This window comes from Juglans regia, chromosome 13, assembly GCF_001411555.2.
Source record: "Juglans regia cultivar Chandler chromosome 13, Walnut 2.0, whole genome shotgun sequence".
Taxonomy (NCBI): Eukaryota; Viridiplantae; Streptophyta; class Magnoliopsida; order Fagales; family Juglandaceae; genus Juglans; species Juglans regia.
Window position 1 is genome coordinate 35,608,461 of NC_049913.1, and position 101,431 is coordinate 35,709,891.

Genomic DNA, 101,431 nt, shown 5'->3' on the forward strand with positions numbered 1-101,431 from the left:
TGGTGACGCTTGGGCCGAGCACAAGGCCTAGGCCCAATGGATGGACTTTGTGAGGTAGAGAAAATTCACTTACATGTGGTATAAAGATTTTTAAATAAAAATATTCATTTTCAACTTACTTTCTAACACACACTCGGCGCTATGCAAAATTCATTATAGGAAAAGGAAAACGTGCTGCTTTGTGTGTGGTGACTAGGATTGAAGTGGAATTTATATGTCTTTTGAGAAATAAAAATTGAAATATATTTAAGAATTGAAGATCATGTAATGCAACAAATGGTTACTTAAATAGTACTATAGAGTGTAAGGGATGGGGTAAGTGAACGATGGCAATTGGTAAAGTAGGAATGTTAGTGTTGTAATTAAGAGAATAATAAATTTAAGAAATCAATAAAATAACAAAGTATATGTGAACCATTCATGAAAACAAAATGTAGATCTTTTATAAAGTCAAGCTCGACTTATGTTCAATTTCAAAATAAACAAAAAAGATATGGAATAGGCTCGACTCCACTCTATTATAGTCCTAAAATGACCATATATTCTTTCCATGCTCATGATTACAAGTTCAATTTTGATGTTGATCTCAATCTAATTTACAAACCATACCAATAGTTTGCGGTAATTGTAAACAACAATAATCGCAGTATATTTTTTAATGGTGGGTTTCATTTTTTCAAAAAAGAGCATAAAATTTGTACAAATTATTTTTCTAAAAAAAAATACTAGTCAAATGGAAATGTAGATTTAGACTTCAAAAATATTAGAGTTTTGCTGCATATATGTCGGTGTTAATATACCACTTACAGCGAAACCCGTTTTAACTTAAAAATCTAAAACATCAATCATTTGTTAGCATAACTGATGTGGAAAGTGTGTTAAAAAAAATTTGTGTGTGAAATAGATTTTCTCAAAATATTAAAGCAAGATCTACATTTATATAATGTAGATGATAGATTTGTGCTACTCCTCAGTGCAATAGAAAATCAAAGAGAAATAAATTAGAAAATCTAAAAAGGTGAATTGGATCGACCTCCCAATGCGATGTTTTGAGGGATGAAAGGGAGAGATAGAGTTACTCACTTCAATTTCATGGGGAGGGTGATGGGATTAGCTGAGAGCAACAAAAGGAAGGAAAACAAAAAAAACTAAAGCCCATTCCTTTTCATTTTGTTTTTCATTTTGCAAGTTGAGATGGGGTATCCACTTGGCCTGAAAAACTTTTCATATAGACCATTTTAAGATATCATCTGAAGAAAGAGGCTAAGGACGGGACTTGGTGAGTTACCCATTTTTACACCATCCAATATTAGTCTTGACACATGTATTTTTTAGAAAGTTTACAATAGAATTGGATGTAGAAAAAATCCGTGTAAGTCTCACTTCACTCTCCCCCTACCTAGTCGATCTCTCTCTCCTTCCTCTCCCTCTCTCTCCATTGAACCATAAATTCTCTCTCTCTCTCTCTATATATATATTCCCAAATCGAAGGACACCATAGATCTCCCTCTCATGTACTAAGTGGGATCTTGCAATTAGGATTCTGTCGAATGCTCAATTAGGGATAAAGGGAGAGAGTTTTGTCGTGGGAGCTGGGGGAAGAGAAGGGAGAAGAGAGGAAGTAAAGAGGAGAAGGAACAAAGAGAATGATTATGTCATAGAGCTGAGAGGTTAGGTGAGACAATGGGAGAGAGATTCAATAAAATGCGCACGCAATTTCCTGTTGTAAATCACTTACGTGTCAAAAGATAATTCAAAGGCGTAAAACACTTAAGTTATGTTTAGATAGTGAGTTAAAATAAGATGAGTTGACATGAAAGTTAAATAAAATATTATTTATTATTATTATTGTTTTAAAATTTGAAAAAATTAAATTATTTATTAAATTTTATATAAAAATTATAATGATGAAACGATATGAAATGAGTTGAGAGTCAATGTTTCAAAAATTATTTTCTACCGGCCAGTATGATCCAAATTTACTATTTTGGAATAGTACCCGACATGATAGAAATAGATATTTTGTACCAGATCAAATATTGATCATTTCGGTCAATACCAAACAAAATCGGACGATTTTTGAATTTCGCCCAGTATAGAAAAAATGTCCGGAATGTTAATTGAAAGTGAATGGCAATTTTGTAATTAAGAGTGAACTCAAAAGGCTTTTCAAATATGCTTTTCGGAAACTCAAAGCCTAAGGGGCGTTTTCGAATTTTTCTTTTTAAATCATTTCCTTCACGCGTCATCTCTCTCTCATATCTCTTGTTTAGATCTTCCTCCGATCTTAATAAAAGTATACAAGCAACCTCGTACAATGGACAATCTGTCAGCTTTGGTTTAAATAGCTGATGTGATACTGTCATTACAGTGACATCACCGTGAGATAAATTTATCAATTATCATAATTAGAAGTATTATTAAGTTTTTCAGATGAAACATTTTATTTATCATCCTCACACCTATAGCTACATAGGAGTTGAGAAAATTGGCCGGCACCAACTCAGACCGGCCGAAACCAAAAGGGCATCGGTCAACCGTCGATAGATATTAGCTAAAACTGTGATTGATTGATTCAATTCCGATTTGTACCAAATTCAAACTGGCGAACTAGCTGATTATATATAATATATACTTTTTTATATTTATATGCATATAAAAGATGCCGTTTCACTTACTTAAGTGAAACAACTTCATTTTAAGTTCCCATTTTGCAAAAAAATAATATGAAAAAGACGTCGTTTGATTTTTTCTGTCGCAGCTCTTTGGTTCTCATCTCCCTCAGCTCGCTCTCTCTTTCTCTCATCCCCCTCTCATCGCCCTCTCAAGCTCTAAGATCTCTCATCTCCCTCTCAAATTTATCATCTCCCTCATAGATCGTGCATGTCCCTCTTAGTCGACTCTGGTATCAAATCTCTCAACTCCCTCTCAAGTCTCATCATCTCCCTCTCTCTCTCTCTCTCTCTCTCACTCTCTCTCTCATGGGATGACAATGTATTGTTTAATTTGTTTCTGGCGTTTCTGGTGTTGGAGATGTTTCGGTTGCCTGAAATTGTTTGAATCCGATTGTTGGTTACTTAGTTGAGAAATTTGTATGTGATAAGAACCGATGGGAACGCCGATGCACTGACGGCAATCAACCGAACTACACCACCCAGTTTTACCATCCTTCATTGACCGGTTTCTGTCGATATCGTCCCCTGAAAATGGACCGAAACTGAATCGATATGGTCGATTTTCACCCTTACTCACACCATACATCACACATAATTTTTTTAATTTTTTTAAATTTTTTTTTTATCAAATGTTTGATGTATGGATGATGAGGAGAAAAAATCAATTAGTTTATACATATATAAACTATTTTGAAATGGTACACCAAAACGATACCGATATTGAAATAATTGATTCCGGTGTCTCAACTGAAACGATCACTGCAACGGTATTCAAAACTTTGTTGAGAGCTCGTCTCAATCCAAAACCGAGCCTTAGGGCTTGTTTGGAAATAGATCTCGTCCAAAAAATCTCATCTCATCTAATCTCATCTTTTTTTCTAAATATAATTTAAATACAAAATTTTCAAACTAATCATTATAATATTTTCAAATTAATCATTATAACTTTCAAAAACTTAAAAAAAAAACAATTCAATTTTTTCAAATTCTAAAACAAAAATAATATTATAAAACTATATTTTAACAATATTTCAATTTTATAATATTTTGAATTCAACTTTATCCATTTCCTTTCCCAAAACTCAAAAAATACACAACTCAAACTATCTTAGTAAAATCCTGTTTGGATGTTGAGTTGAGTTTTTTTATGAATAGTAGTAAGTTGAGATGATGAAGTGCATTTTGTGGGGCTCACTTAAGATGAGTTTAGATGTGTTTGGATAATAATATGAGTTTAGATGTATTTATGAGAAGTTGAAAAATATTGAAGGTCCTGCGTGTAAATGTTGTTGAATTTAAAAATATTGCGAGTCTCACATGTAAAGAGGTTTTGAGTTGAAATGCGTTTAATGATTTGAGATTTGCTTGTTTGGATAATAGACTCAGCTTAAAATTAGATTGAACTAAATTGATCTAAGTTTAGTCCAAGTTTCAAAATGAGTCTTATTATTATTCACAAAATTATCATCTCATATCACTTCCCAAACAAGGCTCAGAAATGGAGGCCACGGTTTGAAGATAAATGCTTATCTGAATTTTAAAATCAAAAGTGACACGTTGATAGGGTGAATGAGTTCATTTGGTAATAGATTGCCTTCTTTCTAGAAATAGAAGCTCTTCATTTTCTCGAGAAAACTCAAATCTCTGGAAAGTGGGAGAGGAGGGTGAGAGTTGTGATATATTTTCCACCCTCTTTTTTATCTCAATTTCTTTTCCACTACCATTGTGTGAATATGCTTCTATGATAGTTTTTTTTTTCATCGGTTTGGTTTTCTTCAGATCTACTACACTCAGACCACCATTAGTCGACATGCACCCCACCACACAAATTGTTGCTGATCTATTGGGACAACGCGAAACTGTTATGAAAATCTTGGCGCGTGACCCTCACGCGTAGCTTGCTTCTGTGGTCCTCACGCACTGTCGCCTCCTGACGATTCCGTCTGCTACACACGCTGTACCAGTAGACTTCCTACCTCATAATCCTTCCGATCTGCCCCATCTCACCTCCCAATACCATGCGCCACCATAAAGGCGCGAAAGACATATGATTCACTGCATATCTGTCCATTTGATGCTGGTCTTTCTACTATATTTTTACTTTTTCTAATCGATGATTTTGAAAAAAGGACTACGAGCCTTTTAAAAAAATATCTAAAATTAATAAACTGCAGTGCACCCATAGCTTACATTGTCTCCAATAATGATGTACTTAAGAACTATCTTTTAAGATAACACCATCTTTATAAGGTATGAGTGATAATCAATAAATTGATCCTAAAATTCATTTTATTTTCTTTATTTTCGTCAATTTGTTATTATATTAGAATGTTTGTTGAATTTCACCCCCACTAATGTATCAGTTTTTTCATATACAATAAAATTTGATTGCTTAAAAAAAAATAAAAAAGTATGAGTTCATTTGGCCAATAGAATAACGACAGGTGTGTACTTTTAGCGATACGCGAAAGCCGATCTATGGACGTCAGAGCACGCTAGAAAATCCCAACCATAAAACATCTTCCAAAACGAACCTACCCCAATGCCTGCAAAAAACGCGAATCTCTCTCTCTCTCTCTCGGACCCTTGAAAGCGAAATCGAACTACGAAAAAAACAAATCAGTCTTAAAAAGTAACGGGATCCGAAGGAAAATACGAACCAGAATAGCTGCAAACCCTAACCCTAGCCGCGACTTACACCCCGTTCACTCCACTCCACCTCCCCCTTCTCGTTCTCCGTGCACGTGAAGACGTTAGTCAGAGATAAATTAGGGTTGGGGTTTTTTTTTTTCCTTTTGTGTAGATAAAGGTGCATGTGAGGTGCCGAAGCCGAGCTAGATTAGGATTAGGGTTAGGGTTAGGGATAGAGTTAGGGTTTCGGCGATGGAATGCGTAGGTGGTGGTTGTGGACGTTGTCGTTGTTGCTGATGACCGGATGCCAATGTCACAGGTGGAAGAAGATGATGGGTAGGGGTGCGGACGGAGGTTGCGGCACCGTGGAGAGGCCTTGCCCTGTTTATAGGGCTCCGCCCAAAATTCCGGCGATCCAATCTGAAATTCCAGACAAGCAGACTTCAGCAGACATTGATTTTTACTCGCAGGCTAGAAAAGCGCTCTGCGAGCGCTCGCCCTTCGACGTTTCCGAAGATAATTCGGCTATCAGTTCGCCCACCTTGCCCAGAGGGTTGGCGAGTTTCTTGTGGAGGAGCTCGGATAGTCGGAGGCGGCATAAGAAGTCCCATTCGGGCGCGGACAAGAAGTCTTCTCGGTCCACTCGGGGTTCCAACGTTTGGTTTGAGACGGAGGAATACTTTAGACACCTGACATTGCATGATATCGATTCATTGTTTGAGATATCTTCTCCTTTTAGTGCTTTAGCTACTAGGGAATGTATTCTGATTCCGTTTTCGGAAAATGCTCGGAGGACGAACGTTGGTAGTTGTGGAAATGAGAATGTGAATGCGCATGGTGAGAATGGGGACGAAAATTTGGTTGTTAAAGAGGAGTTGAAGAGTGAGGGTGGGCAGTCCATGGAAATTGATAGCGTTGGAGCTGACGCTTCGCCTCAGGATGGAAAAGGTAGTTCCGAGTCCCATATTTTTGTCGGTTTAGAGTGGCTTTTAGGAACTAAGGAGAAGGTTTCTTTAACTTCGGAGCGGCCATCAAAGAAGCGGAAGCTTCTCGGTGGTGATGCTGGGTTGGAAAAAGTTTTAATTGCACGTCCTTGTGAAGGGAATTCATCTTTGTGCCAGTTTTGTTGTATGGGTGACACGTGCAAGGAGTCCAACCGATTGGTCGTTTGCAGTTCGTGTGAGGTTGCAGTTCATCAGAAGTGTTATGGTGTGCAGGAGGATGTGGGTGCGACTTGGTCGTGTGCATGGTGCAAGAAGAAGAGTGATTGCAGTGGTATTGGTTCATCGAAAACTTGTGTTCTTTGCCCCAAGCAGGGTGGTGCTTTAAAACCTGTTCATAAGAGTGATGAAAGTGGTGAATCTATGGAGTTTGCTCACTTGTTCTGTTGCCATTGGATGCCCGAGGTCTATATAGAGGACTTGACGAAGATGGAGCCAATCATGAATGTGGGAGGAATAAAGGAAACTAGGAGAAAATTGGTGTGTAACATATGCAAGGTGAAGTGTGGCGCTTGTGTTCGGTGCAGTCATGGTATGTTCCGTTGCTTCCTTGCTTTATTCTTCATTTCTACGAGCAGAACATTCTAGTAATCGGAATATGTGGCCTGCTTGTGCATCTGTTAGACCTCTGTTTTTGGGTCATATTTGGGCTGATACAAGTACATAGTGTTGTAAGCTTATATCTGCGGATCTTTGAAATTTAGCATGTTTCTTGGGAAGCGGAAGAATGGTGGTTACCTGGTCTTTGTTCTAAATGAATTTTGTGACTTAAAGAATGAAATAAATGACCTTTTTCCTAAGTGTTTAAGGCCATATATTTCTGTGTGCATAGGTTTTTCTGGCTATTTGCTGTTGGAAAATGCAAAGGTTTTTGTGGCATTGGAAGATTGGAGTTGGTTGAACTTTTTTTGTTTACAGGCTGTATTCGCTTCCTCTCCTGCAGTCCCTGTAACACATGGAAATCTCTTTAGTGTCTAATGACTGATTCATATCAGCGTTGAAATTGAGTTAGTCAAATGATAGATAACAAAGTGGGGGGCAGGGACAGTCCTATGTTCCTTAGAGGGAAACAAAAGGGAAACTTCTCCTTGGGTGTGCTCAATTAAGATCGAAAACAAAGTAAATATGGAACTACCTATAGCTTCTTGCGTACAAGTAGAAGCCCTAAGGTGGTGTTTAAAACTGCTCTCAGGTTCTTTTTTACAGAAAATAGTCCAAAATGAACTGCTGAACATGTTCTAAAAAACTGTGAGAATGTAAAAAATAATGCCTTCTGAGTTTTGAAAAACAAAACCATTGAAAATATCATGTTTTTAAGTGTTTTAATTTTCTGCAATTTGCAAATTTTTTTGAAAAATTATTTTCAGAAATTACAGCCGAATAAAAATTAAAAAAGAATCTTATATCGATGAATTTTAAAGTGAACAGATGGTAGCTTCTTTTCAATATTTTGGTTGCTAGCCCAGCGTCAATAGCTCAATCTGTACTTGACATCTTTTCACTCTGCCTTACCCTTTCATATGCACCAGATTGCTGAACCTGAATATTGATTCAATAGTTCTATTGACAACTTTCTTCCTATTGAAGCACCCAATCTGTACTTATCATTTCTGAAGTTTAATTAGCCAGAAAACTTCATTTCGTTGTGGCTTTCTATGTCTATGCCTGTGTTGGCCTGAATGTTTGCTTGTTCACTGGCATTATAGGCTTTAGGTGCTGTGCCCCCCTTTCCCAGACTTCCAGTCGCAACTCCCCTCTCTTGTAGGAGGTTATAGGATTACATTGCATCAAGCTCGTCCCTTCCACTCTTTGGTATGATTTCTTCGTAACAGCTTGGATGACTGCTCATGAAAGCTCCCTATTCTCCAACCGATTAGAATTTTAGGAATTCTATTCTTCTTTTTCTACTTGCTTGCTAGGTGGGTTTATCATTTTGTATATTTTCCTTATACTTGGTTTGTGCCCTTCTGTGCTTTAATAAAAACTGCATCACTTTATAAAAAAAGTATGATTTCTTCCAGCTCTTCCCTTATTATCATCATAACTTAAATTATTTTCTACTGATAAAAAATAACTTAAATTATTTTTATGTCCAATTTGAAGAGGTTTATAGTTTTGTTGTTTGGACATCCTCTTTAGTTGGCTTATTGCACTAATTGGTCTTTTGTGGATTATTTGCTTTATTGACATGTTTTTTATGCCTTTTACTCTTTCCAAAATTTAATGAACTCCAAAAAAGAATGTACCTTTTTTTTTCCTCTAATTTTGGTATTTAATTGAGGAAAAAACTGCCTGCCAATTTGCACTTTTAGTCACGTTTTTTTTTGATAAATACTTTTAGTCACATGTAAAGTGTTGCTAAATGGGATCATATGCTTCAACATTTATCTTATTTTGAAAAATTGGCAAGTTAGCAGTTGGGGACATGATGCACGGTTCTGTTGACCATATGTTTCAAGATGTGCAATTGAATTCATCCTTGTTTTTCTTATGATTATAATATGTGCAACATAAATTGCAGTGTTTACGTTGTACTCATAAAATAAAGTGGGAAATAGGTTGTGCATTTTGATGAAAAACTCTTTTTTATCAGTAAGTTATTCACACACCCAGTTCTCCTGACCTCATACTTCACATTCCACCATATTCTTAGAGGGGAGGAGTTGTCTTTTAAGTTTGCTTTTGTGATGCCAAAACACCTGTTTTTTTTCCCCCCCGGTAAAGAAGAATTTTACCGATGAGAAAAGTAGGCATTCAAAACACTTGTATCTGTTCTGTAGTTACTGTTTCTTAGTGGGTGCCTATGGTTCTTTAGCGTGCAACCAAAATCAAGTAAACAAACTCTTAAACAAGGAGAAATTTAAATTCTTACTAAAACAGAGATAGATATGTATACTTAATAATACAAGTTTGTAATTATCAAAAAATAATACAAGTTTCTGAAGATAAATACAATATGCCTTGAGCCTGCACTGGTAATTAATGTTTGGGCTGAGTTGAGTCTCTTTCCTTAGCAGTTGTAGTCCTAGTGCCGCTTCTTGCTTTATCCAGATTTGAAGATAATTAAGGTTCAATTACAGTGATTCAATTAGAGCCCATCTTCTTTTTGATGAGTAATAAATCCGTTTAAAAATGGAAAGAAACTATGTATACAAAGAGATCTTCAAATGTTACTCTAAAATTTTTTTTGTTTGATCGGTAAACAAAATTTTATTGATCATAAGAATAGGCAAAAGCCCTGGTATATGAGACATATACAAGAGCATCGCCTTAGCGTGCTAGTTCAACAATACAAGAAATTCATGAAAACTCATTCTATTGAAATCAATTCCAACCTGCCAATTAAGTAAAGTATTGGAAAATAATTTCCTAAGCTCTTCCTTTAATCGCTCTCGATCTTCAAAGCTTATGTCATTCTTTTCCCTCTAAATGCACCACCATAAGCATATTGGGATTATCTTCCATATTGCGGCAATATGAGAGTTACCTTTTGAAGGCCTCTCCAAGAAGCTAAGAGATTGATCTGTGGAGGAGCTAAAATTGTTATTTTTTAAAACTCTTTGTACTTGGGCCATTGCTATAGACTTAAATGGCATGGACCTTCATGAATTCCTAGTTTCCAACATGTCTTCATAAACAGGGCATTTTCTTTGTATCATGTTACTTTGGTAATTCAATAAAGTCTTATTTTACTTATCAAAAAAAAAAAAAAAAGAAGCTAAGAGATTGATCACCCTTCTCGGCATCGCCCAAGTTACTCCCACCCAAGTGAAGAAGTCGTTCCATAATGTTGTGACAATTTCACAATGAAGTAATAAATGACCAACTGACTCCCCACTCTTTTTGCACATACAATGCTCCATGACAATGAATCTGACATTTCCTTAAGTTGTCGAGTGTTACATCTACAACTAACGAGATATAAAACAACAAACACCCTACTTTGCATGAAACAACTATTTGGTCATAGAAATATATTAGAAACACATTTTTTTGGATAGGTAAGCAAAAAATAAGTGACTATGAGTGAATTTAAGGTAGCTCCACTAAGGGCTCGTTTGTTTTCGCAGATGGGATGAGATGTGTTGAGATTAAAGTTAAAAAGTTGAATAAAGTATTGTTAGAATATATTTTTTAATATTATTTTTGTTTTGGGATTTGAAAAATTTGAATTGTTTATTTGATTTTGTATTGGAAGTTGGGAAAGTTGTAATGATTAGATGAGATGAGATAAGATGTTTTCTAAAAACAAACGAGGCCTAAATATACTGTTGTTCCATTCAATCAGAATGGAAACCAATGCACATGATTTTTTCTGCACTTTTAATTAGATTTCTCTCCGTACAATATTTTCTTCTCTTAGTTTTCTTGTGCATTGCTGCTGTGTTGGTACTTTCTTATGGTGATTATCATGTAGTCCAGTGGTGATTAGCATGTAGTCTAGTGTATTCCTCTGAATCATTAGGTTTGCATTGGCTGTGGGTTGGTTTTAGATGGGGTTGTGCAAGGAGGTATTCATTGATCAGAAATTGTTCGAGCTCAAAAAGGAGAATGCAAAGTGGTGGAGGATTATAGAAAGTAGTCATCGTGGGGTGAAGTACATTTCAGTGGACGGGGAAACTCTAGGCTGGCTGGGTTCTATGGTGAAGGATTGTACAGTAACAGTGGGTTCTCAGGAGTTTATGCAAACTCGTAGAAAAGGAGACACTGTGATAATAGTGAGGAAGGGACATAACTTTAATGGTAGTTTTATTTCCATTTCAGAATTTGGTCGTGATAAGAGAAGAGGTTTGCTAGTGATTCCGGAAGGAAGGAAGGGGGAGGGATGGAAAAAGCTGGCTGACATTTTAATGGAGATGGCTGATTTTCAGATAGTTGCTGCAAAGAAGAACAATGGTGAGGGAGGTGTTCCATCATCGTTGGCAGGTGGGGCAAGGACGTACAGTGAAGTGTTGAAGAAGTTACCGTATCAGGATGTGGTAGTGGTGTCAGGTGTAACCATACCTGAGGACGTGCAGCGGAATGGTGTGGCAGAAAGCAGTTTGGCGGGGCTAAATGAGGGAAGTATTTTGAAGATGTTAACGGGATTGGAGGAGAAGATCGGCATTGTGCTAGATGAAATAAATCATCTAAAACGCTGTGTTAAAGGCAAGGAGGTGATGGGCCGAATTGGTGGGCCTGGTATGGGGCTGGGCAGAACAATGGGCCTGGGCAAGGGTCAGACTTCAGGCCCTCTGAAGGTCTGGAGGGCAGTGGAGAAAGCCGGGTCGGGGAAGGGTCTCGGATCCGTGATATCGGACCAGGGAAAGAGAGTGCCGCCGATAACCTCATTACCGGCAACCATGCCGGCACAGAAGTGGCCGACAACCTCGGTCGACCCCTCTGGTGAGATGGGAAACGAGATCCGCCTCGGATCCGAGATTTCGGACCAGAGCCAGGATGCTTCTGTGGAGCCGATAAATGGATTATCGGCAACCCTGCCGGCACAGAAGCTGCCGACACACTCGGAAGACCATTCAGGTGAGGCGGCGAAGGAGGTCCGATGGGAAGAGACAGAGGAGGGGGAGTTTCTGGCGTTAGAGAGTGCGTCTGCGTCTTTGTCTTCAGAGCTATTGATGGGAAATGTATTCTCGGAATTTTGTGTGGTGGACGAAGCTCCAGAAGAAGGGCATGAGTAGTCTGGGTTGAGGGATAGAGAGCTGCATCGTTGTGGGGAGATGCTTTCGCGGGACAGCAACGTGATTCAGAGTGGTCTTCCACTTTTGGTGAGGAGCAGTTCTGATGAGTTAGTTGATGGGGTTGATTCTCTTATTAATAATATGGGTGTAAATGGTGAAACAAATAAACTGATGGTTTCGGTGATTCCCAAGAACAGTATTGGGGAAGAGGGGACTCTTACTCCTTTATGTACACTCCCTCCCAGTGATTATAGGAGTTATTCGACGCATTGGATTTTTAAAAAGGTAGAGGAGTTATAGAAAATATTCGGGGTTTCTTTTGGAGGTTATGAGGAACAATTTATGGCCCTTTTAGTGGCTATTGAAGCTAGCCGTTCAAAATCAGCCTCAATGCAAGATAGGGAACTTAAACGCCTAACATGCTCCATCAATTACGATGTCAAGGAGGGGAGTAGTGGAAGGGTTAGATCAAAAGGGAGGGGTAAGTTAAGTTTTAATGAAGCCTAAGCTCGTTTCTTGGAATGTAAGGGGTCTCAATAATAGGGAAAAACGCCTTCGGATCAAAGCTCTATTGAGACTATGGAAGGGAGATGTGATATGCTTGCAAGAAACAAAGTTGGGTCTTATTGATAGAAGTATTGTGCGTAGTATTTGGGGATGCCCTTATTTGGGTTGGTCTTATTTAGCCTCTCAGGGAGCATCAGGTGGAGTATTATTAATGTGGGATAAAAGAGTGATTGAGGAGATTGAGGAATGTGTTGGAGAGTTTTCAGTTTCGGTGTTGTTTAAAAATGTGAGTGATGGGTGGATTTGGGCTTTTGCAGGGTCTTATGGTCCTAACATAGATAGTGATAGACGACGGTTGTGGGAGGAGTTGGCGGGAATACACTCTTTATGGGATGTGCCGTGGTGTATGGGGGGTGATTTTAACATTATTCGCTTTCCTAGTGAACGATCGGGGCATCATCGACACACTTTGGCCATGGCGGAATTCTCTGAGTTCATCTTTGATATGGATCTTATGGACCTCCCCTTGGTGGGTGGTGAGTTTACTTGGTCTAATGGCCGTGTTTGGTCGAAATTGGATAGATTTCTTGTCTCGCCATTATGGGAAGCACACTACCCAGAAGTTAGCCAGAAAAGGTTAGCTAGAGTCAGTTCAGACCATTTTCCCATCCTTTTAGATTGTGGTGGTATTCAAGGGGGTCGCCGGTATTTCAAGTTTGAGAATATGTGGCTTAAGGTAAACGGGTTTGTAGAGATGGTGAGAAATTGGTGGACTTCATACCAGTTTAGCGGCACTCCGAGTTTTATTCTTGCAGGTAAGATGAAGGCTCTAAAGCAAGACCTGAAGAAATGAAACTTGGAAGTTTTTGGTCATATTGACAATCAGAAGTCTATTTTGTTGGAGGAGTTGCAGGAGTTGGAGGGTAAGGAATTTTTGGGAAGGGCCTCGGAGGAGGAGTTATTGAAAAAAGTGACGGTTGTGGTAGAATTGGAAAGGGTTTTGCTGTTAGAAGAGACTTCATGGCGTCAAAAATCCAGAGCCCTCTGGTTGAAAGAGGGTGATAGGTGTACGAAGTTTTTCCACAAAATGGCTAATTCTCATCGACGCAATAATGCGATTGAGTTGTTACATTCAGGTACACAGGTGCTATCTTCTTCGGCTGATCTAGAAAGTCACAATTGCACATTATTATGAGACTCTGCTTACCGAACCAGCAACTTGGAGGCCGAAGCTTGATGACTTACCGTTTGAGACAATTGATTCACAGCTGGTGAATGTATTGGAGAGACCTTTTGTGGAAGATGAGATCTTCAAGGTCATATATGGTATGGTTAAGGACAAAGCGCCGGGCCCGGATGGTTTTTCAATGGGTTTCTTTCAAACTTGTTGGGATGTGGTGAAAGGTGATGTCTTGCGGGTGTTCAGTGAATTTCATGCTTATCAAAAGCTTGAAAAATCACTTAATGCGACTTTTATCGCACTCATTCCAAAGAAAAGTGGGGCGTCGAATATTGAGGATTTTCGTCCAATAAGTTTGATTAGCAGTGTCTATAAGATTATTTCAAAGGTCCTTGCTAACCGGCTTAGTCTAGTGCTGGAAAATATTATCTCCAAGCCCCATAATGCTTTTATTCATGGGAGATATATACTTGATTCGGTGCTCATTGCAAATGAGTGTTTGGATGCTAGGTTGAGGGAGGGAAGTCCAGGTATTCTTTGCAAGCTAGACATGGAGAAGGCTTATGACCATGTGAACTGGGATTTCCTTTTGTATTTATTGAAGAGGTGTGGCTTTGGAGATAGGTGGATTTCCTGGATGCGTTTTTGCATTTCAACGGCCCGGTTTTCAGTGTTAGTTAATGGCACTCCTGCAGGTTTTTTTTATAGTTCGAGGGGTTTGCGACAGGGTGATCCTTTATCTCTCTTTCTTTTTGTCATAGTTATGGAGGCGCTGAGCAAGATGTTGCAGGCTACTGTTAGTGGGGGTTTCTTATCTGGTTTTCAGGTGGGAAATGGCTTTGGTAGCTCTTGTATCATTTCACATCTTCTTTTCGCAGACGACACTCTGTTGTTTTGTGAAGCGGATAGGAGTCAGGTCCAAACTTTGCGTGCATTATTACTTTGTTTTGAAGCAGTATCAGGACTCAAGGTGAATCTTGACATGTCTGAGATGGTACCGGTGGGGGTGGTCCCTAATATACGCAATCTAGCTAGTCTTTTGGGTTGCAGGGTGTCCTCGTTCCCAATGAAATACCTGAGCCTTCCGCTAGGTGCTACTTTCAAGAGTAGAGCTATGTGGGATGGGGTGGTCGAAAAGATAGAAAAAAGGTTGGCTGGATGGAAAAGGGTGTATCTTTCGAAAGGGGGTCGTCTCACTCTTATCAAGAGTACCCTTACAAATCTTCCCACTTATTTTTTATCCCTTTTTCCTATGCCTGTAGGGGTGGTGAATAGAATCGAGAAACTCTTCAAGGCATTTTTATGGGGAGGCTTAGGGGAGGAGAAGAAAGTTCATTTGGTTAATTGGAAGTCAGTATGTTCTCCAGTTGAGTATGGGGGGTTGGGTGTGTGTAATTTGAGAACTTTTAATAAAGTGTTGTTGGGGAAATGGCTTTGGAGATATCATATGGAAGAGGGTTCTTTGTGGAGGGAAATAATAGATGCTAAACATGGAGTTGATTGGGGTGGTTGGTGTTCTAAAGAAGTGAGAGGGGGGCATGGAGTGGGGCTATGGAAGTTTATAAGAAAGGGGTGGATTATTTTCGTAAATCATATCCGTTTTGTCGCAGGCGAGGGTAACCGAATCAGTTTTTGGCGAGATGTGTGGTGTGGAGAGCACGCATTGGAAAGGGTGTTTCCAGCTTTATATCGTATTGCAGTTAACAAGGACGTGTCTGTGGCGGAAGTGCGATTATTTGCACATGGCTCGCATCAGTGGAATATTCTGTTTAATAGAGATATTCATGATTGGGAATTATCTATGGTTTCAGATTTTTTCAGCTTGTTACATTCTTTTGGGTCTACTATGGCACAACAAGACAGCTTGAAATGGAGGCTCCAGGATCATAAGAAATTCTCAGTAAAAGCGTATTATAAAATTCTGATTTCTCAGGATCACACCTCATTCCCATGGAGGAACATTTGGAGGTCTCGAGTGCCTTCTAGAGTTGCTTTTTTTGTTTGGAATGCTGCCCTTGGGAAGATCTTAACCACGGATAACTTGAGGAAAAGAGGATGTGTTGTATTGGATTGGTGCTACATGTGTAGGAAGAATGGAGAATCGGTAGATCATCTTTTACTACATTGTGATGTAGCAAGAGGGCTATGGGATGAGATTTTTCGACGGGTCGGGGTGGCTTGGGTAATGCCTAGGAGAGTGGTGGAGCTCATGGGTTGTTGGAGAAAATTGCAGGGCAGTCATCAAGTGGCAGCAGTTTGGAGAATGATTCCGTTGTGTATCATGTGGTGTATTTGGACGGAACGGAATATGCGCTGCTTCGAAGACAAGGAACGAACAATGTTGGAGCTGAAGAATTATTTTATGCACACTTTATTGCTTTGGTTTTCAGCTATTGTATTAAATGGGGATGATATACATGAATTCCTATCTTTAGTTTAACACTCGTAGAATGTATCTAGGTGTTCAAATGTATACTTCCGGTGTACTAGGTATATGCCTATTTCATTCACATCAATAAAGTTTATATCTTACTTATCAAAAAAAAAAAAAAAATCAGAATGGAAACCAACTAAAAATTGTCTTTACAGGATTCCTGCATGAAACCGTAAGTTTTTTACCCTAATGAACACCCGATGCTTGGTCCTTGTATAAAACAACTCTCTCACTTGCGTTGTATAGAAAAATGCCATTTTTTGTGAATGTTCAGTATACTCTAACTGGTTCTTGTGTTTGTACCCTAGGCTATTGGGTATTCACAATGATGATATATGTGTGTGTCCTCCCAAAAAAGAAGTGCAAACTAAGCATTGTTCAATGTTGTATAGGCCAGAACTCTCAGGGGATGCATGTTGAAGCCTTGATGATGCATGCCTTGTTACTAATTGTAATGCCTTTAAGGTGTCCTTTAATTTTGTTATATGAGACTATCTAATGGGATTTAGCGTTTGTTTTCACAACACTTCTCAACTCATCTCATCTAATCATTACAATTTTTTCAAATTCCCACACAGTAAAATGCATAATTCAACTTTTTCAAGTCTTAAAACAAAAATAATATTAAAAAAATATATTCTGACAATATTTTATTCAATTTTCAACTTTTATCTTAACTCATCTTATCTCATCTGCAAAAACAAACTAGGGTTGTCTAAGCTTCTCTCAATTGAACTATATAGGTTGTGGAGGGCATACTTTTGCAGGTCTTTGGTTTTCAACTTCTTAAATGCTTATTGTTATTCTTTTAGTGGTTTCTTGAATGATTCTCTTATCTACCTTAAAATTCATGTTTGCTTCACTGAGCTCTTTTCATTGATTGCGTGGTCCTCTTGGTGTTGGGTAAAATTGGCTTGAAGTGTTGGTTCGTTTCAGACCTGTTTACACCTTCTGTTGCTATCCTTCCTCTAGTAATGGTTTGTGTGTATTTTTGTTTGGTTTTTTTGGTGATAGGAACTTGCAGAACTTCCTTCCATCCTTTATGCGCGAGGGAGGCAGGATTCAGAATGGAGGTCTGGGGAAAATATGGATGTGATAATGTAAGCCATCTCTATTTGCATCCTATATTCAAAAATTTTTCTTACAGTTGTCAATACTACTTTTGATGCGCTATAGCTGTTACTACATCATTCTCCTCTCTCTCTTCAATTTTATTGAACCCTTTTTTTTAAGAGCTGGCTATATGGTAGGATGAGGCTTTCTGATTATGGAGACCTATCTATTGTGGATATTTCTACAGGTTGAATTAAGGGCTTTTTGCTCAAAGCACTCTGATGTGCTGGAGAGTAGCAGCAGTTCACATGCAGGTGATCCCTCTTTGGCTGTTGGTGGTGACTCCAATGTTGCTAACCATCTTTCTGTGGCAGTCTCTATGAACAAGTCACCCAAGTTGAAGATCGATGGCCGAAATGGGGATAACAATGCAGCCCATATGGGAACACCTGATACTATCTCTGATAAGTCAGGTGATAGTGAAGTACAACAGATAGAGTGTTCCAATTTTGGAGTAAATGCCAAGATTATGTTGGAATGTGGCGACGCACAGCAACTCATTAATGTGGGAGAACTTGAGAGGAGCAATGAGGATGTTAACCTATATGCATCCCTTGATGTTGCACTGATTTTGAAGAAGGTACTTGTGTTCGCACGCTTTGGGGTGGTCAATTATATAATCTGTATTCAATTTAGGTTGGAATTGTAAATGGTAATGGCTTTTTAATTTTGCAGTTGATTGATCAAGGAAAAATCAATGTGCAAGATGTAGCATTGGAGATTGGCATTTCACCTGATTCATTAACAGCAACACTCTCTGTAATACGCTAACGAGTTATTTTTTTTAATTTAATTTAATTTTTTACCTTGGTGACTAGTTTCTGACCGCACTTTTTAGCATTTAATTATTTTGCTCTTTCTTTTATGTATTGTCTTCACTTTCTCTGCAGGATGCTGGCATGGTCCCTGACTTACAAAGCAAAATATTCAAATGGCTTAGAAATCACACTCATATGAGTACCTTACAGAAGAATTTGGAAGCTAAAGCAAATTCAGCAAGTTCATGTGAGGATGAAGTTGGGACAGCTGTTGAATCTGATGCGTTAACAGTATTGAAGTCTCATATTCCAGACCCTGTTACTGTTAAGTCAGTACCCCCGCGGAGAAGAACCAAAAGCAACATTAGGATTTCGAAGGATAACAAATTAATATGTTCGTCAGATGATATTTTGAGTGACAATGGAATGGTGATGGATAGGATTAAAGTAGATCCAATCTGCAGCAGAGATCCATATAGTTCAAGTAAATCATCAATCTCCAATGCTGCTGAAAAGGTAAGTCATTTTATAATCTGTTTTTTTTTTTTGCAATCTTATACTTATTTGCTTGGAGCTTTTAGTAAGTTTGGTTTTTTTCAGAGATTATGTTTTGTTTGTTGGAAAGAAAGAAATTTAATCGGTGCTTTTGGATTGGGGATCATGCACGTTGGTTTTATCCCCTAGTAGAAGTTGGACATGGGTTCGTGCTGAGAATGGCAAGCTTGTTAATACCTTTTACATAAAATCCCATACTTTGTTCTACCAGTTCTTGGTAACTGTGTCAATACTGCTTGAACTTTCCTTCATGTAGTTATTACCTTGAAGTCATTTCATGGGCGTATTAATTTTTCCTTTCTTCATTTGTAAGGTTCTTTTATTTTGTCATTCTCAAGTCATCCTTCTGTTGGAGTCGCACTTGGAAGTTGTAGCTGTGGATCATTTGAGAAAACAAGGAGAAAACATTAGCAGTAGTTTTATATTTTATTTTGATCCTCCCTTCAGTTTCTTGCTTTATGTTCCTCTATTGTTTGAGGCTCTGCCACACTATTTTGTTTATTTCAACTGAAAATTTCCACTTAAGCTTTTATTGAAAATTTCTACTATTATTTTTATCCTGGTGAAATTCTATGCAACAACACATTTTTAGTTTTGATGTCATTTTGTCATGGATATTATAGGTATATAATCTGTTTTTCCCCTGGAAAGTTGGTTTTGTTCAGGCTCTTTATAGTCAGGTACCTTACAATGACATCTTCCGTGTTCTCTAGATTCTTCCACCCTAACTAGTTCGAGTGGAATCGTGAACCCTTTTATCTCTTGCCCACTTTTGAGTTCTGAAAGTGGTGCTATTGTTTGGAGATTGGATCCTTTCATCTGATTGTGTGACTTAACTGGTCACGGTGTGTATGATTCAATGTATGGTCTGATGTTGCAGCACCATAGTGGGATCTGTTCGTATGCCTAAGGTCACTTGATGCAAGCCAAACAAACTCTGATACCAAATTCGATGTAGTACAGGAATAAGAAAGGAGCTCTAGGTTGCTGTCTTGATAGAGTTCGGGTTTTTTTTTTTTTTTATCTAAAGGCTTGAAATATTGATTTGGTTTAAAAAAATATGGAATCTTGATGGATATTGTTCTCGGAAAAAAGAGTTAATAGTTGCTGGATTTTTGTGGGAGCAGCTTATTCTAGGGTGTAGTGGAAGCTGGGGTTAAGGTTTTGCGGTGGGTACATGCTCGGGAGTTTGGGATTTTTAAATGTTTGAGGGAAAGGGTGGGGTTTGGAGGGGAAACAAAGGGGAGAAAACTCAAGTTTGGGGCTGCTGAAGAGATGATGATCTACAGAATGATTTGTGGTTTTAAGCATAGGGGGTTTTTAAAGTTGTGGACTTGGGAAGTTGTTAGAAACTAAAAAAAAGAAGAATAATATAATTTGCTAACATCCACATCTAGGTGACCTAAACATCACACCTAGGTTATCCTTGGCATCACACCTTGGATTGGGGTTATATCACAATCCTCTAAGAAAGCAAAATTCTCCTTTGTCTGAATTACATTGATATATGTATAGCCAACTAAAATCTAACCCTAATGAGATTTGGAATCTTGGGGCCTTGACTTCTTAGCTTGAGCTGAATAACTATTGATACCCACAAATAAAACCCAATAATATACGAGGCCAATAATATAAAATATAATCCATTGGATTTGGATTATATTTATTATATTCACTCCCTTCAAGGTCTTGGGGTATTACTCCCTTCAAGGTCCAAGGTTCAACACCTCATGGGTGCAAACAATCATTTGGGATCACATCCCCTGGTGAAAAGCTAGTGTTTTAACCAGTTCCGTGTTGGGAAACTTCCGAGAGTGCGGTGCACGGGATCGGGGTTTATTCTGTAGGGGTGGGTCCAAAGGGCCTTGCCTTGGAGAGGTTCCCCGACATAAAAAAAAAAAATATAATCCATTGGACTTGATACTGTTTTTTTTTTTGAAAACTAAGCAAGGGTTTTATTAAACAAGTCAAAAGGCATAGTCTGAGTACCCAAGAAATATATAATAGGAATATATATATTTTTTTTGAAATTATATTAAACTAGGAATAGAAAAGAGATGATAATCCTAATGGACCCAATACGGTTCATTCCCAGATTTCCGACAATTATTTGAATGCCCGTGATTCTGACAATAAAACCAGTTTCTTGCTACTTGTGTCACTCATATAAAGTTGTGGCAACATGGCCATTTATATAATTGTGAATCCACATAAAATTCGACAATATGTTTTTATTTTAAACAAAAACTTTTAAACAAAAATAAGTTTCTTGCTGCCTGCATTACCCATATAAAGTATGTGGCAAATCTTTTATCAGAGGGACCATCTATTGAGTTGATGGCATTTCAGAAGAAGTGAAGTTTATGTAGTCATTAAAACAGAAACTATTGGAGAACTTAACTAAAAAAAAAAAAAAAAAAAAAACTATTGGAGAACTTTACAAGCGATAGAACCTAATGCAAGTGATGTTTTTATTGTACATGGAGCTACAATAAAAGGTATAACATCGACAATTACCCAACGTTATTTGTTTCTTGAGTCCTTTCAGTTCTTTGATTTTCCAGACAGGATTTCCATTTTGCTTTACTAACATTGAGGTCAAGATCTCTTGTTTTTGCTTGAATTGTGTGTTTAGCTATCCCTCTCCCTAAAAAGAACATTGAATTTAGCATATAGTTTTTTTCGTATATTGGTATTGAATTTAGGGTTAGATATATATGTTTTTTTGATAAGTAAGACGAATTTATTAATCTACGTAATTAGGCAAGGCCCAAGTACACAATAAGTATATAGGAGATGAACCTAATTACAAGATAAGCGCTGTGAAAAACAGTCTAAAAGTCATTAAAACTAGTCCCTAAGTTTTGAAGGGAGAAAAAGTGTTACTGCCATATGGAAGATGATTCCTTTGTGCTTGATGTGGTGTCTTTGGTTGGAAAGGAATGGGAGATGCTTTGAAGACAAAGAATACTCAATGGGAGAACTTTGGGATTTCTTCTTTAGCATGTTGTGTTTGTGGGCTAAGGCTCTTGTATTGAATGATGATAATTTTCAGGATTTGCTTTAGTCTCTTTTCGTTTATAGTGTGAAGTAGGTATTTCCTTTGTATATGTCCTGTGTACTTAGGCTTTGCCTATTCTTGGTAATAAAATTTTCTTATTAACCTGTTAAAAAAAAGTTTTTCTTACTAACTGTAAAAAAAAAAAAAAAGAATAAAAAAGCAATTTTCTTATTCTCGATGAGTGTTCCCTATTATCAAAACAACGACCATTCCTCTCGTTCCAAGTACACCACATTAAATATAGAGGGAGGTTGAGATATTTCATGGGTAAGGAAGATACCTTATACCTAGAATGCTAGCCAAGTTCTCCGCATCAGGAATAATTCCTAACAGAACCAATTCTGACTTTGCTAGATTTATTTTCAAACCAGAAACAGCTTCAAAGCACTATAAAAGTTCTCGCAAAGAACTAATCTGGCCTTGGTCGACACTACAAAGAATAAGGGTATCATATGCAAATAAGAGATGAGCAATATTGGTGTGCCAATGTTTGTATCCTCCACAGAAAACCCATGGAGAAATGACCATATGCAATACCAATAATCATTTTGTTGAGAGCTTTCATGGCAATAACAAGAAGTTGGGGAGATAGTGGATCTTTGTCTCTTCGGGAGCTATTGAAAAAAGCTTCTTGTTGTGCCGTTCATCAATATAGTGAAGTGAACTTTCAAAATACAATGCGCTATCCAAAAACATTTCTCCCCAAAGCCGGCTATATGAAAAACGTAGACTAGAGCGGAGGATCACAAAATGCAACACAACAAGGGGCGGACCATCATAAGCAGATAGAAGCAAGAAATTCCAGTTCACTAAATCATAGGCCTTCTCCATATCCAACTTGCAAGGTATCCTCATTTCTTCTGACTTTTGCCTGCCATCCAAGCATTCATGAGCAATAAGCACCAAATCAAGGATGTCATCTTCTTACAAAGTGGTTTTGGGGCTTCAGTACAATCTTCTCCATTAGTGGTTTTCTACTATTGTATTAGATGGGGATAATATTCAGGAATTCTTGTCTTTATTTTATCGTCTTTAGAATGTAGTTAGGAGTACTTATGTATACTTCCTGTGTACAAGGACTATGCCTATTTCATTCATATATATAATATTTTTCTTTTATTGATAAAAAAAAGAGAGTACAATCTTCTCCATTAGTGGGCTCAATCTATTTGCCAAGCCTTTTGATAGAATTTTATGCACCCCATCCACAAGGCTAATGGGACAGTTATCTCTGACCTTTACTGTACTAGGTTTTTTTTATAGGTAAAATAAGAATTTATTGAATAAAATAAATAGGCAAAGCCCGAGTAGACATGAAGTATACAAAGAGAATACCCAGTTACAAGTTAGGGGCTAGATTGGGGATACCAGAAAATCATAAAAGCTAGCTCCATTAAGAACAATAACAAAAGCCCACAAGGATAAAGTGTGGAAAACTCTTCTTGTACCAGGTTGTTTAGGAAGGAATGATTGCTACGAAGGTTGCTTTGAGGCTTTTTTCAACCCTTTCATTAGCACAGAATTCTTGAAAAGGACCCTTGTGATGTCATCTTTAACCACTTCCCTTCCGGTTTGGAAGAATTCAATAAAAAAATCCATTGAGACTTGGAGCTTTGTCACTAGCCATGCTTTTTACCACTTAATCTCCATCTCTTCAAAAGGCTTCTCAAGCCTCCCTACTCCTTGTTGGTCTATGGTTTCAAATAGTAAGCCATCAAGCTTTAGTCTCCACACGAAGTGTTCAAAAAGTAGGTGCTGATGATAATGTACAATATGATCCTTGATTTCCGGTTGATTTGAAGGGACTGACGTTTCTCAAAGCCTGTTGTGTGGTGAAGATAACTAGTAGGTGCACACAGTTTGGAGCCGTGAGGTACCATAAGCTAGACTAAAAGATGATGCATGATGTTTTTAAGAAAGAAAGTATGCTTTTTTGTTCTATGAAAGATAATGAGGAATCTAGACGGGAGAAAAAAAATACAGTTTTATGAAAGCAAGCTGAAGTTCATGCATATATACTCATGTTTATTATTTAGTCATGTTTATATTATCTGTGTATGTTTGTGGCATAACTTATTCATATTTCTAGAAATCTCACCGTGGTAGTCCCACTACCATTCCTACCCTGGAATGGTAGAACTATCCATCATCATCATCTCAATAGCATTGTACCTCTTGTGTGGGCTAGCCACTCGATGAAAGAATTTAGTGCACTTATCCCCTTGCCTAACTCATAACGCCCTTGAATTTTGCCACCAAGTAGGTAACCCTTCAAGGTCTAGAATCACCTGAGTTTTGCATGATTTCCCATCTTTAGACAGAGCTTTTGCCTCCTCCAAGAGAGTTCTTTTGACATTTCACATTGCCAAATATTTGTTCATTCCATTCGTTATATCTTTTTTCAATGCCTTAAGTTGCAAGCCTTGATGTAACTTGGGGATCCTTGGAAGAGGTAAGAAGACCTCCGTTGCATGATTTTATCAATGAAGCTTTCAAATTTCAACCACATGTTCTCAAACTTAAAATATCTACAACCCCCTTGAATGCCCCTGCAATTTAGGGTGATAGATAAATGGTCTGAACATAACTTAGGAAGCCGTTTTTCAATTAGATCCGAGAAATGTGCCTACAAATAAGTAGATACCAGGAATCTATGAGTTCTTGATTATGATGGGTTATCTTGATTGCTGGACACGTGAAAGAGCCACCTACTTGAGAGATATTCGAAAGGTAAGTTAACCATAGATGAGTTGATGCTGGATTCACCTTTCACTTGTGAACCAAGTGACATTGTAATCAGTAACGTCCCAATAGAAGACCAAAACCACATGTCCTATACTCCAAAAAGACTAGTCAATGATATAATTGGAGTCCCATTGGAATCTTATAAAGAGTAAGAACTTCTTATTCCCAAGCAATGTGGGATTCCATACACCACCTACCCTTATCCTTATCATATGAGGTATCACAATCTCTCCCTCTTAGATTTTTGATGTCCTCGTCGGGCTAGGCCATTGTTGGTGGCACGGCTCAAGTCCCACATTTTTGGTTGGGATAAACTCTGATACCATTTGTAACGCCCCAATGGAAGGCCCAAACTACATGACCTATACTCCAAAATGACTAGTCACTAATATAATTGGAGCCCCATTGAAACTTTATAATTGGAGTCCCACATTTTTGGTTGGGATAGACTCTGATACCATTTGTAATGTCCCAATGGAAGGCCCAAATCACATGACCTATACTCTAAAAGGACTAGTCACTGATATAATTGGAGTCCCATTGAAACTTTATAAAGAGCAAAAACTTCTCATTCTCAAGTAATGTGGGATCCCATACACCACCTACTCTTATATTTATCATATGGGGTATCACAATTGGTTGGAGTCTTCTATTGGAGCGTTACATAATCACCTCCTATGTGCCCTAGAAACTACAAAGACTTGACAACTCATCTCACAATAATCTTATTGTGTTATCAAGGTTTAGGCCATATACACCCACCATCTTTTAAATTTTTAAAGGAATAGGGCCCCATCTCCTTTGTTTGTTGTCGGAGATGGTTATACTTCTCGGTTTTGCATCTTAAAAAGCATGCTCAGTTGAAATTAGGAATGTGAGGAGGAGCAATAAGAGGCATGCATTTGCCCTTCTGAGAGTGTCATAAATAGGTGGTTTATTGTTAGAAATGCACTTGTTCTCCATATATGTTTTTCAAAGAGTAATGATATACACACAACACATTGTACAATACATTGCACAACAATGTTATATAATCAAGGTATTTTTGTAGAATAATGTTACTTTTATAAGATGTTTTACAAAAATACCTCTCATTTAAAACATAGTTGTATAAAGTGTTGTAAAAAATGTTGTGTGTAAATCATTTTCCTTTTGCAAATGTTAAACTATTTGCCGAAGTTTTCTGGAGTTCCTTTTTTTCATTTTTTATTTTTATAAATTTCTGGAGTTCTATTTACACATTTCAGTAACCTAGATCTTATATGTTTAGTTTTATAAAACATATGTTTTACAATTCTTTTTCATTTTTGTTTGCAGTACTCCAATGAGGCTGATGAGACTGAAGATTCTTTGCCGAAGCGTTCACCTAAATGTGAAGGTTTACCTCTTTGACTCCTTATTTTGGTTTACTTATAATAAAAAAAAATCTTCTTTGTTGGTCTAGAAGTTGTTCTAATTTCTTTTGCCATGGTTTTAAAAATTGTTCATGTTCTTGGTGACCTGTGCAGTGTCGGGTTTTAAATTTTCGTATTGATGTGTTTGAATATAGCAGTTGTCTCCATGCTTGTTGATTATGTCTAATCTGATATTTTGAATCCTATTAAATTCTGTTCTCTATTCTTTTTATCTTTCTCAACTTTAGAAATTGGAGGAGTTATATTAACAGTAAGATACGATTCTGGTTCACTCATGAAAAAGATGTGGTTGAGGTTTTTATTTCCTATAAAAAAAGGGAAGATATGATTCAGGTTTTTGGTATTTCCTTTTAGCATTAGAAGTTAAATAATTTTGGCTCTATTTGTTTTGGTCAAAAGTATTTCCGGGAAAGTGTTCAATACTACCAATCAAGAAAAGGGAAGGTGTTCAATGGTAAGAAATAATTTTCAGCTGTGGAGCAGACCTCTTCCGTGGGGGAAGCTAAGTGGAGATTGAGATCAGAAAATAATTTAAAAATATTCATATTGGGCTTTTCTGTGGGCAGTCCTTCGTATGGCAGCGTTAATGTTTCTCATCTACTCTTTGCGGATGACACTTTAATCCTTTGTGAGCCAAATTCTGATCAGATTCGTTCTCTACGGGCTCTCCTGCTATGTTTTGAAGCTGTATCAGGCTTTAAGGTGAACTTATCAATGTCTGAAATGATTCCTGTTGGTATGGTCAATAATATAAGGGATTTGGCTGATATTTTGGGCTGCAAAGTCTCTAGCTTGCCTTTGAAGTATCTTGGTCTCCCTTTGGGCACCTCACAAATCCAAGGCTATTTGGGATGGGATTATAGAGAAGATTGAATGTCAATTGGCTTGTTGGAAAATGGTTTATCTGTCCAAAGGTGGTAGGATCACTTTAATCAAGAGCACCTTATCTAATATCCCAACCTATTATCTATCTCTTTTTCCTAATAGAATGGAAAGGATATTTCGTGCTTTCTTGTGGGGCGGTATGGAGAATGAGTAGAAATTCCATTTGCTTAAGTGGGATAAGATTTGCACTCCTCTTTCATTGGGAGGTTTGGGGATTAGAAAGCTGAAAACTTTCAATAAGGCTCTTTTAGGGAAATGGCTGTGGAGTTATCATCAAGAAGGGGATGCTCTTTGGAGAATTGTTATTGATGCAAAGTATGGGAGTTCTTGGGGTGGTTTGTGCTCTAACGAAGTAAGAGGGGCATATGGTGTGGGAGTGGGGAAATTCATCCCTAATGGATGGGGGGAGTTCAGAAATTTCAGATTTGAGGTGGGTAGGGGAAATCAAATCAGTTTTTGGCATGACTTGTGGTGTGAAGATGAGGCCTTGAAGTATGTTTTCCCCTCTCTTTAGAATTGCTTTGAATAAAGGTGCTTCCGTGGCTGATTACTTGGATAATACTGCTGGCTTTATTCAGTGGTCAGCATGTTTTATTAGAGATGTCCAAGATTGAGAAGTGGGGACATTTCTGATTTTTACAGCTTGCTTTATGCTTTAAACATAAACTCTGGAGGGGAGGATATATATTTTTTTATAAATAAAAATATTATATATGTTAATAACAATTGGAGTAACCAAGTATTTTGGGTAGGTTTCATGGAATTTTTGGGTCATTAGGGGCTCTCTTGTATGGGCTAGGTGTTTTCTTGTATACGTTCAGTGTACTTGGTTACTCCTATTGATTTATATATATAATATTTTTACTTATAAAAAAAAATAATAGGAGTAACTAAGTACACTGGGCGTATACAAGAAAACACCTAGCCCATACTAGAGAGCCCCTAATGGCCAATAAGCCTGTGAAAATAGAAATTTATCCAAAATACACCAAGCCCGAATGGGAATAGAACACACCTCCCCAACCCCAACCGCAACCCTGTGTTTCCCGTAAGACTAAGGAGACGTTTGGATTCGCAGGACATTTCAACTCATCTCACTACTATTCATTACTATTCAGCAATTTTAACTCACAAATCTTACTACTATTTACAACTTATCTCATTACTATTCACAATCCATCTCAAGTCATCTCAAGTCATCTTCGAATCCAAACGTCTCTTAATACTCTACCGGAAACTACGAGGACAGCTTCATAATGCCCTCCCTTTAGGTGAGGTTTTGAGATTTGAAAAAGTTAAATTGTTTATTATATTTTGTATGAGAATTTGGAAAAGTTGTAATGATTAGATGAGATGAGTTCAAATCAACTATAAATCCAAATGGGCCTTAGTCTTCACTCGACTTGAACTACCTCCCTTAGCATCTTAGTTGATTGCCCAATAAAGATGCTTTAACTCCCTGCTTTTCTTAAATCTTGATTTGGTTTCAAGCGAGCGACCCATCTCAATCACAGTGAGTAGTGCTTTAAATTGGTCTTCACATCCTTCATATGAAATCCCCACACAATGTTGAATCTCGTTAACCTTATGCAGAACCCAATCCAATGGTGAACTGCTATATTGCTTATCGAAGGAAGAGAAATCAGGGGAACAACATTATCCCAGACACAATTCCCAAATGCACTCCTGACCCTAAATATTCCTTCTCACAAGGCACCAACGACAAACCCATAATTTCCTCTCCACCATATCTTGCATTCAAATCCCGAACCTTCTCAACAGCTATATTGTTGCTGTCACCATTGAAGGTTCCTTCACCTCCGGCATAGGTGTCGTCATCCATCGACGAGAATATTGCTTGTAGGTGCTCCCCCCCCGGATAACCCAGACCCTGCTGCTCCCTTAGGAGGCATAGAACAGGGGGGAAGCACTACCTTTTGTTACCCCATTTTCATCTTCTGAAAGAGGCTCGTCTGCTTCATCCAAAGTGCTCAAAACCCTGGAAGGACCCCATCTTCAACTGAAAGTGAACCCTGGAAAAAGGTACCGACCCCATTTACTTTTGAATCAGTTTGGTAATAAGAAATTCTCTGTTAGATCTTTATACAAGGTCTTGGCGTCATATTCTTCTACTGACTTTTTACCTTGGAAAAATATTTGGAGATGCAAGGTGCCTCTTAAGGTGGCTTTCTTCGGGTGGTTGGCTTCTCATGGGAAAATTCTTACCATTGACAAGTTAAGAAAGCGTGGTATCGATGCAATGGCTTGATGCTTTATGTGCAAAAGATCTGGTGAATCGGTGGATCATCTTCTTCTTCATTGTGATGCGTCCAAGGCTTTGTGGGACGAGGTCTTTGCTAAGGTGGGAATTGCTTGGGTGATGCCTAAGTGGGTGGTGAACCTCTTGGCATGTTGGAGAGGGATTCTAGGAAATTGTCAAATAGCAACTGTTTGGAAGATGGTACCTCTGTCTTATGTGGTGGATTTGGAATGAGAGAAATGGGTGCTGTTTTGAGAATAGAGAACGATCGGTGGAAGGGATTAGAACTTTCTTTTTTCATACTTTGTTGCTTTGGGCTTCAGTTATTGTATTGGATGGGAATAGTCTTCTTGACTTTTGTACTGTTTTTCAGGGTTAGCTTGTAATTAGGTTTTTCTCTCTTGTACACTTCTTGTGTCTTTGGGCTATGCCTAATTACGTTTTTAAATAAATTTCTTACTTATCAAAAAGAAAAAAAAACAAGTATTTTGTAAGTTAAGATACCTTAACAACCAATTTTTTCAAAAGGGTGCAAACAATCGGTGTCATTAGAAGTATGCCTAGGTCCTCTTAAAGTGCAAAGTGTCTAGAGATAAAGAATGTAATGCTATTGTCAACATCAGTGTCAGTTTGCACCCTGGGTATGTTGACCTGAGCTAGTTATGTTATGATGGTGTATGAGGGTGCTGGAGAGGAAGATAGAGATGATTGTTTGTTTCTATGTTGATTGAAAATGACATTTATAAGATAATTCTTTTGAAGAGCAAAGAGGCCATGGAGTTGTGAAAGATCCTGATGCTGGAAAATCTCAGAAGGTCAGTACTGACTGGCGCTGCATGTTAGTCGAGCAGTTTGGTGGAGATGCCAGTGTGCTGCAAAGAGTGATTTTTTGGGCACTTGTAAGGTGTGAATTACAGCACTGTTCCACTGTCCTGCATGGAGTGTTTGGTTAGAAAAAAATAGATGGATAGTCTGGGGCTTTGAGTTTCCCGCGACTTTGTTGAGTTTTGCTTTTGAGTTCACACGCATTGGCTGCTTTCATTACAAGATTCTTCTTTTTCCTCTATTCAAATTTTGAGCACCCATTTTTTTTCTTCTTTTGTATCCCTTGTATTTCTTGCTGTTACCTTGGGTGCTTCTGATTTTTACAGTGTATTTTCGCGGGGTCTCCTTTGATACAAATAGCATTTTTTGGACAGGCAATGCAGCTAGAACCTCAAATTGCAACCTTCCCGAGAGGGTTCATTTGGAGGAGGTTGTCAGTCCTGGGCAGAATGCTCCAGTGAATGGAGAGCATGTAAATTCAGTAGTCTCTGATATCATGTAAGATTTGCAAAGAACCTCTTTTCATCTGTTGAATGTAAATGTTTTTATTTTATTTTATTTTTTATTTTTATATTGTCATTGTTTGAGCCCTGGCAGGTTACATTTTGTTATTCTAAATGATCTTCTGTGATTTTTTTTTCGTTATTTAATGTAGGAAAACCAAAGCAGTTTCTAGTTTTTACATCCACCCATATATTAGCAAGAAATTATTGCAGATGGAATTGGGGATGCTTTTAAAGAATCCAAGAAACAATTTTGATGGTAATGTTTCTTCTGTTCTCTTCATGTTTGTTGGATAATTCTAACTGGTGCTTCCCTTGGCAGCTTCAAGGGAGAGTGAACTCTCTCGGTTGGAGGCTTCTTCCAATGCCAGTGTTTGCTGTAATCACCTAAATCAAGATTCAAAGTGCAATAACATGATTTGCAAATCTGATGGATTGCATTTAGACCAGTCGATTACGGCTATGAAAATGGGAGTTTTAGACTCATCTCCAGAAGATGAAGTGGAAGGAGAAATTATTTATTTTCAGCATAGGTTACTAGGCAATGCGGTTGCAAGAAAGCAGTTTACAGGTCTCTTCCTTGTCCTGTTTATCATTTAGAATATTTCGGGATTTTAATTTACTCATTTATTCTTCTACTCTTTTTGGTTCCTTGCTACAAGGAGTTTTGGGAAGTAATGTTATTTTTTTTTCCTGTTTGGCAACTGTGACATGTAACCTTAACTATTGCATTGGGTATGAATTTTTTTTGCAGATAACTTAATTTGTAACATTGCTAAGAGTTTACCACAGGAGATTGACATGGCACGGTGGCAAAGATGGGACTCTGTGCTTGTTAATCAGTATCTTGGTGACCTTAGAGAGGCCAAAAAACAGGGTAGGAAAGAGAGAAAGCATAAGGAAGCACAAGCCGTGCTGGCTGCTGCAACTGCTGCTGCTGCAGCATCCTCTAGGATTTCTTCATTTAGGAAAGATGCGAATGATGACCCAGCTCAACAGGAGGTTATTAATTTATATCTCTAAAATTTTTACCCTTTGCGTGGGAAGCAAATAACTTTTAGTGTTGTGATCTCTTTGATAATTTACATCTCTTTTTCTCCTTTTCAGAGTTCAATGAGTTTGAATACCTCTAATAGTGGGAGGTCTGGCATCAGCATGCAGTTGATGCCTCGGAAAGAGACGCTTTCAAGGCTTGCTGCCCCAAGGATTTCATTAGAAAAACAAACTGATTTTGTTAATTCAACATCTGATCTTTCTAAGGAACATCCTAGATCGTGTGATGTCTGCCGTCGGTCTGAGACATTATTAAATCCGATATTAGTTTGTTCGAGTTGCAAGGTTTTCTAGCCTTAGCCACAAATTGCTCCTTGAAAAACTTGATGTTCTCTCTGCTCGAGTTTTAATGATATCTTATTTTACAGGTTGCTGTTCACTTGAGTTGCTATCGTAGTGTTAAAGAATCTACTGGGCCATGGTACTGTGAATTATGTGAAGAGTTATTATCATCTAGAAACTATGGAGCTCCAACTGTCAATGTTTGGGAGAAGCACTTTTTTGTTGTGGAATGTGGTTTATGTCGTGGCACAACTGGTGCTTTTAGGAAGTCTTCAAATGGTGAATGGGTCCATGCCTTTTGTGCCGAGGTGAAGTTTTTTCTCCTCGTCTATTTGATTCATTATTATTTTTCTTCTCTTATACTTAATTTTATATTCTTCCTCATATTTTAGTGGGTCTTTGAATCAACATTCAGAAGGGGACAAGTGAATCAAGTTGAAGGAATGGTATGTGTATGTTATGTTGTGAAAGAATCACATTATATATCAATTAGATTAGTAGTGTGAATGTGTGCTTCTGATTATGTTTCTAGTGTTTGAATCTGGATGAGGCTTGGTACTTGTGCTTTGTCCTTAACATTTGTGCAAGTTTTAGGTTTAAGTCTGCAATATCTTTTTTTCTGACACCTTACTTTTTTGGTGATTAAATGAAGGGGACAATTTTGAAGGAGGCTGATGTTTGCTATATCTGCCGTCGCAAACTTGGTGTCTGCATAAGGGTTAGCATCATCAGAAAGTTTTTTGCTTTCATCTTCTGTATTGGACTTCATGGACTGATAAAAAACAAATCTTCTATATTGGACTGCATGGGGCTCTTTCCAAGTGAGATCATTGATAGTTAACCAATCATGATTTCTTTTTCTGCAGTGTAACTATGGTAACTGCCAGGCCACATTTCATCCAACATGTGCCAGGAGCACTGGCCTCTACATGAATATAAAGAATTTGGGTGGAAAGTTTCAGCACAAGGCTTACTGCGAAAAGCATAGCTTGGAGCAGAGGGCAAAGGTCTAATATTTTGTGTGTAATTTAGGTGCATGTTTTTGGTCCTCAATAAATATTCATGTCCTGAACAATCTATCTGTGCAGGCTGAGACCCAAGAACATGGGATTGAGGAGTTTAAGAGAATCAAGAAAATTAGGGTAAGGGTTTTCTCTAGTAAATAGTTTATTTTGCTTTAGCTTGTTGTGTTGTTATCTGGTTGTACACATATCTGTATTTTGTATTTATACTTAAAGATTCATCCAGGCAGGTGTTGTTCATGTTGCTATCTTTGCTTAAGGGGCTGAAATGTTGGGAGTTTTGTAATTACTGTCTTGAAGTTATTTCTTTGTTGACAAGATAATTTTATCATTGAGCAATAAGGTACTATCTAAGTGCACGGGGTGTATACAACAGTTAGGTGTATCTATGATAAAGCGTTCTAAGTAGAAATTCTTTAGCTCCTCCACTGCCTTCTTACAATCCTTGAAATTTCGGTCATTTCTCTTCTTCCATATGCACCACTTTTAGACAATCAGGATCATCTTCCACTAGGCTTCACTTTGTTGACTGTCAAACCAGCCTTCCTAGCATTTTTTTATAGGTAATCAAGAAATTTTATTCATAGGAAAATGAGGCATAGCCTAAGTACACATGATGTATACACAAGAAGTACCTAACTAGGGGTTTACAGCTGAAAGTAGAAAATCATGGATATTAAGTCCATTGAAATAAATGACCCCGCCCATAAGAATAGGGTTTTAAAGAAGAAAACTTTTAAGCTCATCCATTGTCCTCTCAAGATGCTCAAAGCTCTTATCATTTCTCGCCCGCCAAATGTATCAACACATACATATAAGGGCCATCTTCCATATTGCTGCCACTTATGGATTACCTTGGAGTCCTCTCCAGCTTGCTAGAAAATCCACCAGCCTGCGAGGCATGACCAATGGTAATCCTATTCCCATAAAAAATCATCCCACAAGGTTGTGGTCACCTCACAATGTAGAAGCAGGTGATCTACAGATTCCCCATCCTTCTTTCACATGCAATACCAGTCCACCACCATTACATGACGTTTCCTAAGATTGTCTGTAGTAAGAATCTTGTCTAAGGAAGTAGTCTAAACAAAGAAAGCTGCTTTTAGAGGAGCTTTCGTCTTCCATATATTCCTCCATGGAAAAGTAGTCATGCCCTGGCTAGTTAGAACTTGGTAAAACGATCTCTGTGAATCTACCATGAATCTACCTTTCTTGGAAGGGCTCCAACTGATCTTATCTATGTTGCCCTCATTCACCCTGATGGAATATAGTAAGGCAAAAAATTCGGAAATAACCTCTAACTCCCAATCTTGTGCTACCCTAATGTAGCATACCTAATTTAATCTAAGGAGGCTAAAGAGATCTTGTCTCGAAGCACTAATGTCACAATGGAGTGATTGATGATACATTGTTTCTCCATTCCTTCTATATATACAGCACTAGTTTATCACCATAACCTGTTGCCTCCTTGTTATCCAATATAAGGATTTCCATAATGCTGCCACCCAAATGAAGAATGTGCCCATGGGAGCTGTATTCCAAATATTCTTCTGTTGGGACTCGGAACTGAGAACTTACATATATTTCAAATATTTAATCTCTATTAGCATCTTCCAAAGGCTCTCTCTCTCTCATTAGCATGGAATCATAACAACTTCTCCAGGAAAGCCCTGTTGAAAGGGATCATTGTTTGCATCTCCACGCATCCACCTGTTACTAAGAAGCAGACTTTGGTCCAACTTACCAAGTGAAATTTCTGCACCTCCCCCCCATTAAATTCCCTTTTCTAAACTTTCAATGCAGTTGGCTATACCTGCTGGAAGGTGAAATATAGACAAAGTAAGTGGCGGTCCGATTTGATGTACTCTCAATCGGCGTGATTCTGCAATGGTTTCCACCCTATCTTCATTCTGTCTTCTCAAGAATACCTTTCCAAAGCTATTTCTGTCAAGTGAGAGGAATATGATTTGTTTTGATAAATTGGTAAAGCCTTTGCATTTTCTCTCCGTACACTGTTATTTTGCAATGGTGATTGTGGGTGTTTGATTTTGTTTTCTCTTGGTCATACGGGAAAGAAGATGGGTCCTTCCAAACTGGTTGTCATTGAGTTGAAATCATTTGAGGTGTCGAGGGAGGGCCATGGGGTGCTCATTACGGAAAGAGGATGGAAGTTTGTAAAACACATGCGATTGGGGTTGGCTACAACATGCTGGTTCATCAAAGCCTTAGAGGACTGCCTGAAGATGGAAAGAAAGAAATTTTATACAGGCTATCGGGAAGGGGATAATTGTTTCATAGCACAGAGGTGCTCAAACTCCCAAGGTGTATTCATGGCTCTGGTGGAGTACAGAGGGGGTGGGCGGCGAAAATGTATCTTTATACCAGAAGATAGAGATGGAAAGGGCTGGAGGAAGCTGACAGAGATTTTGAGGGAGGCTGGAAATGACGGTGGCGCTTGGAGGTTCGGATTGCCAGAGACAATGGCTGTGCCTTCTACACAATCGTACATGGAGGCCCTCCAGCAACCAAGGGCAATGGGCTAATCTTGAACAGGCCAGGCTGGGTGTCGTCTCTGACATTTCGACGCGATGGAGAGGAGAGGCAGCACTGCAGAGGTCAGGAAATGGAGTTGTGTCTGTAGGGGCTCTGAGTATTGAGGGTGGTGGCAGAGCTGTTGTTGGGCCAAATAAGGAGAAGATGATTCGAGTTCTGGCTGAAATGCAAAAGCAAATGAATGAGCTGTAGATTAATATGAATTGGGTGAAACGGTGCGTTGAGGACGATAGTGTGATGGGGGTGGGCTTGGTTTTGGGTGATGGGCCAAGTGAAGATGAGGTTGGGCTGTACATAGACGGGGGTGAGGGGCAAAGCCCATGAGCCAGCTTGTATGCGTCGGGGGGGGGGGGGGGGCGAAGCCCGTGTGGAAGCCAGTGTCGAAGGAAGGCCTTGGGCCTTCGACCGGCGGGAGTTTGATACCCTCGTCGGAGTTGCAGATGGCGCAAACGACGGCGGGAGGGGTGACAGAGACCCCTCTCGATTGCCCTTGTGAGCCAGAGGACGCCGATGAGTGCATTGGTGCTGTTTCTCTAGCTCATCTGAACCAGATAACGCCGGCGAGCGAGGAGAAGGAGGACGCAACCCTTCTGTCGACAGCAGCAGCTCCGACGAAGGCTCTGATGCAAGTGGAAGACACGGTTGTTCCCAAAGACACTGTTTCAGAAGAAAAAAGGGACGTGGGGGCAGATGAGGGGTCGAATATGAGCATTATTCCGATACAAGGACCTCCAGATTGGGAGTATGAGCCGACAGTCTCGCAATGGACTAATAGGGAGGGGGAACGTTGTCCTTTAAACTGTTTACTTCCGGAACAGTTCAATGCTTCGAATTGGGTCTTACAAATGGTAAAAGAAATTCAACATATTGTAGGGATGGAGTGTGAAGGTTATGAGGAGTAGTTCATGGCACTGCTCACAGTCATTGAAGCTGGTCATCCAAAAAAATCAATTTCAAAAAAGCAGAGGGAGCTAAACAGGCTTATGTGGTCTCTTAACTATGAGGGTAGTGCAAGCCGGGAGAGATCCAAAGGGAAGGGAAGAGCACTTATTTTATGAAACCGAAAATTGTTTCTTGGAATGTGTGAGGGCTCAATGAGGCAAATAAACGTTTTTGAATAAAAAATTTACTTCGTGAATGGAGGGCGGATATTGTATGTTTACAAGAGACCAAACTGAAATTTGTTACAAGAAGGATTGTTAGAAGTATTTGGGGTTGCACATATGTGGATTGGGCTTATCTTGCAGCTGATGGGGCATCGGGGGGTGTGTTAGTGATGTGGGATAGAAGAGTGGTGGAGAGAATGGAAGACTTTATAGGGGAGCACACAGTGGCAGTGTCTTTTAGAGATGTGGAAGATAACTTTATGTGGGCCCTTGCTGGTATTTACGGGCCAAATTTGGATAGTAATAGAAGTATGTTATGGGAAGAATTAGCTGGAGTAATCAGTTGGTGGGAATTACCATGGTGTATAGGAGGTGATTTCAATATTGCAAGATTTCCAAGCGAACGCTCAGGTGATAGTAGAATGAGACCAGCAATGCGAGAATTTTCAGATTTTATTTTTGAATTGAATTTGGTGGATATCCCTCTCACAGGAGGGGCATTCACGTGGTCTAATAATCATACGTGGTCGAGATTGGATACATTTTTAGTATCTTCGGAGTGGGAAGCTCATTATCTGGAGGTAGGTCAAAGGAGGCTGTCTCGTTTGGGTTCGGATCATTTTCCAATCTTGCTTGGTTGTGGAGGTATCCAAGGTGGGTAGTGGTACTTTAAATTCGAAAATATGTGGCTGAAGACGGAAGGTTTTGTGGATAGGGTTTGGCAATGGTGGTCCTCTTATCATTTTGAAGGAACTCCTAGTTTCATTCTTGCAGGTAAATTGAAAGTTTTAAAAAATGACCTGAAGCTTTGGAACACACACTCTTTTGGCAATATAGGGGAACGAAAGAAGTCTATTTTGGTAGAGCTTCAAGAGCTAGAGAGGACACAGGAGGGGCGGGCTCTTTCCTTGGAATTAGTTTCCCGAAAGTTAGAGGTGGCTACTGAATTAGAGAGGGTCATCTTGTTGGAAGAGATTTCGTGGCGGCAAAAATCTAGAGCTTTGTGGTTGAAAGATGGGGATCACAAAATTTTTTCACAAGATGGCAAATTCCCACAGGAGAAACAATACTATAGAGATGTTGAACATAGAGGGTGTAGCATGTACCGAGGCTCCTGTAATCAGAGATCTTGTTGTTGGTTTTTTTGAACACTTGCTTACAGAACAAAGGGGGTGGCGTCCTAAGATCGATGGGCTGGCTTTTGACTCTATTGAACCACAAGATGTCTTGAGATTGGAGAGGCCTTTTGGGGAGGTGGAGGTCCTTGATGTGGTGAGGAAGATGGCCAAAGATAAAGCTCCTGGGCCGGATGGGTTTTCTATGGGATGTTTCCAAACCTGTTGGGAAGTGGTGAAAGAGGACTTGATGAAGGTGTTTCAGGAATTGTTCATAGCTGGAAAATTTGAAAAAAGCCTTAATGCTACATTCATAGCTTTAATTCCTAAGAAGATAGGTGCATCGGATGTCAAAGATTTTCGGCCTATTAGTCTTGTGAGTGGGATGTATAAGATTATTTCTAAGGTGCTTGCAAATCGACTAGGGAGGTGTTGGGGAAGATCATCACAAAACCCCAAAATGCATTTGTACAAGGAAGGCAGATCCTAGATTCAGTCCTTATTGCTAATGAGTGCATAGATAGCAAACAAAAATCTGGTAATCCTAGAATCTTGTGTAAGTTAGATATGGAGAAGGCTTATGATCATGTTAATTGGGATTTCTTAATCTACTTGCTTGGGAGATGTGGGTTTGGGGAGAAATGGTGCTCGTGGATTAGATGGTGCATATTGACAGCAAAATTCTCGGTGTTAGTTAATGGTAACCCAAATGGTTTCTTCCACAGTTCTCGAGGTCTGAGACAAGGAGATCCTCTGTCCCCGCTCCTCTTTGTCATCGTTATGGAGGCCTTGAGCAGAATGATTTCAGCGTTGGTTAGCAATGGCTTCATGACTGGTTTCTCGGTGGGGGTCCCCTCTAGGGGTATTATTAACATCTCTCACTTGTTAGTTGCAGATGATACACTTATATTTTGTGAGGCAGAACAAAACAACTGCGGACACTGAGGGCACTCTTACTTTGCTTTGAAGCGGCATCAGGGCTGAAAGTAAACCTTGAAAAATCAGAATTGGTACTAGTTGGTAATGTCCGTAATATCAAACAACTGGCTAACACTCTAGGATGCAAGGTGGCTGCCCTACCTTTGAAATACCTAGTGGGGGCTGCCCCAAGGACTGCAACAATATGGGATACGATGATCGAGAGGATTGAACGTAGATTCGCTGGGTGGAAGAGACTGTATTTGTCAAAAGGGGTTAGGATCACTTTAATAAAAAATACTCTCTCTAATCTACCAACTTATTTTCTATCTCTTTTCCCAATTCCATCAAGCGTGGCGACCCGAATTGAGAAACTGTATAGGGAATTCCTTTGGAGTGGCATGGGGACCGAATTTAAATTCCACATTGTCAATTGGAGTAAGGTATGTTCCCCGCTTCCCATGGGAGGGCTGGGTGTTAGAAACTTAAAGATTTTCAATAGGGCATTGCTTGGAAAATGGTTCTGGCGCTATAACACGGAACCGAAAGCCCTATGGAAATCAATAATTGACCACAAATATGGAAGCATGTGTGGGGGTTGGTGTAGTGGAGAGGTAAATGGGCCCCACGGATTGGGGACTTGGAAGTACATCAGTAGGGGATGGGAGGTGTTTGTTCGTCACACTAGAGTAGTGCTAGGAGATGGTTCTAGAATAAAATTCTGGAGTGATGTATGGTGTGGAAACAATAGATTAAAAGATTTATTCCTCTCAGTTTTCAGGATTGCATGTCAGTAAGAAGCTTCATTGGTGGACTTTATGGTGTTAACTGGAGATATAGTACAGTGGAACATTGTTTTTAGTAGGGCGGTTCAAGATTGGGAAGTTGGTAGCATTGAAGAGTTCTTTCAATTGTTGTATTCCGTGAAACCGAGCATCCAAGGAAATGACAAGTTGTGGTGGGTACCGGCTGGTAAAGGCATATTTTCAGTTCGCTCATTCTATAAGTCTCTCACACAGGCCCAGAACATTCAGTTTCCATGGACAAGGATATGGCGAAATAAGGCGCTTCCCAAAGCAACATTTTTTGCATGGACAGCTTCATTGGGAAAGATCTTTTCAACGGATAATCTGCGAAGACGTGGGGTGATCATGTTAGATTGGTTCTGCATGTGTAAGATGAGTGGTGAAATGGTGGATCATCTTCTATTGCATTGTGATGTTGCTAGAGCGTTATGGGTTGAGGTGTTCAAAAGGATAGAGATAGCTTGGGTTATGCCCGCCACAGTGGAGGCACTCCTGGCTTGCTGGACCACTATAGGAGGTTTACCACAAATTAAAGCGGTGTGGAAAATGGTCCCTATTTGTATTCTATGGTGCTTATGGCAAGAACGAAATAACAGAACGTTCGAAGATATGGAGAGATCTTTTGAGGATCTTCGATCTTTTTTTGTTAGGATGTTATTTGTATGGTCCATAGCTATAGACTTTAATGGCTTAAACTTGGCTGAATTTCTTGTTTCCTCTTCTTCTTCCTAGATAGGTGTTTTCTCTTTGTATATCATCTTGTGTACTTTGGGCTATGCCTATTCTTTAATACAATCATTTACTTATCAAAAAAATGATTTGTTTTGATATACTTCTGTTAACACTCATTTGTTATCCCTTTCATTAGGTGCTTATTTGGGTTCTCCCATTCTTGGGTTAATGCGACTTAACTCCAATTCCTCAACACTTTTTTTTTTGGGGTAAATTGGTAACTACAATTTTTGCCTTAAGGTCTAAGAGATTGCTAAGGAAAAATTCACGCCGTTCAATTTGAAAACAATGGCTGGGATTTAATGAAATCCACCCCATGGAGTACCCTAGGAGTTCTAGAGGATCTTGCTCTCCATGTATAATGCTTGTATGCTTTAGCTGCACCCCTTTTAGTCATCTTTTCTAAAGGAATCTTGTCTTAGCTAATATTTGTTTTCAAGTTTTCCATGCCTGTTGATATGGCAAATTGGTTAAACAAATCGCAATTAAATTTTTTGTGGGGCGTGGTAGGCGATGTATATAAGTACCCATTTGGGAAACGGTTGAGTTCCCCGGTTAGGGACATGGGTAGTAGGAATCTGTTTTTATTTTCCTGAATCTAGCTTTAGTGTGAAAATGAGTTTGGAGATTTGCGATAGACTTGATTTTCTTTCGAGGACTGGGGTGAAGAACGGGGAAGGGTTGGGGTCAATGGGGTTTTTGCTGAAGTTAGGGGAGTGAAAGGGTAAAGCTTGTGAAGAAGTATTAGAAGTGACTGGGATGCTTTTTATTGGTTGCTAGCAGATATAAATCTGGAAAAAATCATCTTTGAAGCCAAATCCACATGCAATGCTTCATTTCATTTAATGAACCCTGCTTCCATTGCCATCAACACAGTTGACACACCTAATAAAATCTGCCAGCAACTCGGAATAACTTTTCCACAAACCTCTCCCCAAAAACCACCAAACGAGTCTCCTATCTCCTCAGTAAGCCATGGCCCTGACTATCCAGAATTTTTGCACCAATAGCCGAGCTCTGTAATTGATCCTGCTCCACACCTGTTTTGCATGATCCTTCTCCAAGGGATATCGGTTATGGCATTTTTATCTTGTGATTTAGGTCTTTTCATATATATACTTTGTAGCTACAAGTTGAAAGGTCAAGAGTGTACTTTGTTCCTAGGTCCCATTTGTCTTCTATCTGTTGACTCACACGGGTTTGGCTGTGTAATTGTTTGGTGAAACTTGAAGGATTACTTATTTTATGTTGAATTTATTTCACTGTTTGCAACATCTCTATATTTATGAGGTTCTATGTTTCCATTGAAACCCACCTTTTTATAGGTTCCCCCCCATCATGAATCAGCTTCCTTTTGGGTGTAGTCTGTAAGCTGTCAAGTTATTGATCTAGATCTACCTACAAATAGAAGCATAGTTTACTACTTTGGCAAATTATTGTGCATAGGGGTGTGAATTTTTTCGGTCTGGATCGGTAAAACTGACCGGACCAGACCGAATTCACCCCTACTTGGTCTCAGTCCATGGTATCTCCAAAACTCGATTTCCGGTCCAGTCCCGGGGTGTATTTTTGGACCGGACCGAAACCGACCGAATCACTTGCATATAAATTATATATATAATATTATTTATATAATAGTTGTATAAGTTAATTATGTACTTTTTTCTAATCTATCACCATTGACCATAGAAAATGTAAAATAATATATGCTATCAATTAACTAATATATCATACAATAAATCATATGATGATATATGTTATTATATGTAGATACATACTCTACTAAAGTACTAAGTTAGTAACTATTAATATCATAAATATAATTATAATTAATTATTTTTTAATGAGTTAGTTACATAACATTAAAGAGCTCATTTAATTTTGATTTTACTAATTTAATTAATTTTTGTATTAATTTGTCTACCAAAAAAAGAAAAGAGGAAAAAAAATGTTCCTAGCTCATATGGACCGATAGCTAACAGTCCGATCCTTGGGGGTAATCGGTCCGGTCTGGTCTGGAAAAAAGGTGGACCAAAATTTTCTGTCCATGACTCCGAATTGGACCGAACTGATTACACCTCTAATTGTGCATTAGTTATGGTTACCATCAAGTGTTTCATGCGATTCATACTTTTATCCTCTTTCACTGATTTTTCATGAAACTACAGTTTATATTTCTTTATGTTTGTTTGTGCAATTCAAATCCCATGATTGAATCCTTTTATAAATACCTTTGTACAGGTTGAATTAGAGAGGTTACGCCTTATCTGTGAGAGAATAATCAGACGTGAAAAAAAGAAGGTAAGTGATTGTAGATTAACAGTATATTTCTGAGTAACAGTACGTACATAACATGTATATGTGATTATGATCAGAAGTGCTCTATAAGATCCCTACTCTCTTTGTACCATTGAGCCACTGGATCCTTACAACTGTTTTGTCTCAATCCTTTGAAGTTGATTTTATTCCTAGAATGTTTATAGGGAATGAGTACAAACAAAGGTATCTTTATCTACTACTTGAGTGATACTTCAATGGCATTACTGGAATGATAAAAGAAGTCAATTATCATTTGTAAAATATTTTGTTTGTAATGCGGAATTGTGATTTCAATTTCTCAAAAACGTCATTTTCTGCTGCACCATGTCTCCCACAGGGGACTTATAGTTAGATCCTGGTACAGTCAAAATTCTTGATTTCTATGCCTGTAGCATAAAAGCAAAAGCACTTCAGGAGTTGTTGGTGCTGGCCAATGCTAGTAGAAATGGCAGTGAGATATTTTGCAACCTCATCTTCAAGCTTAGCGGATGCAGCAATTGCTGTTAAAATACTTAGAGAAACTAGACAGGAAGAAGAAAGTGAGAGGTAGCAATTGCTGTTAAAATACTTGGAGAAACTAAACAGGAAGAAGAAAGTGAGAGGTAATTACAACAATCTATGGGGTTTAAATTGCTTAGGGTTTTAGCATATGATTTTAGTAAAAAGATAGAGGGAGATAGAGCTTGAGACATCCAGTAAGAGAACGCTCATGACTTTTTTGTTTTTTTATATGTGGGCATATTTGGGTCTTTTCTCTTTGGAATCACAGTTGCTGTTACATCCTTGCATCTGACAACGTTTTTTTTTTTTTTTTAATAATATAAGTAAATCAAGGATATTATTAAAAAAAACTCAAAAAGCATAGTTCGAGTACACAAAGTATACAAGAGGAACACCTAACTAGGAATAGGAAAAGAAACAAGGAAATTATGAACACTCTGTCCAGTTAAATTTCCAAAGGCTCTCCAAAGGATCAGTTTTTGGTATGATAAATGGTGTGGTGACCATAGTCTTCAAGTCACATTCCCTGTTATTTCTGAACTCGCAAGAGAAAAGGATGCAACGATTGCTGATCTTTTGGTCCTTTCAAGTGGCCCCCCTCAATGGAATATTGATTTCATTAGGGCAGCCCAAGATTAGGAGGTCGAAATTATTTTAGAGTTCTTTGCAACATTGTATTTAGTAAGTATACCAGGGGATATTGGAGACAAGATGCATTGGAGTCATTCTAAGACAAGCAACTTCACTGTTAAGATCATTTTACCAAGCTCTAACGAGTCCTGGCCTGACCATGGGAAGAGTATATGGCAGACAAAAGCTCCTGCAAAAGCGGCTTTTTTTGTTTCGACAGCAACACTGGACAAGATCCTAACTACAGATAACCTGAGGAAGCGCCGGGTAATTGTGACTGATTGGTGTTGTATGTGTAAGAAGCAGAATTTGCTTCTACATTGCGAGGTAGCTAGGGTCATGTGGGATGATTTCTTCATGAGAGTCGGTTTGTATTGGGTCATGCCTCTTAGATTGGTGGATTTCCTTGCAAGTTGGAGAGGCATTCAGGGTAACTCACAGGTGGCGGTCATTTGGCGTATGGTTCCTGTTTGTATGTGTTGGTGTATCTGGCGGGAAAGAAATGCAAGAAGCTTTGAAGACTGTGAGAGAACAACGGAGGAACTTAAACTTTTCTTCTTTAAGTCATTGCTTTTATGGGCAGGAGCCATTGTTTATAATGGACTAAATATTCATGACTTGCTTCTTTCGATCATAAACTTTAACTAGGTGTTTCTCATGTATACTATCTGTGTACCTGGACTTTGCCTTTTTCTATTAATAAAATTTCTATTATTACCTATCAAAAAAAAAAAAAATCATGCACTCATGATCGTCATAGTTTCTTGCATTCCTGTCACTCCAAAGTCCAAATACACAACACTAGACATAAAGGGACCATTTTTCATATAGCTACAATTTATGGGTTGCCACAAAGCTTCTGCAATTGGCCAAGGGGTCTAGCATTCTTCTAGGCATAACCCAAGTTAACCTAACATGATCAAGGAAATTATTCTGTAAGGAACTGACAATATTTCAATGGATTAAGTGATGGTCTACTGATTCCTCACTCTTCTTGCATATACAACACTAATCTTATCACAAAGCTGCCCTGGAGGGTGCCTTAGTACACCAAATACTTCTCCAAGGGAAGGAATTACTTTCTTGAGATATCAAAACCTTCTAGAACAATTGAACAATGATCTTCCCTTTCTTGGTAGGGGCCCAAAGAATCTATTCTACATCTACTAGGCATAATCTAGTAGAATACAAGAGGTTTAAGAACTCTGTGAAGGTGTTAATCACCTAGTCATGAAGCTCTAATAAAGCTAATTCTCCACTAGGGAGATCCATAGGAGAACCCCCCTGAGGGCTTCTGCAGATGCGCAATACTATACATCTCTATGAAAGCTTCCTTGAGGGCCTTGTTCCCACGCCAAAAGTCATGCCATAAATTATAATTGAATCCTTGAGCCTTCTCCCACTTAAAGCCTAGTATGACTAGAAAAAAACCTTCAGTCCTTTCATGCTATTTATCCATAACATTATCTTACCTCCCAACCCAACCACAGCCGAATCTCGAACCCACTACAACTTTGCATGAGGCCTCCCCCTCATGTTGGTAACAACAAAGCGATTTCCTTCGGAGGGCATGTTAAACAAAAGCCATCTCCATAAAAAGTTTCATCGCTTCACTATGTGATTGGCCACACTTGTGGAAAGGAGAAACAAGGATAGGATGTATGTAGGTAAGGTAGAGAGGGTGCTCTTGATCATGGTGATCCCATCACCTTTCAACAAATACATCCTCTTCCAACCACCAAATGATGCTCAATTTTCTCAGTACTCCATCCCAAATAGACAGCTGTAAAAGAGGCTTCCAAAGGTTGGCCTAGATATTTCATAGGCAAATAGGATATCTTGCATCCCAATATGTTTGCCAAACTATCTAAATTAGAAACATTCCCCACACAATCTTTGACTTAGCCAAATTTACTTTTGACTCAGAAACAGGTTCATAGCATAGAAAAAACTTCCTCAAAATGGGCATGTAGTCTAGGTTTGCCTCACAAAATATCAAGGCATTGTCTGCAAAGAAGAGGTGAGATATGTTAAGCACCTTGAAAACCCGAGAGAAGGGCTACATCAGCAATTGCTAATAACATTTTGCTAAGGGGTCACATCGTGTGGGGCTTTGTAAGCATATAAGAAGAGGATGGGATCATAGTTTTGAATTCCGTTCCAGTTTAGTATTTGGTACACTATACATCCTCATTCCGTTTCGTTCCAAATCCCGGCCCATTTAGTTCCATTCCGACCCGTTTCGGCCAATTCTGGCCTGTCCTAGACTAAATTTCGTTTCAAACTATTTTAATGGCAACTTTGTAATTTTCTTGAGTTTTGGATGACATTTTTGTTAATTTTAAATCCTAGATGGCATTCATGTAATTTTAAAATCTAAAAGGGATTTATATAATTTAATTATTTTTGTAACTTTAAATATGTCCCCGCATTCTCCCTTTTTATTTTTTTATTTGTTTATTTTAAATCTCATTATTTTTAATAATTTCTCGACTCTTTATTTTATTTTATTTTGTGTCTCAACTCAAGCTTTGGATTTTTTTAATATTATCTTTTGACACCAATATCTCTTCCTTTTTTTTTAATGTTTTTAACGTATATTCATTTTAGAAATATTCAATCCTTCCATATATACATATATAGACACACACAAAAATACATATATGATACATACTCCCAAAATGGTACGCTAGAACTCACAGGTACCGAAATATTCCATTCCAATACTTAAAGCAGAATGATCACTGAAACGGAATTTAAAACATTGGATGAGATGCATTCTTTAGATACACCCACTTTGAAGTGGTAATAGGGCCCGCATGGAAGTTTATCCAAAAATTCTTATCTATAAAATAAAATAGAGAAGGAAATTTATCCAGAAATCTTTGGTAGAGAGAATGCAGGAAGCCTCGATTGAGGATCTTTTAGACTTATCCAATGGTGTTTCCCCATGGAATGTCACTTTCTTTGGATATGCTCAAGATTGGGAAGTTGATGCCTCTTCTGGAGTTCTTCAATCTTGTGTACTCTACTCTTTTTTTTTTTTTGGGGGGGGGGGGATAAGATTTCTTGGCGCCCTACTAAAAAAGAGAAGCTCACTATCAGCTCATTTACAAGTCCCCTAGTATGCATACCACAAGTCCATTACCGTGGAAGAGCATTTGGAAGACAAAGGCTCCCTTAAAGGCAATCTTCTTTGTATGGAACACTTCCTTGGCAAAGATTATCACATTAGACAACCTAAGGAAACACTGAATCATTGTCATGGATTGGTGCTGCATGTGCAAAAAGAGTGGGGAGTCCATTGACCATCTACTACTTCATTATGAGATTGCTATGATCCTATGGGATGAATTCTTTGCTAGGGTGGGACTAGCTTGGGTGATGCCGAGAAGGGTGATCGATCTCCTAGCATCATGGAGAGCTCTTCAGGTTAACTTCCACATTGCAGCAATCTGGAAGATGGTTCCATAATGCCTATGGTGGTGTCTTTGGAGGGAGAGAAACAAAAGAAGCTTTGAGGATCGTGACCGGTCAATGGATGAGCTTAGAACTTTTTTTTTAATGTTTTGCTCCATTGGTCGATTGTAATTGATTTTAATGGCGTGAACTTTCATAAAATTCTTCTATCACTAGATTATCATGCACAGGTGACGTTCTTGTATATATCTCATGTACTTGGGCTCTTGCCTATTCTAATTATCAATAAAATTGTGTTTGCCGATAAAAAAAATTGCTAAAGACCTGTATGACAATAACAAAGAGTAGCGAATACGGTGGGCACCTCTATCTCGAGACTCGAGAGCTAGTGAAGAAGCCAATTGGATTACCATTCATCAATACAGAACATCATGTGGTAGAGAAACATGCTCTATCCAAGTTCACCATTTTTTCCTAAATCAGCATCTTCTGAGAAAATAATACAAGAATTCCTTGTTGACATGATTGCTTGTAAGGGAGGCCTTTTTTGGAAAGCAGTTATGGATTTGAAATTTGGTTGTGCTTGGGGCGAGTGGTGTTCTAATGGAGAGCTCATGGGCCCTATGGGGTGGGGTTGTGGAAATACATAAAAAAAAGTTTGGGGGCTTCTCTACTCATACTAGACTTGTGGGTGAGATGCCTATAGGATAAAATTCTTGTATAGCTTATGGTGTGGAGACGGTGGCATCAAGTAAGCTTCAGAGATTTTTTTATTTTATGGGTTTCAAAACTACGAGGATTAGAGTGCAAGTTTCTATACTTAAGGGTTCTTTTTATGATTTTCCCTTTCATAATTAGGCAGTCTGTTTCCAATTTCATGCTTTTTTCGTTCTAGGATGCTGTATTATTTCGCTGAAAGAGGGTTAGATTTTTTTTTTTCAGAACTTACCCCCACCGGGGGCGGATTTTTTTTCTTGTGGCTTCTGCTTACTGCACCTCTCTTCTACTGGTTGTTAGTCACCCCATTCCAATTGGGTGGTTTTCTTGATGCCTATGCTTCTTATTGTTTCCAAAAATAACCATTTTTCAAACACTAATTTATGTCATGTTAATCTCTTTTGGATTAGTGGCTTCTACCTTTATGTTCTGTCTGGAACTTGTATGAACTTTTCCCCCCCTTTCTGAATCTTTGCAGCGGGAGTTGGTTTTGTCTTCACATGATATACTCGCTTGTAAAAGAGATCATGTTGCTCGTTCTCTGCTTGTTCATAGTCCCTTTTTCCTTCCTGAAGTTAGTTCTGAATCAGCTACAACATCCCTTAAAGGGCACACTGATGGGTATAAATCATGCAGTGATGCAATCCAAAGATCAGATGATGTTACTGTCGATAGCACAGTTTCTGTCAAGCGCCGGGTTAAAGTTCCTGTGTCCATGGACAGTGACCTGAAGACAGATGATGACAGTTCGACATCCCCAATTTTTCTGACCAGAAAGCTTATAGAGAGGGCACCGTTTTCTGGGAAGCAGATTCCTCATAGGCCTTCTGTTGCATCTCCTAATCTTTCGGATGATGGCGGATGGAGGTCAAAATCTAGAAAGGTATGGTGTATTTTGGAATCATTTACATTGTTGTTTCGTTTCATCTTTTTTCTAGTGGAATTTGGACTCACACATGCTATATTTATTAGCAGCATGCTGAGACATTTGAAAAAGAGCTCATAATGACTTCAGACCAAGCAACTATGAAGAATATGCGGTTACCCAAAGGATATCAGTATGTTCCTGCTGATATCCTTCCGACTGGAGAGCAGATCAACCAGGATGCTTGTTCTGGTGAGCCGGTGGATCGTCATGGATAGAGTGAGGCTTCTTCTGGGTTTTGATTAGCCTACTTAGGCTGCAATCCAGCAATGACAAATCTTCTGCCCAGAGGCTGCCATCTTCCTCTGGATAGAGAATGGCAAAAATGAACGCCAAGATTGGAGGGTAGGAGGGTTCTGGCCAGTGTGCTCATAAATAGGAGCAAGCTCTGGTTTGGGCAGAGAAATTTTGACAAAATTGTTGTATATTCATTATGAGTAACTGTACAGTGGGTGAGGGTTCATTTCGTTTACATGTATTAGAAGGGCGTGAATATTGATGCTTGTTTTCTCCTGTCGAAGAGGTGGGATGGAAGCTCGGTTGTCTATTCTATACGAGGGAATTAAAGAAAAAGCGTATCACCTACTGTGCCTGCTCTGTAAAAGTTGGGTGTATATATTCCTTAAATATGAGATGGCGCTCTGCTACATATTGATTAGTGCATTTGTTTCAAAATGTTACCTTGTGTTTTTAGTTGGTCGATTGACTGCACTTTCTTGGTTTTCCTAACATTGTTCCAAGGATGACAACTCTCTCTCTCACTCACTCACTCACTCTCACATGCAGTTTGCCATTGCAGATCCAAGAAGCAGATGTTGGGGATGGCTTAGAAATCTGGAGGAGGTATGGTTGTTGCATCAAGCATGTAATAATTTATGGGTTGAAAAATGTATGTGGTCAGGGTCCCAAGGATTTCAACTCACTTGTTGCAGTGCGGATGAGGGTGGCTGCTGCGTAAAGGGAGTATGACAATCTGGTAAGGAGGCTGCGGACCCTCTTCATATATATATATATGGCTTCACTAGGAAAAAGATGTAGATGTATAATTTGCACCCCTTTTCAAGTTTTTGACTTCTTTATTTATTTTTGTATATACAATGAAGAGACAAATTTCTTCTCTACAGGTATTGATGGTTGATGTTAATGCAATGCAGCTTATAGTATCTATTTACTTAAAATGTGGTGGATGTAAAGCTAATTTAGTTTTTCTTTGATAGCAACAATTCAAAAATTCTATATGTCATGGGTCCGAGGCGTAATGCAAGCTTGAATTCATACCGGATGGTCTGGGTGGCTTGTAGTGTTGGATTGAGCCCATTTTTCTTGGCCCAACTTTTTTTTTATTTTAAAGGAGAAGGCTGAAAATCGGCCCAACCTTAGTATATAAACATTTATCATCTATATTTAACAATCCATCCACCAGATTTATATATGGAATATTTCTTGAGAAAGCCTTGAAAAGAATACTCCCAATATTTACTTATCATGTTATTTTAGTGTCCGCAGTCTCGAGCTCTTTCGAAACCTCGTCTAGAAAATGGGTTCGATAGAAAATTCACCGAATAGAGGAGCGGTGAACGACTACACAATTAGTGGATAGAACTACAATCTATATATATATATATATATATATATATATATATATATATAGTCAGGATATTATATTATTCATCAACTATTAATAATTCATATTTTTAAAAATAAAAAATTCATAGATAACTGTAATAAAAATAAAATATGACCATAGTATATAACATTTATTATCTATATTTAACGGTCTAATAAAAAATTATATCCACCTTTAATATGTATAGTGTATAACATTTATTGAGAACCTTTTGAAAATAATATCCTAATTACTTATTGTTATATTTCAGCGTTCTTGACCTCGAGCTCTTTCACCCCCTTCCCAGACCCAGCCGCCATATGGGCGGGGGGCTAGGTTTATCGCCCCAGAATTCGCCCTCGCACACTAGGGGTGGGGCCTCCGTCCAGGTACTAGGGGCAAGTTTTTAAGTTGACTTATGACATTTTTTTAAAATCACAAAACTAAAAAGTTAAATTCTAATCTTCGCGCTTAAATTTTTTAAAAAATAATTTAAGATATTACAATAATATAAATTAAAAACTTGTATATTTCTAAGTTGTAACTAATAATCCTAAGCTATTACAATAATACAAATTAATCTAAAATTGTTGCAAATTAATCTAAAAATATTACAAGTTTTCACATAATTTAAATGAATAATAATAACACAATTAAATAACAAATTATAGCAAGATTACAATTGACTTATGACATCATTTCACATTGTTCCAAATATTGGAATTTTGGGTGGTCACGGTGGTGGAAGAGTGAGGAATTACAAACAAGAAACAAAAATCATAAATGCAAATATTATATAGATATGTAAAAATTACAAATATTAAAAGTAGTAACCAATATGAGATTTGAGATCAAGATAAGATCTTTGGGATTAGGATTGGGCATATGACAGTGGGACTATAAAAAGCTAAAAAACTACAAGAAAAACAATTAGAATTATAAACATTATATAAATACAAAATATAATTAAGGTAGAAATTATACAAACCAATGGCAACGATAAGTCCAATACACACAAAGTCATATTGTAACTGATGTAGAACTACCCTCATGCATCGCAGTTGACCCTACAATAATTAAATTTGAAATTAATACTTGTTAAATGAATAAAAATAAATTAAAATAATATCAAAAACCAATCAATGAATTAAAAGCGATTACTGGATCCAAGCTAATTACCACCCTTCTCTAAGTCAGCTTTCCCAAAGAACCCCACAAATTGGGGTCACTTTGATCCAATTTTAAGTGCAAATCAATGCCTACACAATGGCCAGAGATAATGAATTCTGGAATGGATCCAATATGCGTCCTTTGGTGCTAAAGGCCGACTTCGAAACTACGGTACTAATCGGGATGACCAAAATACTATGGGCAATCTCTCTGACGATAGGATACTTGACGTTATTGGTTTTCTACCAAGATAAGATATCAAACTCTCGCGTAAATGAGTGTGAATCCGATGCCAAGTATCTATCCAACTTTGACTGAGCCTTTGTAAGATGACGGACTAGGGGGTCCTACTCCAATCTCTCACCCCACTCCAACCTATGCATTTTCCCTATCTTGACTTTGGGAGGAGTAGGTGCTGAAATATTACCACCCCTAAACATGACAAACTCATCAAATAATTTACCAAGAATTTCTCTAACTCTTGTCACAATATGATCCACCCATGCCTTCCTGTGTGCCAATCCCAAACCATACACCATGACATCAATTTTGTATTAGCGGTCAAGAACAACAACCACATATAGGAAAATGTTTGTCCTACTCAAATCTCCCCGATACTTGTCATACTTAACTCTTATGCTCAATGTCATTTCCTGCAATCTAATTTGGTCACTCGCACATGTTATCCAATTCTTTTTCACTTTACATATTTGTTGACAAAAATCATTAGATGTAGGGTACAAAGAAAAGGAAACCTTGGTTGTGACATCGTAGAAAAGCTTCAAAAATTCTACAAAAATCCCAACCACCTCTAAATTATCATTAATAGGCTTGCCTAGTCCCCCGTCATCTTCAAGATGTTTGACAGATTGAATGTCTTTGTTACCCAATAACTTAAAGGTGCCCTTATACTCTTAGGTCGTCTCCAATATAAAAAATGTTGAGTTCCATCTTATAAGAACATGACAAAGACCCTTATTGCATTCAATACCCGCATACCTCACAGCAACCTTGAATTTCTCAAATCTAGCAGGTGAATATCTCACAATTGTCACTGTACTTCTCATAAATGTTGAACAAATGGGTTCAATAGAGTTCACCGACTAGCATAGCGGAGAACTGCTCTACCATAATCGCTTCATTTTTAAATGGAGACAGAATTATGACACACACACACACACACACACACACACACACACACACATATATAAGTCATGCTAAGATATTATTCATCAATTATTCATAATTTCTATTTTTAAAAATAAAAAATTCATAGATAACAGTAATAAAATAAAATATGATTAGTATATAACATTTATCATCTGTATTCGATGATATAATAAGAAATTCTATCCGCCACCTATATATAGTGTATAAAATTTCTCGAGAAGACCTCAAAAAGATACCCCAATATTTACTTATCACTATATTTCAGCGTATGTGGCGTCGAGTTCTTTTGAATCCTCGTCCAACAAATGGGTTCGATAGAAAGTCCACCAACTAGCAACAAAGAACGACTCTACAATAACCGCTACATTTTTTAGTTGAGATAGAATTATGATATATATATATATATATATATATATATATATATATATAGTCATGTTATGATATTATTCATCAACTACTAATAATTCATATTTCTAAAAATAATAAATCCGTAGATAACATTAATAAAATAAAATATGAATCTAATATATAATATTTATCATCTAGATTTGACGGTCTAATAAGAAATTCGATCCACAACCTTTATATATGGTGTATAGGACTTCCCGAGATAGCCTTGAAAAGGATACGCCAATATTTACTTATCATTATATTTCAACGTCCACGACCTCTAACTCTTTCGAAGCCTCGTCCAATAAATGTGTACAATAGAGAGTCCAACTAGGGTGTAACTGTTTTTGTTCGGTCCAATTTTAGACATATTTTAGAACCAAACTGACATAAATCTATTTTGAAAATTAAGAACTGAAACGAACCGATTCATCATTGAAATTGAAACTTTCAATTTTTTTATTTTTGATTTGATTTTGGTTCGGTTTACATTTGTGATTCAGTTTTTGAATTTTCCAACTCCAACTCTACTCATGGAAGGAAAATTATGAACCTCGAAAACTGTCAAACTTCAATCTGTACTCCACTTTTTTCTTAAAAATACAAATACCCTTCATGGCAGTAATGCTATGATACTTATATATTCTAAAGTATTAGTCTATATATATTATAGTATAAATTTATTATTTTATACTAATTAACACATACTAATATAGTATTGAATTTAATTATAGTGTTCTAAAATTTTTATACGAGTATATCTGATCCAATGTGAAAAAATGTATTTATCAAAAAATATATATTATAATTTATTATATCAAAAATATATTTATCTTTGATATATATATATATAAAGTAAGTTTAAATTAATAAAATAATATTAATATCCATGTTTAAGATTAAAATTTCATATTATATTAATTAACATAAAAATCATATATAATATAAAAAATATTATATATTTCGGTTCGGTTCAGTCTAAAACGGTTTTCAAAACATGAAAACCAACAATGAACCAATCTCGATTCGGTTAACCAACTGAATTGGACCAAACCCCTGATTCGATCGGTTTTCCTATTTTTTTCACCCTAAGTCCAATGAGTAGCTCAGCAGAGAATGACTTTACAATAAGAAGAGACCTCTTATATGTCTCATAGTCTTCTACTGCTTTTGATTTTGCCTCTCATATTATTCACAACCAGTTAGTTATCTAGGATAAAAAAAGTTTTTGAAATTGATCTTATTTCTTTATATAATGAGTATAGTTCTATTAAAAATAAAGAAAAAAAAAATGCTATCATGCTACTTTTGATAACAAAGAAAAATTACGTGTAAAAATAAAATAGAAAGAAAAAATGCATGATATGCAAAAGCATGTATTATTTCTTGATTTTGTTGAAAACTATTATATTTCAAAGAATGTTTCTCAGAATAGTTTAAATATGGTCAAAAAATCTAATTTTGTTATTAAAAAAAATCTATTATTCGATCAAGCCATCCATCTTTTAAGCTGAGTTTAACATCCAAACACACAACTCTCAAATTATTAAACTCATCTCAGCTCAAAACATCTTTACAAGTTGGACTTACAATATTTTTCAACTCAACACATTTTCAGACACGGCACCCACAACTTTTTCAACTTTCTATAAATATATTTAAATTCATCTTAACATCTAAACTCGTCTTAAGTGGGCTTCATAAAACTCATTTCACAATTTCAACTCACTACTAATTATAAAGAACCCAACTCAGCTCAACATCTAAACGGGTCTTAAAGCAAAGACTCATGTTGTTGATTCCAATGCCCCTATTTCTATTAAAACAAAGAAGATTATTTAACGAAATAATTTCATCAATAATTCTTTACATGTTTTGGTCAACAATTGGACCGTATTGAAAAAAAATTTGAAAAACCTACATCTTCTATTAAAATTGAAAAACCTTTTGTTAACTCACCTGAAACTTAGCAAGGTTTAAGTTTCAAGGCTAACCAAGCCAGAACAATTGAAAAAATTGACCAAATGTTTTCTGACTTACAAAGAGTAAAAACTGAGACTACCAAAACTTCTATTAGTAACATTGCTTGTGTTATTAATAGTAAATGCAAGAAGGTAATCTCTGATGAAGACACATAAACTGAATCTTCTAATTTGTCTACAGATCATGATATTGCTTTAATTGAAGAAAATTTTGAAAATTTTGATTTAGTAAAACCTGAGATAAAAAGGTTTTCAAGAAAACCTAATCCCATTAGTTTTACAAAAAAATTGATATTCCAAACATACTCCTCATGATTTACATTTTGAAGTAAGATTTTTTCAAGCGCAATTTTATTTTTCTTCTGATAAGTTTTATGAATAGAACATTGATGGATTATCTTAACATGAAATCCTCAATACAATGAATAAGATGTCTATGGTTGCTAATGCTTATGTTACCAACCATAATCTTACTCATGTTGAAATTGTTGATTTGTTAGCTATTGAATTTTTTGATACTCTTCATCATTAGTTGGATAAGTATCTTACTGATGATTCAAGACAAACCATCATAAATGCTGTTAAGTATGATGATTTTTATATAAATGGCTATGTTATGATATTATTCATCAACTATTAGTAATTCCAATTTTTAAAAGTAAAAGATTCATAGAAACCTTTAATAAAAATAATATATGATCGTTGTATATAACATTTATTATCAATATTTTGACAGTTTAATAAGAAATTCTATCGAGCCAACAAATGGGTTCAATGGAGAGTCCACCGCGAGTAACACAACGAAAAACGACTCTAAAATAACCACTACGTTTTAAGTGGAGACACAATTACTATATATATAGATATTGAGTTATGCTATGATATTGTTCATCAACTATTAGAAATTCCTATTTTTAAAAAGAAAAAATTCATAGATCATAACGGTAATAAAGGCAAAATATGACAATAGAAGATAACATTTATCACTATATTTGGCGGCTAAGAAGAAATGCTATCCACCACCTCTGTATATGGTGTATATTTGACGGTATAATAAAAAACTTACATCCACCACCTCTATATATTGTGTATAATATTTCTTGAGAAAGTCTCTAAAAGAATATCCTAATATTTACTTATTATTATATTTCAAGGTCCACGATGTCTAACTATTTCGAAATCTCATCCAACAAATGGGTTCGATAGAGAGTCCTAATAGGGATGTAACCGGTTCGGTTTGATTTGATTTGATTTTGGAGATATTTTAGAACCGTCTCAATGTAAACCAATTTTGAAATCGATTCAAAACAAAATCGAAACTTTCAGTTTTGGACAATTTAGGTTCGGTTTATAAGTGTGAATTGTCCAACTCCAATCTCTACTCAAGGATAGAAAACTATAAATTTCAAAAATTGAAAAACTACAATCTCTACTCAACTTTTTTCTAAAAATACAAATACACTTCATGGTAGTAATACTATGATATTTAATATACTAAAGTATTAGTCTATATGTATTATAGTATAAGTACATTATTTTATAATAATTAACACATACTAGTATAATATTGAATTTAACTTTAGTTTACATAAGTTTTAAACCTTTTATATGAGTATATATGATCAAATGTGTACAAATGTATTTATAAAATATATATATATATATATATACTAGCAGTGGGTAACGTCCAAGGGACGTTTGCCCAATTTTTTTTTTTTTTTTTTTACCTAGTGATTAAAGAAGTATTTTTTAATGATGTTGTAAATTTTTTATTTTTTTAAAAAATGTTTACGATGATTAAAAATATACATGAAAAAAAAAGAGAAATAAAAAAAGTGAAATATACATTTAGGACATATTTTCGGATTATAAACTAAATTTGATAGTTTATGTATTATATGCTATTTAATATCTGAAAAATATTTAATAATGACTTAAAATATTTATCTAAGGATTTAAAAGGAGGGGTTGAGATTAATTTCTTAAAAATATTTAATAAAATTTGATTATTTATTTAATGATGAAATATTAGTATTTTATAAATTAAATTTGATAGTTTATATATGATTTGTTATTTATATTTTAATTATTTTAATTTTAAATTAATTTAAATCAGTGTTTTAATAAGAGAAATTATTTATATATAAATTTTAACAAGAGAAATTATTTATTATAGTAATAAATATTACAATTTTATAATTATATCTCTAAATTTTAATAGAAATTATTTATATAATTTTAAAGTGTATAAAATCTGCACAATTGAAACAAATTTTAGATCCCAAAAGTTATATTTTACCGTAAAACCCTTGCCCCTCTCTCTTCCTCCCTCACTTTTCTCCCCCGATTTCTCTTTCTCTCCTCCCTCTCCTTCAGCGTACGCGGTACGCTCTCCCCACCCAATTCCTCCACTGCCCAGTCCGGAGCCGCCGTGCGCCGGTGAGTCTCACCGCCCCTTCCACCGGCACCACCTCACTCCGGCGAGTCCCTCCACACCGGTCTCCCTCTCTCACGCTCTCTCTTCCTCTCTCTCGGTAGTGCACAGCCCGAATGGGCTTAATGTTGCTGCGCCGCCGTGCGCCGTCCTCCGATGCCACCACCTCCACGGTAGCCTCCCCTGCCATCGGCCATCCTCCTCCAGCGAGCTCGGCCTCCGTCTCCCTGCCGTTTGCCCCGAGGAAGTCCACCTCTCTCTTGCATGGGTTCTCCACACCCACGGCAGAGCTCCACCTCCTCTGGCCACCGCACCACCACCGGGACCTCCTTTGGCCACCGACCACCTCTCGTAGCCATCCCCATGTCCAGCCGAGCCACCGTGCATCCTCACCTCTCTCACGCTCTCTCCCTCTCACACACGGCCAGTTTCGCCTCCACCACTGTGATTTGTCTGGTGATTTTTTTATTTTGTGGTAATTTTGTGGTGAATTTGCTGTATTTTGTGGTATTTTTGTGATGAATTTACTGTGATTTTGTGGGGATTTTGCCGTGATTTTGCTTTGAGGATGCAGAGAGAGGGAGGCGGTCTTGCCTTGGTTTTGCCGTGGTTTTGGTTTTGCCGTGGTTTTGTGATCACTTTGTATGTATTTTTGTGATCACTTTGCTGTGATTTTGTGGAGATTTTGCCGTAATTTTGCTTTGAGGACGCAGAGAGAGGGACGCGGTCTTGCTTGATTTTGCCGTGGTTTTGGTTTTGCGTGGTTTTGGTTTTGGACGGCACTATTCACTACTGTTCATCTTATACATGCTTTTAAGTAATAGGAAGATATATATTATGGGTTCAATAAAGAGTCCATCGACAAGCATAGTTGAGAACGATTTTACAGTAACCATTACAATTTTAGTGGAGAGATAATTAGATATATATATATATTGTGTCATGTTATGATATTATTAAAAAAATTATTAATAATTAAAATTTTTAAAAATTAAAAATTTATAGATAACAGTAATAAAAATAAAATATGATCGTAGTTTATAATATTCATCATTAATATTTAACTGTCTAACAAGAATTTCTATTCGCCACTGTTATATATAGTGTATAACATTTATCGAGAAACCCCCGAAAGGGATATCCCAATATTCATTCATCATTATATTTCAGCGTCTGCAGTTTCGAAGCGCGATGGAGAATAGCTCTACAATAACCGCTATATTTTTTAGTTGAGATAGAGTTGTTATATATATATATATATATATAGAGAGAGAGAGAGAGAGAGAGTCGTAATGATATTATTCATCAATTATTAATAATTCATATTTAAAAAAATAAGAAACTTGTAGGTAATGGAAATAAAAATAAAATATGACTGTAGTATATAACATTTATCATCTTTATGTAACGGTCTAATAAGAAATTCTATCCACAACCCCTATATATGGTGTATAACATTTTTCTAGAAAGTGTCAAAAAAGATATCTCTATATTTATTTATCGTTATATTTCAGAGTCCATAGTCTCGATCTCTTTCGAAGACTTGTCTGACAAATGGGTTCGATAGCGAGTCCACCACCTCTGTATATGGTTATAACATTTCTCAAGAAAGTTTTGAAAAAGATACCTCAATATTTACTTCTTGTTATACTTCAGCATCCTCAGCCTCGAAGATGAGTTGAGATGACTTGAGATGAGTTGAGATGGATTGTGAATAGTAATGAGATGAGTTGTGAATAGTAGTAAGATTTGTGAGTTAAAGTTGCTGAATAGTAATAAATAATAGTGAGATGAGTTGATATGAACTGAGATGACTTGCGAATCTAAACGTCTTTATATTCAACAAATGAGTTCGATAGAGAGTCCATCAGCTAGCATAGAGGATAACGACTCTACAACAACCGCCACAATTTTTAGTGGAGACATAATTATGATGTATATATCTATTTGGTCATGTTATGATATTATTCTTCAACTATTAATTAATTATTCATGTTTTTAAAAATGAAAAATTCGTAGATAATAGTAATGAAAATAAAAATATGACCTTAGTATATTTATTATCTATATTTGATGGTCTAATAAAAAAAATATACTTTATATATATGTGTATGGATTCGGCTTGCCTCTAGTGGCAGGAGATCTCTTGTTATGTTTGCCATTTTACTTGTTTTTAAAATAAAATGCTAAGATTAACCCAATAGCTCCCTCTCAAATTTAAAACCTTGGTTTTGTGACAAGAAGAAATTCTTCTGAAGAATAGTGTATTTAGTCCTAGCCCTTTATTTTAAAATGAAAATAGATGACTTGTTTTGTATTCAAATTTGAGAAGAAGATGTGGATTGTTAAGCAAGAGACTAGAAATTTGTTAGTAATAGTGAGATAATTTATTAATAATAGTGAAATAATTTGAATTAAATTTTTTTTATAGAATTTTGAAAAAAAAAAGAGAAAAAGTTAATAAAAAAATTATAAAGTTAAAAAGAATTAGAACATACTTTTTAATATTTTTTTTTTAATTTTGAAAAAATTGAATTGGAATTTAAAAAAGTTGAATTGTTTATTATATTTTATATAAAATTAAAAAAAAATTATAATAATAAAATAAAATGATATGAGATGAAATGAAATGAGATGAATGATTCTCTAAATCCAAACGAGACATCTTAGCCCTTTGTTTTGAAAGCAAGTAACGTGGCAATCCTAAGAGGAGATCTCCGGTTAATATGTCACTGGAGGCAAGCCAAATCCTGCGGTGTATAACATTTCTCGTGAAGCCTTGCATACCACAATATTTACTCTTCTTTTTCATTTCAGCATCCACGAGCTCTTTCGATCGAAGCGACGTCCAACAAATGGGTTCGATTGATACTCCACCGACTAGCTCAGCGGAGAACGACTCTGCGGTGACTGCTACGTTTAGTGGAAACAGAATTGCGCCGGAATCGGACGCCATGAAGAAGCGGAAAGCGTCTATACTTCCGCTTGACGTTGGTACTCGCGTCATGTGCCGTTGGAGGGACGGAAAACTCCACCCGGTCAAGGTTATCGAGCGGCGCAAAATGCATATCGGTGGGCCCAATGATTACGAGTATTACGTCCATTACACCGAGTGTAAGATCCTCTCATCTGTCACCTTTCTTGTTAATGTTAGGGATAGGTTAGGGTTTTGGGTTTGAAGTTACTTGAAGAGGAAATTGTTTTTTGTTAAATGTAATTGAGTGCTCTGGTGCTTCATATTATTCTGCTTTGCTGATATTTTTTGTCGATTAGGCTTTAGGCTTACGATTGGCTTTTGGTGAACATTTGGTATTATATATTGCAATAGGTCTGTTTAGGTGGTTGTGTTAATAGTTATCTGAAGTTTTGGTGATCAGCTTAGATGAGCTGTGTATACTGATCTTGCACTCGGTAGAATTGCAACTTTGTGATTTAGTTGCAAATGTTGTTATATGCAAACGGAATTGAGCCATGGCTGCCTTTGTTTTTGGATTAAGGCTTTTGAAATTTCAGTTGCAGCCAGTATTGTTTAGTGTGTTGTGCTCATTAACAACTTGTTGAAAGACTCTTCAGTAACATTAGGAAATTTATTTAGCAATAAAAAAAAACATTTGGAAATTATCAAGTTAAATGCTCTCTCTGGATAATGAGGCGTTTGATAATTTTTTTATAGATAGATAAAAAAAATTTATTAAACCATGTATTAAGCATAGCTCAAGTACACATGAAGTATAAAAGAGAAAACATCTAATTACAAGCTAAGAACTAGAGAAAGCAACAAAGAAATCATGAAAACAGGTCCCATCCAATGCAATAGTCAATTCCCAACGTAATAACGTATGGAAGAAAAAATCTCTAATCCTTCCCAACAACTGTTCTCTATCTTAGAAACAACGGCTGTTCCTCTCGAGCCAAAATACACCACATAAGACATGGGAGGAACCATCTTCCAAACAGCAGCAATTTGGTGATTACCCTGAATTACTTTCCAGCAAGCCAAAAGATCCACCACTCTCCTAGGCATCACCCAAGCAAGACTAATCGTGTGAAAAATCTCGTCCCATAGAATCTTTGCCGCTAGCAGTGTAGAAGTAGGTGATCCACAGATTCTCCATTCATTTTGCACATGAAGCATCAATCCATAATGAGACAACGCTTTCTCAAATTATTAGTTGTTAGAATTTTCCCAAGAGAAGCCAGCCAACCAAAAAAAGCAACCTTGAGAGGCACTTTGCTCCTCCAAATGCACTTCCAAGGAAAATCATTAGGGGATTGATACGACATAGCCTTATATAGTGATCTGACCGAAAAGTTCTTGTTCCCGGGATGAATCCTAAGCAACCTGTCCTCCCCACCGTGCTCCATATTCAAGGCATACAACATGCTGAAATTATTATCAGGCAATCATTTTATGGAAACAATGAAGAAAAATCAGTTGCTTTCCTGGTATTGATTCTTTCAACCATAGAGGTTCTAGTTTAAACTGTTTCAATTTACCAGATTTTGCAAATGGTTACTGGAACAAATAGGTGTCTCCTCTTCCATTACAGTTGTGTGTGTTCTGTTTACCAATTAGTGAGTGAAAAAATGGAGCATATGCTCATGTTAAAATTAGTGCACGGTATGTTAGGTGCATTAGTTCATGTAATTATGGTCAAGGAGGATATATAAAGGAGGTTTGAATCAATTTACTTATTTGAATTCGTTGAATGCCTTCTGAAATGTATGTTGGGGATTTCATAAGGCTGTCATGCATATGCATATGCATATGCATATGCATGTGCACATGTTCACACTATATGGCACAAAATAATATTGTTTTATATCTTTTTTTTTTTTCATTTGATATCCTAGTGATGTTCTTATTTGTGGCTATAACCCCTTTATTTGAACAAAATGATTTTCGTTCCCTATGGGGTTTAATGTATTTCCATCTCTAAACTTTCAACATATGGTGATAATGAGATTGAAATCTTATTTTGAAAATGTGTTTCCTATACATAAGTTTATGCTTTTTGACAGTCAATAGGAGGCTTGATGAATGGGTGAAGCTTGAACAACTTGATCTTGATTCTGTAGAGACTGTTGTTGATGAGAAGGTAGAGGACAAGGTAATGATTATGTGAGATGGGTTTACATTCGACCTTTTCTTTCCTCTAATATTTTAGTTTTGTCAAATCATAAACGAGAATTATTTTTTTAATCTCTGGGCACTTCTTGTGTATTGAAATTGTCCTTTTTCTGATACCTTGATCATTTTGGCCTGGTTCCTCTGCTATTTATTTTCTCCTTTTTAATACTGATTGGATTAATTTTGCTTGGGTTTTTCCAGGTTACAAGCTTGAAAATGACACGCCACCAAAAGCGAAAGATTGATGAGACACATGTAGAGGTAAATACAAGTCTTTTGTAATAAGTAGGTAAATATAAGAAAAAAATGCTTTCAAATTTGGTCGATCTTGGTTGGTGCCTTATGTATTTCCTTGTAAATCTGATATTAAAAGCTTAAGAAGCAATCAAAGAGATGTAGTGAACCAAAAGGCAAGTTGAGATTTTCAAATTATCTTGGATTGAAATGAAAGTGGACTCTGAATGTACAGTGTTTCTTTTTATTTTTTCATATTGGTGAGTTATGCATTGTAAGGATTTAACGAAAGCGCTTTTTATATCTCACTGTAACCCCAAAAAGACTAATCAATTTAAGCTTTCATATAATCAGCTATAGCCTCCGGTTCCAGCTAGTAAGTAGTTGGAGTGGGACTTAAGCACCCATGACTACCTTTATAACCTACTCACTCTATGTGGGTTATTCATATTTCCAATGTGAGACTGGAGTGCTACAAAATCCTCCAACTAAACCTTTGTTTATAATATCACATGGTCGGCCTTACTAGTTGGATCTTATACATAACATCTTATAAAAAACACTAATCACATATGCTCTATTACCCAAAAGGCTAGTCTATTTGAAGTTTTCACAGGATCACTTATAAAACCTCATTTCATTATAGGCAATGTAGGATCTAGTACCCATGACTATCTTTATATCCTTTCACTCTTTTTGGTTTATTCATATTCCTAATGTGGGACGCGGTTGTTACAAACTCCCCCTCTTAAACTTTTTTTTTTTATAAGTAAAAGTAAAATTTTATTGATATAAAAGGCACTGCCCAAGTACACTGGTAGTATACACCGAACATGCCTAATTACATCTAAGTGCTAGTGAGGGATACAAGCAAGTCATGAAGATTGTCCGTATTACAAATAATGGCCGAAGCCCAAGAAAGTAAAGTTTTGTAAAAAAATTGCTTTAGCTCATCCAAAGAATGCTCCATGTCTTCAAAGTATCTCTTGTTTCTCTCCAGCCACAAGCACCACATAATGCAATGAGGGATCATTCTCCACACAGCAGCTATGTGGGCATTACCCCTAATTCCTGTCCAGCACCTTAGAATATCCCTAACTCTTCCAGGCATGATCCAAGCCACCCTTGTCCGATTAAGGATCTCATTCCATAAACCCCTGTCCAATGTTGGAACTCAATCACCACCCTCTCATACGAAGTTTAAGGTAGTACATGCATGCACCTAGTGGGTCTTGAATTTGTGACCTCACTCTTCACCCTTTTCATATGAGAGAGCTAGACCTCATTGGCCTTGATCCTGAAGAGAAAAAAATGAGTTGGATTATGCATTTGAGGAGCTTTGGTGAGACTTTGCACCTAATTTTCAGTTTTTTAGATTACTTATAAAAAAATAATAATCGTTAGGTCATGGCGTTCATGTCTCAAATGATTGCACTGTTTCTACCCCTCCCCCCTATCTGTCTCTGCCCATCTCTTACTGTCTGTCTGTCTTCGTCTGTTTCTCTTGCACACACGCACAGTAACTCTTACACACAGGAACATTATGTCATTTTCTCTGAGAATATATAACTTAATCAATATGATACCAAATTAGGTGAGGTACTGCCAATTTGAGTGTTGTAGGCTGATTGTCTGGCTATAATCCTGCCTCCATTACAAGCCATCTTGGATATTTTTAGTTATATAATCTGAATATTACCTTTACAATTATTTAGGGCCATGAAGAGCTTGATGCTGCTAGCCTGCGAGAACATGAAGAGTTCACAAAAGTGAAAAACATAGCAACTATAGAACTTGGAAGATACGAGATTGAGACATGGTACTTTTCTCCCTTTCCACCAGAATACAACGACTGCTTGAAGCTTTACTTTTGTGAGTTTTGCCTCAATTTCATGAAGCGCAAAGAACAGCTTCAAAGGCATATGGTGAGCTCTGCCTCATGTTCAACTTTTCTCCTCCTTATATTATTGGTTTGTCTTACATGTTCCTAAGAATGCAAAAGGGGAGTTTGTTCTCAACAATTTTTTTTTTATCAGTAAACAAATTTTTATTCATCAAAAGAGTAGGCAAAAACCCAAGTATACTGAACATATACAAGAGCAACACCTAGGCGTGCTAATTTAGTGATACAAGAAATTCATGAAATGTCATGCCATGAAAGTCAATTACAATCCATCAATGGAGTAAAGTATTGAAAAAAAGGTTTCTAAGCTCATCCATTGATCACTCTCGGTCTTCAAAGCTTCTTGCATTTTTTGTAATGCATTGAAGCATTGCATACCCATACTCTAAGCTACCTGGTGCTATTTTCCTGGGCTCTGAAATAGTATCAAGGTTATCCTCTGCATCTATTATATTTAGGTTTATTTTCTGTGTCTATTAGATTTAGGTTTAGCTTGCTAGTAGAGCATGCAAAATTGGGAAATTCTTGTTTAACTAACATATCCATAATTCTGACTCTTTTTACACTAATATATCTACTTTAGTTCATCCAGATGTCTTTCAGTGAGAAAAATCTTGGCTATTTTTGGATTGCAAAGCTGGTGTTCAGACTTTGCTAAATCCATGCAAGTTTGGACACTTTCAACTTCTCTGAAGTTGTCTTTACTTTTTAAAGGATATTCAAACTAGATTTTTTTATTTTTGGCTTGGAGAGGCAGGGGTACCTCTTCCCCAAACATTTTCCTAAATTTTTCATTAATTCATGATTGCTAGTGTATGTGAATCTCTTTTGATCGTGTCTTCAGCTCTCTTCAGCTCAACTTGAGCTCCATATGCAAATTCACACGTGGTTCCAGTATATATGATCCCACGATCTGGGTTGAATTGTCTTAGGATGAAGTGCTAACATGTTGAAGGTTTTATGGGATGAGATTTTTGTTAGGCTTGGTATTGCTTGGGTGATGCCTAGGAGGGTGGATCTTTTGGCTTGTTGGAGAGGAATTCAGGGTAATTGTCAAATCGCGGCTGTCTGGAAGATGGTGCCATTGTGTCTTATGTGGTGTATACGGAATGAGAGGAATGGACGTTGTTTCGAAAATAGAGAACATTTTTTGGGAAGGATTAGAGATTTTTTCTTCCATACGTTGTTACATTGGGCATCGGCTATTTAATTGGATGGGACTAGTTTTAATGATTTCCATGCTGCTTTTTCCAACTCTTAGCTTGTAATTAGGTGTTTTCTCTTGTATACTTCCTGTGTACTTGGGCTTTATGCCTAATTATGTGGATTAATAAATTTTCTTACTTATAAAAAAAAAAAAAGATTTGGAATGCAATTGGTTCTGTAATGGTTACATATTAATTGATTTTGTGCTTTTGCAATTACATTAAAGTGGTTTCATGGCTGAGATGCTCCTTGTTTATATTGTTAGAAATTAGTATTTCTGCATTTATAGATGGAAATCACATTGAGCTTTTTCTACAAGGCATGTAGATCTCTTCCTTTAGAGGTCTTCAATAGATTGAAATGGTGTTATAACTAGGTACTGCAATGTATTGAGGATCGAATAGGGGATAGGATTTTTTTTTGAGTGGTTACATTTCAAATTTTGTTACTGTATCTTCTGTTAGTGTTTTCCATCTCTTTTCTTTTTTTTTTTTGGTTGCAATCTTAGGATGTTTTCACTATTTAATTTTATTTTTTATATGCAGAGGAAGTGTGATCTTAAGCATCCCCCTGGTGATGAGATATACCGAAGTGGTACATTGTCAATGTTCGAGGTAAGTAATTTGTTTGTTTTTGTTTGGGTTAATAAGTTTTATTATCTTATTCTTAAGTACATCGGGTGGTTGTACTCCTTTGCCTTGGAGTTTCCTGCCATATATTAGATTTCATAATCAAATCCCTGCTTCTTTTTCTCCCTCTATGTTTTTAGTTTTTAAAATTCATATCTTGTCTTCTTTTTAACTCATCAAAAGAAAATTCATATCTTGTTTTTCAATTGGAGATGATATATGATAAATAATGTGTAATTTGTATATCAGTTGGTATCCTTCTGATCGATATTTTTAGAAAAGAGACCTCATGTTAACATTTTAAGTAACTATATTGGGTTGATAGTAATTTTAGAAAATCCCATCACGTGCTTCATATAATATAGAACAGTTTTCCTTCCCTATTTCTCATCTTCTGTTCATTATTTTGTATTATGTAGGACCTTACTGTTGTATATGCACAGATCCCAAGTTTTTAGTTGATTGAACTTTAAAAGAAAAGATCTTTGACACAATGTTTTGGAACAGGTTGATGGCAAAAAGAACAAGGTTTATGGGCAGAATCTGTGTTATTTGGCAAAATTGTTTCTTGATCACAAGACCCTATATTATGATGTCGACCTGTTTCTTTTCTATATTTTGTGTGAATGCGATGAGCGGGGATGCCACATGGTTGGTTATTTTTCCAAGGTAATATTAATGCTGCGCATGGTTTCTAATTGTTACTACTTTGTTTTTTTCTTTCTCATCTTTCAGTGCTGTCTGAGTGAAGTGTCTTTTAGCAGTCTCAATGCATGATGGAAGTACTATGACACATGTATAATTTATCTAGTGTATATCAATTCTATTTCTTGTGTTGGCTCTTTGCTGCAAATGCATGTAAATGAATTATTGGGTGTTGTAGTTTTTTCTGATATACTTTCAACTCCCAAGTTTTAAAAATTTTAATGCAGCATGTTTAATAATGCTGAGTAATTACTATTTCGCAAAGTTAATGATATGTTTGCACTTGACTTAGTTCTTCGCAAATCCCAGCATACCCCTGGTTGGGATGGGTACGCCCACCCTGGGTGAGTGTCGCAAGGGCAAAAGATGGAAAAGAAAGAGTAGAGGTTAAGGCCACGTTTGGATTCAGAGATGAGTTGAAATGATTTTAGATTAATTGAATAAAATATTGTTAGAATATTATTTTTAATATTATTATTGTTTTGGGATTTTGAAAATTTTGAATTGTTTATTATATTTTATATGGAAATTTTGGAAAAGTTGTAATGATGAGATGAGATGAGTTGAGGTGAGTTTGGAATCCAAACAAGGCCTAAGAGTTTATTCTATACATATAACTTAGTTCTTTTTAATGTTTTGTGGACTCTGATTCTGGGAGTAAAAGTTGTTCTAAAGATTATAGTGGTAGTGGAAATTTTTATATTTTCTTTTTGAAAATGAAAGTGTCTGATGGCCTCTTCTCTTGTAGTTGATGACGCTCTAATGTTGAAATGTAGAGACATTTGAGGGCAATGCTGTGCTACAACATAGAAAATATATAAGCTAGGATCAAACTGTGATTTAAGTGAGAGGCCATGGTGGTGGATTGTTGTGCTAGTCTCCCCGGGGGGTTTAGGTTCCATGGTGAGTCCTAAGGGGTCTGCCGTGGGGTGGTTCCACTGTCATTAAAAAAAGAAAAAAAAAAAAAACATAGAAAATATCTTTAACCTCTTCACTTTTTGTTGCTCTGTTGTTGTGTGTCCATCTTTGATATATTATGCTTTGAGCGCCCTATAAACCATTTGATCCCTATTTTACGGACTCTTATCGTGGCTAAAGATAATGGATATGCAGGGGACAATTCTCAATAGAAAGATGAATGTAGCTTTTTCCCAAATCCCTGAAATTCACATATGGCTATGTATTTTGTGTCTGCTTATCCAGGAAAAGCATTCAGAGGAGTCTTATAATTTAGCGTGCATCCTCACCCTTCCTCCTTATCAAAGGAAAGGCTATGGAAAATTTTTAATTGCCTTCTGTAAGTGCCTTTTATTTAATTTATCTGTATTTTTTCAGAATCTACTTAATGCATATTTGCTGTTGGCACATCTTAGTTTCTACTTTGCATTTCTTGTCCTGTGTCATGTATTTTTAAGCAGAAAGAAATGTTAAATCATTTCTTGTGTGGAGCAGCATATGAACTTTCTAAAAAGGAAAATAAAGTTGGCACACCTGAGAGGCCCCTTTCTGATCTTGGGCTGTTGAGCTACAGAGGATACTGGACCCGGGTTCTTTTAGACATCTTGAAGAAGCACAAGGGCAATATTTCCATCAAGGTTTGCTTTTGTTTGCATGTTTATTAAGATCAAGACAAATTTGCCTTTGCGGCTCAGTTGCATATATTCTTCTCTGAAGTTGTTTGCTGTGTTCAGAAATACGCCAGAAATTCTTTGGAATTCAACTTCTCCTATTGTTCCTGTCATTTTATCAGAAATTAATTTACAGAACTAACATACAAAATAATGGTTTTGCTAAAAACTAGGAGCACTGTGAGGGTGGGGCACCATACACTGAAGAGATGAAAAGTCAGGATATGTCTAGGGATATAGTTGAACCTGATGGTTGCAATATACTAGTGTTGAACCTGATAAGTAAATACAACAAAGTGTAGATGTTGAGCTTTGACTAATCACTTTTGCCATTATCTTTTCGATGCTTTTCATATATGTATTTCTGGCGTTATATCCCTTGGTTATTATTTTATGAACACTCTCGAATCCCTTGGTTCTGCTGTTATCACTGTTTCAGTACGCGCTATTGAATCCTATGCTTTTCGCAGGAGCTAAGTGACATGACAGCCATTAAGTCGGAGGATATTTTGAGCACCCTTCAGAGCCTCGAACTGATACAGTACAGGAAAGGGCAGCATGTCATATGTGCTGATCCAAAGGTCTTGGATCGTCATCTAAAAGCTGCTGGTCGTGGTGGTTTAGAGGTTGATGTCAGCAAATTGATTTGGACCCCATATAAAGAACAAGGTTGATGGCAACAAAGTCAGTCATCCAGATGCTTGCTGCCTGTCTCGACTTGTAACTGACCCTCTCTTGTATAAACTATAGGCTTTAGGGTATGAAACTGGGAGTTTTTGGTGACTTTTTATTGGCATTATTTATGTTGTGACACCTTGTATGTATCGACAAAAATGATTAGTATATTCTTACATCTGTAGACCTAGGCTACAATTCATATATCTTTTTTCAGTTGATTCAAAACTGTTAACTTCCATACTAGATTTGATAAAGCAAGTTCCTTTCTCTTTGTCCATCACATGCTGTTGAATATTCTCATTTGGCATAAATGTGTAGCCATGAAATAAATCTGCAGGATTCTGAGTTTGGCTTTAGATCCATGAACGAGGAGTTGTTTATCTGCCTTGCAGTGCCCTCCCAATGATGAAACAAATCTACCCAAAAAAAATAAATAAATAAATAAATTGGTGAGGCAAACCTTGAGAATGAATTAGTGAGAATTACAACTCATCGAAATATACCGTCCAACCAAACTTATGTTCGTTCTATTTTCCTTCAAAACGGAAAAAGGCAGAAGTTGTAGGGTATGAGTTGTTAAGAACTTCTTGTTTTAAAAATAAGGGGTATGACTTGAGCTTTCATGCCCCATGTTGGTGCTGCCACTGCATAAGCCATCTTCCCCGTCAGACTTGCTTGGTTGGGTGGAGGGTTGTTTCAAGCGATGTTCTTGCTGCATATGCGTCGCAACCCAAAGCAGTCAACTCATTCTGCAAACTCACTTCAGAAAAACGTGACAAATGAGAATAACTTTGCTCGTGGTTTTGGCCATTCATCTGGTATGGTTTTTTTAATACTAGATCAAGCATCAATTACCTATTGATTCCGAATCCGTGAGACGGTAACCTGATGTCTCAGGCTTGATTTTTGTTATGAGAAACCTCTTTTAAATGGAGTACAAGGACACAAATATTTTTGGTATTGTTCTAAAATCCATGCATTGAGCATAGATGGACATTAGTATTTTCCAATCACACCAATTGACAAGGTACCATTTAAGTAGTTTCTTATACTACAAGAAAATAGACCTTTTGCGACGGTTTTCATTTAGCTGCAAAAGAAATTTCCGCGAATGGACCTTAATTGCGACATTTGTCGTTTCGCTGTTGAATTCCAGTGCAAAGTTGGGAAATGCTCATGGGAATTCACTGTATAATCTTTTACGGCGACTTTATACCTATTGTCACCGTTTTTGTCGTCGCAATAAATATCACTATAAGAAAATATAGTTTTTGCATCCGCTTCGTGTATTTATAATGTATTGTTCACATCTTTTGTGTGTTTTATGCTATGGCAGCCCTACAGTTTCACTAGTATTTTTATTTTGTAAATGACTATTTTCAGCAAATTTTAGTCGTTGAAAATAAGCAACTTCGTCAAATTTGCATTGCCAATATAAGTTTTTTGCAACGACATATGCGATTATGTATACCATTTTTCTGACGCTTATATATCTATTTACGGTAGTATATCAGCGCCGCAAATAACTATGTTTTTGTGACAATTTTTTAGAATTGTTGGTAAAAAATTTGCTGTAAAGCAACTTTTGCTTCCGACGTGCGTTTAAGCAGAAACGTTCGGAAAAAACTAATTCCGGCGATTCTTGCCACTTTTAGCAACGGAATATGGCGCTAAAAAATATCATTTTTCTTGTAGTGAATTATATTAACCACTTAATTAAAATGTTACTTAAAATACACCACATCAGCTTCTGTGACTAGAGATGAAAAATACCATCTCGTTCCGGTGTTATGCATTCTTTGTTCTTCGCTTCCAGCTTGTTCAAATGAAGATTGTTCTGCCTATGCTATATATATATATATATATATATATATATATATATATGTAGTGTTGCCAAAGAAAAGAACATTACTTTCAAGAGTAATGTTAGATACAATCGTGGAGTACACAAGCGACATGCAATTCTTTTGAAAAAGAGCAGGGTCCATTATTAAAAAATTAGTTTTTTTATGTAGATCTTGTATTTATTCACTTTTTTTAAATGAATTGTGCGGCGTTTGCTCACTCCACAACTGCAAATATCATTTCTCTACTTTCAATGGTTCCGATTCTAATATTGTAGTGTAAACTTTCTTGAAAACCTGTTCTCCCTTCCTGATACTCTGCTCCTTCTATGACACTTGTGATGACGGATACATTAATGTTACTGAATTTCATTTTTGTAGTAGTGGACCAATGGTAGCTTTTTCTATTACCATAAAGAAAACACCAAAAGGGAGTAAGTTATATTTGTGTTTGCTACTTTGCTATAGCTTGGCTTGTCGGTTTGATTTGCATAAAGCCAATTTTACATGTAAAAAAACTTCTGGGAAAGGCTCTGACCATACTCTCTGCAGCAGGATCTTATGCTGACTTTTCTCAATTATTATGTCAACAAAAGCCTGGATCTACATTAGAACAGTTATGACATAGATCATGATCAGGAGCAGCAAACTGTGCACACAGAATCAAACAATATTCCATATTGGAAAATAAGACCAAAAACATTTACATTTACATAATTTTTTCTTCTTAGGCATCATCTATCTCATCTTCCATTGAAGTTTTCTCGTCAAACAGTGGTAGGTTGAAGATGACGCTTAGGATGATGAATCTGTCGAAGCTGGAGAGTTTTCAGTGCTACCCCACCAGATCTCCTCTTCCAAAGATTGTCCACTTCCTCTCCTTGAGGCTTTTGCACCCGCTTGATCACCGGTAATGGAGGATCCAAATCAACGATGCTAATAGAAACACATTTCTCACTACTATGATTACTCTTGAGCCCGCTTGCACCACTCATGTTCACTCGTCTCCGGCTTCGACATCTTACAGTGGTGGCCGGGGCGGTGACGATAGTGGCGGCGGCGGTGGTTGCGGCAAGGTTCTTACAAGAGAAGAGTTTCTTGAGCTTGGAGTACTTGACAGAGTCGTCGCTACTGCTGCTGCTGCTGCCGTTAGCATTATGTTTGGTGGTGAGAGTGAGTTTTTGAGAGCTAGGGAAGCCAACTACTCTGTTGTTCCTCTTGACCTGGCCCATGCAACCGATTTTTGGGGACAAAGGATCGTCTGAGGACACCGAGCGATCTTCCCATTTCGGAAGTATTGCCACATCTTTCATGGAAGTTCTTGAACATAAAATGGGCAAGAATGTAGTTCTTGAATGGAGATGCAGTCTTTGGTGGTGGTGGAAACGATTGTATTCATTGCCCATGTTTCCCTTTTGCCTTCTTTGGTGTTTGGGTGGGAGAGAGACACAACTATAAATACATGGGATGCTGATAAAGAGAGATGGCTTTTGAGATTGTTTTCTTTGGTGTGTTTAGGTGAGATAAGAATGGGAATGGGAGCTAGAGAGAGGTTAAAGAGAGAGGAAGAGAGCATTGAGCATTGAATCTATCCAAAGTTTCTTAATTTGGTGGTCCAAGCATGGAGAGGGAAGTGTTGATATTATCAAACACTAACAAAATGATGTGTACTCAAGGCAACAATGAGGTTACCCTTTATCTCTCCTCTCCTGTTTACCAAGTCCTCTTTTTAAATATAACTTCCAACCAAATGAATAAGACCAAAACAGTATTTGTTGGAATACTAATTTCTTGTAGACATACAAAGTGGACCATTATTTTTGGCCACTTTTTGGTGTACTTGTATGAGTACTTGGTATCTGTAATGCTTTCATTTTTTACCCTTCTACTTGCAACTTTGGTATAAAAATACAAGTTCCACAAACTACTGATGTAGCAATAGTTGATTTGTGCAAGAAGATTAAAATTTCATATTCAAAGTTTTTTTCCAATTTGACATGTTAACGGTGCGGAGAATATGTCTTTTATAACTGATTAGTATATTCACCGTACCGACTTATAAATTTTATTTCAAGTCAGTATGAATGACACACTTTTTATAGCTGTTTACATAATAAATTTTGATTTATAAGAGATTTAATTTTAAAATTTCTCTTACAAATCAAATCAGTTCAACTGATTAATATAAAATAATTTTTCATAAATTATTCTTTTTATTTTTTATTTTGGTAAGTAAATACAGAGAAAAGCTGCCCGGAAGATTCTAAGGGGGTTCCATCCGGGCTTGAAGTTTGAACAGTCTACAAAACCGTGTAGCCGATCGATTCATACCAAACTAACAAGCTACTTGTTTTACATCAATAGGCTGACCCAGTGACCCTCCTTTTGTCTCCTTGGTGTCTAAATCAAGTCCAAACAATACAAAGAGAGGCATTATTTCCATACCTACATATATTTATGTTCTTTGTATTCTTTTTACACCATTTTGTAACATTTTATATGGGAAAGCTTGCTATGAATTGTCAAAAAAAAAAAAAAAAAATCAAGGAGTGACTCATAATCATTGATAAGAGAGTTTAGGTGATGATAATATATATATATATATATATATCTATCTTAAGATAAATTATTAATTATAAATAAATTTTATAAATCTACAAACTGATACACCTTAATTTGGTAAGTAAAGTCATGTTAATTATTTATAGGTATATTTTTTTTTATTAAAATAGTTATATATGTTACATTCGAGTATATGCTATACACACCTAAAAACAAAAGTCATTGACCATAAAAGTAAAACAAAATAAAATAAAAAAAAAACAGTCAAAAGGGTGCAAGAAATGGGAACACATATTATTAGGTGGAATCACGTTTGCCAAGAAGCAATCCATCCATGGACTCATTATTATATTTGCAATAATTTAAAACAATAGTAATGATTGGAAGGAAACTGTCAAAGTGACAGCAAGTTCGTCATTTTCATCTTCGTACTACTGAGCTCATTTGCCTTATCATTCTCCCTCTTTTCCTATGTGTGAATGAAGTTATCCAAACCCAATAAAAAAGGATTCGACAATAATTAAAATGGGAAAAAAATTATTTCTTTCACTTTAAGATCTCGACCACGAGATAGATCCATAGGTAAATAAACGTAGATTCTATAATATTTATTGAGCATTTAAATATATTTTAGTGATTTATTCGAATGGCTTCGAATGTTATAAAATTTACTTCATATATCTATCTTTCTTACACTAAACTCACATATCAATCAATAGTTTTATAAAATTCAAATGACACATAATTATATATTGGGTCTTCTATTATGCTACTTATCATATATCGTTTGATTTGTTTCTAATATAAATTATAATTTTTTTTTAAATATTTTGAAAAAAATATACTAATTTCTTAATATTTAATAGTCATTTATTTAACTATTAAAAAAAATAAAAATAAAATATACGAGCAGTCAAAATAAAAAGATAAAACCACTAGAGATATTATCAATTTCCTTGTATATTTATAAATTTAACTTACCCTAATTACCATTGTTTTAAAATTCTTCGTTTTATTAGAATTTTTAGCTGACATTTTCTCGGAAAGAAAAAAACCAATATTCTTTTGCAAGTCACACCCTAGTAAAAATAGATTTTTTTAAAAAAATATTGGAGCTGGAGCAATCTTCAACGCCTGCCGTCAACGGACGGTTACCTGCCAGCCAAATCGTGTGGTCCCCACGCTAAGACGGAGTTCCCATAGCAACCGTCCGATAGGAGGGATCCAAAGTCCAGATGGCTGATATCAATACAAATTGTGGACCCCACTAATTCTATCACACCAGTTGTCCACCGTCGATGTGGATCTGATTGATTAACAAAAAAGAAATGGAAGGATGTGATTAATAATTGGTAAAATCCCCGTCGGGGGAACGGTCACATGTGGATCACGTGAATATTCAAAGGGAAAATGAATATGATCTGGTCTGATGTATACATCTCGGCCGACAAGCCATGCATGTCAAGCACGTGTGATGCACGTGAAAGGTGCAATTTTGTCCTTTAATTAAGGCCTTGTTTGTTTTCCAAAAACATCTCATCTCATCTCACCTCATCATTACAACTTTCCCAAATCTCCACACAAAATAAAATAAACAATTCAACTTTTTCAAATCCCAAAACAACAATAATATTAAAAAATATATTTTAACAATATTTTATTCAACTTTTTAACTTTAATCTCAATTCATCTCTGAAAACAAACGAACCCTAAAATTTCCTCAAATCTCTCTTCCTCTCTAGCATAGAATGCCTAAAAAGTCTCTTGGATACAAATACTAGGTCATAGGGTGTGTGTGACAAAGAGATATTGACCATTTATAACATGACCATTCCCTCAGCCTCCAACTTCAACATCAAATTCATTTATCACAAAAAAAAAAGAAAAAATTATAATCATAAATTATAAATCATATAACTCTCGTATAATCGTTTTAAAAAAAATAAATAAAATATAAAATTTATATAAAAAAAATTAATTTTTAAATAATAGACTTTATTATTTTTAAAATAATTACGTGACGTTTATACATTTTACAATTATATGTAAAATTATTCTTATTAAAACTAGTCTGCATCATGTCATAGTCTCATTTTATTGCTTGTAATTGTTTCATCATTTCTATCATTTTTAAGTTAGAACACATATTCTTACAAAATTCAAATTATAAAAAAATTAATTTTTTTACTGATCAATCGTACAAATCAACGACATTGAAGATATATCCACACCAGCTTGCAAGTAAAAGAACCTTTCCTTTATTATTCTTCTTGATAATGTTTGCCAAATATCACTACTATTATTATGGTTGTGGTATCTTATCATTTTCACACTAAGTCAACATATTATTATCTCCATGGTTGTTTGTGACAAATTCAAATGATAAAGACAACCTTGAAAATAGGGTTTTTTTTTTTCCCTAAGTAAAACAAAAACTGGATTTGTTTGTTAAGGAAAAAAGGCTTTTCATTTCACAGTCAAAACGAGTATGTGATTTTGAAATAATAGAAATTAAGCATAACGTAATTGACTTGATTGTAGAGTCTTCGAAACACTTATAACTAAGATCTTACGACAAGACTATATAATACACAATATTTATAATATTAACGGATGGGGATAAAGTTTTCTTAATGCAACTGGTGAAAGGGTTACTCCCTCCATGAAAGGTTGTGACAGAACCTTCAAACAGGCCATGTGTATAATAGAAAGAATATATATATATATATATATATATATATATAAATAATGCATGGCAAGATGCAGAAAGAAAGAACAAAATAGAAATTTCTGTGTAGGGAAGAACATGGGTGTGTTTTGACCCATATCTACTAGATCATCCACTTTTTACATTATTAAAGGTTCTTGGGCCCAAAAAAAAAATAATAATTAAAAAGGTCGCATGTGTATGGTAACGTTGTCCTAAAGATGTAGTGGTTGTAATTTGTAAAGCAGGAGATACGGAGGGAGATCCGCCGCCGGTTGGTCTGGCTCAGCGACAAGTAGTCAAGGAAAAAGAAGAGCCATATCCAACCATAAAACACAACATTGGATAAATAGCCCTAGTTTTGCTGTCTTCTTCCCATTCCCAAGGGCCTAGATCAAAGTGTCGAGTCTCTATGGTACTAACATTATTCAAACCTATAAAGCCTATGACAACATTTTTAAACGAAGAACACGAGGCTATCCACTCACTCCTTTTTTTTTTTTTTTTTCGTTATATTATCTTATTATTATAATTTTTTTAAATTTTTATATAAAATAATATTAAAAAATAATATTCTAATAAAATTTTATATAATTTTTAATTTTTATTTAAAATTATTTCATCTCATATTAATATCTTACTATTTAAGAGGATATTTTTGATATTATGTAAAAATATTAAGTTCTCATGTTATCTTTATCTTTTTCTTGATATTTTTGTAATAAAGATTGAGATACACAATGATCATGTTTGTTGTCCCGGCACTTTTCATCAATTATCAACTGCATGCTTTAAATATGTGGCTACATGTATAGGATCCGGATCTCCTAGAATGCCCCCTTTTTTTTTTCCTTCTAGGGGATCCAAGTATATTTCAAGTTGGGACTAGGAGAGTTTTTACATTCACCACGTGAAAAATGGAAAAGAAAAAATGGAAAAGAAATGACTTGATCAGACCCTTTTTTTTTTTTTTTACCCCTTCCAAATTTAACACGTTTACAACGAGCATGTTTAAGGGGGATTGTTGTACATCTCTCTCTCCATCGAAGAGTCTTCCCATCGCACTCGCAATCCTCAACCACCACCCCTTTTTAAGGCTCGCTTTATGAGCCACCATAGGCACGCGTGGATTTCTGGCGTCACCACCATGTAATTCTACTCTTTGGCACATTTATTTTAAGAGTTATACTATACAGAAGTTTCACATCCTTACATATCATTTAAGAATATATAATTTTATTTTTTTATTCTTATATTTTATATTTTAATTCAATATGAAATATGAGGATAAAAAAATAAAATCATATATTTTTAAATAGTATGTAAGTTGTGAGACTTATGTCTAGAATTTTTCTTCTTTTAAAGATTACGGTTTGATATTGAGGTAATTTCAAATGATCTAAATTAATTTATGAATAATAACATTTTCTTAGATCTCATTAAGATGTGTTTGAATATAAATTAATTAAAATATATGCTTAAATTTATTAATTAAGTTGAAATGAATTTAATTTTTTTATAAAAAATTAAAAAAATAATAAATTTTATTAATAATTGATTTGAAATGAAACTCACTCCAACGCCCAATCACAACCTTAAAAGGTGTAATATCTCAATCCATACTCCTACAGAGGTTTACACTAGAGATCTTCAACAACTACGACAATTTAGTCAAATTTGATGTCCCCTTTCTGCTTGCTGCGGCCTTCAAGCCTCCCTGTGGTTATAGTATATGTCATTTGACAATCCTCTCAGTACACCGACCACCCACAAAAACCACCTTCACAGGCTTATTATTGGTCAACAATAATAACAGTCTATTAAAACAATAAATCATAGGACCCTCCCTGGCTACTTTTTTGGTTCCTATTTCCCTTTTCTGCATTTCTTTTTCGCTTTTTCATTTTTTTTCCACTGTTTTACACTGTTCTGGCTGGTTTGGGGGGTATAATAGAGGTCCCCTGCCTTACCCCTCACTTCTGTACATTGGATTGCATATTCAATGAGTTACCTTGCTTAGGAAATAAGCACATCTAAAGAGAAACATCATTGAGAAGTCTCATCATTTCCCCCACCAATAGTTGCTACTGTTTCATCCTGCGGCGACTTGGATTTAAGAATATCATCTTGTAATGGTGAAACTATATTCGTACCATCATATTGGTTAGTACGCTCTTTTGACTCGTCATTTGATTCTTCAGGATCTCCAGCTTCCTTAAAAGTAACTTCTTCCTGCAGTTTGTGAGTTTGTGAATTGGACAAAGGAACAGGAGCAACACCCAACCCCTTGGAAAGGCAAACATACTTGAAGACAAGTTGTTTGTAATTATTTAGCAGCTCTTCTACGTCGTTGACTGTTAGGTCACCACCATGAGCAAACAAGTAAGGATAATCCCGAAAGACTTGGCTCACCATATCCTCCTCCTTCAAAAGTATAGTTGCTCCCTTGTTCTCCAAATCTGAGAGGGAGGGGATTTTCTTCATCAATGACGTATCTTTCGCATCCGGGACCATATTACTTTTGGATTTTGTTTCAGACGACTTGGGTCGTGCTATGGAGTCACTTTCGTTAGAAACATTCAAATATTGATGCTTAGGTTCCACAGGTTCTGCTCTAGACTGACCATCCTTATCACTTTGATCAGACTGACCATCCAAATCAGTTGAAAGCCCAGAAAGAAGTGCTCGAGCATATTCCATGTTCTTTTCAAACTCAGTTTCTTCCATTGAAAGTGCCTTTGCGTCAATATTGGAGATGAAAGACTCAGCCGACAGCATGTTCGTGAAAAAATATGCTGGTTCTGCAACTAATCGAGATTGATGCCGGTACCTTTGTATATATGACAGGTTTGAGTGCAGTTTCGGAGGGTTTGCCTGCAGGACATCGTTCATGCAATCAAATATAAAATTAAGAATGTCACATTTTAAGGGACATTAACCAAGAGAGATATGAAGTATGGAGGCCATCATTTGCAAAGCATTATTGGTAGTAATCAAGCTTTGCATCATCACAATATCTGCACTCTCTCCCTTCCTGATCTCCCCTAGAAAAGAACAGGTGAAAGGGATGCTACCATTCATGATATCCCAAGGCATACTGCATGTCTTTTAAAGTGATCTTATCACCATAATATAATAGGATTAAACAACCTGTTCCTCCTTTAGTTCTATTCATGGTCAATGATTAAACAACTTTTTTTCTTATAAAAAAATAAATAAATAACCAAAACAAGGATACAAATTTCGTCATGAACACCATAATAGCTATATGAACCATCATAGTTCTTTAAAAAAGAAACAACAGAAACATTTCGACAATTAAATTATGTAATCATGCTATATCTTGTATCTCACCTTTATAGTAACATAAATCAGGACAGGAAAAAATTCGTCAGCTCCAGGAGGGTTTTCATTCGAAGCTATAGAAGCATTAAACAATAAGTTGCTGATAACCTTGCAACAATTAAGGATACAAACAAGCTTGTCTCTTGGTGCCTTGTACATATTGATCTTATGCAGTTCTTTCTGTGCTAGCTGCCAAAACAGAATTAGAGACGCAGGTAAGACTTCAAATGAAAAGAATTAAAATACTGTTTTTATAAAAAACATACACACACACACACACACACAAAAACCAGTTTCACAACACGCAATTGAGTGTGGAGGCTAACAGGAATAGAAACAGTTTTGTTAGCCTTTCAAGGTTGTTACATCCAACATTTTAAAGGTTGTTCCATCATGCACTTCTTGTGAGATCATTTAAAAGTTATTGTGTCACAATTTCAAATGGTGGTTTAACAGTGTCAGAGACATTGTATGCAGAATTCTTGGGAGAAAGTAAAATACATAAGATTTCACCTCTATAAAGAAAAAGATAGTTTATCTGAAATGAAGAATTGGCTATTCAGGCAATGGATTCAACAGATTCCAATTCAATGCATGATCAACTTGCCTTACTGATAAAATTCAGCCAATGCAAGACTCGAGACATTTATTGGGATCTAGCTTTCATCCAACAGCTAACAGCTGAAAATTAAAGGATCGATACAAAGTAAGCGATTTTGTTTAATGGGCAATGTGTGACATTCGGTATGTGGATTGTGGAGTCAACATGACTCCAAATATTGATAGAGAACTTAAATTATGAACTTTCCTGATGGGATCATTTGTCACCCCTCAAATTTTGGATGCTATTTATAGTAATTTTTTTAATTATATTTCCTGATAGGGATGCATAAAATATCTTCTATTTTGTACACTACTTTATTAAATTATTATAGCTGTCTTGTGTTAGAAGAATATAAGAAATGTTAGTTTAAAAGGAATTATGGGTGCCTAGGAGAAGTTTACCAAAGTCAGGAGCCCTTTTAAATTAAAAAACCAGATCGTAGGAGAGAAAACAGATCTGGTTGACGATAAATAGAAGTCCGGACTAAACTGCAGAGTAGCTCATCCTGCACCCCCCACACCCCAAAAAAAAAAAAAAAAGAAAAAAAAAAAGGATTTTTGTTGCATAATATAACAGATTTGGAGCCACAAGAAAACTATTTATTGCCGAAAATCCTAGGGAATGTGTTTTGACAATGTTTTCAAATAAAACATCCTTGATCAAATTTTACAATATGATGTGCAACTTACTAATTATTCAAATCATTTTTGTTTTTATGTTTTAAAACTTCTTCCTAGGTAACAATGAGGAAAAAACTGCAGGCCAAAGTCTTAAGGGGAGACATTGACCCACTGAAGAATTTAATAGGATCATAGAAGCTATTGGGATTTTCGTTTAGGCTTATTTTATGACATTATGATTTTCCTTACTTTTGGATAGTCAGATTTGTTATCTATATCATTTTAAGGTCTAACTAACCAGGGCATGACCACTTTTCCATTGAGGAATCTATGGAAGACGAAAGTTCCTCCGAAAGCAACTTTCTTCATTTGGACAGCTTCCCTAACTACAGGCAATCTGAGGAAACATCATTTAATGGTGTTGGATTGGTGTTGCATGTGGAAGAAGGATGGGGAACATGTAGATCACCTGCTTCATCATGGGTCATGTCTCGTAGGCTGGAGGATTTTCTAGCAAGTTGGAGAGGACTCCAAGGCAATCCACAAGTGGCAACAATATGGAAGATGGCCCTATATATATGTGTTGGTAACCCCAAGGGATTGGCCCAAGTGGTGAAGACTTTGGTCTTGGGGTATCACTCTCTTCAAGATTCAAGGTTCAACACATCATGGGTGCAAACAATCATTTGGGGCCACACCCTCTAGTGAAAAGCCAATGATTTAACCAGTTCCGTATAGGGAAACTTCCGAGGGTGCGGTGTATGGGACTGGGGTTTACTCTGCAAGAGTGGGTCCAAAGGCCCTGCCTTGGAGAGGTTCCCCAACATAAAAAAAAAATAATAAAAAAAAATGTATGTGTTGGTGCATTTGGCGGGAGATAAATGATAGGAGCTTTGAGGATTGCGAGAGGACACTGGATGAGCATAAAGTTTTCTTCTTTAAAACCTTGTTATTATAGGCGGGGGTCAATGATTTTAAAGGACTTAATGTCCATGAATTTCTACTTTCGGTTGTAAACCCTAGTTAGGTACTTCTCATGTATACATCATGAATACTTGGGCTATGCCTCCTTTTCCTATCAATAAAATTTCTTGATTACCTATAAAAAAAAAAAGGTTTAATAAAGTTCTTAGTCATGTTTGAACTTTTTAATATTTAATATCTCTAGAACTCTTTTTTTTACCAGTTAATATCTCTTAGAACTCTTAACACCAGCGAAATTAAACATCCAATTAATGTCAATGCGTTACATCCCTTAGAGAGAGAGAGAGAGAGATTACATAGTCTGTACTTACAAGCCATGATGTTTCATTTTGAAAGGTTGCTTTAATATCCAAGTTTTCTGGTTGAATGAATTGTTGAATCAAAGCAATCTTCTCAGAAAGTTGGTCATCACATTTTACGTCATTTGGATGCGAAGCAAATACACGGGGAAATAACTTCGTCATGACATACTTCTCTAGTCCCTGTAATTTAAAGAAAACAAAGCGGTAAAGAAACCAGTGTAGATAGAAGTATGATAAATAAACAGCACATCTTGCAATGAGAGGGAAAAAGAAAAAGAAAAAAAACAAAGGAACCAAAATGGAAATGACAACAACAAAATTACCCAAAAGAATAATTAAAGAAATAACCAGCCATTTGCTACTTTGACAACATAACAAAAGTGAATACTGCATGAATGGTCTTGCAAATATTTGCACTGAAAAAAAGGGAGAATATTAGTTGTTTGGCCAAAAACTATTGTTTTGTTTGTGGCAGAATTCACCAAATAAATAAATCTTGACCAAAATGACATCACTTTGGTTGATATCAAAATACATCTCAAAGTCGCTACTCTCCCTTTTTTCTGAGGATCTCAATGATGATATTTTCCAAGTACTACAGATGAGCTTGTTTAGCATAATTATCGATCAAAAGATGAGGGGGAGTTAAGAAAAAAGAATTGAGGTCAGTTCTGAACCAGTTTTTGGACTTGTCTAGCCAACAATGTAAGATTCCTAGGGTATAAGTGTCCTAGGCCACACTCTCTATGCTTCACCAATTGCTTGCATGTGAAGTATTAAATATAGTGGCCTTCGCATGTAATCCCTGGGGAGGAGAGAAAAATTGGGACTTTGTTGGGTCAAAACCTTTTTTTTATAAGACTTCATTGGTTCAAAACTAATGATGAACTTTCAGATAATGCAATTTGTTTTATTTTTTATAGTCAGACTTGAACCTGAAGCCTAACCCAGCCTCCACTAACCCCAACACCATCTGAGCTATGGCTGAGCCTGGAATACAATGTTAGCTTGACGGCTTTGACAGAGACTTAAATCTCCATATTTTTATGATTATGCAGCTCCTGTGCACATTTATTATTGTCAGAGAAGACATCTCACTGGCTCACTGGCCCGTACATAATGTCATTCAATATGATAGCCGTGCCGGAAAGAGCTTGTACATCACAATAATAACACAACCATACCATAAAGAAGATAAAAATACAGTGCAACTGCCCAGAAACTCACTTCACCAGAACTGTCCAGTTCCTCCTCTGAGCAACCAGCCCAAAGTGCATGAGCCCTGAAAGCTGCTTCCATCTTGGTAAAGAACTCCTGTATTGCAGCACTGTCCTTCTCTGGATCAGGAACATTGTTTGAAAACGAGACAATAAAACTGCCAGATGAAATACATCACATTCAAGACCTTGGACATAATTATTTCATAGAGGGAAAATTATTATTACCATATCCAAAAATATGCAGAAACAAAGAACCTTTTTAAGCGAAGAAATAAATTGAAAAAAGCCTCGCAAATCTTCTATGGAAAGGCTATCATGAGCTCCTATGCACTCTTCCATTATTCCTGGCCTCTCTCAATTATCATTAGCCACACGCCTACTCGATGGATAGAGAATTCAATGAAGCTCTAGAGTTAACTTGTTATTGAACAAATCAACGGCTCAGAGTTGAACATTATTGTCCTTCCACTATCAACTTTTACCGACCCATGTGCACCGATTCGACAATTCGCATGCTCTATACGATGAATGTAAGCGTGAGTTGCTTTACAAGAACTCCAAATTAATATTTGAAGGGAAAGCCCATGGCAAGGCTTTGCTACGGTGCTCTCAAGATGACAATTTCTAATTTGAAGATAGCTTAAGATACATCCCGTATCAGCCAAAACTTAGTTTCCACGATGGTCCAAATAATCTCGAGAACTAAATCAACTATAAGCAATCAACCACAAGGCCTTCGGAAAGTATCACAAACGTCTAATAATTAACGAATCGTCATTCAGATTCGTTTGAACGGAAATTTTAAGGTTGAACGCATCAATAAAGACATCAGATAAACCGGGAAAAAAATTGAACTCTTCGATTAGGAAAGGTCTTCGATCATAGAAAAAATGTAGTTACCTTTTGATCGATTTGACCAAATCAGCAGCAGAGGGTTGTTTCATGCGGTCCAGAAAGTCGTGGAGACCCAAGAAAACGTCTGCGTTCTCCATCCACCCGAAAACGTCCGATTGAGTCAAGATCTGAGCTTTCTGAAGAACAATTACAGATTACTCAGCCAGCTTAAAGCTCGAGACGAATAGACGAAGGAAGCAGAGTCCGTAACAAGGAAGTCGCGGCTTGGGTTTCTTTTTAAAAAATAATAATAATTTTTATTTTTTAAGGAATTGCTTAGGCCCAATCCAAGGCCTTTGTGGGAAGAGATCATTGGACCCAGCCCAATAAAAACCCACGTAGGTGATATCCATCGACATACAAATACAAAAGCACGAATATTTCAACTCTAACTTGCTCAAATTCTGGCGTAAAGATCACAACCATCTGGCGAAGGATCGGGATTTCTTTCAATTTTCTGCCTTAAACATCTTGAATAATCGTAGATAGACATATCATGTAAATTGTAATTGTATCAACCTCATAGTATTTACTGTTAAGATTATTATTTTTATATATACAGAAGGTGGGAGGTTCGAACCTGATTCTCTTATTTGAAGACCAAACCTTATGCCATCTGGTCTAAAGAACCTTGACTTTTAACGTTAAGATTAAGGAAAATGAAAAATATACTTAATTTTCTTACAAAAAACTTACTTCTCCACGTGTCAGTTATTGATGTGCGGAAAATTATGAAATTTAAAATTTAAAATTTGAATTTCAAAAGAATACTAACAAAATGAATCTTGTAAGTAAAAGTGTAAGTACGTGTAATATTGATAATATATAACACTTAATACTATGAGATTCATATATTGTGTCTGTTTCTCTCCGGGTTTTAAAAGGTGTTAGAGATTGGAGTTTATAAATAATCTCAATCATCCGACCAGGTGCCCATTTGATAGGAGAATTCAATACAGCAATAGCTGCGCTGTGTTCAGAGCCATGTTTCTTGGACCAGAGTTCATTTATCAAGCAAAGCATCGTGTTGTTACTTCAGTCTTATATAATGTATCCTTGGCACTAATAGATACAAAGAAAGATGGGTTGGAGGGTCCAATTCTAGAATAAATCCGTATTAAACCACTGAAAGAGCAAACAGCCCAACACTCCTCTGTGGTAAAAAGGCATAGACCTCTAAAATACATGTAATTGCTGACCACCTTAAAATCCATGCATGTTCTTGAACACAAATAGTGAAGAAAATAAACTAGGAATCTCATCCAACTTCAACCCAAAAGAAGTTGATGGGGATTTTCATAACAAATCATGGAAGTTCGATTTTCCATTGCATAAAATGAATGTAACATTCAGTTCTCGTTTCGCATTTAAATCAAGGTTACAATGTGAGGCTACACATGAGCATGGTGGAGATATGAAACCTAACCATGAAGTTACATTTAAATCCTAAGTCCAAACAGAACAAACAAGAATAGAATATTGAATTGTGTACTAATTTATACCTTTGCCTTCAAATCCCTACACTCAAGGGAAAATAAATAAATAAATTTTGAGATTTGATGACAAAAACTTGAATGAATAACTTTCATATAACTAAATTCACCAGCCCTTACAGGGCTGAGAAGTAATCATGGACTCGTATATCGTAGATATATGAACACTATTAACTATTTAAAATGCTCTAAACCGCTGCCAACAATGTTGCTGGACGTCATTAAAAAATCTCAGAATCCTTGTCGGCCTTGGGACGACACTCACCCTCGAGTTGATCTAAAATAAAGCACTCCAAACAGCACCATCCCCTTCGCCACACTTTGAATGAACGTACTTGATCTTCTCCACTGACTTGCAGATCCCACTACAGCTCCAATCAAATGAAGCAACACAAACATTACCTGCACTTGTCTTCCACTCACAATCTGCAGCAATATAGCATTAATGTCAGTTAAAGAAAGAAACCACAGCCAAAAACAATGTCATACATGAATGAATTTTACTTATAGAGTGCACAGATGTCGCATAAACACGTTATGCTGACAGAGAAAGGTTTCTTCCCTTCACAAATCAAAATTAAATTAGTGATCTTTTAGCTTATCAAAAGAATAAAAATCAGTGAATATGTAGATGATCAAGAAGTTTCTGGTCTTTACAGATTATTTATAATGTCTATAATTTGTATCAGTCAAAGAATACTTTCATAAAATGGGCAAAATAAGCCATATCTGGCTGCATTTGGTATTAACAATCTGAATTATCTCGTGGTGTAATGTCCAGCAGCAGTAAACATGTGCGACACCACTATATTAGTGCTTGTATATTACTTCATTTTTCTTTTATTGACTTTGTTATTCTCACATATAAAAAAGTATTTTATATATGCTCTCTAGTTCAAGACTGATAAACTGAACCAAGACCAATAGATACATGCGGTACCTGGTGGTGTCCCACAGCACATACTGTGGTCATCAATTTGCTCAACTTCAAGACCAATAAACCATGAACCAAGTGACACGTCTTCATTGGCATACTTATGCAATATGGGCCTGCAATAAAAACCAGTACCTCTAAGATCAGCATCTATGTTTCAAAAGGAGAAGTACATAAATTTTTAAGTCTAAAGCCTATGACGCCCAAAAGTCGTACAGGTACCCAGAAAATATGGACCATAAACCAGTATTTTGAAAAAAAAAAAAAAAAAACAGTGCCTTATGTTTGATTTGATCCAACTCAAGGTTTTCTTAACACAAAGTTTTCGGTCAATTTCACCTAATGAATATAACTTTGGAAGTCCTAATGAATTTTTCAGAATATCTTTCTGACCTAGATGAAGAACAAAGATAATGCCAACACTGAAAATAACATCTATGAAGATGAAGTCCATGGCTCTTAATAGGGTAGCTAACTGATAGCAAATTAGGCAACTTCCATATGAAAAACATACTGGTTGATGGAAATGTATGTGGCTAGATCCTTTGAAATTGCATATATCTGCCCAGTTGCATGTCGGAAATATTTATTCCCCTCTTCTCCAAATTTCCAGTACTCTGGTTCATGATACTTGACATCTCTAGGGAACAAAGGAACTTAAAATGTTAATATAGCACTGCAGATATGAAGCAACAATTAACATATAATGAAATAGTAACAATTTCATTATAATTAACATATAAGCTCTAGGATAATTACCTTCGAGAAAGAACAGGTCCAGATTTCATACACCCAATGTAGACTCTGGGTTTTGAACGGTGACGCGCAAGAGTTGTAGCTAGCATACCTACAAAAGCAAAACATATAAGAATCAACCAAATAAATGGTGATTAAAAAAAAAAAATCTCCTTTGTGTAATAATAATAAAGCATCAACAATAAAGATGCTGAGGCTGTGCATACCCAAATTGACATGGACATCATCATCCACCTTGACATAGAAGTTAGCGTCCCATTTTGCAACAGCAGTGGCAAAGAAGATTTTTGTTTTTGCCGACAACTCATGGTACCCTTCAACGTGCTCCTACAAAAATAATGGCACATATTGAAAGTTTGATACCATTTCCCTGGCAAGGTGTCTTAAATGTTGATTAGACATACAACTTTATGTGCATTTTCTTTTCTTTTTTTTATAAGTAAAAATTTATTAATACCAATAGGCTACAGTACACTGGATGTAACTTTATGTGCATTTTCTTACCAGCCTGAGAAAGTCGTGATGCTGAGCATCTTCTGAATCAATAGCTCGATCTAAGATGCTGTTGGATGTTGCACTGAACCCATCATGCAGGGAAAAATCAGCTCAGTTCCATTCAAAGCAACTAATTTATATTAATTAATCTTTCAATCTCAACATACCACGTGTAATGTATCTTATGCATGCAACAAAATAGGCAAAAACTGCAAGTTGTTTTCAGTAATGATGCAACATTCATATCCAGCAGGATGGATTTTGCTCTAGTTAAAGCCTGCATAATAGTTTTGAATGCTCAGATGAACCCCTTGTTAATTAAAGAAACAAGTGAGGGAAGAGCGTTGAAATATTAATTAGATGATAAAATTCAACTTGTCCCACCACTTTAGCTTTGGGACAATTATTGATTTCAACATGATATAAGGTTAATGATAGTTTGAATCTTAACTCTATTCATTACCCCTCATTTCAATTAAAAATACTTCATGTATTAACCTCACTTATCATATTGACAGAATTATTTCTTTCCTTACATGCACTTGCATGATTCTTGTAATTAGAATTATTTCTTTCCTTGCATGCACTTGCATGATTCTTGTAATTAGCTTAGTCCACTTTCCTTATGTATTTATTTCCTTACATAGCTCTTTGTACGCCTATTTATTTGTACAAATTCTAATATGAAAATCACTTAGCAATTCAATATTCTCCTTTGTCTTATTTCTTAACATGGTATCAGCCTAACCAACGATCCAACTCTTCTCTCATGGCCGAAGCCAATCCTCCACCCATCCCTTCCTCCTACCTCCTTCACCCCTCAGATTCTCCTAGCCTCACTCTCGTCAATAACCTTCTCACAGGTGACAACTACCCAAAATGGCAAAAAGCCATGACTAGAGCCCTTAATGCCAAGAATAAACTTGGCTTCATCGATGGCACTCTTACACCCCCTGATCCTACCAAACCAGAATATACTCAGTGGAACCAAACAAAGGACATGGTCCTTACCTGGATTCTCAACTCCATCAGCCCCTCCATCGCCAACTCTCTTGAATATCACATCGATCCTCGCTCTGTTTGGCTCGACCTCTCCTCCCGTTTCTGTCATGGAAACAATGCTCGTATTTATCACTTAAAACGTGCCCTCTCCTCCCTGCACCAAACCACAAATTCAGTCCATGATTATTTCAACCAAATCAAACAGTTGTGGGATGAACTTAGTCATCTCCAAACCGCAACTGACCTCACAGATATGTAACGACAGGCTGATGATGAACGTGTGTTTCAATTTCTCCTTGGGCTCAACGATTCCTTTGCTCCTCTTCGCACCCAAATTCTGGCCATGGATCCACTCCCTTCCATAAGCAAAGTTTTCTCCATCCTGTTTCAAGAAGAACAACAGAGGCTTCTCCATATGCAAACCCCTGCATCCGAGACCATGGCCATGGCCGTTCGAACCACTACTCGACCGCGGCCTCCTCTGAAATGCACCGCTTGCGGCAAAGACGGGCACACCCGTGATCGTTGCTGGACCCTCATCGGGTATCCTCCAGGCCGAGAGCCTCGCACCAACAAATCTAGGACATCCATCTTAGGGCCAGCACCGACAACTGCAAATCCGACCACTCTCCCCTCTTCGTCGAATGCAAATCTGGTCTCCCTCTCTCCGGAGTTGTATCAGAAGCTGCTTCACCTCCTCGCACCATCGCCGACCTCGAATGACCCATCTCCTCCAACCTTTGCTGGTAATCTCTTCTCCCCCTCTGATTTCTCCTTCAATCGGCGCCTCCATTGGGTGGTAGACAGTGGTGCGAGCCACCACATTTGCCACCAACGTGCTGCCTTTGCCGATCTCAAGTCCCTTGCTTCTCCTCACAATATTCGGCTCCCAATAGGACAAGAAATCCCAGCCGAAGGAATCGGCTCTTGTCGCCTCTCACCCTCTCTCACTTTACACAATGTTTTTTTTGTTCCACTTATATCCTTCAATTTACTCTCTGTTTCCCAAATCGCCCTTTATAATTCTTGTCTCATAATTTTCTCCTCTCATTCTTGTTTATTTCAGGACTCTCCATCGATGAAGCCGATTGGAGCGGGTAATTTATGCAATGGGCTCTACGTGTATCGCCCCGAATATCCCATCATTTTTGCTGCTCAAACTACTGCAAATAAGACTCTATGGCATCAACGTCTAGGTCATCCCTCTAGTTTTAATATTCCCAGTCTTTTTAATTCTCATTGTACTCTTCCTGAATGTGATGTTTGTGCTCGTTCCAAACACACAAGATTACCTTTTCCATCTTATGCCAATAAAAGTGATTCTCGTTTTAATTGTATTTTTTGTGATATTTGGGGTGGTTATCGCACAGCATCTTTATGTGGCGCACATTATTTTCTCACAATTGTTGATGATTTTTCTCGCACCACATGGGTATATCTTATGCGTTTTAAATCTAAGGCCTACACCCATTTAACGCACTTTCTTGCTCTTGTCCAAAATCAATTTAACACCACTGTCAAAATTATTAGAACTGATAATGGATAAGAATTTCTTTCCCATAAATTTCAAACATACTTGCACACACACGGCATCATTCATGAACGGACCTGTGTCGAAACTCCTCAACAAAACGGCGTTGCGGAGCATAAACACCGTCACCTTCTAAATGTTGCCCGCAGTCTTCGTTTTCAAGCACACTTACCCCTACCTTTTTGGGGTGATTGTGTTCTCACTGCCACCTATCTTATCAACCGCACTCCTAGTCGCACACTCCAAAATAAATCACCTTTTGAAACTTTGTTTAATAAAACTCCCAACTATGACCATCTTCGTGTCTTCAGTTGTCTTTGTTATGCCCAAACTCTCAGTGTCCATCGTGACAAATTTTCTCCCCGTGCCACTAAATGTGTCTTCCTTGGTTACCCAAGCACACATAAAGCCTACAAGCTCTACAATCTCCAGAATCAATCCGTTTTCTACTCTCGTGATGTCACCTTCCACGAACAAACCTTTCCTTTTCAAAATATCCATGATATTCCATCTCTTCCCAACTCTATTGTTCCTCTCCCCGTCCCTACCCCTATTACATCCCCCAATCCTCCGGTCTCCTCTAAAACTCCTGACTCTTCTAACTCCCCTGACTCTCCTAATTCTCCAATTCCCATAACCTTGCCTAACCCCTCTCCACCAACTCCCCGCCCTCGCCGCACAATTACTCGACCTGCCTACCTTCACGACTATATTTGTTCCACCTTACATGCAGAGCCCACGGTATCTACACCTGCTCCACCGGCTTCAGGTACTGCTCATCCTTTGTCTGCTTTTCTTTCATATTCCCGTTTTTCTCCCTCACATGTTATTTTTTTGAATGCTATTACCTCTTGTACTGAACCCTCTTGCTATACTGATGCTATTCGTCATTCTCATTGGCGCGAGGCCATGACTGTTGAACTTCGTGCTTTAGAAGCCAATTCCACCTGGACTCTTGAGTCTCTTCCTCCTGGTAAGAAACCCATTGGGTGCAAATGGGTTTTTAAAACCAAATTCAAGGCCGACAGATCCATCGAGAGGTACAAAGCTCGACTTGTTGCCAAAGGCTACACTCAGGTTGAAGGCCTTGACTACCATGAGACCTTTGCCCCTGTCGCCAAAATGACCACAGTCCGCTGCTTATTGGCCGTTGCCGCTACCAAAAATTGGATCATTCATCAGCTCGACGTCAACAATGCCTTCTTGCATGGCGACCTTGATGAAGAAATCTACATGACCCCACCGCCCGGATATTGCCCTAAGGGGGAGACCCGCGTCTGTCGCCTTAGAAAATCCCTCTATGGCCTCAAACAAGCCTCTCGGAACTGGTTTTTTAAACTAACCTCTGTGCTTCTTGATGCAGGTTTTCATTCATCGCAGGCCGATCATTCTTTATTCACCCTCACCACTTCCACCAGCATCGTTCTTGTTCTTGTTTACGTTGATGACATCCTGGTTGCTGGGAATGATCTCTTTCAGATTGAGATTTTCAAGAAAATTCTCTCCACTCATTTTAAGACAAAGGACCTCGGTTCCCTCAAGTACTTTCTTGGACTCGAAGTTGCTCGTTCTTCCACAAACATCTTTCTTAATCAGCGGAAATATGCCCTCGATATTCTCTCTGACAGTGGACAACTTGGTGCACGGACTGCTCCTTTCCCTATGGAGCAACATTTGAAGCTTACCACTCAAGATGGTGACCTCCTTCCTGACTCTGGCCTTTATCGTCGTCTTGTCGGTCGCCTCATCTATTTGACCATTACCAGACCCGACATCGTCTATGCTGTCAACACACTCAGTCAATTCATGCATGCTCCTCGGGTTCCCCACATGACTGCCACTACCAGAGTTCTTCGCTACATCAAAGGCTGTCCCGGCCTAGGTATCTTCTTTCCCTCATCCAACAGTACCCATGTTTCCGCTTACACAGACTCTGATTGGGCCAGCTGCCCCATCACCCGCCGCTCTACCACTGGCTACTTTATCCAGTTAGGCACCAGTCCGATCTCATGGCGCACCAAGAAACAGAATACAGTTTCTCGCTCTTCTGCTGAAGCTGAATATCGTGCTATGGCTGTCACAACCTGTGAACTCACTTGGTTAAAACAGCTTCTCACTGATCTTGGCATTTCTCATCTCGAGCCTTTTACTCTACATTGTGACAATCAATCTGCATTGTATATTGCACACAATCCTGTGTTTCATAAGCGTACCAAACACATTGAGATTGATTGCCATATCATTCGCGACAAAATTCGCTCGGGCCTCCTCAAAGCTGTCCACAGTTCTTCACATGAACAAATTGCGGATATCTTCACTAAAGCTTTGGGCCAAGAACTCTTTCATCATTTTTCGCGCAAGTTGGGCATTACGGATCTTCATGCGCCAACTTGAGGGAGAGTATTGACAGAATTATTTCTTTCCTTACATGCACTTGCATGATTCTTGTAATTAGAATTATTTCTTTCCTTGCATGCACTTGCATGATTCTTGTAATTAGCTTAGTCCACTTTCCTTATGTATTTATTTCCTTACATAGCTCTTTGTACGCCTATTTATTTGTACAAATTCTAATATGAAAATCACTTAGCAATTCAATATTCTCCTTTGTCTTATTTCTTAACATATCAAGGGGGGAGTCTAGCCCCCTTGTGAGAGGAAGGATTGAAATATTAATAAAACACCACAGGTGAGGAGTGTTAAAATATAAATAAATGATTAAATTCATCTATTTCTATCGGTTTAAACTTTTGAAACAACTGGTGATTTTAACATATACAGAAATTTGTCACAGCAAGAACATTGAACACTATAAGCCCATTTGCACAATTCCACTATCACCACCAGATCATTGCACACGGAGCAGAGATTTTATAAATAAGTTTTTACCACTCTTCTTAACCTTCTCTTTCAGCATCTAAACCTAGATTTTACATTCTAAAACTACAATCGGTGAAGCATGTGATGCAGAGCGGGTTTGCATGGAGTTTTGACTCAAATTTGTTCCTGAAATATGTAATTATGAAGCAAACAAAAAAACTGCACCATTATTGTTGTCTATCACTTGTTTTCATCAGCAATTTACAGAACTGCAACTGATCTAGTTCCATTGATCGAAAATAGTTCATATCACCTCATAAAAACATTTTCAATCCTTTTTCCGCCGTTTGGTTAAGTTTTTAATTTCACATGGATTATAAATATGAAGAAAAGAAATCTGAAACTTTTCAATTGAGTAAGAAATCAATATCATCAATTTTCTGAGCATGCAAGTATGCTATGAGAGTCACTTGCTTAAAACGCCCGTTTGCAGCTATTTCAAAACCATACAGATCCTACATATAACAAAATTATATGATGAATCCAACATCCAAGGCATATGCTGGGATATCTATTTAGCATATATAATAAAGCTAATAGTTACAAAAGAACCTGCAGCAGTTAATTTTACCTGTGGCCAATCATGAACCGGATCACAATTCCCTTCTCGCGCTCCAACTGGACAAGCTTTTCACCTAATCAAAACAGAAACAACATTCTCAACAAACAAACCCGCAACAGCAAACTAAGACATAAAATGACACAAACAGACAAGTTCAAACTATAACTATTTTAATTTACCTACCTTGAGGCATCCAAGTCTCTCTGACTGAATCACGCCGCTTTCTACTACTGAAAGCGGTATTGATTCCAATAACCATGAACACTTTCTTCCTCTCATTGGACAACAAAGAGATGGCGGCAGAGCCGTCGGAGATCCCAATTTCCCGAGAACTTCGAGTCACCGATAACTCCATATTGAGAACCGATATCTGCTTGTCAAGTGATCTGGGCGCGCCTCCAAAAGAACCCACAAAAGCGTCAAAATTATTCTCAAATAAATCGGCTAGAAACTTGAGATGAATTATACAGAGAATTAACAGAAACTCACTGAAGTGCTTCGTGCGTTCTCTCCATTAAATCGTTATCCGGTGCCGAGTTCTGATTAAAAACCAATAAAAAACCATAAGTAAAAAATTGGCAAATTCTGACTAGCAAGAAGAATCATTTGCAAATTATAAATGTACCGTTTTAGTGGTCAACTCGTCGGTGACAACCTGCAGCTCTTGTTCACGTCGACGGAGAGACATGAGCTGACCGTTGGATTCGGATGGGAGCCACGTCCTACGAAACAATGACCCGAATGAAACAACCTCATCAGCCTCGAAAAACCAACCATATCGAACAACAACGAAAAAAAAAACACGAAACAAACAAATGAAACAGAGATGTTCGGAGATGAAAGAGAAAGAAAAAGGAACCTGCCGGTGATGAGAACGCCAAGAAAGAACGAAAAGATGCAGAAAACAGGAATCCATTTGGCAGAGATTTTCTCAGTGCTCCTGTTTCTCATTCTCTGCAATGATGTTTCTGCGTATCCGCGTCGGCTTGAGAGGGAGGGAGAGGGCCCGAGGAAGAAGTGCCCTTTAATGGTTGACAATATTTGATTCGTTGTTCGTTGTTTCGCTCTTCGTCTATAAACTTATGGCGTTGAACTGTCTAAAGTTGGGCAGTTTCTATTCTTTGTTTTGGTCGACTTTCTGTCGTATTTCACGCGGGAGTTCAACGCGCGTCCACGCCAGTCACGCAACGACTCAATATTTACCATACAAATTAAATAAATAAATGAAAAGTAGATCGTCTCGTATTTAAATGTAGAGTTGTAATTAGGGGTGTAACCGGTCCGGTCCGGTCCGGTTTTGGACAAAATATAGGACCGAACCGGTATGTACCGGTTTTGTATTTTTCAAAACCGATTACGCCCCGATTACCCTCCTAAACCGGTTTTACCGGTTTACGGTCCGGTCCGGTCCGGTTTTTCGGTTTTTTTTAAATGTAAAAAACATATAATAAAGTGTTAATTCTTATTATAAAATATTATTAAAAATTTAATATATATATTATGCTTAAAGCATATGATCAATTAAATTTTTATCTTCAAGATTAAACTTTTATTTTATAAATTATAACAACATTATCTTATATATAATTATATTAATAACATATGATCAAATAAATTACAAATGTTCATATTTAAGATTAACATTTTATGTTATTATTTATAAATTATAATATAAAATTTTTTCATATATGATATATAATTATATATATTATATATAAAAATTTAACATATAATTATATATTATATATATAAATATTTTGTATAATATATAAATTAATTTTTATATTTTTTTTTTCCAACCGGTCCGGTCCCAAAAACTGCGGAACCGGAACCGGACCGGAACCGGCCGGTTTTCATAAAATAGGAACCGGTTCCGGACCGGACCGGTTCAAAACCGGACCAACCGGTCCGGTTCGGTCCGGTCCGGTCCGGTTTTCCGGTTTCCCGGTTTAAATTTACACCCCTAGTTGTAATAGGTCCGATTTGATCTAATTTTAAATAAAATTTGAGACCGAATTAATATATACTAATTTTATATTTTTAAGAATTAATTTTGTACTCATTATTCTCCTAAATCGATATTTTCGATTTCACCGATTCCGATCCGGTTTGATTCGATTTTTCAGTTTTAATATATTATATTATATATTATATAATATACATAATAGTATATTATAATATATAATATTATAGTGATAATATATTGTAATATATTATAATATATATTATAATTATATTGTAGACTATAGTGATATATTACATTATAAACTATAGTGATATATTATAGTATATATTATAATATATAGTTATATAGTGTTAGTATAACAAATAAGACAATAGACTATAGTGACATAAGATTTTAAATTTTAATATTATATGAATTAGTAATTTATCATATAATACAAAACTATTTTATATATAATTATATATTATATATAAAAAATTATATACAATATAAAAAATTATAATATATATATGAACTGGTCCAGTTTTAAAAAAAGAAAAATCAAAACCGGATCGATTTTGATCGATTTTAAGAAAAATAAAATAAGTACTGGATTGAACCAAACTCGGTACAGGATCAAACCCACTGGTTCGATCCGATTCGATCCGTTTACCAGTTTACCTTTTTTTTGCACACCTATTTAAATGGGATAAATAATTTTTTTTATCCTTAAATTAATCGATTTTACGTTATAAGCTAATGAAATTTATATATTGCATTTTTAAATTATCTAAACAAAAATATTACAGTTACACATAAATTTCATAAAAGTGAACTAATAAACTGACATAAGTTTATGTGATATGTTGAATCTATTTATAATAAAATTAATTTTACAATCTAATATACAATATCAATCTATATCAATTTGTGTGTTTATTTTTATAAAAAAAAAATTGTAATTAAAACATTTCTCTTATTTAAAATTACTTAATTTCCATCCCAACACTAAAATGTGTAGTCTATATATATATATATATATATATATATATATATATTTTATAAGAACAATCATCTTTAGTCGAGATCAACAATTACAGACATTTGTCAAGCCAAATGGCTTGAGGAAGAAAGTCTAGGATACAATCTCATCACATCTCAATACTATCAACCCTCCAAGCATTACGAGCAAGTTTATGAGCTGTCATATTCTCCTCTCTATACACATGATTTAAAGAACAACTACCAAAACAACATTTCAACCACTATACTCCTGCAAACAGAATCCCAAGGATGGAGTCCACCATATTATTTTGCTATAAAGATTGCACTAGCAACAAACAATAACTTTCAACTAGTATATTCGAAATACCCATAGTGGAACATAATTGAAGACCACGAAAAACTGTCGACAGTTTAATAGCCTCTGGATCTTCAACTTCACTTTCAATTTTACTAGCAGTCATTACCACATTTCCTAATGCATCTCTAAGAATGACTCCTACCCTAGCTTTTTGAAGATCACCAAACTTAGCTCTATATGTGTTGAGCTTGAGCACGCCAGCTGGAGGAGGCTTCCAACTAAGATGATTTTTGAGCTGTACTTGTGCTTTTATTGAAACTGCTTTGAAGCTATGTAGACGACCCAAAGCATGATTGGTCACATGGTTAGGGCTCAACCTAATCTTATCAAATTTTAACTTATTTCTCTTATACCAGAACCTCCATGCAAGACAAAAAAAATAGAGCCAAATTGTTGGAATCCTTACCCTCAATAAACTGCATAGTAAGATCAATAACATTTAGGAAAGTCTTCTGAATTAAAGAAGGGAATAACTGTTTCCATAAATCTTAGAGCTGACTATAAGAGAAAACAACATGAAGAAAATCCTCTATTAGATGCAAACAGAAACTACAATGTGTTTCATTAATCACATGCTTCTTTACCAAATTATCCTTTGAAGGTAGAGTCTTTGTACAAGCACGCCAAGCAAACACTCTGATCTTGTTAGGCATTTGCATCTTTCACAAAGTTTTCCATAACCTCTGATGCCTACCCATAGAAGAAGATTGTATTAGTCCCCCGTTGAGAAAGAATAAATTTATAACAGCTTTTAACAGAGAAAAGTCAACTCCTCTCATGGCTCCATATCCATTTATCTGATGTTTCTCTAGGATAAATCATCACTTTCATAATATCTGTAACTATGATTGGATTGAAGAGAATTATAAGCTTTTGAAGGTTCCACCACCCTATTTCCTTATCTATAATAGAAGCCACAAAATTCCCCATGTTATGTATTTGCAACCCCAGTACTTGATCCAAGGACTTATGCACTGGAACCCATTGTTCAATCCACAAATGTGCAACTTTCTTATCTCTAATCCTCCATCTACATCTATTCCTCAACTTTTTCTTAACCTCCCAAATACTCCTCCAAGTATATGATGGACAATTGCCCAAACTAGATTCCATAAAATTAGACTTGGAAAAGTACCTAGCCTTGAGGAGTTTATGTAAAACCGAACTATCATTCTGCAATAACCTCCAGCCTTACTTTGCAAGAAGAGCAAGGTTAAAGGTTCTAAGATCCTTGAAGTCCATACCTCCTTTAGACTTCCTTTCACACGTATTTATCTAACTAACCAAATGAATCCTCATTTCCTCCTTTTTTGCCCCCACCAAAATTTAGACATTAAACCTTCAATTCTAAACAAAAACTAGTAGGCAAAAGAAAACAACTCATGGAAGAAGTTGGAATAGATAAAGCCACAACTTTTAATAAAATCTCCTTACCCTATTGAGATAACAGTTTTTCATTCTCTTTGTAATTTTTGCCATACCCTTTGCTTAATAGATTGAAAAGTCCGAGATTTTGATCTACCAATTATTGGTGGCAACCCCCAAGGTACTTCTCGTATTGCTGAGTTTCACTATTACCCCATAACAAACGAATTTCCTCTATAACATCAATACCCACATTGCTACTAAATATCATAGATGTTTTCTCTTTATTAATCTTCTGCCCTGACACACCCTTATAAGCATCTAACACAGCTTGAACTCTTATATTTTCCTCCACCTCAGCCTTACAAAAAATAACACTATCATCCACAAAAAATAGATGATTAATGTTAGGAGCACCTCTACAAATTTTTATCCTAGAAATTTCCTTCCTTATACCTACTACATTTAATAAGGATGTAAGCCCTTCAGTACATAGAAATAAGAGATAAGGGGATAATGGATCTCCTTGCCTCAAACCCTTACTAGGAATGACTGGCCCTTTTGGTTCTCCATTAACTAACATAGAAAATGAGACAGATTGAACACAAAGCATCACCAAAGAAGTAAAACCAGGATGAAAACCCATCGCTTGCATCACCTTGTTGAGAAAACTCCACTCTACCTTATAGTAGGCCTTGCTCATATCTAATTTTAATGACATATACCCTTGTTTCCCCTTCTTCTTATGCTTTAAAAAATGCACAAATTCATATGCTATAAGCATATTGTCTGTAATTAAACAGCCAAGAACAAAGACACTTTGACTCTCCCCAATTACACTAGGTAATATACCTTTCAATCGATTGGAAATGACCTTAATAATCAATTTATAGGCCACATTACACAAACTAATGGGCCTATAATCAGCAACAGAAGCAGGATATTTTTTCTTTGGAACAAGGGTAATATATGTATGGTTAAGAGATTGAGGAAAAGCACCTGAGTTTAGAGCTTGTAGCACTGCTTCAATTACAGATTTGCCCACCACATGCCAATGTTTTTGAAAAAATACTGGGGACATCCCATTAAGACTAGGAGTTTTTGATGGATTCATTGCTGATAAAGCCAACAAGACTACTGCTTCTATATAACCCTTACTAAGATCTTCATTCATAGCAGATGTAACTCTTCTAGCTAGAGATTCTAGAAAATCAGTAGCACTATTTGGATTTGAGCTCTTAAAAATATTTTCAAAGTAATTTAAAATAACCCTATCTCTCTGCTCACCAAACTGTCAAACCACTTCCTCATCTTTTAACTTTACCAATCTATTCTTTCTCCTTCTCTGAGAAGCCTCCATATGGAAATACTTGAAATTTTTGTCACCTTCTTTTAATCATAATGCTTTCAACCTTTGCCTTCACGTTACCTCGTCAGTTTCCATCCATTTTTTCACTTTCTCTCAAGCCTTATTATGATCTGTTGTGAATTCCCTCACTGGATCAGTGACATGCAGCTGCTCCATATTTTGTATTGCCATATTTAATTGCTTCTATACATTGCCAAAACAATGTCTATTCCAACTATCTAGTTGAGTCCCACAATCCTTTATCATACCCATAACATCTACCATGTTATTCCCATCCACACTTCTCCTCCAAGTTGTCTTGATAATATCCTCACAAGCTTGCTCCCCTACTCACATTTGTTCAAACTTAAACTTCCTTCTAGATCGAGTATGACCCCACCCCCCCTCCCTCAGTGTTAACCCATAGTGGAACGTGGTCAGAATAAGCCACCAAGCCATGCATAACAGAGGCATTTGGAAACTTATCCCACCACTGCATATTCACCAATACTCTATCCAATCTCTCACAAATACAATGAGACCCTCCCCTCCTATTACTCCATGTAAACTTGTTACCCCTGAATCCCATATCCCTCAAGGCACAATCATTAACCACATCCCTAAAAGCAGCAATTTGCCAATCTGGCCATGGACTTCCTCCCCATTTCTCATGATGATGCAAAATTTAATTAAAATCTCCTACCACCATCCAAAATTCTCCATTTTGTCTACCAAATGTTCTTAACAAATCCCACGTTCTAGATCTTTGACTAACTTCAAAAATTCCACAAATACCTGTCAAGAACCAAGACCTTTTTTCAAGACTAACGATAGGTTTATTACTCTCTTATTACTATTTTACTATTTTATAATGTATTTGAATTTTTATTTTTTTATTATTTTTTAAATATTTTTAAACATCCTTAATCATTAAGATGTCTGGTCTATTTAAGTGTGTTTGCATGTTAAGATTATTTCAAATCATCTGTAAATAATAATGAAATAATTTATGAATAGTTTGAAAATAATAATATACTGTTTGTAAATAATAATGAAATGGTTTGAGATGGTCTCAACAACCAAACACATCCTAATTATCTCGATTTGAATAAAGATGGAATCATATATGTTAATTGTCACGTTGAGATAACTATTTGGATTAGAACCTCACCTCACATCAACTTATCTTCTTATTATAATTTTTTTAAATTCATATACAAAATATAATAAATAATTTAATTTTTTTAAATCTTAAAATAATAATAATATTAAAAATAATATTCTAATAATATTTTATTTTATTATTTATAATTCATCTTAATTTATCTCTAAATTCAAACGATTCTAAAGATTAAAAAAAAAAAATAGAAAGAATAAAAATTGTCCAATATACACAAAAATCTATAAAACTTTTCACCAAGAGTAGCACTAGCGTGCCGCTGGCAGCGGTAAGCTGCAAGTGACCGCTAGTGCAAAACTAATGT

At 36.7% G+C, this 101,431-nt stretch overlaps 5 protein-coding genes across 12 annotated transcripts; 2 read left to right on the forward strand and 3 right to left on the reverse strand.

Moving 5' to 3' along the window:
* The first annotated feature begins 5,238 nt into the window (after window positions 1-5,238).
* LOC109013157 lies at window positions 5,239-49,479 on the forward strand. 7 transcript variants are annotated; one of them, XM_035684633.1, is made up of 20 exons: window positions 5,239-6,839; window positions 17,121-17,206; window positions 17,407-17,799; window positions 17,895-17,978; window positions 18,110-18,493; window positions 25,656-25,716; window positions 30,050-30,221; window positions 30,379-30,485; window positions 30,549-30,797; window positions 30,981-31,228; window positions 31,334-31,564; window positions 31,648-31,869; window positions 31,954-32,007; window positions 32,214-32,279; window positions 32,428-32,568; window positions 32,650-32,703; window positions 42,055-42,114; window positions 47,879-48,283; window positions 49,112-49,301; window positions 49,450-49,479. In XM_035684633.1, the coding sequence occupies exons 1-19, from the start codon at window positions 5,564-5,566 to the stop codon at window positions 49,292-49,294; spliced, it is 4,476 nt and encodes a 1,491-aa protein (XP_035540526.1). In that variant the 5' UTR covers window positions 5,239-5,563; the 3' UTR covers window positions 49,295-49,301; window positions 49,450-49,479. The 7 variants fall into 7 exon arrangements, with proteins under 7 accessions (XP_035540526.1, XP_035540530.1, XP_035540531.1 ...); XM_035684637.1 differs by lacking the exon at window positions 49,450-49,479 and having other exon boundaries at window positions 17,407-17,473; window positions 17,534-17,799; window positions 49,112-49,413; XM_035684638.1 differs by lacking the exon at window positions 49,450-49,479 and having other exon boundaries at window positions 49,112-49,168; window positions 49,258-49,287.
* Window positions 49,480-59,850: 10,371 nt separating this feature from the next.
* On the forward strand, window positions 59,851-69,427 carry LOC109013159 (histone acetyltransferase of the MYST family 1). The gene is made up of 9 exons (XM_018995144.2): window positions 59,851-60,191; window positions 62,100-62,188; window positions 62,410-62,469; window positions 64,158-64,367; window positions 66,097-66,165; window positions 66,688-66,849; window positions 68,089-68,182; window positions 68,338-68,480; window positions 68,984-69,427. The coding sequence occupies exons 1-9, from the start codon at window positions 59,933-59,935 to the stop codon at window positions 69,185-69,187; spliced, it is 1,290 nt and encodes a 429-aa protein (XP_018850689.1). The 5' UTR covers window positions 59,851-59,932; the 3' UTR covers window positions 69,188-69,427.
* Window positions 69,428-71,802: 2,375 nt separating this feature from the next.
* Window positions 71,803-72,441, reverse strand: LOC109013162. Its single transcript, XM_018995150.2, has one exon. The coding sequence runs from the start codon at window positions 72,439-72,441 to the stop codon at window positions 71,803-71,805; it is 639 nt and encodes a 212-aa protein (XP_018850695.1).
* Window positions 72,442-77,902: 5,461 nt separating this feature from the next.
* Window positions 77,903-84,504, reverse strand: LOC109013158 (vacuolar protein sorting-associated protein 9A-like). 2 transcript variants are annotated; one of them, XM_018995142.2, is made up of 5 exons: window positions 84,280-84,504; window positions 83,387-83,534; window positions 82,169-82,339; window positions 79,659-79,838; window positions 77,903-79,178 (listed from the first exon to the last, which is right to left on the reverse strand). In XM_018995142.2, exons 1-5 carry the CDS (start codon window positions 84,369-84,371, stop codon window positions 78,351-78,353), a joined length of 1,419 nt encoding a protein of 472 aa, XP_018850687.2. In that variant the 5' UTR covers window positions 84,372-84,504; the 3' UTR covers window positions 77,903-78,350. The 2 variants fall into 2 exon arrangements, with proteins under 2 accessions (XP_018850687.2, XP_018850688.2); XM_018995143.2 differs by having other exon boundaries at window positions 83,387-83,496; window positions 84,280-84,491.
* A 1,062-nt stretch (window positions 84,505-85,566) lies between these two features.
* On the reverse strand, window positions 85,567-95,000 carry LOC109013160 (beta-1,3-galactosyltransferase 7-like). Its single transcript, XM_018995146.2, has 11 exons — window positions 94,786-95,000; window positions 94,552-94,648; window positions 94,416-94,465; window positions 94,110-94,312; window positions 93,936-93,999; window positions 87,961-88,033; window positions 87,663-87,783; window positions 87,460-87,547; window positions 87,215-87,340; window positions 86,707-86,816; window positions 85,567-86,192 (listed from the first exon to the last, which is right to left on the reverse strand). The coding sequence occupies exons 1-11, from the start codon at window positions 94,875-94,877 to the stop codon at window positions 86,044-86,046; spliced, it is 1,173 nt and encodes a 390-aa protein (XP_018850691.1). The 5' UTR covers window positions 94,878-95,000; the 3' UTR covers window positions 85,567-86,043.
* Window positions 95,001-101,431: the final 6,431 nt, after the last annotated feature.

Coding starts and splice junctions, on each gene's coding strand:
- LOC109013157 (XM_035684633.1), top strand. CDS start 5,564: ATGCGTAGGTGGTGGTTGTGGACGTTGTCGTTGTTGCTGATGACCGGA. Junction 31,229..31,333: donor ATGACCCAGCTCAACAGGAG/GTTATTAATTTA, acceptor TCTCCTTTTCAG/AGTTCAATGAGTTTGAATAC. Junction 32,569..32,649: donor GCTTGGAGCAGAGGGCAAAG/GTCTAATATTTT, acceptor CTATCTGTGCAG/GCTGAGACCCAAGAACATGG.
- LOC109013159 (XM_018995144.2), top strand. CDS start 59,933: ATGGGTTCGATTGATACTCCACCGACTAGCTCAGCGGAGAACGACTCT. Junction 66,166..66,687: donor GTACATTGTCAATGTTCGAG/GTAAGTAATTTG, acceptor GTTTTGGAACAG/GTTGATGGCAAAAAGAACAA. Junction 68,183..68,337: donor AAAATTTTTAATTGCCTTCT/GTAAGTGCCTTT, acceptor TGTGTGGAGCAG/CATATGAACTTTCTAAAAAG.
- LOC109013162 (XM_018995150.2), bottom strand. CDS start 72,441: ATGGGCAATGAATACAATCGTTTCCACCACCACCAAAGACTGCATCTC.
- LOC109013158 (XM_018995142.2), bottom strand. CDS start 84,371: ATGGAGAACGCAGACGTTTTCTTGGGTCTCCACGACTTTCTGGACCGC. Junction 82,340..83,386: donor AACTGGACAGTTCTGGTGAA/GTGAGTTTCTGG, acceptor TTTAAATTACAG/GGACTAGAGAAGTATGTCAT. Junction 79,839..82,168: donor AAAATGAAACATCATGGCTT/GTAAGTACAGAC, acceptor CTGTTTTGGCAG/CTAGCACAGAAAGAACTGCA.
- LOC109013160 (XM_018995146.2), bottom strand. CDS start 94,877: ATGAGAAACAGGAGCACTGAGAAAATCTCTGCCAAATGGATTCCTGTT. Junction 87,548..87,662: donor TGATGTCCATGTCAATTTGG/GTATGCACAGCC, acceptor TTGCTTTTGTAG/GTATGCTAGCTACAACTCTT. Junction 86,193..86,706: donor GTGCTGTGGGACACCACCAG/GTACCGCATGTA, acceptor ATATTGCTGCAG/ATTGTGAGTGGAAGACAAGT.